This window comes from Myxocyprinus asiaticus, chromosome 39 (assembly GCF_019703515.2).
Source record: "Myxocyprinus asiaticus isolate MX2 ecotype Aquarium Trade chromosome 39, UBuf_Myxa_2, whole genome shotgun sequence".
Taxonomy (NCBI): Eukaryota; Metazoa; Chordata; class Actinopteri; order Cypriniformes; family Catostomidae; genus Myxocyprinus; species Myxocyprinus asiaticus.
In genome coordinates this window covers 5,779,007-5,923,185 of record NC_059382.1, presented here as the reverse complement: position 1 = coordinate 5,923,185, position 144,179 = coordinate 5,779,007, and the positions used below count along the sequence as shown (strand labels likewise).

At 38.1% G+C, this 144,179-nt stretch overlaps 3 protein-coding genes across 10 annotated transcripts; 1 reads left to right on the top strand and 2 right to left on the bottom strand.

Moving 5' to 3' along the window:
* The first annotated feature begins 49,982 nt into the window (after positions 1–49,982).
* On the top strand, positions 49,983–61,710 carry LOC127430018 (short transient receptor potential channel 2-like). The gene is made up of 13 exons (XM_051679420.1): positions 49,983–49,997; positions 50,799–51,491; positions 53,569–53,772; positions 54,214–54,378; positions 54,923–55,097; positions 57,210–57,410; positions 57,771–57,933; positions 58,023–58,115; positions 58,199–58,391; positions 58,562–58,689; positions 58,800–58,869; positions 58,960–59,092; positions 61,343–61,710. Exons 1-13 carry the CDS (start codon positions 49,983–49,985, stop codon positions 61,708–61,710), a joined length of 2,601 nt encoding a protein of 866 aa, XP_051535380.1.
* Positions 61,711–62,720: 1,010 nt separating this feature from the next.
* Positions 62,721–78,244, bottom strand: LOC127430317 (protein sel-1 homolog 3-like). Its single transcript, XM_051680042.1, has 23 exons — positions 78,105–78,244; positions 77,493–77,988; positions 76,513–76,639; positions 76,295–76,416; positions 76,070–76,185; positions 75,875–75,936; positions 75,641–75,773; positions 74,971–75,091; positions 73,529–73,672; positions 73,226–73,425; positions 72,747–72,926; positions 72,163–72,282; positions 71,701–71,841; positions 71,095–71,157; positions 70,247–70,420; positions 70,017–70,144; positions 69,708–69,791; positions 66,396–66,486; positions 66,230–66,314; positions 65,558–65,667; positions 64,666–64,793; positions 64,158–64,260; positions 62,721–64,034 (listed from the first exon to the last, which is right to left on the bottom strand). The coding sequence occupies exons 1-23, from the start codon at positions 78,168–78,170 to the stop codon at positions 63,903–63,905; spliced, it is 3,126 nt and encodes a 1,041-aa protein (XP_051536002.1). The 5' UTR covers positions 78,171–78,244; the 3' UTR covers positions 62,721–63,902.
* Positions 78,245–80,441: 2,197 nt separating this feature from the next.
* On the bottom strand, positions 80,442–141,253 carry LOC127429831 (stromal interaction molecule 1-like). 8 transcript variants are annotated; one of them, XM_051679085.1, is made up of 14 exons: positions 140,929–141,253; positions 139,928–140,058; positions 132,833–132,963; positions 125,107–125,221; positions 116,879–116,990; positions 116,354–116,469; positions 101,702–101,879; positions 92,706–92,883; positions 90,033–90,200; positions 89,542–89,642; positions 88,699–88,928; positions 87,183–87,263; positions 85,775–86,147; positions 80,442–83,449 (listed from the first exon to the last, which is right to left on the bottom strand). In XM_051679085.1, the coding sequence occupies exons 2-14, from the start codon at positions 140,046–140,048 to the stop codon at positions 82,927–82,929; spliced, it is 2,427 nt and encodes an 808-aa protein (XP_051535045.1). In that variant the 5' UTR covers positions 140,049–140,058; positions 140,929–141,253; the 3' UTR covers positions 80,442–82,926. The 8 variants fall into 8 exon arrangements, 6 of the variants coding, with proteins under 6 accessions (XP_051535045.1, XP_051535047.1, XP_051535046.1 ...); XM_051679087.1 differs by having other exon boundaries at positions 86,084–86,147; positions 140,929–141,248; XR_007895361.1 differs by having other exon boundaries at positions 83,375–83,449; positions 86,084–86,147; positions 87,105–87,263.
* Positions 141,254–144,179: the final 2,926 nt, after the last annotated feature.

The following is a 144,179-nucleotide window of genomic DNA, read 5'->3' as shown; positions in this document are numbered from 1 at the left end:
GACAGGCAGTTTTAGAGAGCTGCAGACCAATTCTAACCACTTTCCCTTGTCTAGTGTGACAGTGTGCAGTACTGTCGCATAATTTTTGCCTGCAGCCAGAGTCACAGAGCAAACCTATGCATCCCCTGTCCACAGACTCCATTCTCTAGCAGTGCCTGCCATGATTAAGCGCTGTTCCCTTGAGAAAAAAAAAAACAACCTGTGGTGCTCAGTCATGAGGTGAGAATTTTTTGCCTTCCTAATGAATCCTCAACAAGCTTTCCACAATACCTCCACACACTCTCAACTTGCCCATGGCTAAAGTACACAAGAAGCATATTCCTGGGAGGAGGGCGATGGGACCACATGAACAGGTGACACAAACCGCTGTCTGGAATATCATATTTTTTTTTCGGCTGGTCTGGGATGCGTTTCCCAAAAGCATCGCAAGCTTAAATTGATCGTAAAGACCATTGGCGCCAATGGCTTCTACGATCTACTTAGGCTTACGATGCTTTTGGGAAACGCAGCCCTGGCCTGCGTAAAGCTCATAAAATGGCTGGCTTAATATACAACTTGAATGAATAATAAATGGACAGCTGATAATATTCACAATAATTGTTTGGTTGCATAAAAGATGCACTTATGAAAAATAAATGGATCGGCTCATTTGCTGCAGAAAATTCTTTTTATTTTTGTTGGTTCTCAAAGATTTTGTGAAAAAGCAACATTGGCCAATGTTAACGCTGTTTCACTGTAATTTCATTGGTTAAATGGATAGTTCACTCCAAAAATGTAAATCCTGTCATTATTTACTCACCCTCATGTTGTTCCAAAACGGTTGTATTTCCTTTGTTCTATAGAACACAACAGGAGAATGTGATCCAGGTTGCAAAAATAATTTGTAGTACACAGATTTGTTTATTATGTTATTTATAGTACATGCAATGCTGTTCGAGTACATAGGCACACTGTTTGCAGGAGCGTGAAAGCCTTATTACAGTATGTTTGTGTGTGAGTGTGTGTGTGAATGAGAGTTTATGTGCGATGCTCCGAGAGCAACAGAGTATATCAAGCTAAAGGCTATTTCACCCAGACCTTTTCAAAGGGTCACGGAGGCAACAAAGCCATCAAGGCTCGGCTCCCACTCACACACTCACGCAGTTCCCTTGGTCGCGCAACACATGTCACAGCACACCTCCATTCTCAATTTTCTCCACACTGTCGACAGGTGAGAACGGCTCTCCAATATGCTACAAATCAGCCGCTGGAGGTGAATTAAACTCAGCAGAGACAGTGAAGAAAAGTCCAGTGCCTTTCAGATGTCAAGCTGCTGAGGTGTCAGGTAATAAAAAAGCGATATCCCACAATAGTGTTTCTAAGAGTGACTGAACTGTAATGAACTCGGTTCAGCTGACGTTTGGAACTCGTAAATTTAATGGAAAGATTTAGGGACATATTTTGAGCTTTAATACAGTTAATCTAAAAAAAACATGAATTATATTATACAATAATGTTACTGCTTTGATAATATGTATGTCCTTTTGGAAGACTTGGTACAGTATAATCCATGTCAAAACAACCAAATTTCAGAAACTTCCCTGGCTGGAATTTTTTATTCCGTTACTATTTTGACTGAAAACAGACAAACAAAAATAAACGATGATTATTGTCAAAATATTAAATGTCATCAATAAATTTTTACTGAGTAATCCATTATTTTGCAGAGGTTGGTCAAAATGACAAGTTTTGCCAATGATTTTGGAGCAAAATATTACTGTAGAAAGGCGCACCATTCCTTATTTTATTTTTACACAGAGATAGGTAGGTCTATTACTAAAATAAGATGACATCAGCACCCAATGGTGTGCAAATGAGTCCAAAACTTGGAAAAAACACTTTTAGTGCATACGACTCCAGGAGTATGAAAGATATCTTAATATCCTTTTAGTTTATGGTTCAGAACAACTTTCCTTTTGGTATTTTCATATTTAAGGACCTATATGGTTAAACTCCGGATATATGGTGCTCTCATATGGGCGTATTTTTATTTTATTCTTTTTTTACCTGTATTTTTGCCCCAAAATCATAGGTGAAAACTGCCATTGTGACCCCCCTAGCCTATGTTATGTTTTGGATTCTGGTATGATGATGTCCCAGCATCAGTACCAGGTTACTTAACTAGTTTAGCCAGCAAGCCTCCCTCAGTCAACCAGCTTCATCAGAAATGCCATGCAAGATTAACAGCATTTTATTGCTGAAGAAACAATGCTGGTCAACCAACTAGACCAACACCAAACCAGCATGGAATTTCACACTGGTCCAAACTGGTCTTCGAGGAAGTCTTCTATCCACAGAAATGCATATAACCACTGCACGTATGCATGCATATAACATCATGAATATTTTACAAAGTCAAGAAAGAGATTATAAAATAGTTAAGATATAAAAGAGGAAGAAATATTTACAATTCTTCACTATTCCTAGGTCGACCATGTTAACTCTTTTTGCAGAATATCAGATTTCCTTATAGCATGGATCATCAGGGTTTGCACAAACTTGTGGAGCTTAGGTCCATTGAATAATTAGAGCAAAAGGGTGACATACCACATATTAAGTAATTCTAAAATTCAGAATTGAAGTCATAACAATCAGTTTGTGTGTGCGCGTGTGCGTAAATATTAAATCATTACAAAACGTGTTGAGTGGTGTTTCGGTCCAGCGTGTGCCGCTAAAGAAAGGCTAATTAAACAATCATTGTAAAGTCATCCCTTTGGAGCCCTGTGTCTGCTGTCCCGTTGACTTTGTCACACCAGTCATCTCCACCACAAAGCAACTCTCCACACACTGGATTCAGAGAGAGGCTTTACCCATAAGCCCCTGCTCCTTCCCTCTGCCTATCTCCACAGAAAGGAGAAAAGAAAATAGACATCAAAGCAGGAAGCCTTGAGAGCGTACGACTGAGAGAGTCAGCTTCACAGTACTTTACCGTTTGGTTTCACAGACTTGTGAAATGCTGCCTCAAAGACAAAGACATGTTAAGAGTTGATGACAAATGTGCCAGCCGTAAACTTTAAATGGATGCTGTGTAGGCAGTAATGTGTAATGATGACTGAATGAATTTAGCAAGGTGAATCTGTAGGACGTTAGCATTTAGGTTTAGCATTAACTGAATATCCACTACAGAGGAGCATGATAGGAAATTACCCTTACTAAGTGCTTATTATTTGCCTCTTATTATCATAAAATAATTGTTCACCCCAAAATGCAAATGTTTCCATTACTTCTCACCTTATGTCATTCCAAACCTGCATGACTTTTGTAGCCTCAGTCATCATTCACTTTAATTGTATGGGAAAAAAGATACACTGAAAGTAAATGGTGACTGTAAACATAATGACAGTTGAATTATTTGCTTTAACTAACTCGCCTGGTCTATTTTCATTTTAAAACGTATAACTCTTCTCCCCTTTTCTTCACTTCTAATCCCTATTAGCATCCTTTACTGTGGGAATGTTTCTAAAATAGAGAAGCAATAAAGCGACAATAGAAGCAACAGTCTGGTTCCAGAGTAGAAATCCCATTCATTTTTTCCAAAGAGGAATTGATGGTTAATGCTAACTTATAAAACTTTTTACCATGAGCTCCAAGGTTGTTAATAAATGGTATATGCTTCTGATGAATTCACAAGTCCACATTATTTCAACTTCATTAAAAAAAAAAAAAAAAAAAATCATGTTTAATAGTGGAATTCCTGAAGAACTACATCTACCAGATCCTGAGAGGGAAAACCCACCAATCAGAGAATTGTAGCAAACAACCGCGTCAAAAGATCTGTGCAGCAACCTGTCAGGATTTGCAGAGGCAGGACCCAAACGCAGAGAGAAAAAGGGAAATTATTTAACCAAAAACAGAATCGAACTTAAACAGTAGGGGAAAAATAATCTAGGCAGGCACCCTCTGAAGCTGGGCTGGGGCAGAGGCACTGGAACAGGACCGACCAGAACCAACAGGACTGAAACAGGAACTAGGGAAAACCAAACCGACATACACACGATACAAAACGAACTGGCACTGGACATCACACACGAGGAGACTAAAATAGGGAGAGAAATCAAACAGGTTAACAGACAGGACAGGTGTGACTAATGAACTAATAATAGGCAAACAAGGAAGCGGGGTATGACACAAGACTGAGAGACACGTGGCAATACAGAACATAGCCCCGTGCTCTCACAAAACACAGACACCCGAATGTCATGAGTGCACATCGCCAAGACAATAAGCTAACATGCGCTTATGTCTACTGACAGGTAAGATGAGAGAATGCACGGTCACACTAGACAAAGCCTGAGCGTACATCACGAGGCAAACACCACACGATGCACGCAATAGGCGACAAAACAAGACAGTACAGCAGTGCGAGAGTTTGGCCACAAATAAACCTGACACCTCAGACCCAACTGACCAAATCTCAGCCCAACATGAAGACAGACCGTGACCTGGGCACGCTGCGCAAAGCGAGCGCAATGCAAAGCGCGTCCGCGGTCGTGAGAGACAGACACATATTACTGACGTGGTCAATAGTGCATGCCGCCAAGATGATATAAACGCAATGCACTTACGCCAATAAAAGACAAAACATGGAGAATGAGTGTCCGGATCCTGACACCAAAAAGGAAACCTAACCAAACAGGGAAGTCAGGATCAAGACACCATGCTCCGGACATGAAACACAAGACCGACCGAAAAGCCCATGGCAGGGAAACCACAACCGAAGCTGTGCGCTCACATAAAGACAGAAAACAAAACAAGACAGACATAGAACAATGATGTCACGATCCTGTCACACAAAATCCCAGACTGACAGAGTGACAGGACCGTGACACAACCACCCACTTCCATGATGTAACCAGGTTGGTCTCCCTACACTCTTAAGCTACTTGTAGGTCACGTTCACACAGCAGCAGGGGACTGAGTTTGGGAGTGAATTTCAAGGTGGGATGCCGTTCCACTGCCGCTTTTTGCCTCTGGAGAAAGTAATTTTATTAGCATTTATAAAAATTTTTTGCTGACGCTTTTTATCCACAGCGTCAAAGCTATTTATACAGTATTCGATGAATAGTGCAACACTCTGCGTAATTTTTTGTGTTGTTGTTTGTGTAAACATGCGCTAGATGGCTGTCTTTGTATGTTGCGTTGCATCTCTGTTTCCCAGGGCTAGTAATCAGGAGTGATATGGGGGAGGGGACGTGGGGTTCTGAGTGGGTCCAATGCTTGACGCTTAAACAGGTCCAAATGTGTCAAAAACACCCATTAATTAGTATTAACGTTGCTTGAGCTGGTCCAAATGTGTTAAAAACAGCCATTAATTCACAAGGTGAACTATCATATCACAATGCTAATGTCAGTCTCTAAAAATGAAAACTTTTCTTTAAATTTGCTATTTAAATGTTAATGTAGGCTGTCCAATTACTACAACTGCTGCACAGCTAAATCATTAAGTTATAATTTAACTGATAAAGAATGATTAAGATTAAGTGACCCCTTGAATTGAATATACTGTATGTTGCAAACTCTGCTACAGTTTACTGTTTATTAAAGTATCTATGCATATATAAAGCCTGTGTTAGTCCTATCTATAAAATAACAGTGAAGACTACTGAAAATAATAGTCATAATAACAGTTAAGTAGCCATGGAATTTAACTGAGCAAAGTTAAACACCAGAGAGAAGACCAAGAGAGAAGAGATGGAGGCAGAGAGAGAAAAGACGGAGAGTCAGACAGCCAGATAAGAGACATCAAGGGAGAAAGAGCCAGAAGAGTTTGAAGAGTCACAAGGGTCGAAGAAAAATGCTGTGCTCTGCTCTTGGTTAAAAAAGGCACTTGGTTATATTAGTGAATCTCTGCCATTTCCAGCAGTTATGTTCGGTACGTACGGTTACGTTGCCACACAGTTTATTTATTTACGAGAATGATAACTGCATTCTCTAACCGAACTGACATATGTGCATTTTTCAGGATTTTCAGCAAACAAGTGCTGTGTTAACAGAACTATAGGCCAACTGGACAACTAGTTTTCAGTCCTGTCATTTAATGAGAGCCACACTGCATTGTATATGTGCTTGTCTCGTGTTAATCATGAGGGGTTTTCTTTAACTCACGGAGAAGGAGACATTAGCTGTGTGTTATCCGAAGGTCCAGATGCTGTCTTCTACCGGAGCTGCTCACTGCACTCGGTTTGAAAGCATTTAAAGTCACTGTCAGTTAATTATGATCTGATAAATGACCTCGTGCCTCAATTGGACTTATTACATAATGCAGCATCAATTGTTTTAAGACATGCTTGTGTTATGGAAGTTGCAATCTTCGCTATTTACTTTAGTCACTGTCACTATGGTTACATGTGTTAGAATAAAGGCTTGACTTTGGTTGTTTGTTCATACAGTATTCAAACATTTCAAGACTCACACCTACATACAAGTAAATGCAGTTGCCAATTCCGAACACAGACTGTGTAATCATAGCATATTTATATCTGAACTCTTTGCAATAAACTTAAAATATAATGTTTCTATATTTATAATCAACAACTTTGAATCAACAGTTTTCCATAATTTTTAATTTGATTACCTCAATCGCAATGCTTCATGGTATTGTAGTTCAAATTATTGTAGTTCATTCCCTCAATTATGTTAAATAAACAGTCTTGTCTTTCTGATTTTCATAAACTCTTTTGCTTCAAAGCAATGTGTGTAATGTTGTGATTCACCCCAGAGCTGGTTGATTTGGACTTATGAAATCCCTATGGAAAATAATAAATGGGAAGAAAAACTTCCGGAAACAAGACAGCTAAAAAAGTGGGTGGGCACTGTTGCGCTCTATAAACCAGAAGTCAAATTTAATTATCCACCAATGTTTATAAAATTCAGAAAATTACTGATTTTTCAGTCAACACCCTCTTGAATAATGCATCAGTGGTGTTTTCCATTTTGTGCCGATCACATTGGAGACCCATTGGAATGCATGGTGCAAATGCAATCCAGCTAAAAAATATTGAGATACTATTTGGATAAAAGAAAAACTGGTGCAAACTGGGCCAGTGTGTCTTAAACAGCACCGAAGAGCCCAAAAGCAAATGAACAATGACAATCTCTCAGTCTTACCAAAAATTTCCATTTATGTGAATTGATCTGTTAGTCTTGAATACCCCAAAAAACATGCTATGATGACATCCCCATCCTAGTAAAGTAGAGACCAAAGATCAGTCATTGTCAAGTGAAGCTTTCCTGCCCCTTACCAGGAAATGCTTAACTCACATGCTTAGCTGAGCACACAGTAACCAAAACATTTGTCAACCAGCACTATGTGACAGATATATGTTTTACGTGCAATCTCGCCAAGCGTCCATAAGATTTGAATAGCAGGTCCGATGGAAAAATAAACCGAACCCCAGAAAAAGGTCTGCTGTTGGCACGCAGGAGTGGAATTTAATGGAAGTTTGTGAGCAAATGGCCTGAGCTTTGCCACACCCCGATATGTGTCATTGGCGACAGTGGCAGACACATGCAGCAAAACTGATGGAACTGGAACCAGAGGGGGAAAGAGAGAAAGAAGCGGAGGGAGGGAGGGAGATATGGTGTGGTGAAAGAACAGCTTACTCTCTCGCTCAACTCAGGATGGATGTTTCCCATCATGCAGCTCAATCACCCACCCAATGATTCATTTCACAGACACTTTGGTAATTATAGGAGTCAGCTCTTCACCTCCGGGAAAAAGAGAATGAGGGAGTGAGTTAGTGAGGCTTTGTTGCAAAACCTAGTGAGCTTCCTACATAGGCAGCATTCTAAGATTTGAATAGATTTTAACTTTGTCTACACGACATGTTGTGATGCAACAGCTTGAAGCTGTCCACACTCTAAGTATCTCCACTGCATGTCATCTCAGAACGCTCATCAACGAGCATTACACTACACATCAACAACAGTAAAAATTCAAATAAAACTAGGTAAAATAAAACCCTAAAATAAATTCCTATTTTATTTTTGACTGAAATCCACTTAAAATTTGCATTGGTAACTTAAGAATAGCGAAATATCGCTGAATACCACCCCTGGAGTTGCGAGTTTGAATCCAGGGCGTGCTGACTGACTCCAGCCAGGTCTCCTAAGCAACTAAATTGGCCCGGTTGCTAGGGACCAGTAGGTAGAGTCACATGGGGTAACCTCCTCATGGTCGCTATAATGTGTGGTTCTCGCTCTCAGTGGGGCGCATAGTGAGTTGTGTGTGAATGCCAACATGTGTGTAACAACAACAAGCCACGTGATAAGATGCGTGGACTGACGGTCTCAGACGTGGTGGCAACTGAGATTCGTCCTCCGCCACCCGGATTGAGGTGAGTCACTACGCCACCACGAGGACTTAGACCGCATTGGGAATTGGGCGTGCCAAATTGGAGAGAATAGTGAAATTTTTTTTACAGAATTTTAGAATTACTAACTGCATATTCATTTGGTTTAGGGGCAACATACCAGTTGCATCGATATACCGGTAGAAATGTTTGAAACATTCGAACCGACTGAAATTTTAGAGTCTCGTTTCTATCACATTTCTATCACAATTATGCAAAGCACTGTTAGGGAAAGTGCATTCCAATCAGAGGTTGCAACCCAAATTATCATAAACTTTAATTGAATTATTATATTTATACATCATAAGTTACTTAATGCATTATTTCTGCATTTAAAAAACCTTTATCTCACAGTCTTGGATAAGAGTGCTCTCTTTTGTTTTTGTTGCATTTAGTTTTTATTTATATTATTATTATTATTTATTTATGTTATATAGTCATTCAGTTTGTCATTATTATTATTATTATTATTATTGTATTTTTGTTTATATTATTTTAATTATTAAATATTTATTTATTAATTTATTTATATTTTTTATTTCAATGGCCATAACATGTCTACTATTACTTTGGACATTGTTTTAAATTAAACGTGATATTTTTTTTTCAAGTGAATTGACTTTTTTTTTTTTGCTTCCCATAAAAATTTGTATATTGTGATATGTCATTGTCGACCAAAAATGTTAATAATATTGCTATATACATGTTTGCTCATATCGCACACCCCAAATTTAGTTAAACACTAAAGCCGATTTAAACCAGAACAAAAACACCACAACGCTGGCATTGATGTAAAAATCTCTAAACCAACAAATCAAAAAGTATTGTTTAAAAAAGTAATAATAATAATAATAATTTATGCAATATTTGTGTGTTCTATGCATTTTTTATGCTTATTAGAATATCTCGTTGTTAGCTTAGCATCATGGCAATGCCAAACAAATGAAAATCAATCAACATAATCAAAACGGGAATTCGGAATGTTGCTTCCGAATGTTCCATTCCTCTGACAATGGCTCCATTATGCCAAGTTACTGACAAGGGGCATCTCCCATCAGATATTTTTGCACCAGTTCAAGCGTGTTTGCCTTCTCCTGTTGCGCAACCATTTAAAAAACACTTCCCACTTTGAGCACTGGGGGCTCATACAGAGTTTAACTCAATAAAAGTCAACCTACTGTGTCCAGATTCAACGGCTGTGTCTCGTTTGGAATGCTGCGTCCTCCGGAGGTCGCATTTGTCGGCTGCATACGTCATCGAGGCTGTCTCATTTCAGAAAAGCACTTCGAATGCAGCCTTCGAATGCAGCGTTCTTTCACAGGAATTCGGAGGATGCAAGAGTTCTTTGTGGGCACTCACAACCCACAATTCTTTGCTTCAACGGAAATGTCTAAAATAAATTACACCAATTTGCCAATAAATATGATGTTCAAATGCAAGTAATGTTAATTCCCAAGTTGAAGTACCTCAGTAGATGGGTGCAGGGTATATAATATGTATAATTATAGTAATATATAATTAAAATAAAGTATTAGACTAAAAGTACACCTGTAAAGTCTATTTTCTTTTCTCTTTACATCATTATAACTCTCCTAAAATGTACTTCATACCTTCCCTTCTAAAGGGACTTTGTTCCCTTCTCACTCAAAGCGCTCGCGCTTGTTAAAGAGTGGCGTGCTGTCATAGCAACCATGTTACCTTCCGTTTCTGTTTGTCCTACGAAGGCCATCTCATTTAAATGAGGCTTGTTTAAAGGAGGACACTCGGTATACTGCAGCCTTCAAAGGACACGTCCTACCTAGCATGCAGCCTTCCAAACGAGACACAGCCATTGTGAGATCAGTCTTAATAATTTGTAGTCGAGTCTTCTGTGCACTTGTAAAGTTCTGCAGTATTTGTGTGACGCACAAAGTTGCTGCCTATGTAGATATTGCAGTTACTTTAGTAAGTAGTTGGAGAGGAAAGACAAATAGACAGGAGTCTGGATGAATGATACTGGGATAAGTGACACACTGAAGTGAGAAAGTGAGAGAGTGTGAAGGAGAGGATAAAAGGACACTGAACAGCACAGATGTTCTGATGATGTAGATGACAACATGTTGAATGGCGTGCTTGGCGAATTCAAACGAACAATGATTAGTTTTGGTTTTTGTTTTTTGTTTTTTAATGCTGACATTGTTGTGGTGGTTAGAATGATACAGAGTCATTTTCCAATTTCATTCACTTCAGCTTGTGTGTGTTAAATCCACATCAAAATAATTGCTGAGAAGGTGAAGAGAGGAAATTGACAGATGAGGAAACAGAGAGACAAAAGAAAAGAAAAGGGGGAAATAGCAAAAGACGTGAGGGCAAGAAATGTGTGTGTGACAGTGGACAGAGTGGTATGATGCGGAGTGACAGTGAACTGCGGCTATTTCAAGTGCAAAAGCTCCCCCTGTTGGCCAGACATAGAATTGTTTCTAAGTGTGCTGAGGATCAGTGTCAGATATTAACTTTATTTATTTATTTATGTTTTTAATGCTGAGTTAAAAGTCATTTTGATATTTTTTCTGGGGCTTAAAGTCAAAAATGGCATGTGCTGTTACTGTCTGGAGACTGAAATTCTTGAAAAAATCAATGTTGGCACGAGTAGTGCAGAATTCTCTTTTATTATTATTTCTTAAAAATGCAGTGATTGTGATTAATATTTGAATTTTTTTTTCTCATCAAATTAAAGTCATGTGGAGTAACCAACATTGTAGGTAGCCATTTTGTTGTCATGTGACAATAAATAAATTAAAAACCTAAAACTGCTTTTGTGAAACCAGCATGGACTCAAAGATGACATTTCTACGAACTAGACACTTGTCTTAAACTACATTTTTTAAATATTTCTAATTGTATCACCTCAGACAACCTTATTTGTCCATGGTCCTAATATAACTCTACACTGTCTATTGTCACGACTTTGATTATTGAGTGATTGGGAGGGTTTTCAGAGCTGATTTCGTTTCCTTTCACCAAAAGCACGACATTTTAGCTCTACGTTCAATAATACTCATTTGTAGGAAGACAAATACAGATATCTGATAGTTGCAGGTCACTACACTGTCTGCAGAGGAACTAAACCCATAATCTAGGCCTAGAAAATAATATTATGAAATATGTCTGAAAAAATATATATTTAAAATATTGAAAGCCTTTTAGACACTTTTAGTTAAAAACATTTTCTCAAGCCCTGGTTAAATGGATAGTACCTATATATATATATATATATTATAGTATATATATAATGTGATATGTAATGTAATATTACTTTCACTTACGTGGAATTCAAAAAGATTATTCAGAATATTATCCATGCAAATGCACGCATTGTGTTCATCCCGTCACCTCACTTCACATGCTGCTGGATTTAAGGCGCAGATCAGCAGTCAAGTAAACAAGTAAATGGTGACAGATGTTTTCATTCTGCTGAACATCTACTTTTGTGTTGCACAGAAGAAAGTAAGTCAACATGGTGGTGAGTAAATGATGACAGAATTTTCATATTTGGGTGAACTATCCCTTTAATTTCTGACCCTGCTGTGAACAATATATATGTGCATAGAGTATACAGTGCATCCGGAAAGTATTCACAGCACTTCGCTTTTTCCACATTTTGTTATGTTCCAAAATGGATTAAATTCATTATTTTCCTCAGAATTCTACAAACAATACCCCATAATGACAATGTGAAAGACGTTTGTTTGAAATCGTTGCAAATTTATTAAAAATAAAAAACGAAGAAAAAAAAAATCACATGTACATTAGTATTCACAGCCTTTGCCATGACACTCAAAATTGAGCTCAGGTGCATCCTGTTTCTACTGATCATCCTTGAGATGTTTCTACAACTTGATTGGAGTCCACCTGTGGTAAATTCAGTTGATTGGACATGATTTGGAAAGGCACACACCTGTCTATATAAGGTCCAAAAGTTAACAGTGCATGTCAGAGCACAAATCAAGCCATGAAGTCCAAGGAATTGTCTGTAGACCTCCGAGACAGGATTGTATCGAGGCACAGATCTGGGGAAGGGTACAGAAAAATTTCTGCAGCATTGAAGGTCCCAATGAGCACAGTGGCCTCCATCATCCGTAAATGGAAGAAGTTTGGAACCACCAGGACTCTTCCTAGAGCTGGCCGCCCGGCCAAACTGAGCGATCGGGGGAGAAGGGCCTTAGTCAGGGAGGTGACCAAGAACCTGATGGTCACTCTGACAGAGCTCCAGCGTTTCTCTGTGGAGAGAGGAGAACCTTCCAGAAGAACAACCATCTCTGCAGCACTCCACCAATCAGGCCTGTATGGTAGAGTGGCCAGACGGAAGCCACTCCTCAGTAAAAGGCACATGACAGCCCACCTGGAGTTTGCCAAAAGGCACCTGAAGGACTCTCAGACCATGAGAAACAAAGATTGAACTCTTTGGCCTGAATGGCAAGCGTCATGTCTGGAGGAAACCAGGCACCGCTCATCACCTGGCCAGTACCATCCCTACAGTGAAGCATGGTGGTGGCAGCATCATGCTGTGGGGATGTTTTTCAGTGGCAGGAACTGGGAGACTAGTCAGGATCGAGGGAAAGATGAATGCAGCAATGTACAGAGACATCCTTGATGAAAACCTGCTCCAGAGCGCTCTGGACCTCAGACTGGGGCGAAGGTTCATCTTCCAACAGGACAACGACTCTAAGCACACAGCCAAGATAACAAAGGAGTGGCTCCGGGACAACTCTGTGAATGTCCTTGAGTGGCCCAGCCAGAGCCCAGACTTGAACCCGATTGAACATCTCTGGAGAGATCTGAAAATGGCTGTGCACCGACGCTCCACATCCAACCTGATGGAGCTTGAGAGGTCCTGAAAAGAAGAATGGGAGAAACTGCCCAAAAATAGGTGTGCCAAGCTTGTAGCATCATACTCAAAAAGACTTGAGGCTGTAATTGGTGCCAAAGGTGCTTCAACAAAGTATTGAGCAAAGGCTGTGAATACTTATGTACATGTAATTTTTGTTTTATTTATTTATTTTTTATTTTATTTTTTATTTAATTTTTTTATAAATTTGCGAAGATTTCAAACAAACTTCTTTCACGTTGTCATTATGGGGTATTGATTGTAGAATTGTGAGGAAAATAATGAATTTAATGCATTTTGGAATAAGGCTGTAACATAACAAAATGTGGAAAAAGTGAAGCGCTGTGAATACTTTCCGGATGCACTGTATGCATTTAATCTCTGTTTACAGAAATGTTGTATGTAATCATCTTACTTGTGCAGCAGCAATATAAAAACTCTGAACTGCTCCTTATCACAGTGGTAATAAATGGTTTGAACATGCAATTACTAGTTTAGAGAGCACCCGACACAAACATAAAGAGAAAAGAGTGGAAGTTAGAGAAGGTTTCACTTCTTTCACAAACCTTGCAATTATCTTATGATGTTTACTGATATGAGCAGAAGAATGAGTTCACCCGACACTCTATCGGCTACGATGGCAGAGAATAATTACCATGTTTTTTAAACTGTGCCGCAAGCCGGCTGCAGCTTTTGTGTGCAAACGCGGGCGAGGCGTAAAAGGTGGCCATTGATTTTGCTGCAAAATATTCATGTTGTGAGGGGTGTTGGGGGATTGTTAAAATGTATCAGATAACGCCGGCCAACTAATTCAGTTCACTGGACTGTTTAGTCATTGATTGTACTGCCACAAAGAAAACAAGAAACCCATTAAGGCAGAGACGCTCCATTCACTGGCCTTACGAAGTGCGTCGCAGATTCACAGTCCAGACGCTCCATTTGTATTAGTTTTACCAGCTGCCATACATGCTGCATCTGCGGTGCTAAAGACCTGCATAGCAAACTAGTGTTTGGCCACTATGCCATCAGTAGTGTCAAGGCAAAATATATAAATACCTTATATAATTTAGCTGAGTTGTGAGCTTGTGAATTGTAGGAGATAGACTGGATGCTGCAAAATAATAAACAGACAACAAAAATAGTCAACAACTTTCTATTGCATTGTCCTCATTGACTGCATGTAAAAATGAATAAACTGTGAGATAACTGGTTTATTGGTGCAGCTCTCTGAAATGAATCAGTTCGTCCGAGTGATGAATCAGACTGAATCAGACTGAATCAAACAAAGTAGTCATCGGTTTGAATCATGGACTGAATCGGTCAGACAACTTACTTCCTTACCGAATCGGCTCGGATGATTCACTCGTTCACTGAACATTATTATGTCCGACTTGAAATGAGGCAAGAACCGTTACTGTTATGTGTGCTTTTCTAGGAACTAAAAACGGTTCAAAGAACGAAAATGAAAAACGAAAACGAACAGATTTGTTTGCAGAACGTAACCGAAAATGGGAACAAAATCTCTTTCAATTGTTCCGGAGTGAAAACTTTACATTTAAACGCTGGTAACCGGTTAATAACTGGTTAATTTTGTTCCGATAATTTTTTCATGAAACCAAAGTCCAAAGGGTATATAACAGTACATTTTCAGAATCACGCCACTTGTTGCCTGAAAAAAATGCTTCTCTCTTGCGCTTTGATTCTGAAAGAAAAAGAATTGAAGTTGAAATTGTTTTTTTTTTATCTTTCGACCCACAAAAGGTTACTTACTGATTGTTCATATGGCTACGTGTAGATGAATACATGTATTAAAAACAAAACATAAAAATACATTGGGGAAAAAATCCTGCAGGAATCACTGTAGCAAACAATACAAATGCAATACAGATACAAACTAGCTTTCCAACAATAAGCTATACAAACAAGGCCCCAAATGTAAAAAAGCTACAGTATGCCCATATGGAACATTCAATGGCATGTATTATAGCTCACTATATAAATAGCCACATACTTTAAAGCACTCTGGAAAAATATGATATTGAGAATGCAGAAGTGTGAAAAAAAGTAAAACAAATTATAGCATTACTGTTTTGTGTCACCAAAATCTTCACCGCCCTTCTCTCTCACACGCTTTTGCCTTCATGTTGAATACATCTATATTTTTATGACTCTGGGCACTTTGAGCATAAACATGAAGCTTTGTTAGATATTTTTAAGGCCGCAGCAAGCAGGTGCAGGGCCATTGTGGTAGTCGCAATTTATTGCCCATTCCTGCGCTGCAGAACACATTCAGTAATATGCCAGAAAGATTAATCCATCAAAAAATACACACTCACAAAGCAACAAACACACACTAATGCAACAGCAAAACAATTTACACATGCGTCTAGCAGAACTCAGCAATTCAGTCTGTAAAAAGACCAATTTTAGTAGTTTCAATTCATTTAATTAGTGCTTATGCCTTCTGAAATGGAAGCTTACCATTGTACATCAATGGCAGGGTTGCTCAAGGTCTTCCAAAATCAACGTAATTTTTTGTGTAGAGGGCCACAGCTGGTCACTGAACTAGGAGAGCGGTAAATTGAAGTTAACGTAATCTCTAACTTTCAAGACACATTGCTCCCACGAGGATAGTTGGACTGAGTGCTGAAGCAGATGCACCTAATACAATTGCATTTTCATCCGATCAACTGCATGATAAAACTGCCCCTATTCCAATGTAGCCAATAGAATGCTTAGGTTGGAGGCTATTAGTTTTTATTTGCTCAGGTTATTTAGCAGGACTGCATTGCTAAACAGTGCACTGGCCTTTAATTGGGTTGCCATGTAATAAGCAATAGATTTACATATACAGTATATGGCCTTATATAGGTATGAGCGATATATATATATGTGCAGGGACCAATATTTACTTGAGCCCCTTAGAGAGAATTTATTTTCTGAAATTGTTTTGTGTTCCCTTAGCAATAGATTTGCGCTCCTTCGCAATAGCTTTAGCCATCCCTTACCAAAATTAACCATGGTGTTAGTTACCAGTTTAACTATGGTAATTGTATTAAAACCACATTAACCACAAAATTTACCATAGTTTAACAACAGTAACTTTATTTTAACCATAATATTTGTAGTAAAACAATAGTAATATAGTAACACCATGGTTAATTTATGGTACATGTACCATGTGATTTTTTAAATCATGGTACTTACCAAAAACATTACTGCAGTTTTACTTCAGTGAAACCTTGGTTAATTTTTGTAAGGGCACTGTTAATGGTAGGATCCATGTTTTTGTACCACAAATTAACCATGGTGTTACTATAGTAAAACTGTAGTAACCATCTTTTTTGGCTGAATGATTAGGTTTTTGATTACCATATGTTTGGTTTTTCTATGGTTTTACTACAAATATAATGGTTCAAATATTGTTATCGTAGTAAAGCCTTAGTAAATTATTTGGTAGTGGTATTCCTACAAATACCATAGTTTAACTGTTGTAGTAAAACCATGGTAAATTTTGTGGTTGCTATGGTTTTACTAAAAATACGGTAGTTAAACTATGGTTGTTGTAAGCCATGGTTAATTTTGTAAGGGATGGATAAAGCTATTTATTGGAAATCCAAAATAATTGCGAGGGAATTAAAAACTTATTGCTAGGGAGCACAAAACTTATTGTGAGGGGAATGTAAACTGTAGTAAGGGAATGCACCCTGTCCTCTAAGGGGCTCCGTATTTATTGCCGATAAATGTTTTTTTACTGAAAATGAAACTGTGCGCTCTATTTTAATTTTTTCTATATTTCGCAGACTGTTCAACAAAACCTGAGAAGAACCTCTGATCCAGCCCATTAGCGTGTTGCGAGCGAGATGTCGCCAAACCAACTTGTGCCTAGACTTAACGCAAGCTTGCACGAAAACACCATGACCATGCCCACTGACTTTAAGCTTATGATTTATGACATAGTGATACACTTAGCGCTAGCGCTCTTAAAATAGGGTCCAATATTTTTAACTATTAAATAAAACAAATATAAAATATATATTTACAGTATATAAAATATTGTAAAAAATAAACATAATACATATTTATAACATAATATATATTTAATATAACTAATATTTATTCTGTCCTTATAACAGTAGGGTTATTTAGCTGGGGGGTTTTTTTTTTTCTTTTTTTTTTCTTGCATATTAGTGACAAACAGCACAGCACAGTTGAATCGCTTACAACACTTACAGAACATTAATTAGGATCAGAGTATCGTAATTACAGACTTACAGTATATCAAGTATTTTGTTATAGGTCCCAGTAAATTTACCGGCCAACCATAATTTATTTACTCACCCAAAGGTCATTTTTATCGCATTTGGCGCTCTGTTAATTTGGGATTTTGAATATGGGCCTGCTCAAACAGGACACATTCTTATGTTCAAAAACAGCTAGATGAAGTGCAACAAAATGGAACAGAAGGTTTCAAGACAAGTTTTTGAAAGTTGAACTTCTGTTAACTTAATTCAGCATTGTAAAATGTGGCACAAATGGTCAAAGATGTCTGTCTAATGCATGTTTACCATGTCAAACAATTAACAAACAAGAACGCGTCCTTTGTGAATGACCCTTATTAGTATAACATTTTCTGAAGGTGGACAGAATCAGTGCCCATTTCAGATGATGATGTGCCCTGCCTTTTCAAGCAGAACAACTCCAACAACATAAGAGTCTGGACTAAACAGACCGCATTAATAACATGTCATAAATTCTGCTGTGCATTTCCTGGGCCTCCAAAAGCTACAGGCAGACACTGATCGGTTGTTCTTGTTGACGCCTCCGAGAGGCTCAGATCACCCAGGGGCTTATGGTTGGGCAGAATGGCAAACAAGCCGGTAGATTTATGAGACCTGTGTATGTACTGATAGATGAGATAAAAATGCAAGCTTCAGGATAGCACCGTAGCAAATCACAGATACGTGACGACAACACAAATATTTCTGAAAAAAGCTTTTTTCCATGGGTGTTTTTGAAGTGGAAGCCCAGGTATGTGGAAGCTCACTAGGAAGTGGCTTGTAGCTCTCAGTTTCCCTTTATTCTTCATCTGTTTGTCTCTGTTTGTCTCTGAATTTGTAATCTCTGGCTGCCAGACATGTGGTGAAAGCTATTTTTCCAAAAAAAAAGAAAAAAAAAAAGAAAGAAGCAAAAACTTTGTTACGAAGATCAAGTGCAAATACTGGCAGTGAATTACACACAAAGACAGATTATTCTGGAAGAAGGTCTTCAGCTTGGAATTTACACTGTAGGTCTGCTTGTTTCAGAGGTCAACATTTTCTTAGGGTGTAACAGTAGTGTATGAGATTGGCCTGAAAGAGCATTTGCTTTGCAACAAACTTACCCAGGATTAAATTATGCTCTGTCTATAAGTTTTTCCATTCCTCAAGGGCATAATCAAAAGTCAGAGAACCTGATTATAACTTCTCTGAGACCTTGTAAGCTATCTAGAAACAGAATCAGAACTCTTTAATTTTTAAAATGCCAGAGTAAAAGTAAAGGTCAAGCAGAAACCTTCAAAAACATAATCAATGTAACATTAGAATGGCTTGATCAAGTTTCCTCACTTTCAGGAAAAGATCTTCCATAAAATGAAAATTCTGTCATTGTTTACTCCCCCTAATTTTGCTCCAGACCTGCATGTCTGTCTTTTTTTCTGTGGAACACAAAAGGAGATGTTTCACTTTTCTTGCATTTTTTTTTTTTTTTTTTTTTTTCATGCTGTGAAAGCGATTGGTGGCTGAAACTGAACATTCTGCCTAATATCTCCTTTTTGTGTTCCATGGAAAAAAAGAAAAACATATGTGTTTGCAACAAAGTGATGGTGGATAAATGATATTCATTTTTGAATGAACTATTTCTTCACATCTCCTCCTAGTGTTCAGCTGCATCTAGGCACACTAGTGGTTGAGGTCCAGTGGTTTTGGTCTAGCACAAGGCTAAAGGCAGACACGGGAGGGTGGGGTATCGACAGGCAGAGCAGCAGGCAGACAGACATGATGTACAGCCCGGCATAATCAGTTCTCAGACTCATTAATCTACAGCCAGCGCAATTCTTGATGAGAGAGTGATGCATGGGGAAAACAGTTCCTCTCCAATGTCACCCTGAACGAGCTGTGGCTTCCTGAAAGGAGCGATGGAACAGGCTTCTGGATCAGTGCTGTTCGACACATTTCGAGTGCATCAAGACCAGAGCCAGAGAGTTGGGTGGTTTGGAACTGAGAGGGAAATTAGCCTTCTGAATGTAAAATTGTTTATTCCAGTGGTTTGGGACATGACCCAGGTCTGTTCTGAATGGGTCAACAATGGTAACCGCAAATAATAAATACCAACCTCTCATAGAATCTCATAGAATCAAGCTATTATACCTATGTTTTTGCAAAATGCTTTTTACATGGCTCGTTGTACATATCGTGGCAGTTTCCTGGTGAAATGAACACTAGAGGCAATAAAACAACAATGACTTTTATTCAGTATTAAGGCGCAGTCACATTTACCTTTGCATGGCGAAATTCCACGGACAAAGAGGGTGTGACCTCTTTTTAATGCTGCATTTTATACTCTGGGAGAGTGAAGTTAAAAACTTGCCACTAAAATTATAACCCTGTCCGTTATGAATATTTAGCTGTTATCAATATGTAGCTGTGTAGGAAGCACTTCCCACACAGAGGTCAACTGCCAAACCAAGCAACTTCCTATTGGTCAATGCACCGAATTCACCTGTCAAAGTTCACCAAACTTTGGGAAAAAATTATTTGGCACCGGAAGTCCATCAAGTGAAATTCACAATCTCGCGGATTCCCATAGAGATGACTGTATTTCGCCCATGGAATTTCACCGTGTGAAGGTAAATGTGACCATGCCTTTAGGCTACTTTTCGGCCTCTTCTTCACACAATGGGTCTGTTCCAAAACGTATTGAGCTCTAATGAGCATAAATACACAAAACAGAAGTTTTGTATCATATTAAACTGTAATCTATCTATACTTTCCGTATTTAATAATTATAAGTATATTTATGATCTAAAATTCACTCGCTTCGTCCACCATCTTGCATTTATTTTTCCACCAAACTTATCACGGTGCATTCTGGGATCGCCTACCTGGGGAAGGATACATAAGATGCTACCTTAGAATTTGGCAAAAACTAAGTATCTTAGAAGGCAGCATAATTAAGATACCTACCTTCTGGAACAGTCTTCGCGATGGGAGCGCACCTATGATGTCTTCAAATTCTGCCTCCTGAGGAAGCTCACTAGGTTTTGGAACAGACCCAAGGACATCAAAACACTAACTATAGCACATGACTAGACTTAGAAACCAAACACTCAAACAACTATGCAATGGGATCCGAATACCACAAACCATCAAAAAATTTGTAGTTTGCAAGAGCACGGTTTTATTTTGTATGATAAACAATTTTGATACTGTGTTGGGTCATGCTCAATGTCTAATATATATTATAGATCCTACAGCAAAACCAGTTGAGAACCACTGATTTATTCTGTGGGGAAACAGAAAGGAGGAAAAATACAATACAGGTATTTGATCATCTACTGTATATTTACAATAAGATTGACTTTTATAACTTGTGTGCGTTGAGTGGATCCATGACATTTTATATGGTACATTACAGTGTGAAACACAAATACAGTTTGCTTGATTGTCACGGCTTTCATCCGTCTTGCTGCCTGACCTGACAAAAAGCTCATTTATGATCATGAATCAAAGTGAAAGGTCAGATTTTTCACGATAATAACGGCTACATTGCCTCTAATCTTGGGGAAGAGAGTCATTAGCTTGTAAGGTGCTCCAGAAGGCTGAACATGAGGGTGGGGGGACGTCTCAAACAAGATCGGGAATCTCCGGGGAAGGACAGGGCAGCATTCAGACACACATTCCAAAGGCTAAAGGTCGTACTTGAGCTTTTCTTGTGTAATTGTAACATCTCCCTGAGGGCGAGTCACATCAACAACGGCCTGCTCCATTATACTTCTGTGTTTATTCTCAGGAAAGGACGTGAGCGCCAATCGAAGCTCCCACATTAGATTTAACCAGCACGTTTTGGGTCAAGAGGGAAGCCACTCTTTCATTAGGAGTGAGATTCCATTTGCAACACAGTGTCAAAAAGCAATTGCATCTCCAACAAATGAGCCATCAAATTACGAGAAAGTGGGAAAATTGCATGGCCACAGGGGTCTAAAGCAAGAGCTTTGAGAGCGCAATTACCAAAATAATATTCTCCTTCAGTGCAATATGGAATTGTCTCTGTTGATGTGAAAAGTTCACATTAACTATCAGCCATCTTGTTTTCCAAGGTCATCAAAAACAAGTATTACGCCAACAGCTTTCCTTTTCCTTCAAGTGAGCATACACTCTGTTCTCTTCATTTATATGGAAATGACGATCATCAGCATTCCTGTTTTTTTATTATTTTATTTTTTTAAAGCCGGAATAGCCAGGCGTGAGAGATGGGAGTCAATGGGGCTTGCAACGGGATGCCAAGGTCCGCTGGGTCACGCTCTCGTGTGTTCGCAGGCTTCCGTAATGTTTCATGAGCTCTGCAAGTGACAAGGCAATGCAACAAACAAGATCTGCTGTCTGTATCATGTGCCGCCTATTCGGTTCAATGACAACAAGGTCATCCCCACTGTGAAATGAGGGCCGACATCTTCAACGACCGGTCCAAACGGTAACTCGTAAATGTGGCCATGAAGTCATTTGCAGCTAGACTGGGTTATGTTTCTCGCAGTATGTCTACCTTATGAAGTCTGGTAGTGACAGACAAACCCTGTTGCACTCCGATCCATATATCATACAGGAAATGAAAGCCTGAGCACAGGCAATTTCAGAAGGAGCTAAATTCAGTGTGGTGAGTTTGAAATGAGAGGTGAAAAATAGAACTTTGAAAAAATAATGACCCTGTTAAAAGTGGGGGGAAAAACCACAGCAGTTACATTGGGATAAGAATATTTTTGTGTGTATTTATCATATATGGTAGTAGTTTATTGGCATGAAAAGGTTAAGCATGTTTTGAGAGGGTTTTGGGTGTTTTTTAGCTACCAGTATCCTACTTCTTACTGTGTGTATTTTTTACTGACTGTGCTTTGTCTGCGTTTGTGTCATGTTTTCTTCAGTAAAACAGGACAATAGTGCCACTTAGTGTTATAAATTGGAGTCACACACATGCATGTGGCCTGCAGCAAGTATTGACTTCATGTAGAGTAATTTTAGTTCATTAATAACTCACCCTGGTTCATTTCAAACCTGCATGCTGTTAATTTTTTATTTTCTGTGGAACACAAAATGAGAATTTTTGTAGAATCTTCACAAAGGTCTTTCTTTTCCATACAACAACAGTTCATAGTGACGATGGCTGTCAAGCTCCAAAATGGAAGTGTTCTTGGTGGTTGCCAGGGTACTGCTATGCAGTTTCTATGGTGTTCTGGGTGGTTGCTAAGGTGTTCTGCGTGGTTGTTTACATGCCCAAGTCAAAAGAGCCTGACCTCAAGTCTCTATGATATTTCCTAATGTATTTTCCCATATGGCTCTGGTTCCTCTTTCAATATGAGTCTGGGCATTTTTCCCCCATTTATAGTATTGTAGTAACAATAACTTTAGTAACTATGGTATTTTGCAGCCAAGTAACTTTTGTAAAGAGTTCCTGCTGAAAAAACAATTAAAACCCTCACAGAAATTGTAATGGTTTTGCTGGTTATAATGGGTGGGCCTCTACTGGTATTGTTTTGGCTTATTGGTGGCATGTTATGTATAGTGGATAATATTAGGGACCAATACATAACTGTAATAAACACCAATACAAACCAGTAAGAAATATGGCCGATAGCACACAACAAAAAATATTTAGTAATGGTTTCAATAGTTACCAGCTGATGGTTCCTCCGGCTCTCGGCGGCTGGCAAATACTAATGGTATTTGTAGTGGAAAGCATTAGAATTTCTAGAATTTTTTTTTATTTTTTTTTTTCACCAGGGATGACCGGCTTAATTTAAGCAGTCACAGCATTCCTGAAGAAATCGTTACACCTGTATCACAACATTATTTTTTTCAATAGTGATTAGATCATATATTCAATGAGCGCCAGTAATTTATATAAAGATAATAATATTTTTCTCAGAAATGTTTCCAGCCAGTTTTTGTGGTGTAGGGAACTGAGGTAATGCAATTTTACAGTTGGAGATTCAGAAATGAAATTTTCAAGCCTGCCCTAGTAAAAATATACCATGGTGATCACAGTTTCTGCTAAAATACTGACAGCTATTGTTACTACAGTACAACTGTGGTAACTTGGTATTAGCTTCTACTGTCATAAAAAAAATAATAAGCTAAAAGCACACAAAGTGTTGGTAGAACATTATGAGAGCTGTAGGTCCATTTTGCAGAATATTGTTTGTGATGTACACTGTTTTATTTATGGGGAGAGCTAAGCCTTGGCTGTGACCACAGACATTATGTACTGCATACACAGCTGGTCCTCTCAGAAGGTCTGCTCACCCATGAGAAAGGCACATTATATAACCACTGATTGGCATGAATAAGTTGGCTTGTAATGGGCATGACAGGTTTGAAGCATTTGTTGTTTCACACACAGATTGCCACTAGAGGGCCTCAGTTGCTTAAACTTTCTGTTACTCCAATTGCTATAAATAAGCTCCATAAATATTACATTCCTAAAAATTACTCAAAATATTTACAAATTAATATGCAATAAAAAAGTATATATACACTACCGTTCAAAAGTTTGGGGTCACTTGCCTGAAATGTTTCTCATGATCTTAAAAACCTTTTGATCTGAAGGTGTATGCTTAAATGTTTGAAATTAGTTTTGTAGACAAAAATATAATTGTGCCACCATATTAATTTATTTCATTATAAAACTAAAATTTTATTTAAAAAAAAAAAGTTTTTGGATGACTTAATACGAATAATAAAGAAAAGCAGCCACTAAGTGCCCAACATAGATGGGAAGTTTAAAAAAGTTTAAAAAGCATCCCAGGGTGATACCTCAAGAAGTTGTTTGAGAAAATGTCAAGAGTACATTTCTGCAAAATCTATGCAAAGAGTGGCCACTTTGAAGATGCTAAAATATTACACAGTTTTGATTTATTTTGGATTTTTTTAGTCACAACATAATTCCCATATTTCCAATAAATATAAAATAAAGAATGAGTAAGAGACCCTAAACATTTGAACAGTAGTATATATATATATATATATATACACACACACACAAACACATACATACATACAGTACTGTATATAACCCCAAAAGTTTGAACTGATCTCTCAGGACAAGTATATTTTTGATAAATGTCAGGAAGAAACAAGTTGTCACATTTATATTGGACAAAATTATACTAAGCTTTAAATATTGTAATTTTATGTAATTTATTAATTACAGTTGCTGTTGGACAAAACAACGCCTTGCTATTTTTGTACATTTACGTTTAGATTTTTGCTGTTTCATTAATTGTTTTATGTTTCATATTTGTTTGTCTGTTTAAATTATTTTTCATATAATAGGCTTTTTTATGACAGGCTCTTACCCCATATAGTGTAACAATATGTCAATCACAAAAGGTCAGTGTGTGTAAGATGAACTGTATCTTTTTTTTCATGGGCAATATTGGGGAAAAGGTTCATAGCATTTTTGTAGCCAAGACTTTAAGGTATGTGGCTATACAAAAACTGTCTATCTAAAATACTATACCCTAAGGAAATACACTCGAGTAAAAAGTGCAACAACTAACCCCTGTCTCCACTACACAGAACTACTGTATGATCATGTACAATTCAACAAACTATTTCCTTGCTTTTTTAACTAATTATTAGATGTACCTCATGTCTTAAGGTATATTTCATCCCTCAATCACTGTTCACATTCATTTTATGTGGGAAAAAAAATGTAATGAAAGTGAATGGTGACTAGCTAACATTCTGCTTACATCTTTGTGACGAGGAGGAGGGCGTGGCCGGGCCGTGCACGGCCTGCACTGAATCAGCTGATCAGCAGGAGAGTGAGATAAAGGGTAGCCGGAGGCGCCAGTTCGAGAGAGAGAGATGCACGCGGCCGCGCTGCATGTGTGTCTGTGTTCGTTTATGTTTTATGTTGTTTTAAGTTCATTTATATCATTAAACCTTTATGTTGACTGTTCAGCCGGTTCCCGCCTCCTCTTTGCCCATCCTTGAACTGTTACAGTGGTGCCAAAACCCGGGAGGGAGGAGGTATGTGCTGTTGTGGAGTCCTCGTCGCTGCCATCCACCAGGGGAGCAGCTGGGGACGGAGGGGTCGCTGTCAGCCTCCGAGAGCCAGAGGAACCACTGCCAGCCGCCGAGAGCCGGAGGAACCGCTGCCGTCCGCCGAAGAAGGGAAGAAGCGGTGGCCGTCCACCAGGGGCCGGAGGACTCGCTGCCATCCACTGGGGGAGGAGCGAGCTGGTGTCCTCCAGAGGACTGAGGAGCAGTTGAGGACCGGGTGACAGCACGTCCGGGAGCCAGCAAGCAAGTTCTTCTCTCTCTCTCTCTCTCTCTCTCTCTCTCTCTCTCACTCTCTCTCACTCTCTCTCTCTCTCTCTGTGTCTCCGCTCGCCATTTCCCTCTCCTCACGCTTCCCCTCAGCTCTCCCCCAGGTTCACAGGAGGCGGGGTGGACCACTGGCTGACGGAACGGCCGGAAGGGCAGCGTCTCTCCTCCAGAGGTGGGGGGGAGTAAGTCAGTCTGGCGGCGCCCCAGCCTGAATCGGGTGGTGGAGGAGTGTGTCGAGGAGAGCGTGGCCTGGCCGTGATGGTGCACGGCCGGCGCTGAATCAGCGGGAGAGTGAGATAAAGGGGAGCCGGAGGCGTCAGTTCGAGAGAGAGAGACGCACGCATGTGTGTCTGTGTTCGTTTATGTTTTATGTTGTTCGGACTGTTCAGTCGGTTCCCGCCTCCTCCTTGACCATCCTTCAACTGTTACAATCTTCTTTTTGTCTTCAACGTAAGAAAGAAAGTCATACAGATTTGGAACAATGTGAGGGTGAGTAAAGGATACCAGAATTAAAATTTTTGGGTGAACTATCCCTATAAGATCTTTAAATGCGTTGTAGTTTTTTGTAAAATAGGTGGAAGAGCAAGGAGCCATCTGAAAGGCAAAGACAACATGAGGTGAATACTGAATGACTGTCCATTGCAGAAGGAGCGATTCTTCTTCGTTGTTTTTTCCAGTCGTGTCTTGACACCTGCCCCCCGAGAGTATGAAAAACACAGCAGCTAATAGAATCAATCTGGATGGCAACTTGTACTCTGTGACGCAGGAGCTTAAAAACATTGCCTGCCCTTTGCCAAGACGTACTTGTTCTCCAGGCCTTTCCATCCATTTATTCTCAGTAATTACCAAAACACAAACACTATTAGTGCGGTAGCTGGTGGTGGCTTGTCACAGCTGGACCCTAAGAGCTGACTGCAACAGAGAGCTCAATGTTTATGGAAAATTTCACTAGGTTAAAGCGTATTATTTGATCTTAAATATTGGTTGACCTTGAAGATTAATCATTCTTAATATTCAAAATTAGATTTTTGCAGTTTCATGATGCTTGCCATGAAAAAACTTGCTAACTGTCCAATACCAAGTAACAATATAGATAAAAAATAAAGTCTATAAAATTAATTATCCGCTGCTGCTTTCAAACTGGTGCGACTCGCCATTTTAGAATATGACTGCGAGTCATAGTTTTTAAATCTTCAGTGGTGGGGAAGATTCACAGTGATTAACGGCTTCAATTTCAGTCTGTTCCTCACACAAAGCTATCATACAGCTTCGGAAGACTTGGAATATATCACACAATATAATCTGCTTTATTGGTGCTTTTTGTCACTATGAATTGCTGTTGTGTGTGAAGAATTGTGTAAAGGAACTGGAATGAGGGTGAATAAACAATATTTTAATTAAATAATGAATGCTGAATTAAATTTTTGGGGTAATATATTCCTTTAAAACCAAACAAACCCCATAATGAGCTATACTGTGTGGACCTGAGCTACATTAAATAGCTCATGTTCCAACTACAGATGGCCAGTTATCATCTGAAAATCTCTTAGAGATTTCTCATGCGTTCATTTAATATGACTCACTGAGGAAGTCTGGGATCTGAGCATAGAGAACAACAAATAGCCATTTGTGATGACAAACAGACTTTTTTCCAGTCCCTATCCTTTTATTGCGAGTAGAAGATTTTTAAGTTGAGATGTACTGGCATTGCAAAGCCATCAGAACACCAGACATGGAGGCATGTCTCTGTCTGGCATTAATATCTCGAGAGCACTACACTTTACAAATTGACCCGTGCAGTACGATAAACGCGAGTTTTTCACTCCGCTTTGTTTTGAATTGCTATTGCTCAGCAGTTCCTATCTTGAAAATCCATCAGCCTTCCATTTATCTCAGAAAGATGGCACAGGCCACCGGCTAATGGTCGACTGTGAGCCATTTCCGTGATGAATGTTCAAAATCATTTGAAGATGAATAAAAGTCTGCTTAGAGGTTTTGCTTTGCAGCAGAAATAGCAATCTTTGACACATACCTCATGCCAACATAGAACAATACACTGCATGGCAGAGAAAAGTAATGGATTGGTACTTCAGTGACAGTACATTTACTTTTATTTGCGCAAGTGCAGTATACGTAAGGACCTTTTATAATCAATTCATATCCATATTTTATTCCTTTATTTTAACCTTTTCAAATGCTTATACAGTGGCATGCAAAAGTTTGGGCACCCCTGGTCAAAATTTCTGTTGCTGTGAATAGTTAAGTGAGTAGAAGATGAACTGATCTCCAAAAGGCATAAAGTTAAAGATGAAACATTCTTTTCAACATTTTAAGCAATATTAGTGTATTATTTTAGAGTGAAATTTTTACCAGGGTCTCAGACCTTAATTAGCTTGTTAGGGCTATGGCTTGTTCACAATCATCGTTTGGAAAGGCCAGGTGATGCCTATTTAAAAAGCTTCATACATACTCTGACTCCTCAAATCTTGTCCCAACAATCAGCAGCCATGGGCTCCTCTAAGCAGCTGCCTAGCACTCTGAAAATTAAAATAATTGATGCCCACAAAGCGGAAGAAGGCTATAAGAAGATGGCAAAGCGTTTTCAGGTAGCCGTTTCCTCAGTTCGTAATGTAATTAAGAAATGGCAGTTAACAGGGACGGTGGAGGTCAAGTTGAGGTCTGGAAGACCAAGAAAACTTTCAGAGAGAACTCCTCGTAGGATTGCTAGAAAGGCAAATCAAAACCCCTGTTTGACTGCAAAAGACCTTAAGGAAGATTTAGCATACTCTGGAGTAGTGGTGCACTGTTCTACTGTGCAGCGACACCTGCACAAATATGACCTTCATGGAAGAGTCATGAGAAGAAAAACTTTCCTGCATCCTCACCACAAATTTCAGTGTCAGACGTTTGCAAATGAACATCTAAACAAGCCTGATGCATTTTGGAAACAAGTCCTGCGGACCGATGAAGTTTAAATATAACTTTTTGGCCGCAATGAGTAAAGGTATGTTTGGAGAAAAAAGGGTGCAGAATTTCATGAAAAGATCACCTCTCCAACTGTTAAGTACGGGGGTGGATCGATCATGCTTTGGGCTTGTGTTGATGCCAGTGGCACATGGGAACATCTCACTGGTAGAGGAAAGAATGGATTAAATTAAATACCAGCAAAATCTGGAAGCAAACATCACACCATCTGTAAAAAAAGCTGAAGATGAAAAGGGAATTGCTTCTACAACAGGATAATGATCCTAAACACACCTCAAAATCCACAATGGACTATCTTAAGAGGCACAAGCTGAAGGTTTTGCCATGGCCCTCACAGTCCCCCGACCTAAACATCATCGAAAATCTGTGGATAGACCTCAAAAGAGCAGTGCATGCAAGACGGCCCAAGAATCTCACAAAACTAGAAGCCTTTTGCAAGGAAGAATGGGCGAAAATCCCCCAAACAAAACTTGAAAGACACTTAGCTGACTACAGAAAGCTTTTACAAGCTGTGATACTTGCCAGGGGGTGTTACTAAGTACTGACCATGCAGGGTGCACAAACTTTTGCTTCGGGCCCTTTTCCTTTTTTGTTATTTTGAAACTGTAAAAGATGAATATAAAAAAGTAAAATTGTTTAAAATATTAAAGAAATGTGTCATCTTTAACTTTAAGCCTTTTGGAAATCTGGCCATCTTATGCTCGCTTAGCTATTCACAGCAACAGAAATTTTGATCGGGGTGTCCAAGCTTTTGCATGCCACTGTATAATTTTTTTAATGCATTCTATATTACTTTATAACGTGTTTTATATTTCATAATGCGGCTTTAAATCAGTCATTCTGATGGATTATTCCATAGACATCATTTCATTTTTTTTAAGCTTGTCGCAGCCAACTTTTAGGTCACTTTGATCCCATATCTGTCAAAGAGAGCTGGAAATTAGGACATTCACACCACAAAAAAGTACCCTTCATGTAAAGTAATTTTTGTTCCACAATAGCAGTGTGGCAGAGAAAGTCAATTCTTCCTGAGGACTCATTTACTGTAGCATTGTTCCAAAACCTATTGAGGCTCCTGCAATAGCCTTTGTGTCTACAGAAACTACAGAGCTGGGATATTCTTCTGTAAATCTTTGTTTGAATTCTGCAGAAGAAAGACTGTCATACATATCTGGGATGGCATGAGGGTGAGTAAATGATGAGAGAATTTTCATCTTTGGGTGAACTATCCCTTTAAGATTATGAGAGAGGTTTTGGACAGCTGGTCTTGGAGCTTAAGGTTATTGTGTCAGGTATATATTAGCAGACACCTCACCTTGATAGGCAGTTTTTATGGCAGATGTGAGGGTCCAGATTCTCCAAAGGGGCTGAGAAACAGATGGAACAGTGTCATGAGCACAGAGGTGCTGTCACCTTTTATAGCTCACTAACTCCTGTTAAAGCTCTGAATACGCTATATTAAGAGTCTTCTGAAGCCATACGATAGCTTTTTGTGAGGAGCAGACAGAAAATTAAAATTACGAGTTTGGAACGACATGAGAGTGAGCAATTGATGACAGAATAGTCATTTTGCTAAGATGTTTCTACCCTGAAAAACTGTACAGTAAGTAAATATACCTGTGGCATTAGTTACCCCTAACATTTTTGGTGGACAGCAGTGGCCTGATTTAAGAATAAAGGTTCTAAAAAGGAGTTTTCAAAGCAATGCCATAGAAGAACCATTTTTGGATAAACTTTTTTATAGTCTAAAGAACCATTTTCCACTACAAAGAACATTTAGTGCAATTGGTTCCAGGTTCCATGGATGTTAAAATTTCTTCATGGAACCATACATGCTGATAAAGAACCTGTATTTTTACGAGTGTGTTGCAGGTCTGTCTCTCTGGACCCCCAGCTCATCCAGGCAGTAAAAGACTGCTGACAGCTATACAGATGGCCTTGTGTGCATATATAAACAACAACTGGCTTATCAAGGTGCCATAAACACCAGGAGCAGCTGGCTGCTGTATGCCTGAGAATGACCACCTCAGGGAAGAATAAGGAAAGAGAAGTAAACAAAATGTGGATGTGTGTCTTTCAAAATATTGCAATATTATACCTTAAGATATTATATCCATAATCAAATGCCTGGAATTTATATTTTTACTTAAATTCATTACATAATTTTTTGGGGACTGATACCAATTGTGTGAAAAGGACCAACTCAGAAACTGTGTGTGTGTCACCCAGGGACCTGGAGAGACAATGCATCTGGTGAGACAGCTGTTAGGGGGTGTAGCGGAGTATACTGATGGTATATAGGAAAAATAAATCACAAGTTTTGCAGCATTGCAGACAAACCTGGGTGCAGGTACCCAGACACTGTCAAGAAACATGCTAGTAATCAGTGACGTTATCCAAACAACACAGCTACACCTGCCTAAATGTGTCTGACTGGCCAAGTAGTTATAGCTGCAGGCTGGAATTTGACTCTAAATAGATAAATTAAAACAGCCATAAGTAAGTTCTGACATGCCATTGGTTAATCAGAATTAGTGGTGGCAAAGGCAACCATCCCTATTTTCAGTGCGTTCACGTCATTTTGGAATTACATTATTACGACATTTCGACTTGTAAAGCCATTAACATCTTCGTAGACCTCATAATTACAAGTTGTAAACTTGGATTACTATGAAAGCTCCGCCTTGACAGGCGAGTCGTGACATCACATACCATGACATCAAGAACCAGTATGTCAGCGGCGTCAACAGTTAAAGGTAGTGAACACATATTTCTGTTTGATATGCCATTTTATTTTGCCATTGTTACCTGGAGTGCTTTCTTTGTTCTTAAACATTAATGAATTAATGTAGTGATGAACATTTTGTAAAGTATGCTGTCACCAACACAGCCAAGAATCGTCTTGGCAAGTTTCTCACTGGGAAGCAGCATTGTCAACATTGTAACATTGTCTTTAGAAAATTGAAAAATGTAGTTGTTATTGTGATTTAACATACTGGTTCAGATTTTTTGGTCTTGCCTGAGAAGTTGAGTGGTAACTGGTGACTGTTTTTAGAAAGGATTAAAAATTTAGAATAGGATTAGCTATGAGGATTTTAAAGGTCTCAATCCAATTTAAACTTCAAAGACAGCCAAATAGGTGGGGAAAATTGGTTGATTATCATGTTTCCTGGATGCCCTTAAAAAACCTAACAAATACATTGGATCTTTTGTGAAGAATGGTATTTTGTGAATACCAACACAAACACTTTTGTTGTTGTTGTTGTTGTTATTTTTCTGTTATTGTTTTTTTATATATATATTTTAAATAAGAAGGACATATTGAAAGTCTTGTAGTCTAAATTTTTAAACATCAAATAAGTTTTATCCTAGAGAGCATTTTATTGGACAAAAATTTGTTTCATCATGATGGCGCTGCGGATGGCCGCCTCGGTGTGGAGTGCTTCTATTGTTTTGTTGTTTTTGTTTGTTTGTCCTGTGTTTAGTAATCTTTTTTCCAGTCAGTTTTACCAGAGACGAACTGCTGAACATTCAACAGCATATACCAGTCAATCTTTTCCCGGATTTTGAATATTCGGACGTTTTGTTTGACATTTTAGTCGGAGGCGTGGCTGTGTTGTTTAAACGCGCTACGAGACCCAGGCGAGGGAGACGAACAGGTGCGCTGGTCAAGCTCCATCGGCGGGGCTTTCGAACAACGCTGCCGAGCATTCGTCTTGCGAATCTCCACTCTCTTCCTAACAAAACGGATGAACTGCATCTCCTCACCCGCACAAACAAGGACTTTTCGACCTCTGCTGCCTTGTGTTTCACAGAAACCTGGCTGAGTGAAGCCATTCCGGACAGCATCGCGGAGTTATCGGGGAAAACGAGAGGCGGTGGAACATGCTTTTACATCAATGAAAGTTGGTGTACAGATGTAACAACGTTAAAGAAGATGTGCTGTCCTAAATTGGAAGCGCTCTTTATTAACTGTAAGCCTTTCTACTCGCTGCGGGAGTTTTCCTCATTTATTCTGGTGAGTGTGTATATCGCGCCAAACGTGTGTTTGAATGCCGCGCTGCAACAGCTGGCTGATCAAATCACAGACACAGAACAACAATACCCAGACTCAGTTATTATTATTCTTGGGGATTTTAACAAAGCAAAACTCACACGTGAACTGACCAAATACAAACAGCACATTACATGCCCAACCAGAGACAGAAATATACTGGATCACTGCTACACAACAATAAAGGATGCATATCGCTCTGTTCCTAGAGCAGCTTTGGGACTATCTGATCACTGTCTGGTTCAGCTTCTTCCAACCTACAGACAGAAATTAAAATTTGCTAAGCCTGTAGTAAGCACTGTAAAGAGATGGACCAACAAAGCAGAGCTGGAACTACAAGTCTGCTTTGACTGCACTGATTGGAGTGTTTTTGAGGCTGCAGCCACAGACCTGGACAAGCTCACAGATACTGTTACATCATATATCAGTTTCTGTGAGGATATGTGCATTCCTACTAGGATTTATTTAACATTTAACAACGACAAACCATGGTTTACAGCAGAACACAGGCAGCTTCGTCAGGCCAAAGAGGATTGGGGATAAAGTCTTGTACAATCAGGCCAGGAACACACTGAATAAGGGAATCAGAGTGGCTAAAAGAAGATACTCTGAGAAGCTGAAAAACAAATTTTCAGCTAACGACCCTGCATCAGTGTTGAGTGGCATGAAACAACTTACGAATTACAGGACTCCTACCCCCAACCCTGTGGTGGACCAACAAATGGCTGATGACCTGAATGTGTTCTACTGTAGATTTGAAAGGCCCAATCTCACACCCCACACCCACTCTGACCTTCACTTCACATAAACACCAACACCTCCTGCAACCCCCCTCCTCCCCCCTCCTGCTACTCAACCTGCACTTAAGATCTGTGAAGATGATGTGAGCCACGCCTTTCAAAAACAAAGGATAAGGAAAGCATAGGGCCCAGATGGCATTTCACCTGCATGTATTAGATCCTGTGCTAACCAGCTGGCCCCCATCTTCACACAGATCTTCAATAGATCACAGAAGTAGTGTGAAGTCCCATGCTGCTTCAAACATTCCACTATCATCCCCATCCCAAAGAAACCAAAAATCACAGGACTTAATGACTACAGACCTGTCACCCTGACGTCTGTGGTCATGAAGTCATTTGAGAGACTGGTGTTGGCCCACCTGAAGGACATCACCGGACACTTTCTAGATCCCCTTCAATTTGCTTATCGAGCAAACAGGTCTGTGGATGATGCGGTCAACATGGGATTGCATCATATCCTGCAACATCTGGACAGACCAGGGACATATGCAAGGATCCTTTTTGTGGACTTCAGTTCCGCTTTCAACACCATCATCCCAGCTATTCTCCGGACTAAATTACACCAACTCTCTGTTCCCACATCTATCTGCCAGTGGATTACCAGCTTTCTGACAGACAGGCAGCAGCTTGTGAGACAGGGGAAATTCACTTCCAGCACCTGTACAATCAGCACTGGTGCCCCCCAGGGATGTGTTCTCTCCCCACTACTCTTCTCCCTCTACACCAGCGACTGCATCACCAAGGACCCCTCTGTCAAGCTCCTGAAGTTTGCAGACAACACCACTGTCATCGGCCTCATCCGAGATGACGATGAGTCTGCATACAGAAGGGAGGTTAAACAGCTGGCTGTCTGGTGCAGTCAAAACAACATTGAGCTGAACATGCTCAAAACGGTGGAAATGATTGTGGACTTTTGGAGGAACCCCCCAACACTGTCCCCCCTCACCATTCTAAAAAGCACTGTGGCAGCAGTGGAGTCATTCAGGTTCTTGGGCACTACCATCTCACAGGACCTGAAGTGGGAGACCCACATTGACTCCATTGCGAAAAAGGCCCAGCAGAGATTGTACTTCCTTCGCCAGTTGAGGAAGTTCAACCTGCCACAGGCGCTGCTGATACAGTTCTACTCAGCGGTCATTGAGTCTGTCCTCTGCACTTCAATAACTGTCTGGTTTGGTTCAGCTACGAAATCAGACATCAGAAGACTACAAAGGACAGTACGGACTGCTGAGAGGATTATTGGTTGCCCCCTGTCCCCCCTTCAAGAACTATACACTTCCAGAGTGAGGAAAAAGGCTGGAAAAATCACTCTGGACCCCACTCACCCTGCCCAATACCTTTATGAACTGTTGCCTTCTGGCCGACGCTTCAGAGCTCTGAGCACCAGAACCATCAGGCACAGTGTAGCGCGGAGGAAGGCGGGGCCGGGCGGAATGACGGACGCCCGGACCCCAATCAGCCTGATGAGGCGAGCGAGGGATAAAGGCGACCAAAGATGGCAGCTCAAGAGAGAGAATTATGGGCAGCTGCTCTGTATGTGTTTGTTTGTCTTTTTATTTAATTAAATATTATTTATACTATCAAGCCGGAGCTCGCCTCCTCCTTTCCATTGATGTGTTACATTGGTGCCGAAACCCGGGAGGGAGGAGGGATGCCCGTTGTAGTGTCCTCGACACTGCCGTCCACCCAGGGGAGCGCCGCTGCCATCCCCCGGGGGACGGAGGAGCCCGACTGCCCGGACACGGGGAACGGCCGCCGTCCGCAAGGTGAGGAGGGACGGGACTCCGAGGAGTAAGAGGGTGGAGGAGTGATCGGCGACCACGCGACGGCGCATCAGAGAACCAGTGAGTGAGCTTTTTCTCTCTCTCCTCTCTCTCTCCGGTCTGCTGGCAGTGTGGCTCTTTTATGCCGCTCTCCTCGTGCTCACTGTGATTAGAGAAAGGTGTTAGACATAATTTAGCTCAGGTGCAAGCACCCTTACTGCTTTCTCTCTCTCCGGACGGACGCTTGACCATGGCCCCGCTGCCACACACAGGAACAGTTTTTTACCCCAGGCTATCCATCTCATCAACAGTTAAAACTGCCCCTTTGAGCAATAATGAATGTGCAATACACAGCTTAGTCTTTTTATATTATCCAACACATCCTACCTCTTCTGCCATTACATTCCTTTCCACTGTACATAACCGATTTGTATTTAGATTTGCACTACGTATGTGTATGTGTGTGTATGTATGTATGTATGTATGTATATGTATGTGTATGTGTGTGTATATGTATGTATATAAATGTATGTGTGTATGTATGTAGGTATATGTATGTATGTATGTATGTATGTATATATATTCATATATGTGTATATGTGTATATGTATGTACATGTATGTGTATGTGTGTGTATATGTATGTATATAAATGTATGTGTGTATGTATGTATGTATGTATGTATGTATATGTATGTATGTATGTATGTATATATATTCATATATGTGTATATGTGTATATATGTGTATATGTATGTATATGTATGTGTATGTGTGTGTATATGTATGTATATAAATGTATGTGTGTATGTATGTATGTGTATTATATATATATTTTTTTCTTTTCAATATTTATCTATTTTTTATTCAATTTTAATTATTTTATAAAAGTCTTGTTGCTGTTTTTGTATTGTTGTACACTGGAAGCTCCTGTCACCAAGACAAATTCCTTGTATGTGTAAGCATACTTGGCAATAAAGCTCATTCTGACTCTGATTCTGATAAAAATCAAAACCCCTGGCATGTTATCCATGCTGATGATCGCAAGCAGAAATCATCTCCACTGACCCAACATCAAACACGAGGGGCGTTCCATTCTCGTCTTCAGCAAAGAGCTGCAACCTGACACAGAGGCACAGTGGAGCCAGAGAGCCCAGGTAACGAAGATGGATGTCCTGTAATGCAGTTAGTCTGCGGGTACTGCGGAGAAAGCAATCCGGTCATGGCTGAACATTCCAAAGCAAAACATAAACCAGCCTTGAAACTCCAAAATCAGGCATGACATGTGAGATTTAGCATCAAACTTATTGCTGTTGTCCTCAAAAGTTATAAACAAAAGAGGAAACATGGTTTTCCCGGATAATGGAGCAATAATAAGGTTTTGAAAATCGTTTCCAAAAAGCAAGAAAAAATTATTTAGTCTTACTCGACCCTTTCAGATATAATAACGTTTCTTTGGGAAAGCAAACTTTCTGTCATTATTTACACACTCCTATGTCATTCAAAATGTGTACAGTACTGTATGCTGTTCTTCTTTCCATGGCACACAAAGAAGAAATTAAGAAGGATCTTCATGCAGCTCTTTTCCAAACAATGACGGTTTATAGTGATCAATCTGTGAAGCTCCAAAAAGGACAAAAATAACCACCATAAAAGAACCATAAATGTAGTCCATGCAGCGTGTGCACTATAAGTCGAGTCTTCTGAAGCCATTCAATAGTTTTGTGTGAGGAACAGAGGTTGTTATTCACTAAATCTGAAATTGCAGTGAAATTTCAGAGCTTTGGCAGAAGGGAAGATTATTGGTGATCTGTCTAAGCTATCATTTGGCTTCAGAAGACTTGGAATATAGCACACAAGTCATATGGACTACTTAAAAAAAATTACTTTTTTGTCCTTTTTGGAGCTTGACAACTTTGAACCACAAAAAAAAAAAAAAAAAAAAAAAAAAAAAAAAAACATCATACGGATTCGGAATGATATTTTAAACTACATCAAGGTAAACTATTTCTTTATGTGGTACTCAAGCAGACTGCATACTTTATACTGTACAATAAGTTTGTCCCTCTTAACCCTGAGCTCTTATTGACAGTCATCAATCTCTGCTTTTTGTGGCAAAAGTGTGAAACTACGGCGACAGACAAAATTCTACAGCGAATGTACTTTTTGAATAATTATGCTTTCCTAATCCATTGAGCTAAAAACGTCAATTTACTGACATCGCAGAGCAACACAGGCCAGATATTTGATCTCATAGGAGAAAGCAGAACAGAAAAATCATTACACGGCAGACAAGTTCTTTTACGAGTCGCCTCGCACCAAAAATAAACCCTCAGACACGCATCACAAACTACCAACGCAACCCGATGTCAGCTTTGTCAAATAACTCTGTCCAGTGAAGCTTCACTGAATCCCGGAGGATTTGTTATGTTATGTTGGACTTGTTCATCTATTTCTGTCTCACTCATTCATTCAAGCTTGTCTCTATCGCCATCCCCCATATTTTACTTTGGCATATGCCACAGATGAGTTCCATTAATCAGTCCTCACTCCTATGAGGACTGAATGTTAAACCCTCATGCCGTTCCAACTATCTGCCCGGACTGCAAAGAATAATTTCTTTCAGCAATCAATATTTTTGTCATTTTTTCCCTTTGAATTAAGTTTATTTTTCTTACCTCATTGGCAAAAACCTGTTTTAAGCATAAACCTCAACAAGAAACAAGACTTAATACGTTTTTGTATTAATTTTGTATCTCAAGTAAATGTATCTTGTTATAAAGGAATGTTCTAGGTTCAGTACAAGCTATGCTCAATGTACATCATTTGTTGATTGAATGTTGATCACACTAAAATCATATTAACACTCATGATGTTTACATGTTGTGCCTATACCTTTGAGACAGTGTGTATTTTATGTTTATGTACTGGCCCCGTTCACTTCCATTGTAAGTGCCTTACTGTAAACGCATAAAACGCGTGTTACTGTAAATTATTTTTGATGTGGTAATCAACATTTTATCACAACTACTGTCAATTCAGCTTAACTTGTTGAACCCGCAATTTCCCACTTTCTCCAGTGTAGTTACAAATAAATGCAGGCCTGCCATTAACCTTGTAGATGACAGCGGTACTTGGCAATGAAGGGAACAGGAGAACTTCTCAAATTGTTTTCACTCTGAGCGGCATGAGTGAATGCGTTTGCGTGTGTGTGTGTGTGTGTGTGTGTGTGTGTGTGTGTGTGTGTGTGTGTGTGTGTGTGGCAGTTCCCGGCTCCGCTATAAATAAGCTTGGCTGCTGGAGAGGTGGTAGTCTGCAGAGGAACTGACAGTAGAGGGCAACATGGCCTTGTCTCCATGGGAGATGGAAATTAAAACTGGAAGCAAACCCGAAGTGTGCAACCACACGGCAACTACTTGTGAGAGTGATAAATGTGTTTTGGCCTGAAGCAGATTTTGAAGTAACAGTGTGTTAAGTGTCTCCAAGTCATTTGAAGAGATTAATTTACAAAACTTCCTCAGATACAGCAGGTATACTGTCAAACCAAAAAGTTGGAACAATATTCTGGGATAGCAGCAGCCATGTTGATCAGTTATTATTGATATACAAAATAAACTAATATGAGCTATTGTACTCACAATAAAAACTGCAGCACTGATAAAGAATCTAGAATAAATTCTTCCAAATATCTTAAAGTACTGACCTAGAGCCATCAAACCATACTCATGTTCTGTAAAATTTTGCATGAATGTGTGATAATGCAAGAAATTAATACAGATTATGAAAGAACTAAAAAAGCTTTGAAACAAGCTCAAAAGGCAGGGCTGTACAGTTCAACAGTTTTGCTCGCATTTGCAATTAAAATGATCAACCCATTTTTTAACCCATTCAAATGTGCAATAAGTGTAATTTCCACCTACAAGGGGTGTAGTAACAAGAAACATGTACAATGAGTCTGATGTCTGCTTCGCTATTGCCAAATCTCACACGCTCAGACTTAAACGTGTTCCTGTGGACACCAAGTAAGGTTTGCAATAATGTTCCTTCTGTGGGCTGGTTGAGTGGTCCCACTGAATACTGTATTAAAAATGTAGTAGTAGAAGTAGTAAAATGTAGCAATAAAAATCTGTGTGCTAATAAATTTATATTTGTGCTAATTAGATTTAAGTTCACCTAAAAAAGCAAACCTAAAGCCCTGCCAATATGGGTGACTCTACGTGGATATCTAGGGTTTAATGCTGTGTTCCATTCAACTTGGAGGGTCAGAATTTCCACCTTCCTACAGTACTTTGAAAAAGAACTAATTGCAATAGAACACCACTTGACGTCAGACATCCGACTTTGAAACTCCACAAATCCACAACTCCGTTTTGCAAGTGTATGACATCACGTAAACATGGCGGCACCCAGGGTAGCATGAAATTGGAAATTAAGACTTCCAGAGCCCGAAAAAAAGCCCACCTATACACAACGTTAAAACAACCTTAAACAGAGCACCAGTCATCCCAATGAATCTGATCGAACTTTTCACAAAAGTAGAAGCACACTCTGGCTACATTCACATGACTCAAAGATGCTGTTCAAACAAGAGGTTTTGTTTAAAGAAATAAAAGCCTTATAAATTGGAAATATTTGCTCGTACCTTGCCCTTGAGCGTCCACTGAGTCTATGCACAGGATCCACATGAGGAAGATAACGAGGAGGAGTGAAGGTCCAGCTAGGACGGCAGTACATCTCACTCTGTTTGTGTTAGCTGCCATGACACCACTGGGTACTGCCAGACAGAAAAGAATAAAGCTAAATTATCACATTTTGTGTGGTTCAGATACATATTTGTAAGTTATGCATATTTAATGAAACATAATGGCCTTGACTCTGATCTAACTATTTGAGTTACTTCTGTTCAAAATAATATTCAAAGCAGTACATTGACTTGACAAGATGATCAAGGAATGTGCATATTTCAATATATATATATATATATATATATATATATATATATATATATATATATATATATATATATATATATATATTTATGTATAAACTACTAATTTCACATCTTCTAAAATCAGCACTGTTATGTGACAGATACAGCTAGTTTGTCAGACGGATGGACGGACGGACAGACGGACTGACTGATAGATATTTGTACAATAATAGTATGTTGGCTTTTTAAAGGTAACAACATTAAACTGCTTGAGTGGCCCCATAATGAAGGGTGGACATTTTTTCATTATTATTATTAAGGCTTATTCATGAAGTTCATATTTCAAGTACTAAAAAAAAGGAAAAAAAAGGGTAAAGTTCCTTCCTGTGTTGTGGCCACATTGTGTCAGTGTCTCAAAATTAAAAAGCCACACATTTATGAATGTTACAGAGACTCATTACAAAATAAATACACATTTATCTAAATATTTTCTCATCGAAAAGACCCAGGCATCATAGCATAACCATCTTGACATGGTCTGATACTTCAAAACATTATTCAATAAGACACAACCAATATGTGATTATTTCAATATACAAAGACTAATTTAGAAAGCCAAATACTATTTATCAGTGGTGACATTCCTGCCATGCAAGACAAAGCCAGGCTTTCTTTTTTAATTCACTGAGAGTAGACGACTGCTGTGAAATATATCTCATGGTCTGGAATGTCCCACTCATTAAACACAAAGCTTTTATGAACCAACAATTCATCAAATTTTAATGATATGTTTGTAGAGGCGCATTCAGGCCTAAAATTTATGGAGTTACCATTACACTTAATGAAGTATTATGTCCCTATGATACCGACGAATAAAAATGCCTAGCTGACATGGAGTGTGGTTTAAGTGAAGAAATGGCAGAACTTGCAGCTGAGAATTATTGCTCAGTACAGTATGATATGGAGGTTACTATATATAATGTATAAGACATTCCTAGCTGTCATATGAGGCAGTCCATACTATATTCAACGTTTAAGCATGTTGAAATTATTACATTTATTGCCGTTATTGTGAATAAAAGACATGCAATTGCATGCATATCATGCTACAACATATTTCCATTTTCAGTATTCTAAAACAGGAGCATCAAGCTCATTTTAGATTGAGGGCCAGACTGGAAGCAACGTCACCTTGTAAGGGCTGAATTTTTTTAGTTGCTCAACAGTGGTGCACCCATGCAGAGCGAATGATCAACACCAAGGACGTAATATTAAAGATTGGGGAGGACCTAATTTAAACGTTTAATGGAATGTTCTGTGTTTGTTAAGCTCAATCAGCAGCATTTTAACATGCATGTTAGAGTGATTAAATCACTCCCTAACCTTATCTGTGTATAGTTCTATATTGCAACTTTGTTGCCATTATGACATAACAGCGGTAAACCCTGCAATCCATTTTATCACAATAAAATCATGTAGAACATACATTTTATCACACTCTAATTATGTTAACGTATAGAATTTACATCCTGTGGCTTTACTATTGAAACAGTGTGTATTGTACTAGTGTGCAGTAAGTGCCTTACTGCAAACACTTTTTTTTTTTTTTTTTTTTTTTTTATAATCAAGGAACAAATTGAAATAATATGCTAAAAAAGCCGTTGATTAAGCCTAACTTGTACCAGGAACATTCTTTTAAGAATTGTGCCACCCAATGATGCAGTTTCAGTTGAAAAGTGCAAAGTCCCACATATTTGTGATATTTAAATGCTGCTCTTGCCCTGTAAAATGCATTTTCAGCATTATTTTGTTAACATCTTTGTATACAACCATTTAAATTGTCTCAACTGCAATAGCCAAAAAATAATATTATGAACATATCATACTGCTATAATAGGTGGGAATGTTTCTTGTATTTTTTTCCTCAAATCATCCCGTGGACCAGATTGGACTTCTTCAGAGGCTGGTGTCACCCCTCTGCAAAAACAAAAAATGTAGTTCCTTCCTTTCATTGATTTCCTTACCATGCATGTTGTGGGATCTAGTCCGTCCTCTAGCAGTCTGATCTGTCTGTCGGTCTCCGGACTGATCAAATATTCTCTCTTTCACAGATACCCAGTCTGAGACAGTCAGACCAGTGACCATTGATGTATAATGCCTGACTTGTTTCATTTTGCCATCACTCACTCTTACACCTCTCAACAGGCGTGCCATGGAGCAAGGGGTAAATAAAATCAATAAGCTTCCATTTTACAATGCAACCATTGAACTCTCCATCAATAGCTCCTTGGCTGGAATTAAACATACAGGCATTTGCATAGACAGCTGATTCACCTTGCACTGCAGAGAATGGAGAAAAAAAGTGAGTTTTGCATAGTTGTAAAGTAGCTGAAATTTACACAATGGAGGCATGGTACATCTTGTACTGGCAAAATACTAAATGTGAATAACAAAATAGGGTGAATTCACGGTTAAACCACTTTTACACATGGTACTGTTGCGTAAAAAAACCTGCATCTTATTCACTAACCACCTAATCTAGTTTAAGCAGGTGCAATAAGCGCTGAAATAGAGTTGCGTCTTTAGTAATTAATTAAATCATTGTAGTCTTTTTCCACTCAAACACTCCTTTCTGTGTAAACTAGGCTCACCATTAATTGCATTTTATTCACAAAACTCTGTGCTGTTTGCAATCAACATTGTGCTACCCATGAAAAGCAGGTGGTGAGCTAACTTGTATTTAAAATAGATTTTTGTGTACATTATCTATTAATCATGGCAGCAGTAATTAAATAATGACCAAATGATGGAGAGAAGCATTAAAACTGGCACATATCTAGATGCACCGTGTAGTCAAGTGCATTTTCTGCATGTTAAAGAGTTGATTTAGGTATCTGGATCACAGTAGTGTAGTGATGCTGCACAGTCCCAGCAAACTGTGCCAGAGGGCAGTGGTCTGCTGCATCCTCCGCTATATAGTGGTCAGAGCTGGCCCGCGAGATCAGAATTATACTGTCCAAATTGCGTTCAGCACAAATTTTGTGAGCGCATTTGCACTATTGCCTGAAATGAAATTCCTTTAGTGAATTGTGTCCAAATAATCAGTGCTTTAATGGGTGCCTTTAATTCATTCTTATTGAATCTCTCCACCAACTGTGTTATTATTATTGTTTGTCCTACCAATGAAAGTCACAGGGATTGTTTGAAAACAGCCATTATTTTTGCTATTCTGTTTGTTGTCTCTTGTGGCATAGATATTACAGACTTCAACTTTAAAATCCTCAGTGGTGCAACCCATCAGAGAAACTTGCAACTCAACCAGTACAGTCAATACCGCTTAAACCATTTAGTTTCAAACCTACTCCTTCATTGATAAAGCAGGCACCACAAAGATGCCTAATTCCCATGATCAATATCTCCATTCACTTTCGGCTACGGTTCAGTGTAGATTACGGTGGTCAGTGACTCTTGCTCAGAGGCCATGGCAGTGTTGGACACAGGCCCAGCGGGATGACTACAGCCAGGCGCCTGAATTGCTGTCACCCAACACCCCTCCCTCCTTCTGTCTGCTAGATCATCGTGCGCCGCGACTCTCAAACACAACAACCTGTTTGAGATTAGCAATCAAATGGCCTGTGCTGCATAACACCAGCATTAGATGCAGTCTAAAATCCTTTAGTTGCAGACAGCCTGGTTTCAATCACTCTGTCAGCCTTCATTTAATATTAATATTTAATATACTGTATATAGTTCAAAAACAGGCATAGGCAACAGGTACTGTTTACTGTGACACCTTAAAAACGTTTTAAAGTTTATGATTGCATTTACATGCACCCCAATAAGCTGATAACTACCAAAACTCATTAAAAAATCTGACAAAACAAAAATACATTAAATGAGATTTGAAATCATTGGGTTATTCTCTGCTTGGAATGTCAAAATGTAAACAGTCATGCATTCACTTGTGCACATTGGATAAGCCTGTAAGAACAGCGGTAAAGGTGTTTACATGCAATGCCAAATCAGGGTAATGGTCAAAAATATATGTGCCGATCGGTGCTTAAACCATTTTTTCCTTACCCCGATAAAGGAAAACCATTTAAGCTGTTTACATGGCACTTACATGATGTACTCATTGACTTCAAAAGAGCCTATAAGCAGGTCCAGATGGAATTTATGCATTAAACTCACACAGAATAGCTTTGAGCTAGAGTATAGTACACTCAGATCCATTTAATACATTTTACTATGTTTAAATCCCTTTCCATCTGATTTTCCCTAAAAATCAACGCAGAAAATGCGAAAACAGTCTGCAGATTTTGACTGGGCCTAAGTGTGAATCTCATGAAAATATGTCTAGCCAAAATTTTCCCCCAAACATCGAAAGGAAAAAAGAAATGGTATTTTTCATAATGCAAATAAAGCCTATGATTTTGAGGATCATTACGATTTATACATTTTCATGAAAATTATGCACATTTCCCCCACATTTTATTACCATAATGTGTCATTTTTGAAATTCCAATTTTTGTCAGTGGTGATTCTCATTATATTTTTTTACTACAATAGTAGAAGATATTAGTAGGAGTAGTAGTAATAGTAGTTTGGACAATTACATTCTGTCCAAAACAGACGAAGGTATCTCCTTCATGTTAACCAGAGTTTTTGTCTTTACCAGCCACCATGTCAACGGCATGCACATTTTGTCGATCACTTGGTTTTCTATTTTCTGCAGTGTTGTGCTAGGTAGCCCTGCTCACTGTGAACTCTCATTGGTCCAAAATCCCACTCTTCATAACAGTACATTAAACATCTTATAGTATATTCTGATTTGCTGTGATTGTGCCGCGTCGCACAGCAGTTTTGCGTTCATTGTGGAAAGACAAATAGCTTGTCATTGGAATCTTATCTTATCGCATCAGGTTAGGACACGGCGTGACAGGCATCCACAATTACACTGCTTTTATCTTGTCATGTCAAGATACATCTAAGTAGGTGTCAGCAGGGAGCTGTCCATGGTCCTGAATGATGGTGGATTAGTTCACACTCTGGAGGTGTGGATTCTAAAGACGCATTGTCCATCGGGTTGTCAGAATGTAATTATGTGGGAGTCTCAACGTGCCAAGAATAAAAAACTAATTTTTTTTTTTAAACGGTCGAGGTCTTGGAGGGCAAGTGTGCCACCGTGGATTTCAGCAAACAAGTAAGCAAACTCTCTAGTGCATGGCAGGCCAAATCACAGCACAGTTAGACGCCTCACTCAGTGGAGAGGAGCGCTTAGATGGTGATGTTGACACAAACCAATTACATTCTCCTCTGTGATCAGCTTCACATAGTGTGAGCAGTTTTTTTTTATTATTTTTATGGGTGTAATTACATTAGGCATTGCAAGAAATTTTAAATATGAAAAAGAATGATATATTATTTAAATTGTAAAGTATTTATATGTTATGGTAGTATTTGCTGATTTCAATAAAAATCTTTACATAACAGTTTTTGCTTTTAGAGTTATACAGTAAAAAAAAATCTAAATTAATCTAATCTAAATGAGAACAAGTATTAAGACAAAAAGGTGTAATTCAGTGAATTACAAATAAACTCAAAGTGAAACGCCCAGATGCATTACAGTAATGTGAATTTAGGGGGATTGTCATGCAAAAAAAGTCACAGTGAAAAAGTGTGTTACATTCCCACTTTGGATCCAGGTGGATGGAGGGGAGGTGTTGAAAAGTAAGGGGGATTTGTGATGTCAAATGAAACCAAAAAAAAAAAAAGAGACTGCATTTTGATAAAAGATTTGATTTGATTACAAAGACAAACATTTTCATTTAGAGTCATGCACAATAAGAACAGGAATGTGCATTTAAGAAAGTATTGGGTCAGTTTTGATCTCATGTTGAGCTTGATACCAAGCGACAGGAAACTCTTGACAGATTACAAATAGTATGAATTACACATAATATCCACTCAAAAGTACACTCAATAGTAATTCAAGACTGTAAATGTGACAACTCTGAATCCACATTAACATGCATGTATCCAGACACACAGATAAGCTTCCTCTCTTGTCTGGCTTACCTTTATTGGTAGGCACCTTCAAACCAACGCTGTCATTTTCAGTGTATTTCCTGCACTTGAGGAACGTTGCTCTCTAAATTCTCTGCGTATGGCGGGAATTCCAGCCCTCTCTCACACACAACTGGCAAAGCACTCTGCCTTCCTCCCGAGCTCATCCCATCTGCAAAGCGAGCAAGAGACAGAGAGAGAGAGAGAGAGAGGGAGAGAGCGCAAGAAAGTCAGCAAGGGAGACAGACAGACAGAGAGAGAGAGAGGGGAGAGCATGAGAGAAAAGACAGAGTAAAAGAGGAGGAGAGAGATTGTTTCGATAATGCAGATTGTCATAAGAGAGGTGCATTTCTGGTAATCCAATAGAAGTGAAGTAAAAGCTTCTGTCATTTCAACAGACTTAATTAAAGCAATTTGATTAGATTCCCCTGCATCTGCACAGCTTCCTTCACAGTCATTGTTTCAGAGTTGTGCCGGCCTGTCTAGCTCTCAAATTAACTTGCTTTAATGGATTTAAAGGGATAGTTCACACAAAAATTAAAATTCTATCATTGATTACTCACACTCATGTTGTTCCCAACCTAATTGACACTCTTTCTTCCCTGAAACACCAAATGAGAAGTTTAGCAAGTGGACTTTCCAAGCTGCTCTTTTCCATACATTGAAAGTGGATGGGGACCAGGGGTTGCCAAAGAGCAGCTTGGATATTCTGCTATAAACAACTCCTTTTGTGTTCCATGAAAGAACGAAAGTTTTACAGGGTTGAAATGATGGAGAGCCGTACCTAGAGAAATAACTATTCCTCAAGTGAAATAATACTGTACACCTTTCACAAAAGTACTTTGGCGGTACCACGGGTAATTTGCAGGGTTGGACAAAATTCAGAACATAAGAACTGGCTCTCTTTCGGCTCATAACGAATTGAGAATTGGAATTAAAATTGAAAAAAAAAAAAAAAAATTGTCTACATCATGCAAATTGTCCAATCATCATAGGCTATGCAGAAAAAGGGGGCAAAGTTGAAATAGTTTGAACTTTGAGTGCCAGTTTACAATGTATGACCAACGCAGGGTATCACTGTAGCAGACACTTTGCTCAACAAAGTTCAATGCATTCTCTATGGCTCCTCCACTTTACCTTCCTTGAAATGCTACATTAATCAAAAGCAAAGTAATTACTCCCAATTTAAGAAGTGCAACAAGACTCCTAAATCGATTTCTACAACAAATCCAAGAGCTGAAAGTCATGGTTTGTACATGTCTCATATTGTTTGTGCATACAGTACATTTGTCTTCATTACCCTCCAAACAAGACTGATGGTAGAACAATGCAAGTAAATGTAAACCAATTAATTACAGCGTCAATTACATTAAACCATTGCTCAAATGACTGGAACAAAATTCCTGTGGATGATATTTAAATGTGGTGTTAAATGTGTTTTCCGATGATAAAATACATTTATTCCATCTTAATATGCAGAGACAACTATAAGCAAGCCATTTGTAGGTTGATCTACCAAAATGAGTAAACACTGTGGCTTTGTGGCACTTTCAAAACATTGCTCTGTTGGGCCCTGGGTAGCTCAGTGAGTAAAGACGCTGTCTACCACATCGCGAGTTTGAATCCAGGGCGTGCTGAGTGATTCCAGCCAGGTCTCTTAAGCAACCAAATTGGCCTGTTTGCTAGGGAGAGTAGAATCACATGGGTAACCTCCTTGTGGTCGCTATAATGTGGTTCGCTCTCAGTGGGGTGGGTAGTGAGTTGTGCATGGATGCCGCAGAGAATAGCGTGAAGCCTCCACACGCGCTATGTCTCTGTGGTAATGTGCTCAACAAGCCACGTGATAAGATGCGGGGATTGACGCTGACGCTGCCTCAGCGTCTCAGACGCTGAGGCAACTGAGATTCATCCTCCACCACCCAGACTGAGGCATCACCACGCCAACACGAGGGGAGAAAAAAGGGGAGAACCCCCCCACCATTTCTCTGTTTATTTGAGCATCCTGACCAGCCTGACACAGCAACATTAGCTTACCAACCTAAAGAGAGTCACTATCAACTGTAATTGTATGGAAATCAGTGATAACAACATAATTAAAAACATCTCCTTTTGTGTTCTGCAGAAAAAAAGAAAGTAATGACAGAATTATATTTTTCAGGGAACTATCCCTATAAATCTAACTGTATGAAAAAAACAAATGTCTCAGCCGTGCAGAGTAGGCCTACGGTCCAAATCTTGTTACCTCATAGTGTCTAAATTAATGTGATGGACAGTTGAGTAATAATTTGCGAAAGGATTACTGCAAGTGCATGTTTTTGATATTATCAGCAGATTTAAACATCGAGTGGATTGTCCCACCGTCAGCAGTTGATAAATGACCACTCATTAGAATTGCTAAGGCGGAGCGGGCCGACGCTGTCAGTTGCAGCCACAATGCATGATTCCAAACGAGGTTTGACAGGGCCACCCGACTCCATCGGGGTAATTAATTTGCCACATTCTAAAGGACGTAGGGCGTACTTCTCTAAATTAGGCTGGTAAAGAAGTGGCAAAAGGTCATGATCAACTGATTATCATGGAAACTGAGATGTCTGATTCTTTAGTGACTAATGCTCTTGTTTATGTGGGTTCAAAAAACAATTTTCCAGCTAATCAAGTCCAGATAAGTTGCAGCTTCAAGTACGACAAGTTACAAAGTAATTGTGCAAATACTTGCATTGTGGTAAAAGACAAATAAACCATTATGCTGTCTTGCACTATAGAGGAAACTGGGGCTTGTTGTCACAATTTTTAGTCTAGTGAATATCTCTCTGGTTAGGTTTATTTTTAAAGTCAATTCTTGTACAGATACATACCATTAGGTCTTAGCTACAAAAAAAAAAAAAAAAGTACAAAAAAAATAAAATCAATTAAATAAAAAAAACCTACTGAACATTTCCAACCTTCTACCCAACAAAAATATCCAGTTAACTGACCTAGAGTTGTATATAGGGTAAGCTGTCACAGTGGGAACTTGCCATATTGAAAAACTATGGACAGAATTTCATCTCCACTTAGTTGTCGGCATCAGCCCCAGTTACTGACAAAACAACAAACTGTAGTTCTTTAACTACATGGAAAAAATATGTTAGACAGCAGATGTGCTGTCTAATTGTTAGCAGTTGTTGGAATTAACAGCATTCTCATTCAGTATAAATGCTAACACAAAGTACAAGAGTACAATTTGAATAGTAATTATCCAAATGAAATGTAACAGTGCTGTGTTCTAATGAGTGCTCTCCTTAGGGAATTTTTCTGTTATTTGTGCTGAGTGGGTGGTACAGGCTAATTCCCAGAACAAGATGATATATCAGAAGACACAAAAACAAGGCTAGCACATCTAGGAGGTCTAGGAGGGGACAATCATAGTGTTTCTTTCAGTAACTCTAATAATATCTCAAGCCGAGATGTAAGAGTTGTTCTTTGTTTTTTATTTTTTGGTTTTTTTTATTTTGGAATCTTTCTCAAAGGAAGTTCCTTGATTTGAGGTGATCTACTAAAAAGTATGGAAAACCTTACGGTGAGTTTTAACTTTACAGATTTATGGGTGGGACAAAAGAGTCACTTGTTTTTAGCCAAATTGTGAATTTTGTTTTTTTAACACGATTTTTCAATTGGGGAAACTTTTCTGTACCCTAGGATGATTTTAAAGAAAGAATTCCCCATAATGAAACAATATTTCTACAGTAGCTTTAAAGGATAGATTCTGCCTAATTTTAAAGAAAACAATAGAATGTTTCCAAAACCGTGTTTATTTTATTACAGAGTGTTAGTTTAAGATCAGAAATATAATTAATTCTTAATTGAAACTAATCAAAAGTTCCCCTTAATGAAAAATCACCCTTTTGTTGTTTCTGTATTAATTTATATCTAAAATACAGAGCTTTATATATATATATATATATATATATATATATATATAGAAGAAAATTTCACACAGAGATAAAATTCTGGTTAATGCAACCTATGTTTTCAGCCCAAAAAGTTGGAGTATTAGTTCCTCCCAAGGTTTCTTCCCCATCTACTAAACATGTTAGGGATTTTTTACTCGCCATTGTCGTTGTTCACTTTTTTTCTGAAAAACTGTTTTGGAACAATATGTTTTGTAAAAGGTACTATAAAACTGAACTGATTTAAACTGAATACTGAAAAAAATACTGGCTGAGAAAAGTCAAAGGAGTCATTAAAATCACAGTACGAAAATCTAAACATCAGGTATAATGACTAGATTGAGTTATTGTAGGGTTCTTGAGGTTATTTCACCTGAAGTGAAAGTTTGATTGGTGTTTTGCATGTATTTTGTGTCCTGTCTCATGAGCAGTCAGATCAGTGGCGGGAGATCGTGAACAAGAAGCTTCCCTTTCCACCAGAGTTGATTCCTGCCATCCAAGAGGGGAACAATGCAATGGTGGACAGTCTCCTTTCATTGGGTGACGGGATCATCCGTCAGCTTGATGAGTCTGAGGATCGACTATGGAGGGAAGCATTGAACCTCTCCATCCGACTAGGCAGCGAAGAAATTATGACTTCCCTTCTACTGGGTGTTAAATTTGACTTCCGTCAGATCCACGAAGCCCTACTAGTGGCTGTCGACACCAATCAACCTAGAGTCGTCAAACAGCTACTGGACCGCCTGGATCAAGAGAAAGGCAACAAGATGGACGTGCGCTCCTTCGGTATGGCCATCTTCGACCACTCCATTGACGATTCTCAGTTTGCGCCTGGAGTGACGCCACTAACGTTGGCCTGCCAGAAAGACCTGTATGAGATAGTTACGATGTTGACCCAGAGAGGCCACGATATTCCTCTCCCTCATGCTATTTCGTGTGCGTGCTTGGAGTGTCGTAATGCCCGTCAGTACGATTTGCTCAAGTTCTCGCTGTCCCGCATAAACACTTACAGAGGCATCGCAAGTCGCGCCTACCTGTCGATCACCTCAGAGGACGCCATGCTCAGTGCGTTCCACCTCAGTCGAGAGTTGCGCAAACTTTCCAAGAAAGAACCAGAATTCAAGGTGAGCATAAGATTCAGACTCAATGACTAGCGTAAAAAAAAAAAAAAAAATCAATTAATTTATGTAAACCATAAGAAATTATGATGAAATCATTGAAAAAACAGAAACATAGGTTATGTTTGAAATAGTATGGATTCTTGGGGCCTGGGTAGCTCAGCGAGTATTGACGCTGACTACCACCCCTGGAGTCCAGGGTGTGTTGAGTGACTCCAGCCAGATCTCCTAAGCAACCAAATTGTCCCGGTTGCTAGGGAGGGTAGAGTCACATGGGGTAACCTCCTTGTGATCGCGATTAGTGGTTCTCACTCTCAGCGAGCCACGTGATAAGATGCATGGATTGACGGCCTCAGAAGCGGAGGCAACTGAGACTTGTCCTCTGCTACCCGGATTGAGGTGAGTAACCGCGCCACCACGAGGACCTACTAAGTAGTGGGAATTGGACATTCCAAATTGGGGAGAAAAGAGGATTAAAAAAAAAAGAAAAGAAATAGTAGGGGTCTTAAACCTTCTCAGCACATGACCACAGTATGAGGGGGGGAGTCAACAACTTCAGGGGCGTTCTCATTTACAATCACTGGCAAATTGTTTTATGACTACACCAATTGTAATATATTATATTATAAAACCGAGACAGATTCATCATGTTTCTGTTTGACAAGTGTACACGATAACAGCAGAGTCAGTGTGTGAGAAAGTCAAGCAACATGGATCACCTCAGGACCTGACAGTGCCTCCATCAGTCCGCCTTCTCCATTGATATTGTGCCTTTCAAATTATATTGCGGAGTGATATCATAAGAACAGAGCAGAAAGAAAGTCCCGGTTAGTTCTAGTCACAAGTCTGTTCAATACTATTTATATATACTGTATGCAAATGTTCTGTAAACATAAAAAAAATAGGTGAAATAAAAAAATTATAACAACAGAAGGTTGTTTTGATCAAATCTAGACAGGTCCCATTTCCAGCAGCCATCACTCCAACACCTTATCCTTGAATAATCATGATAAATTGCTAATTTGGTACTAGAAAATCACTTGCCATTATATCAAACACAGTTGAAAGATATTTGGTTCATTAAATGAAGCTTAACATTGTTTTTGTGTTTGTTTTTGAGTTGCCACAGTATGCAATAGACTGGCATGTCTTAAGGTCTATATTAGGTAAAAAAAAAAACAAAAAAAAACAGCTTTCTCTAGAAACTCATCAGTCAATCATTGTTTTGAGGAATGAAGGCTATACAATGCTTGAAATTGCCAAAAAAAAAAAAAAAAAATATGAAGATTTCATACAAAGGTGTACACTACAGTCTTTATAGACAAAGGACAACTGGCTCTATCAAGGACAGAAAGAGATGTGGAAGGCCCAGATACAACTAAACAAGAGGATAAATACATCTGAGTCTCTAGTTTGAGAAATAGACACCTCACATGTCTTCAGCTGACAGCTTCATTGAATTCTACCCGCTCAACACCAGTTTCATGTACAACAGTAAAGAGAAGATTCAGGGGTGCAGGCCTTATGGGAAGAATTGCAAAGAAATCCACTTTTGAAACAGAAAAACAAAAAGAAAAGGTTAGAGTGGGCAAACAAACACAGACATTGGACAACAGATAATTGGAAAAGAGTGTTATAGATCTTAACCCCATTGAGCTTTTGTGGGATCAGCTAGACTGTAAGGTGCGTGAGAAGTGTCCAATAAGACAGCCACATCTATGGCAAGTGCTACAGGAAGTGTGGGGTGAAATGTCTCCTGAGTATCTGGACAAACTGACAGCTAGAATGTCAAGGATCTGCAAAGCTGTCATTGCTGCACATGGAGGATTTTTTGATGAGAACTCTTTGAAGTAGTTTAAGTAATTTTTCAGTAATTTTTCACATTATTAATGTCCTGACTATACATTGTGATCAGTTGAATGCCACTTAAAGTAATAAGTGGCATCACAATAAAATTTGCAATTTCTTTCCATAAGAGCAAAATCTGTACATTATTCCAAACTTCTGGCCGCCATTGTATTGCCCCAAAATGTACACGATATCACTACAACTCTTATGATGTTTTATGCTTCCTGATGTTTAGCCACAATACCTGGCTTTGGAAGAGCTTTGCCAAGAGTTTGCTGTCGAGCTTCTTGGAATGTGCCGGAACCAGATTGAGGTCTCCACCATTCTGAACAGTGCTGAGGGAGACAGTGAGGATGAAGAACTGGATGAACAGGCATTTGAGGAAGGCATCCCCAACCTTGCTCGTCTTCGTCTGGCTGTCAACTACAATCAAAAGCAGGTAGATCTGAAATGTGATAAAAGACGTGTATCAAGGTCTTAGAGTCTGTATTGAAGAAATAGTGAACCCAAAAACAGAAAAAATAACAGCATATGTGTTTGAAATGACATGAGGCTGTATAAATAATGACAGAATTTTCATTTGGAGTGATAAACTATTCCTTTAAGCCTTTTTTTAACTGACAATTTATGTTCACTTCAGCTAAAGTTGTGTTTTAAAACAGAATATGTCTAAATCTAATGAAACTGGTCACTGAAGTTCAGCTAACACACTGTCTTAGATCGCCCATGCAGTCTGATGGATTTGAGGAGAACCACAGGTCATGTAAACGTCATTTTTCAACGGCACTCAGTCGTTTGACCCCTGTGTTGTTGCCGTATGGGATGCCTGATTGATTGACAGTTGGCCAGGAGGACTGACTGCTTACTCTCCCTCTTCTAGTTTGTGACTCATCCCATCTGCCAACAAGTGCTCTCCTCCATTTGGTGCGGTAGCCTCTCGGGTTGGCGGGGGAGCCGAACTGCCTGGAAACTGCTGGTGTCTTTGGGGATTTTCATTACCATGCCAATCCTGTGTGTTGTTTACTGGATCGCCCCAAAGTCCAGGGTTAGTTTGAGTCACCTGTTGTCAAAAACTCATATCTCGTCCTTGGATTTGCTATAGTTGTTGGCAAAGTGGCCGCAAATTATGTAATTTAAGGGTGAAATGTGATTTTTGCACACACAGTTTTGCTGTCCATCTTTGGATGGAAACAAATAGTCCCATCACCAAACTCATGCCATTGGTTGAGCCAATGTTGCTGTGTCGGGCTGGTCTATATTCTCAAACAAACAGAGCAATATCTGCTAAAGGGTCAACTTACACTAACACATAGATGGCTTCAGAGCAAATAGAGGTAAAAGCCACAAAACTCCAATTTTAATTTCATAGGGCCTCTGTCATCAAAAAATAATTAGACATATCTTCATTAAATAACATGATAATGGCCAAATGATCAGCAACATGAGTGGCTGAAATAAATCGCAATGCCTGGCACTAGTGCATCTATATTAGCAGCTGATTTGTTCTACATAATGCCTTCCAGGTTTGAAGCATTTGGTGTGTTAAATAATTTAAATGCACATGCTTAATATCTGTATTGTTCTGGCAGCTGGGTAAAATGTTGAAGGTTCCCGTAATTAAGTTCCTTTTACACTCGGCTTCGTACATGTGGTTCCTCATCACCCTCTTGGCTGAGTCAATCTTCATGGAGATCTACCGCACCGATTTCGCCTCCCGAAAACAGAACATTCTCCATAACTCTCTCCACATGATATGGGTTGTGGGTAGGTTTCCCTGCCAACTAAATTTCCATAGAAAAGTCATTTAAGGCTTTGAGTTCTAACCATAATTGCCTGTGGTTAATGTTGATTGAGTAACGTAATCAATAAATACACTGCAAAAACAGTATGTCTTAAACAGTATTTCAGTATTGTTTTCGAGTAAAAATATCTTAAAACAAATCCTTGGAACATCCTCAAAATGAAATTTATTTTGACTTATTTTGCATTTGTTTTTATGAACTTGTTTTCAAAGAATATATCTTGAAATAAGTTTTTTCCTAACCCTATTTTATTCAATTATCTTTCTTGATTTTATGCATTATGAAAAATAAACTTAATTCAAGATATACAGTGATGTGAAAAAGTATCCTGATTTGTTCTATTTTTGTGTATTTTTAATACTAAATTGTTTTAGATCTTCAGACAAGATATTACATAAAACAAAAGCAACCTGAGTAAACACAATACAGTTTTCAAATATATATACACTACTGGTCAAAAGTTTTGAAACACTTGACTGAAATGATTCTCATGATCTTAAAAATCTTTTGATCTGAAGGCGTATGCTTAAATGTTTGAAATTAGTTTTGTAGACAAAAATATAATTGTGCCACCATATTAATTTATTTCATTATAAAACTAAAATGTAATTAAAAAAAAAAAAGTTTTTGAAATGGATGACTTGGACCAAATAATAAAGAAAAGCAGCCAATAAGTGCCCAACATAGATGGGAACTCCTTCAATACTGTTTAAAAAGCATCCCAGGGTGATACCTCAAGAAGTTTGTTGAGAAAATGTCAAGAGTACATGTCTGCAAATTCTAGGCAAAGGGTGACTACCTTGAAGATGCTAAAATATAACACAGTTTTGATTTATTTTGGATTTTGTTTAGTCACAACATAAATCCCATAGTTCCATTTATGTTATTCCATAGTTTTAATGACTTTAATATTATTCTAAAATGTGGGGGGGGGGGGAATATATAATAAAGAATGAGTAAGTGTTTCAAAACTTTTGACCGGTGGTGTATATTTTTTTATTGAAGCAAAAAAGTTATCCAACACCCATATCACCCATGTGAAAAAGAACTGCCCCGTTAAACTTAATAGCTGGTTATGCCACCTTTAGCTGCAACAACTGCAACAAAACACTTCCGATAACTGGAGATCAGTTTTTCATAATGCTGTGGTGGAATTTTGGCCTACACTTTGCAGAACTGCTTTAGTTCAGCCACATTGGAGGGTTTTCGAGCATGAACTGCCTGGTTAAGGTCCTGCCACATCATCTCAATCGGGTTCAAGTCAAGACTTTGACTAGGCCACTCCAAAACTTTAATTTAGCTTCTTTTGAGCCATTCAGATGTGGACTTACTCCTATGCTTCGGATCATTTTCTTGCTGCATAATCCAGTTGCACTTGAGCTTCAACTCATGGACTGATGACCAGACGTTCTCCTTTAGGATTTTATGGTAGAGAGCAGAATTCATGTTTCCCTCAATTATTGTAAGTCACCCTGGCCCTGAAGCAGCAATGCATCCCCACACCATCACACTACCACCACCATTGCATTTTGCTTCAATAAATAGCATTATCATATAAAAAAAACTGTATTTTGTTTTTACTCAGATTGCCTTTGTTTTATGTTAGATTTTGTTTGGATTTTTGAAACAATTTAGTATGAGATATACACAAAAACAGAAGAAATTAGTTTTTGTCACAGCACTGTATTCTCTGAAAACAAGCCTTATTATCTTTTAATGATAGACAATTCAATCCTTATATACAGAATTATCTTATTAACTTTGAGAATCAAAATACATAACAGTAAAACTATCAAAACATTTATAAAACAAGATACATTTACTTGATAGTAAGCATAAATCTTACAAAAGTTTGTGAGGTTTATGCTTAAAAAAAAAAAATTGCATTCAAGATATATTATCTGAACACAAGTCTTATTATCTCTCACAGTTTTGCTTCTTAGGTAATCTTATCTTGTTTTAAAGATGTTTTCATATTTTTCCTGAAACAACAAGACAAAAATATCGACTAAGAAAATAACTCATGCCATGTGTGCACATTATTGTTTTAATGTTTTTCCTGTTGCTTCAAAAGGTTTCTTCTGGTTTGAGTGTAAGGAAGTCTGGATTGAGGGTTTGAAAAGTTACTTTCTGGATTTGTGGAATGTTTTGGATATGATGGTGCTAAGCATGTATCTGGCTTCCTTCGCACTGCGTGTTCTTATCATGCTAAAGGGTTATTTCCTATGTCAAGACGCCAGTGCTCAAGACCAGTGTGACTACTTCACTAACTCAGGTGATTCCTAAAATATGTTGATGAATTAAAATATTCACATTTCAATAAATTCATAAATATTGTGTATAATATATTTAATATTCATAAAGTGGTTCTGCTTGAAAAACAAAAGAAAATGATTATTATTAACAAAGAACTATCACATATTAAATATTCTGTAAGCCTGTGTTTCTCAATCCTGGTCCAGCACTGCTTATTTTGGATGTTACCCTTATCTGACACACCTTTTGGGGGAAGATATTGTAGCTTTTAAAGAAACAGTGAACAGGCCTATTCAGTCCTACATTGTTTTTTTTATTTTTTTATTTTTTTTATTTGCAAGACATCTGGACTTATCCACTGTGTGTTACCTCTAAACAGTACGAGAGGACTGGAAACAGGAGGATCCTCAGTTGATTGCAGAAACGCTCTTTGCTGTGACGAGTATGCTCAGTTTCACACGTCTCGCCTACATTCTGCCAGCACATGAATCCCTGGGAACTCTGCAGATCTCCATGGGAAGAATGATCGATGACATGATGAGGTCTAGTCTTTGGCTTTGATCTTTGGTTGGACTTTTGGATTCCAATACATATATAAGAAAACATTACCATTCTAATATTTCCTCGACAGGTTCATGTTCATCCTCATGATTATTGGAACAGCATTTCTGTGTGGAATAAACAACATATATGTCCCATATGTTGTTTCTCCACATCTCGGCAGGTGAGAAAGAAACATAAAGAAATGAAAGTCACTTGACCCAGGAGACACACCCTAAAACTATTTGTCTTTTGTATCCATTTTAGATTAAATGAAACATTTAACTTCCTCTTCTGGACCATGTTTGGAATGGCAAACCAAGAATATGTGGACATGCCCGATTACGTTTTGGCTGAGTTTGTGGGAAGGATCTTCTATGGGATATTTACACTGCTCATTGTCATAGTGCTGTTGAACATGCTCATTGCCATGATCTCCAATTCGTTTCAAAAGATTGAGGTGAGAAGTGTGGTGTCATATGAAGAATGGTTATGAAGGACTTTTAGCCTTCAAATTTGCTAATAATTGAGAAAACTTGAGGATCATTGCTTGGTTTGAGACATCTATAATTTTGTAGATCATTTTTCTTTTGCATGTACCTGTATGATCATTATGCTTCTTTCTCACAGGACGATGCGGATTTTGAGTGGAAGTTTGCACGCTCAAAACTCTACCTCAGTTACTTCAGGGAGGGTCTCACTATGCCTGCTCCATTTAATATCATCCCGTCTCCAAAGGCTCTTTTTTATATCTTAAGGTAGTAATACTCAATACCTTTGTCTCCCAATCAGTGTAATTGAACTCTTTGTTGTTTTGACCTTAGGCTTTAAAACAACGTTTTTTTTTTTTCTCTCTTTTTATGTGTAGAGGCATCTGCCAAAAGATTTGCTGTTGCTGTAACAAGAAAACCCCAGAATATCCTCCCATCACCTCTGTGGTGAGTATCAGCTGGGTGTCTGCCACTGGATCCTCCACATTTCTTAGTTAAATTAATGAGCTGATGAGGTGTTTTTCATATTTTTATTAGTCTAACAACACCCTGAATAGCAGTGGAGGTCAAGGTGAGGGCAGAGTGCCATACCGCCTGCAGGTCACCAAAGCTCTAGTGCACCGCTACATCGAAGCTGCACGCAGAGAATTTGAAGAGAGCAAGCGTAAAGGTAGGTCATTTGCGCTGCATCTCTCTGGCCTGATCCAAAACATAATGCAGTATTTCACTTAAAAAGTTAATACGAGTGACATATATAGCTTCGAAAAACATAGCAGTTCCCTGCAAAAAAAGAAAATATTTTTTTATTGACTATTTTTGTCTTGTTTTCCTGGGGGGTTCCCCAGAGAAATCAAATTAAGAAAAAAACTATTTTCCAATGCGGTAAGAAAAAAAAAAAAAGTAGATTTAATGGGAAAACTATTTATTTTTCTTACCCCATTGGCAAATAGTTTTTTCTTGTTGTAAGCATAAACCACACCAGATTTCTCTGAAAACAAGACCGAATAATATTATGCTATTCTGCTTCTCAAGTAATGTTTTTCTTGTTTTAAGAATGTTTAGATATTTTTATTGGAAAACAAGACAAAAGATTTTTTTAACTTTATATTTTTGCAGTGCTTAATACAACTTGGAAGGCCCTGTGGCCTAGTTGTTAAAGAACTGTGCTTGTAACCAACATGTTGTAGGTTCAAATTTGAAATCACCATTGTCCCTATAATAAATGGTTGTGCACCATTCAGAATTGAATTGAGAATGCCTTTTGCAGTCCAGTTAAATTAATTAATTTGATTAAAATTTAAATTGAGCTAGCAAGCAGGATTCAAATTTTAATACAATTTTGAATTTAAGGGCAATACAAATTTGGAGTGTTCATTTGCACCCTGATGTAAATAACATCTGCCACACGGTGCAGCTATTTGCACCCCAATAGTCTGATGGAACCACATAAATACGACAAACTAACCAATAAATGTCGCAAAAGTGGCATGGGGTGTAAAGACGTTGTGTGAATGTGTAGTGTTGTCCTAGTGACCACGGTTTGAATCCGTGTTTTGTCCCACACTTTTTCCCATGCGATTTCCTGTTTCCACTCTTAATATTTCCTAAGAAATATTAATACTACTTCAAATAATATATAAAAATGTATATAAATGTTGATTTCATCGCAGTGATTTGGTCACGGTGAATGTCGGGGAGTGCAGAGAATGGTTTGATCCGGAGGCGGGGTCTGTCGATAGCACGCGTGAAACCATGGTTACTGTAGTAAAACAAAGGTTATTTTTTCTAAGGTAAGGTTAGGTTTAGGGGTAGAGGTTAATGTAGTGTCTGTGGGACTCTAAATAAACACAGTAAACACAATGCAGTAATGCCCATACTGTATGTTAATAAATATGGGTGCAAATAGTATCTGACACTGTTTGCACCAGGGTGCAATTAGTATCTACCATTGTTTGCACCGGGGTTGGGGTGCAAATAATATCTGCCACTATTTGCACTGCAGTGTAAATATCATATACCATTCTTTGCACCAGGGTGCAAATAGCATCTGCCATAAAAATTAAGTACAATTAAAATAAAATTAAGGTTTTGTTGTAATACATTTCATTCATCAGTAGGAATTACCCATTAAAGTGTTATCACACATGCAGAATATGGGGTATTTCTAGAATTTGTAAAAACATGATATTAATAATGATTGTTTTTTGATGATCATTATTTCATGAATTGAAAGTGAGCCAATTAATTTTGCCTGACCCTGCTGTAATATAGGAATAATAAGAGTACGATATGTCACCTTGAACAAGTGTCTGCCAAATGACTGCTTACTTACCTGTTCAGTGGCTTCATTCAAAATAGCAAACTGCACACTGTGCAGTATATACTGTATATTACCTACTATTAAAAATAGTACATGAAACAGTACACTTTATGCAACAATAAATGGAAAACTGCAGAATGTGGCATTGTTGCATGACCTTATTATGTTAAATGTCTAATTCAGCGAGTGGTTGACCTTCCCGGATAACTGCATCCCACAATGCAATGCGCTGAACTTGACTTTCCATTTCCAGTATTAAAGAACCAGAAGTAATATCAACTTGAAAAAAAAAAAAAACATCTCTTTTTTGATTCATTATTTGATCCGATTTCCAAAATTCTAGACATTTTTATAGAAAAATTTTGATTTAAAAATGCAAAATAGCAGTTTTTATTGCTAAGATGGTAACTGGACGTTACCTACATGCAACATACTAAAGTTACTAGCATACTATTGTTTGAAAAGTTTATCTTGGTATTGTGCCTACTGTTTCACATGCCATTTTTAAGAAAAAGTGGGCAGTATACAGCATATTCTGCACAATATTTAGTATGCAGTAAGCAAGTATTAAATTCCGAATGTCACTGTTGTGATGCGCAGATGTGGGGAACAGAATTACGGAGCTGAATAAAGTTGTGGGTCGACTGCACACTGAAATGAAGGACTTCCACCAGAAGCTGCAGTGGAGACGCAAAAGCGAGCCGGACCAGGCCAACATTCTTGGCAAATATATCATGGGAGCAAAGAACAACTTCCGTGACTTTGATAAAAATGAGGCAATGGGGTGTCAAAATACAGGTCTGCAAATCAGTATGTACCCCACAGTGGAGGATGATGGGAGGGAAAGAGAAATCAAAGCAGGAGGGATGGTCTCGGAGGAGAGGGAGGAGACAGAGTCCGAAGGCCCTGTGGAACCCGTTCCAGGAGGAGAAACTGCTTTTGAGACTGCTAGCTCTCCCGCTGTATGAAAGACAAACACTGTAGACTAGTGTCGCAGCATATAGGCTTTCACTGAAAACTGCCAGGATGAATTTTCTAGATACATTCATAGCACTTTAAATTACTGATAATTACAACTATCTGACATAGGTTTATGTAATTTGCATCATAAATGCCAGCTGAACTGCAATGTCTTATGAATGATAGATAATTGAATGAGATTTATATGATGTCAGACTTGTGAAATAGATAAATACAGTACGTATGGATGTTTTCACTGTACATGTGAAGGATATTAGAGTCTTAAATGGAAATTAAATGTAAAGATTAAATTCAGAACAAGTTTAAAGCATTTGCTATTTTTGCAGTCTTAAACATTTAGTTAATTTTCACAATTTGTACTATTATGTGCACTTTTTATAGGGGTGAATCTCATGAAACCTGTCAATAACATATCCCAGTCATATTTAAAAAAATAGTTTTTGCTAAACAATATGAAGCCTATTTGTCGGAACGATAAAATTGTATGCATTTTCTTGACAATAACCGTAATCAAATAAATATCCCTCTCACTACAGTAATGTGAAAAAACTATTATTTAAATGTAAAGTATTTATACATAATTGTAGAATTTTATACTGCCTTTATGCTCATTAAATTAAAAAAATAATTGTATTAATTTGTTTTACCCTCATACTGTAAAAGATACTGTATTACAGTAACTGAAATCGTTATTGAGAATGAGATTTACAAAGAAAAAAAAAACTCCAAAGTAATACAACACTGTCATAAAATAAGCTTTTTTTCCCCTTACGCAAAAAAAAAAAAAAAAAAAAAATATTTTTAGTTTAATCTTTCATTTCATGAGATTTAACTATATGCTGTCACAAAGTAAAACAAATAAAAAAAAAATAATAATGCACATTCCTTTTGATATCTTTTAAATGCCATATTCATCATGTAATATAGGCTACAGTAATTATATAAAAGCCAGTCAGGGAGAAAGAGGCAATTTTTCAGGATGATTGAGGGATTAAAATAGTGTGCAGTCCAACATATTCCCTGAACAATTTATTAAAATCCTGTTTAATAAAATATCCTGAGAGCACAAACACACAAAATGTAACAATTTTGATGAGACATTGCAATGCATCCAGAATGACAGTATCACTGTAAGCGCCACATTATTTAAACACATATACAGCATAGTGTGTAAAAAAAAAAAATTATGTAAACGCAGTAAGATTAGTGTCTCCAGATGATGATTCAACACTTGAGACAGTGTGGTGCACTCCCTGTATCTGGGGATTAGCAAGCTTTTCAGTGTCGTTTTAATTAACCGTGAGTTGCAGAGTGTGTTCCCGGGGCACCATGTGTGATCGGGGACACATCTCAGCTTGCTGTGTACCTGCTGTTTGCATCATTCCACACAGAAGCCCAGGGAGTCCTCACACTCTTTCATTAGACAGAGACAGAGTGGCCCCAATGGGAAACCGTACCTCCAAGAGAGGGAAAAATTAGTTTGTCTTAAGACACTGAAGTGGTACTGCCTGAACTCTCTGAAGAAATTACGTTTCAGAAACAAGAGGCCAAGAACAGTACTGGGAATTAACTTTAAAAAAATAAGTCTGTATTGAATGCTTTCAAAGTCTGCCTCTTTATAAAAGCTAATTAAACTAAATACATGTTTTTTAGTAGTATCCTAAAAGCATTTCACAGATTAAGGGATAGATCATTCAAAAATATTACAATTCTGTCACCTTTTACTCACCCTCATGTCTTTCCAAACCTGCATGCTGTTATCATGGAGCACACAAGTAATCTTAAAGAAGCGTCACTTAAATAATACCCTAAATTTAGTCTGTTCATCACACAAAGCATTACTCAGAATGTAGTGCATGAGTCAAATGGACTACTTTCACTACATTTATGGTGTTTCTGGTCTTTTTAGAGCTTGACAGTCATAACTATGAACTGTATGGAAAAGAGTTAATTGTGTGAAAAAAGGGAAGAATGAAAATCATACAGGTTTGGAACCACATGGGGATAAGTAAGTAATGACAAAAACATGTTTGCATGAATTATTCCTTTAAATATTCTCATAGTCAGGTTTTCATAGAGAAATGACACAAAATGTGGATAAAAAAAAAAACATTAATCCCTGTTACAAATATGGTGGAATATCATTTACAAACACTTATCCATGGCATTAAGATTCCTCCTAATCTTCTTGGGTTTGGCTGGAACTGGAAGTAGATGTTTGTGAAGTTTGTTGTTGGGGTGCTGTCCTTCGTTTAAATAGTCCAATAATAAATGACAGTGTTCCAACTGCGGCTGAAACTGTTGCAATGAGCTACAGGAAAAGAGAGGATCACATGATGCGCTCTCTTATGAATTTATCATGCACTTAAACACTTTTAAATAAATTATATAACCATAACCATTGTCTGTGCTGACAAGGGGCAAGCACACAAACCTTTATTGCGATATCCTTATCTATCTGGAAGGATTGTAGGTGTGCATTGAACAGTGCCAGTGTACAGGGTAGGAATGCTTCAGTGCTAATGGTTTCTCTACATCTAGGAGCACAGTAAAAGAAAAGACAGACCCAACAGCATGTTAGTGCAGTATATTTCTGTACACAAGCTGAAAAAGCCATTCAATTAAGCAACATCACACGTACAAGAATTAAACCTATAATAGAGAGTCACTTATGCTAATATTGCTAATATAAGATAGTGAGAATAATTTTGCTTTTGGAAAAGTTCATATAAAGTAACTTATATTTTGGACATAAGATGGTCAGTTAATTTGTCTATATGTGCTCCACTAATGAAAATAGTTGTGAACTAAGCAAAAGTAGGATTAACTGTTGTGTGTTGCCAAGCAGTGCACAGACTGATACAACCTGTCAGAAATGCTGCAAACACAGACAAGTGGAGTGATACAAATAGTGTTTTAAGCTAAGTGTGGTATTGTCTTGCCTGTGGAAAAGGGTGATGAGGAGCTGATGTGTGTCTGTTAAGTATAGATGCAGTAAATTAAGCTCAGAAAGAAGGCTAAAGGGAAGAGACTCGCCCTCTCGAACAAGCAGGCCAAGATTATACCAGCCCTGAGGAGACAAGAAAACATCCTCATCAGTACCACTGCATACACACAGGATGAGCACACACAACCTAAAATTAAAAGGAAAATAAAAACAATAAAATATAAAACACACAAAACAAATTTAAAAAAAACAAAGCTACACAAAAACAGAACTAGGAAAGAAAAGGGAAAAGAAAAGGAAAGGAATATAAAAGTAAATTAGGGGGCCTGGGCGGCTCAGCGAGTAAAGACGCTGACTACCAACCCTGGAGTCGCGAGTTCGGATCCAGGGCGTGCTGAGTGACTCCAGCCAGGTCTCCTAAGCAACCAAACTGGCCCGGTTGCTAGGGAGGGTAGAGTCACATGGGGTAGCCTCCTCGTGGTTCTCGCTCTTGGTGGGGCGCGTGGTGAGTTGTGCTTGGATGACGCGGAGAATATTGCAAGCCTCCACACGTTATGTCTCCGTGGTAACGTGCTCAACAAACAACATAAGATGTGCGGATTGACGGTCTCAGAAGCGGAGGCAACTGAGATTTATCCTCCGCCACCCGGATTGAGGCGAGTCACTACGCCACAACGAGGACTTAGAGTGCATTGAGAATTGGGCATTCCAAATTGAGGAGAAAAGGGGAGGGGAAAAAAGTTAAAGGAAAAGAAAATATGAAAGAAAAAAGTTAAAGAAAGAAACAAGAAAGAAAAATAACAAATTTAAGTTACATTAAATTTCCAGCTCATTCAAGATAGAAATTAGTCTAGCTAAGAGAATAAGGTCTTTGTCATCACAGTTACCTGTGGTTCATTCTTGAGAGCTGCTTGTTTGTACATTTCTCCTGCATAAGAAACCTCTTTCCTGCCTAAAGCCTGTCCTCCATAGAACATGTCTCCCATTCGGATCAAAGCTGAGAGGGAAACAAATATCCATCAGCACTCACAGAGACTGCAGCTCAGAACTGCAGGGAGCATGAGAATCAACAACAGGATGCAGAGTCAAACCTCAGGTGCCCTTCAAGCTTTGGGCATTTCAAGTAAGACATGAATGACTGCCACCCTACACCACACGCTGGGTTACATTCAACAATATTTTTTATTCTACTGAATGATTCATTTCTTCATTCACTATTACCTGTCCATATCATAGATCACCCAAAATGAGATGTTAGACAGAATGTGTGACTTTAAAAGGTAGTCCTTGCAACTCATTTTCATAGCTACGGCAGAGGGGTGGAATAAAGACTTAAAATGTAAAGAAAGACTTATGGTGCTTTTTGAAGTTTGGTAGTATAAATTACTATCCACTTTTCTTGTATGTTAAACAGAAGGTCTGACATTCTGCCTAACATCTGCTTTAGTACTCTCTGTAAAAAAAGGAAAATAATACTACTGGGTTGAAACTCCATATAGTACATGCCACAACATTTTTGGTAGAACTATTCCTTTAAATCACAGGTTTTGTATATTTACCATAAGGAGCATGATCTTGGGCCTGTATTGACATGTTATAGAATCTTAACATGCACAGAGTCACCAGTGCTGGGTGCAGAGAGCCCTAATGTAGAAATCATCTGTCAAAGTCAATCAAGTGAATATATTCATCTGAATGCAGAGCAAGTGTTTAGACGACACTCACAGAGTTGAGTTCACACAGGTACGCCACATTAAACTGAGCGGCTTCTAATCCACTCTCTGCTGCACAGAGATAATAAATCAAAGTCATTATCCTGCAACAATGAGAGAGAGAGAGAGAGAGAGAGAGAGAGAGAGAGAGAGAGAGAGAGAGAGAGAGAGTGTGTGTGTGTGTCACCTTTGCATCATCCTAATGTAAATATAAAGAATTTTAAGAGCTATGGATGCACTAAAATACTTTTTATTTTAAGTACTATGAATTTCAAGTCTTTGAAACTAGACAACATGTGACTGTTGCAGTAAAACATATGTGCACAAAGTGAGTTACAAATTACACAAATTACCTTAAAGGAATAGTTCACCCAAAAATGCAAAGTCTCTCATCATTTACTCAGTCATACACATCGGGGATGGCATGAGGGTTTCTTTATTCTGCTGGACACAAATTAAGATTTTGAAAAGAATTTCATCTCTGTAGGTCCTCACAGTGCTAGTGAATGTGTATGTAGCAGGGCGGAGGGCGGGGCCGGGTCGTGATTCCACACACCCGGCACCTAATAAGGCTGATTAAGCCGGAGAGGGATAAGGCCGACCGGAGACGGCAATGTATCAGAGAGAGAGAGAGTTACGGACAGCTGTCTGACACCTGTGGGTGTTTGTTTTTTGGTTCAGTTTATAATTAAACTATTATTTATATTATCAAGCTGGTTCTCGCTTCCTCCTTTCCATGAATGTGTTACACTGGTGCCGAAACCCGGGAAGGAGGAGGGATGCGCCGTAGTAGAGTCCTTGCCACTATCATCCACCCCAACGGAGCAGCCGCAGCCATCCACCAGGGGACGGAGGAGCCCGGCTGCCTGAGAGTGGAGGAACAGCCGCTGACCACGTGGGGAGGAGGGGCTCCAAACTGACCGCCAGGAGCGGTCAGGGCCACTGCCAGGGGTGGAGGAGACCCCTACCAGCCGCTGAAACGTGGCGGGGTCTGGAGACCACCGACCGCCTGGAGCGGGAGAACTGCTGCCAGGGGCGGGGGAGACCCCTTTCATCCACCAAAAACGCGGCGGGGCGTTCCATCTGCCAGGGGCCAGAGGACTGCCTCCGGTCCGCCCGGGAAGGCGCGGCTGTCGTCCACAAGAGGGAGGAGTGGCCGAGGACCAAGCTACGGCGTATTAGAGAACCAGTGAGTAAAATGTGTCTCTCTCTCTCTCTCTCTCAATATTATTTATATTAAGTTGGTACCGGCACCATTACGGTGTGTATGTACCGTGTTTTTTTGTTATTGTTTCCCTCCCCTTGTCCACTCCCTTATCTAGGCAGGCGGGGATGACCTGCCCTGACTCTTTCCCAGGGAAAGAGGAGGGGGGGGGGTGTACGTCATGCCGGGGGCCTGAGAGAACGAGGGAGGAATGTAGCAGGGTGGAGGGAGTTATAATTAAACTATTATTTATATTATCAAGCCGGTTCTCGCCGCCTCCTTTCCATGAATGTGTTAGAGTGCTAACATTTTTAAGCTCAAAAGCACATAGAATTCATATGACTCCATATATACATTCTATATATCTATAGAAGCAATATGATAAGTGTGGGTGAGAAACAGATCAATATTGAAGTCCTTTTTTACTATAAATTGTCCTCCCTGAGCAGTAGGTGGTGATATGCACAAAGGATGCGAATTGCCAAAAACAAAAGAATGTGAAAGTGGAGATTCAGTGTTTCTCCTATATGCATTTTGCAGTAGCGCTGCACCACTGCTGAATTATGAGCGCCGCTGTTGGGATTTCACATGGTTAATTTAATATTCTTGACGCAGCATAACGCTTGCCAGCCCCAGTCAGCTGTGTGCTTTCTACACTGCGAAAGGGACCACACACACACACACACACACACACACACACACACACACACACACACACACACACACACAGTGTCAAACTCGCTTAATTTTAAGTGGCCCAAGAGCTCATTTCTGAAACGTAGGATGGCAGGGGATCGCAACGTTTCACTAAACAATCAGTTAGCGCTTTTCTCGTGAATATACATGAGCCTTCCCCTGTCATCTATGTTTTTGGAGCACATGTTTTTATGCTTGCTTCAAAAGCAGATGAAACAGCGCTACATGGATCAATTATCAACACGGCTTACAGCAGCACGAGGGCAGAGCAGGTGCGGTAATTCGCGGAATGGTCTCAACTGCACAGACTATTTTAAATGCATCTGTGAACCAGTGAAATGTGCGGCGGGGATCGTGAAACCCATTTGAATGTGGTACAGAATTGTCGGTTGCAAAACTTATGTTTCGGTGATAAAACAAACAGCCCCCACATTCTAAACGGCACTGACAAAGAAAACAGGAGGCTTTTCAATTCTCAAATCACAACGCTAACAAAACTTTACCATGGATTTACTGTAGTAACACTAACTGTATTGTACTAACTATGGTCATTGTGGCAGAAAAACTTTTTAAATGTATTTAGACTGCTGTTTTTTCATTACAAAAATGCCATATTTCTTTATATAGAAACCATAGTTTTCATCTGCATCCCAACCTCAGAATCAATGCTGTACTGTCAAATGTGCATTTCAATACACATAACATGAAATATTCATTGAATTGCATGGGTGCTAGCAAAGCAGGTGCTGGTGCCACATTTTCAAATGTGCCCTTTGATGGCACAAATAATTCCTGATGTGGCCCAGGCTGAAATTTAGTTCGACACCCGTTTTAATCTATTCTTTGACCAACACATGTTAATACTTGCAGGCTTGTTGACGCATGCACAACAACACTGCTGCTGAAAAAATCCCAGGGGAAACCTGAGATTGATAGTAAAAATGACTCAAATTGATCTTTTTCTCACCCACTCTTATCATATAGCTTCTGAATACAGGGTTTAAACGTCTGGAGTCGTATGGATAACTTTTATTCTGCTTTATGTGCTTTAGGAGCTTCAAAATTTTGGTCACCATACACTTGCATTGTGAGGACCAGAGCTGAGATACAGTAATCTTCTAAAAATCTTCTTTTGTATTTTGCAGAAGAAAGAAAGTCATTCACATCTGGGATGGCATGAGGATGAAGAAATGAGAGAATTATCATTTTTGGGTGAACTATCCCTTTTTTAAGATGACGGCAAACAAGCCATTCTGACTGGGTGCGCTAGTATGCTGCAACTCTTCTGGGTTACGATTACAATTAACAATGAATGTGTACAAACTGAAAGTGCATTTTGACAACAGGGGATGAAATGCTACCATTGTATCTGGAGGTTGCAGACAAAGAAAAGACAATGAAATATCCACAAATTCAATGCTTTACCAGTTTCCTTTGAGATATGCATTCAGCCCATTCCTTAAGACTGTCCCTAGATATCCATTCTGTTCAGAGGCCCATTTAACCCACCTGAAGTACAAGGATAAAGGAAAAATAATAAATTGAAATACGTGAGCATGCGCATAATTTTTCCTCTTTCCAGTCTTGTTTATTTATTGTAATTTATACTGTGCATGGTGTGTAAATTGTAATAAAATGTTCATTATTGTCTGTAATGTATACTCATTTCAATCTTAAACAAGCATATTATCAAAACATAATCTTTAGAGTTACATACTGCCATCATGTACTTACAGAACAGCATCTGCTGGACGCCGGGCCACTTGGCCAGGGATCCCATGAATCCATATATCAGCTAATTCAATGCCACCATTCATATGTCCTCTCTGGGCTGACTTCAGGAAGTACGTGTATGCCTTAAACTGATAATACAGCAAAACCAGAAGTTATAGCAAGTGAGAAATCACAAATCTATATACAGTATGTGCAAATTCAGTAATGGGTTTAAAAGGCTTTTATCATGCCTGGTCTGCAGGATGTCCAGGATAGAGGCCCTGCGAATAGAAAACTCCCAGATTCATAGCAGCATCAGGGTGACCCTTGGCATCAGCCTCTTCCCACAGATGTACGGCCTTCTCGTAATCTTTCTCAAACTGCTCATAGTACCAGCCCAGAGCAGTGATAGCTGGAACAAACCCCTGCAGGACAGAGACACAAAAACATGGATTGCATACTTCTCATTTAACTTTAAGCTATTAAAAGCCAAAATTCATTCATTTCTGTCTATTAAAAAATTATTCATACAAATTTAGCAATAAGCTCAAGTGGCAGATGCACATCAAAATAACACAAAACACTGTTCGCAACCCAATTAATTCCGCAATTTGATGCATTTATTTTTTTTATACTAAACAAGATAAAAATTACTTCAATCTTCATTCGTAGTAGTGGATACAGTATAGGACAGGTGGTTAAAGGGGAAGTGGTTGAAAATAAGAGGGCTTGGTGACCTTAACCGAAAAGAAAAATCATTTCAGAGGCAGGGCAAGTTATTATATTTTAATAACAGATTATAAAGAACACTTTAACTCAAATCTTTTTTGCCTATTTTTAAGATTTACGTATTTGAATTTCATAACAAAATTAATCAAATTGAAAAAATAAGTTTTAAACAAAGGTTTTTATTATTATCATTATTATTAAAAGTCACTCAATTCAATGTGATGGAATTTTGCTGTCAAATAGAAATGCGTAATATAAACAGGAGTTTTGATTTCATGTTGAGTTTCAAGTATGAATAAAGACAATATAAAACAAAGACAAATATCAGAGAAAGACCTTTTTTTTTTTTTTTTTTTTTTTAATACAAAACCTGTTCTCTTGCTTTCCTCAGAAATGCAACAGCCCTTTTCACATCTTGTGGAACTCCTTGGCCCTATTCATGCAAGAAAATGATAATCAGTAAACCACCTGATCTGCCATTTGAAATGCCAACACTTCATATTTGCAAGAGTGCACTCTACTGGCCAGATGTGATATGAATTGGAGAAGAAATATCACATAATTCATGTTCACTACCAGCAAGTTTGGACACAAATAATCCTTTATTTGTACTATTTTCCATATTTTAGAATAATACTATGCCATCTAAGTCATTGAAACTACTGTATAAAATAAGACAAAATTAAGTATGAAAATCACAGTGTCCAAAGAAATGGGACACTAAGATGCTTTTAAAATAGTATAAGGAGTTTCATTTATGCAGGACATTTGCTGGCTGCTCTAACCAAGCAATATTAATATTTATATTTGTCTACAATAATAAGTTCAAGCTTTCAGCATAAGTAATCGGATCAATCATTTTTTAACATTATGAGAGACAGAATTAAGTCAAAATTTGACTGGTAGTGTATGTAGTAATCTCAACCATTTTTGTCAGAAATTCGTGGATATGATCAGAAATGATGAATACTCTTACCGTAAGGAGCACAATGGCGTAGTCATACATGGAGATAGGATCACGCAATTTGGTTGCTCCTCTCTCGTAGTGCTTCACTGCAGTTCGAATGTCTGGAGATACACCTTGCTGACCCCAGAACAACATACGACCCATCGCTTGCTAAACAGGAAATCACAAACACCACAACCCAAACTTAAAGTGAACATGAAATCAAAATTGACCCTATTTGCTTTCTTAATGCATGTTCCTGGTCTTATTGTGCAAGATTTACTGGTGCACTTAATTTCAAATAAACAGCTGTTTGTCTTTGTAATGTTTCATTAAAATGCAACAGCTCGCTCTGCCCCTAAAATGTTGACTTTTAAAGACTGTACGAGTTGTCATTGTCAATTTCAAACATGTTCTTGGGACAGTGGAATAATGTCAAAAAGGGTCAAATTCTGTATGTATTTTTGTTATGTATTTTCAGGATTTCCCTACCTCTGCTTCAGCCACTCCACTTCGTGCCTGCAGTTTTAGCCAGTGAAACAGATCGTCGTTTTCATTGGTTTGGGCCTTAAGTGTCTCTTCATCATTCAAGCGAATTAACTCAACAAAAGTCTATAGAGAATATTAACATTCAGTTTGCAGCTTGCATTTGAAATGCAAACCTGAGCCATATCTAGGAGATCTATTAAAACTCATATTGCACAATACTAATATTTCAGAAATAATTAGACAAAAACATAATATGAACTTAAAAGCCCCATAGTTCATGTCTATTAGCTTTGAAGCCATCTATATTCTAGTATACTCCCTAAAAGTTGACAAAATTAACTTTTACTCCATATATGCATATAAAATTCAGTCATTCTCTTCAAAATCTTTGTCCAATAAAATACTCTCTAGAAAGACACTCCTCCCCCTAATACCACCTGACTATGCAACAATAAATATCAAATCAGATTTATGGCTGACATCAGCTAAAGCCTATTGGTTATTTTAAAAAGAGACAAGCCCTTTGATATGCCCCACCCCAATGTTTTTAGGAACAGAATCAGTTTATAATCACTTGATGCTCTTACTTGCTCTGGGGTTGGTTTCTTCTGATCTATGCTGGTCTGTCTCGCAATGTTGATGTAATAGGCATAAGAGAGGTCACGGTCAGGGGTCACTTCCTGGTCACCGATATGGTGCATGTGCCCGAGACGCAGCAGGGCTAGTCTCCAGTCCCTCTGAGCTGCCAGCAGGGACAGCAGCCAAGCCTGCAGTGCCATGGATGAGATTACATTTCAAACTGCTAATTCATTCTTTGATTTATAATGCAGTATCTTTTATCCAATGTCCACAAAGATCAGATTATATATTGCATACTGTAAACTCTAGCATTTCCTCTTTTTTTGGTATTGAAAAAAATAAAAATTGATTTTTCCCTCCTTTGAAAATCCACTTTTTCAAAAATTCTCATATCAGCTGGCATTACATGTAAATAATGACATTTTACATTTTTGAGTGACCGAGTAACCTTTAAGTGTTTGAACCTTTCAGGTACACACAAACGCACCTTGTATGGCTGCCTCTTGACTCCAAACCCACTGCTGTAGAGCACAGAGGACAGATGTTGTGCTCTGTAGTCTCCTAAACAGCTAGACTGTAGCAGAAAAGGCATCAGCCTGGTCATAACCTTCACACTGTCGGCTGTAGTCAGTTTACGCAGCACCAGAGAATAAAGCTCTCTGCCCACCACTGCAGCATCCACCCTGCCTACGAAAGAGGAGACCACAATATGCAGAAATTACAAATATGCAACATAATTGACATCTTCAATGACATCAGCTGTATAAATGCACTGCATAATGTATAATACCATATTTCTGTGACAGTAGCTTGGTCAAATGTGCAACTTGATGCCTGTAAGGATTTTTCAGCGATTCGAAGAATGTACACTGTTCTGTTGAGTTTGATGAACTGTAATTCAGTATCAGCTCTGTGTATGTGTCCAAAGAGGTATCTAGAAATAAGTGTTAATGTTAAAAAAAACATGGCAGTTTTCAATTAAAAAATAAATATATTGGCATTTTCTGAATGAAATAACAGTGCTTGCAAGGCAGCAAATAATAGTGTTGACGGTTTTAGGTTCTGAGAAAATAAAAAGTATTGTCGACTTCACTTAATCTTCATATTGTCACTGTGTAGTGTAAATAGTTCAATGCAAAGACGACAAGACCAACATCTATTTAGTTACATTTTGAATGATGAACATTCTAGCAATGTGAGTTCACATTTTCAAACTTTAAAGGGGTCATGACATGCCTTTTATTATTTAAATATGTTCCTTGAGGTTAATTTATAAAATTAGTAAAGTTTAAAAAAAAAAAAAAAAAAAATTATATATATTTCCACCTTCATTCGAACCCTCTGCCAGAAACACTCGGTTTTGGTGCTGCTTCTCCTTTAAGACTTGACAGTAAACGCCCACTGTTGTGATTGGCTCTCTGCTCTTGACTGACCTGCTCTCACCTCTTGCCATCTCACTGCTCACCGCTACTGGGCAGGGCTATTTAAGTAATAAAGTAGGCGTTGATGTGTTGTGGAGGCGGTCAGACATAAATATCTACCACAGTGTGACGTCACAATGTGGAGGAAGTAGAGAATGAGTTGTTTTGGCAGCTTGGCTTAAACAAATGCTCTTTTTGCAGTGAGGAGGATGCTTTGAGTTCTAGAACTTGAGATTATGTTTTTATAGTACAATGACCTCTTTTATGTCAAAACATAAAGAAAAATTTGACTCCTCATGTCATGACCCCTTTAAAGGTGCTGTAAGTGATTTTAGCCGTTCTGGAACTTCCGCCAGACTTAACCGTTTAATTAGACAAGCCCCCTCTTTTCAAAACCCCACCCTCCAAAGACAGCCGTCCAACCATGAGCATTTCACAGGAGCAGGACATTGTACCGGCACTTAAACGAGCAGACAGGACTGCCCTGTGAACATACACAATGACTGACAGGCAGAAAGCCTTCTGATTGGCTGAACAAACCATCTGGCGACAGTCCGCGGATATCTATTTTGATGCTTTTTATGGAGCCTAGGGCTGTTACAGAGACAGGTGTGATATTTCATGGCTCCTATTTCAATGATATCTGACAGGTAATAAGGATGTTTCTGCATGTGTCATTTAGGTTTAAGTTTAAGGGCTTAGAACAAACCCTAACCAGAATGTTTAAAGAATATCAATATACCGTTGCCTTGCAAGCGCTGTAAAAATATGTTTGGTCTAGTGCTCTCTAGTGGACACTGGATGTGTTTACCTGAGATTCTCTGTAAAGTGTATGGAGCAGTGAGGAAAAGTTCCGATTTGAATTTCCTACAGGATTGGAACCATCCAGTTATATTCACCTTTGATATTATATGAGGAAGGTGAATCTCAGCCTGTGAAAATGTTTGTTTAGTCCATATAAATGCTGCAGATTGCTCTAGACTCAGTAACATGCCCTGTAACTCAACCTTTCACACTACATCAGTGTTGTTTTTGCTCAGACAAACAGTCCTGAATGCACAAAATGATTAAAGTCAACATGAAATCAAACTTGACCCTATTTACTTAATGCATGGTCTTATTGTTTATGACTCAATGGTGCACACTATTACGAGTAACAAAATGTTATACTTGTTTGTCATGATGATGTAATGTCAACAAACCCTAAAACGACTATTTAAACCCCTACATTATTTTTAACAGAAAAATTAATGTAAGTGCTTTTATAAAATTATATGCTCACAATTCTGCCTTTAAACCCTCCAAAAATTAAGTGCCTCACTGTAACCTTTTATTTAAGAAAAGCAGGGATGAGTCTAAATTACTTTTTGTGGTAATCAACATTATGCCACTAATGCTGTCGATTGAGCTTAACTTGCATTGAAACCGGAATATTCCTTTAAGTGAACATGAATCTGAAAGTGCAAGGTATCATATCTCACCTGGTCATCTGGGAGCCCCTGGGTGCGATAGTATGTAGTCGGCCCGTAATATCCTTCAATGCCCCTCGTAAATTTACCACCACCAATCACAAAATAACCTTGCGTGTCATCCAGCTTCAGGTTAATTTTAAACCTGCCCAAAACATTAGAGCCCTCTTATGGTAACAGAAAACTGTAAGGTGAAACTTAAGCTTTACTACAGTAAACCAAATTAAACAATATGAAGACTCTTACATGTGCTCAGCTTTCTTAATAAATTGCTGCTGTCCATCAATGCATGCAATAGAGAGCTTTGCCTACAGAGGAGGGAAATGTGATAACATTCACCCACAGACTTTTTTTATCTGTAATAACGAGGGGATCTCTGTAACTCCCCAGATTATGGATCAAATCTTGGCACTTTCATGCCACCCACCACAATTTTCTCACCAATCTTCCGAATATCTCCAGGCTGAGACGACACCACTGATCAAGAGGAACTTTGAACGGAGAAAGGAACGCTGATGAGTAACCAGCTTCTCCATGCAACTGCACATGAATCTTACCTGTATGCATGAGACAAGCGAAGGAGAAAGTATTTTAACATTTTAAAAATTAAACACATCACCTTTAATGACATGAATGCGAGGGGTCATCCAGAAGTCAGAGCCTTACCGGTTTCAGTGAGGAACAAGGACGGAGTGGAATAGTTATTATCTGAGTCAATGTGGTGTAGAAGTCCACATAAACGGTTACTACAAGGTTTCACCACCAAAACCCAGAGTGAAAAGGCACACCTGAAGGGTGCAGAACATTCACTCATTATACTTTTCATTGAATGGTTTCACTTTAGCAAGGATTGCCTAAGGAACTAGAAATTCACAAGAACTCACCAGGGATAATAGATAGTTTTGACTCGCAATCTTTCCAATACTTCATTCCTGAAAGGCTGGAATGTTTTGATGATGCCATAATGCTCACCAGTAGAGGCATACAGTGTGGAAAGAAGTGACGCCACTTCTTCAAGGAAATAGAACGAAAGGGAGAGAGAGAGAGAAAAAAAAAAAAAAGCAAAATGTGTGTGAAATGCATAAAAACATCAATATACTGTAACCAAAATGCTAAACTTTTTTCACAATACCAAATAAAAAGGAAATGCTAGACCTTTTTTCATTAAAAACTGATTTTGGTTTTCATATAACAGTTGTTGACACACTGAACTGTATCACAAGTTTGTGGTGACATTTATACTGAATATCTTAGCTTGGTAAAGTCACACAAAAAGTATGACAAAAAAAAAAAAAAAAAAAAAAGGGAGGAAAAGAAAATACATTCATGTCAATGCTTTTGCATTTAGCATCAAGATAGTTTAAATTATGAAACTTAAATTGGCCTTTCATGCCATGCAATTTGTTTGAACTTGGGGAAAAAAAAAAAAAAAAAATTAAGAAAGAATATTAATAAAAAGTGTACAGCAGAAATATGCTCTGAGCTCAGGCACTTTAATATATAACTTGACTTCTAATAACTCTTTAGAAATATCCATGTCTATTAGAAATCATTTCTATCAATAAAAACTGAGTTTAATGTTATATCTGCATGAAAATACTGCAAACCAGGATTAACCATAATAACTGAACTCACTATGAAACTATGCAAATAAAGACACTAAAAATGTGATTGTGTTGTAGCATTCACAAAGTGAATGTCACTTTGAGTAGAAACTACTGTGGCTGTGCCATGGTACTGAATCATTACCATATTCATGAACTGTGGTATTTCCATGGTACAAAGAAAACCATTGCGGTACCATGTTAAAACAGAAGTTTAGAACTTTTTATAGGCTAAATGAATAAATATAAAATGCAGTTACCATTTTCTTTTGCGCACTGTGGCATACCATCTCTCCTGACTCTCAAGCGCAACTCTGTGTCCCAGTTCGCACAAAGCAGGTGCTGTTTAAAAGGTCGACTCAGTGGTGTCTGTACATCGAGGGGAACAGTCACACTGGCGAGAGAAAACCTGCCTGGCTGGATGGATTCTGCAGTGCCAATCCATCCACGCAACAAACAGCTGAGCACCCAGTCGGAACCGCGTATTATCCAGTCGGGCTGATACACAAGCCAGTCGGGAAAGCGCACCGTTATCACTTTGGAGCTGGCACGTCCGGCGTCACAGGTCCAGTGTTTGTGGAACACGACTGAGGTAGAGCCAGTGTCGAAAGAAACCAGGACCTGTACGTGCACCACGGACGTACTAGAACAAGTGTAGAGGATGCGTAAATGGCACCTGGAGACGGGCGCGTCAGGTGCGTTAAGAAAAGCCATTTCACCTGTGCTGGACTGACTTAGACATCCAGGTGTAGCCATCTGGTTATAACCAAAACAATAAATGGCAACCTTTAATAATAGTCGATTTCAGGTAAATCATCTTTATTATAGTAGGCTACGCCAAAAGTGCACAGTAAACTATATACGCTACTTACAATAACAAGGATATGAATGGACAACCAGCTAAATCTCCTTGGCAACTCTATCATTTTCACCTCCATTTGACTCCAGCAGACTTAAAAAAAGAAAATTCTATTTAAAACATTTTGCTGTGCTCATGGTGCGCAATACGTGCTTGTATATTATTGCGTTATTTTGCTGGTTGCGCCATATCCGCATCAACTGTTGAAAGGAATCGGTTAGAATGCAAGGTTTAATATGAACGTGGTACAACGGCAAAGCAGCTACTAGATCATTCCAAATGGGCCGGATTAACATCCTGTTCAAGCTTCAGGTGTAATAGCTTATGTCAACAGCATCGACAGACCCACCCTCTAATGCAAATCACACGCATAGAATAAGTGTATGGTTTTCTGGTCTGGCAATAGTTTGCATAGGAATGTACAAGTGCACCTTCACACTACTATGCACTTATGTACAGTGCATCCAGAAAGTATTCACAGCGCTTCACTATTTCCACATTTTGTTATGTTACAGCCTTATTCCAAAACAGATTAAATTCATTCTTTTCCTCAATTCTGCAAACAGTACCCCATAATGACAACGTGAAAGAAGTTTGTTTGAAATCTTTGCAAATTTATATTAAAAAAAAAAAACACAACACACACACACATGTACATAAGTATTCACAGCCTTTGCTCAATACTTTGTTGAAGCACCTTTGGCACCAATTACAGCCTCAAGTCTTTTTGAGTGTGATGCTACAAGCTTGGCACACATATTTTTGGCCAGTTTCTCCCATTCTTTTTTGCAGGACCTCTCAAGCTCCATCAGGTTGCATGGAGAGCGTCAGTGCACAGCCATTTTCAGATCTCTCCAAAGATGTTCAATCGGGTTCAAGTCTGGGCTCTGGCTGGGCCACTCAAGGACATTCACAGAGTTGTCCCTTAGCCACTCCTTTGTTATCTTGGCTGTGTGCTTAGGTTCATCTTCCAACAGGACAACGACCCTTCGCCCCAGTCTGAGGTCCAGAGCGCTCTGGAGCAGGTTTTCATCAAGGATGTCTCTGTACATTGCTGCATTCATCTTTCCCTCAATCCTGACTAGTCTCCCAGTTCCGGCCACTGTAAAACATCCCCACAGCATGATGCTGCCACCACCATGCTTCACTGTAGGGATGGTATTGGCCAGGTGATGAGCAGTGCCTGGTTTCCTCCAGACATGACGCTTGCCATTCAGGCCAAAGAGCTCAATCTTTGTTTCTCATGATCTGAGAGTCCTTCAGGTGCCTTTTGGCAAACTTCAGGCAGGCTGTCATGTGCCTTTTACTGAGGAGTGGCTTCCATCTGGCCACTCTACCATACAGGCCTGATTGATGGAGTGCTGCAGAGATGGTTGTTCTTCTGGAAGGTTCTCCTCTCTCCACATAGAAATTCTGGAGCTCTGTCAGAGTGACCATCGGGTTCTTGGTCACCTCCCTGACAAAGGCCCTTCTCCCCCGATCGCTCAATTTGGCCAGGCGGCCAGCTCTAGGAAGAGTCCTGGTGGTTCCAAACTCCTTCCATTTACAGATGATGGAGGCCAATGTGCTCATTGGGACCTTGAATGCTGCAGACATTTTTCTGTACCCTTCCCCAGATCTGTGCCTCGATACACTCCTGTCTCAGAGGTCTACAGACAATTCCTTGAACTTCATGGCTTGGTTTGTGCTCTGACATGCACTGTTAACTGTGGGACCTTATATAGACAGGTGTGCGCCTTTCCAAATCATGTCCAATCAACTGAATTTTTCACAGGTGGACTCCAATCAAGTTGTAGAAACATCTCAAGGATGATCAGTGGAAACAGGATGCACCTGAGCTCAGTTTTGAGTGTCATGGCAAAGGCTGTGAATACTTATGTACATATGATTTTTTTCATTTTTTATTTTTAATAAATTTGCAAAGATTTCAAACAAACTTCTTTCACGTTGTCATTATGGGGTATTGTTTGTAGAATTTTGAGGAAAATAATGAATTTAATCCATTTTGGAATAAGGCTGCAACATAAAATGTGGAAAAAGTGAAGCGCTGTGAATACTTTCCGGATGCACTGTATACGCCTACTATTTAGCCTATAGTTAATTAACTATTTTTATATAATCATATTTTTTGTACTGTCTTTAATATTTGTTACTCTAACCACCTTCAAAGTGAAATGTAATTAAGAGGGGGCTTAAATGTTATCAAACTCTTAAAAAAAAAAAAAAAAAAGATTGCCCCCTAAAAATAGGAATAACTTCTTTATGCAATTTTTTTTCTTTAGCTAAAAATTTTTAATTATAACTTTATAATTTTCACATATATGAATGCCAACAAAACAATGGAAAGCTATTTTCTTTTAAAACCTTTTTTTTTTTATTGCTTTCATGCAGGAGTGCCATCATATTTGAAGACTACAGATTTGAACATTACAGAAGATGCAAAATTATATATATATATATATTTTTTTTTTCCTGTTTTCCCACCTCTCGCTGTACTGTACATTATAGGCATAAACAACTCAAACAGAGAAGTGAGCAGGAAAAGATCTAAAGGGAGACAGTGTGTAAAACAGCCCCCTTCTTTTCCCGTCCGTTGTTGAGAACATGCATCAACACTGTGAAGTGCAGTTTACTGGACTGGACGGACACACGCGCACACCGACATAAAAGAGCTTCTTCGTGCAAAAGAGGCACAGATGAAACAAATACATCTGACCAGCAGTTTATATCTAATAAAGACTGATTGGTTAAAATACATTTGAATGTGGTCCTTTACCATCTTTCACCAAAAAAAAAATCAACAGAGAATCATATTTCGTGCTGCATTGCTTTGGTTTGCCTCCAGGTTAGTTGATTTTAAAACTCGTAGGTAGAAACCAATTAAATGCATAGTGCCATCTCTCACCCAGTTAATAAGTTAAAGGAATAGTTCACCAAAAAATGAAAATTCTGCCTGTTTAGTCAAGCCATTTTTATTTGTATAGCACTTTTCACGATACACATCGTTTCGAAGCAGCTTCACAGAAAATTGAACTGTAATGTCTCTAATGACTTAAATGTTTCCTCCCCTTCATATCATTCCAAACCTAAAAATACTTCTTTCATCAGTGGAACACAAAAGGTGAATTTTTGAATTCACCACAAAAGTATCATGAAACTGATCCACAAGCCCTATGAAAGCGATTGTGCGGGTACCTTAAGTCGTCAAAATTTAAGTCATTATTCAGCCCTAGCTTTCTTTGGCACATTCGTTAGAAGTCATGAGAGTAGCAATGCCCGATTTGTGGAAGAAAAGTTCAGAGTACGATATTTTACAAAACCAGTCTGAATGCTTTGTTCACAAATCTGATCTGGTTCTCGAGTACAGCAGAGCCAATAATCCATTCAATTTGAAGATTGACAACCCAAGTCCTCATTCACTTTAATTATATGGAAAAGAGCTGCAAGAATATTCTATATTAAACAACATGAAGATAAGCATATAATGACATTTGTGGGTGAACTATTCCTTTAATGCATAACCAAACCTAGACATTTTTTTAAACCCCCTTACTCTTTATATGCAAAGTATGCTTGTACGTTTTACTGCTCTTTGATAAAGATGGATTTATCTTGGGGAACATCATGTAAATTATAAGAACAGAAACTGGTCTCCAATGTACAGTGGTTAAACCCTAAAAATCTGACCACTTAAAAGCAAATCAATCCATAACATCATCAATTGTGTGTGGCCTAGCCTGCTTTCAACTTAAAACAGCACTCAAAGCCTCAGATCTGTGGTCTTACAAAGAAGAAATTTAGTGTACACATTTTATGTACAGAGGCTTTGGCTTGGCATTTTAAACAAAGCTGACAAACTGTTCTTAAGATCTCTTAAAGCTGCAATAATACATCATATGCATTTTTAAAAAAAATGAAGGGTGCATTTTTTTACAGGGTCTCCGATGTCAATGGAAACAGGCAATGAATGAGGCCACAATTTTACAGTAAAGGTTTTAAAAAAAAATCATCACATCAAAACTTTCATGTGCATATTCATAAACCTCCTTGTATTGTCTCAATGATTTGGAATGATTTACACAAAATTTGTAATCGATTAATTCCACCACATCCCAGAAATCCCTGAAGCCTTGGAGATACGTTCAGTGTCTTGATTTGCGTAAACGTGTGTTTCCAGCATGTTCTCAATTATTTTTTTTCTTTACAAAACCAACACAACATTCATTTAACATTCAGAATAGTGCAACATATTTTAGGGGAGTTTCATACAATAGTTCAGCCCTTTTACAGTTTTCTCACCACTGATGAACACTGAAGAGTGCCATTAAATGTCCAGTCTACGATTTGTTTTAACTTGAAAGACAAAGGAGAGTGTGTGATGGTAGAAACAAAAGAACCAGGATATTTTGTTTAAGCAAAGGGGAACAAGAACCAAGCAAACATCTAGAAGCATTCAAAGTTCAATCAAACAAAGGCGAAGACATGCAAACAAATACAGATTACACAAGGAAAGAAAAGTCCATCAGGTGGAAGAATCCTTTGAAAGTCTGGCACTGTCTCCTGCTGAATAAATTATCTGATACATTCCCAAAAAAATATACTCCAACCCGTTCCCACTGGTGATTCATTCCCACCCACCCCAAAAATCCATGCTGTTGTTCCTCTGAAAAGACAATTCCTCTAAAAAAGACAAAATGTTCCTACAAAGACCTTGAAAAGGAATTTGGTTGTGCCAACTTCTGACCAGGAGGAGGGAAAAAAAAATCTAAACATTCATTGTAACAACAAAATAAAAAGTAGGGAGAAAAAAACCCAAAACAGAAGTCCAGGTTTTCTTATTTCTTCTGTTTCTTGAAGATCTTGAAGGTGTGTTTCTTGCGACTGGCAGCAGAGTCAGTATCTTCAGCTGTAGAACCGCAGTCCTCCTCTACGGGGCTCTTTTTTGAGGAGATCTGAGGGATGCGACTTCCTGCCTTTCCCCCAGTCAATCCAGTAGGGGATGGAGTGTCGGGTTCAGTGGAGTTGGGGCTAAGGGAATGTGAGGATTCTGACATGGACATCACCATCTGTGAGACATGGATCTCACTCATGCTGGCGGATTTCTCAATGCCGTACACCTTTTTCATTAAAATGGGGCTATCAGAACCTCCATCCGGAGAGGCACCCCCATCTGGGATTCGGTTGCCTCCGTTGGGAGTGTGCGAATGGGAGGGGGCACCTTCCTCGGAGCGTGAGTGGGGGCCATGTAAAAGGGAGGTGGGCTTTATAGGGAAGCCTTTGGAGCTGTAGGACAGGCGTAGCTGCTCGCCAGTCTGGGATATACATAAGGAGGAATCGGAGTCGGAGCGGTTCAGGTCCCTATGAAAGAAATGGCGAAGTTAGATTTGGGAGAACACACATGAGATATCAGATCAGTCCAACAATTCACATTCTAAATAACCAAGACACAGAAGGTTATGGTTTCCAAGAATCTAATAAACATTAGATTTGCAGCTACTTGAACCCACCAGGGAGTTGAACAACACTGAGAAATCATGAACAAACAAAAGCTAACATAGGACTACAAAAGTCATCTAAAGCACAACATGTCAGGCCTCAACTACCCAAAACCCGAACCACACAATCACACAAAAGAGTCCACACATGATCATTTCAGTGGGCATGCAGGTATGAAAATGATTAAAAATAAGAGGCAAAGGGTGCAAGGATCAATGATGCATTTAGATCAAACGTAAAAGAAAATGACCTCCAAGTTACAAGCGATATAAAGAATGAGTCATGTCTAGATGGTAACCCTCAAAGAGTCTTGTGAGAATCACATGTAACATTCATATATGTGCAATTGGAGTCTCACAGCAACCCTACCCATACACTTAACACTAAGGGTGTCTACAAAGTAGATTAGTTTGATTAGGTGTTCGACTCTTGATTTACTGATCAGTGAGACTTGCCAATTGCAGTCAGGGGAGAAGTTGAAAAGAGAGCCTTCAAGCCGGATACTTTTGTGCTTCCAGTCACTTGCAAAACCTACATCAGATCACATGATTGTTGCTTTCTTTATTGCAGACAATCGTGGAATTCAGATAGACAGATGCTTGAATTTTACATACTGTACAATAACCAGAAACATTATTCAATTGAAAAGATTGTGCTGCTTAAAATAATGCTTACTGTGTATACAAGTCCAATAAAAGCCTTTATTATTTTAATACCAATAAAGAAGTATTTGTAATCATTTTAATGTTTATGTATAAACATGATATTGCTATGACAAACACAATATCAAATTATAAAAACATTATGTACTTTTATAAAAACACGGATCTGTGAGAGTTTTGGCCGAACTGGAGGTGTAAGAATAAACGCCTTGGTATTGGCATACTACCATACTACTCTTATTTCTGCCATAGACTGACATAGCAGAAGCAGTAATCGTATGTGAAGTATGCCATTGCAAATGCAGCCCATGAAACACACGTCACCGTTGTCACGTTGCAAGTCTGGCCAATCGTGAATAAGCTGTGTCGTCATCAGAACTTGTGCAGCCACTCAGGAGTAACTTCAGCGGCTGAGCCACACAGCTGTTCTCAAATCGCTCTTGTAGTACTTTGATGGCATTTGTCATGGTGACGTGGCGGTGGTGCCATCTGAAATCAGACAAAATTTCTAACCGACAAGCACTGCTTCAAGTTCGGTGCCGATCAGTCTGCTCAGCGCTGCATGAAGTCGAACACAATTGACTTCAATATGCATGGTGCAAAGCCTCTGATGTGGGGATCTCTTGACCAATGAGAATTTCAGAGTGGCGGGTCTTGTCCTATTAGAAATGCCTTTTGCAGAATTCCCACCAACTTGAGGTCGAGCCCTTTACTAATGAGCTGATGAGTTATATCAGGTGTGTTAGATTATGGAGACATCCAAACTGTGTAGTGTTGGGGATACTCCAGGACCAGGATTGGAACTAAATTCTGCAGAAAAGTGGTTATTTAGAAGCAACCCTCCATCTGGCAGAGTCTTGTGATATTCATATTTGCTGCCACTAAGGTTAGGGTTAGCTTTAAGGGTATGTTTAATGTTACATTTAGGGGTGGGATGTTAAGGTTAGTGCTAGGGTTTCCAAACATACACAATAAACAGTGTATGAATGTTGCATGCGACTCTCTCAAGGTTTTACCCAGATAAAGTGTTCTGTACTATACTGTACTAATGGTAATGAGTTGAATCAGGTGTGTTTGATTAGGGAGATATCCAAAATATGCAGAGTTGGAGATATTCCAGTACCAGGATTGGGAAACACTGCTCTGCACCCTAACCTAATGTGAATCTTGCAAGAGTTTTACAGAATGAGTTTTATCACGCAGACCAGAGTTTCCCCAACCCTGTTCCAGGAGGCCCCCCACACATATTGAATGTCTCCCTTATCTGACAGACCCATTTCAGGTCTTGGAACATGGAGACATCAGAAACAGGGTTGGGAATAACTGATCTAGACACAACTGTCATGAAGACAGCATTGCAATGTAGCCAATCACAGAAGCAGAAACAAAACTCAGTAAGTAATGATTCACTAAAAGGTGTGAAGCGTTTGAGGTGAAAGTGGTGTTTTAAGTGTTTCTGATAAAATCCCAAGCTCATGCAAGGTGAGCAGCACCAAATAACAAGCACACCAGAATGAAGCGATACCCATAGCTGCCGCAGCTCTGTGGGCTTGCATCGGAGGGGATGTCTGGGATGGTGTCCAAGGGCTGGAAATATGAAGAGTGATAGTGGGTTGCATGAGGGATGGGAACGAAGGAGGAGTGGGGAGTGTGGGATGCAGAGGCGGAGTAGATGGAGGGATGCGACACGGCCGAGGAAAGTGGAGGCAGCCCCAAAGAGTCGAACTGCCCAAATGATTGGCTGCGCATCTGACGTTGTGCTCCCCTAGACCAGGATGGGTACGAGCTACCCTCCCCTTCTTGCCCACCAGGCAACAGACAGGTATCTACCAACCTCTGCGAGCCAAGAGCCAGCTGTGGGTCAATGTGGCGTTGGCGGAGTGACATCATACTGGGAGCTGTAGGGGCAAAAAACAACACTGTCATCCAGAGCTGCAATACTGAGCAGGAAGAAACTGAAATAACATGTCGGGTGACGGTTTGCAGGTTGGACAAGGTGAAGCAGGAAACTCAGGTGAGACATAGGTGCTAGGACAGAAAAAAAGTTGCAGGCTCAACAGCTTTTATCAGAAACTGACAAAAGGACACAAAAGGGAAGTTGAAGACAAGCTCTGACCCTAAACAATGATTCATGCATCACTTCATATTCTTGTTTCTATGAGAGTTACCACGAATGAGAATTGCTTAATGCTGCTGTAAGATCCAAGAGATTAAATATTAGCTACACTAGGAGTGCTCATGAATCTTGGTTTAGAAAACAAAATGTTTATAACTTGACCTGAATCCAACAACACACAATATTCTCTTTATTACAAGAGTAGTAAAGTGATTTTGAAAATAATAATAAAAGGTGTTTTTTTTTCCAAAGAAAAAGGTGCCATCAGAAATCATATCTGTCTCTATGACAGTCCTTGACTCTGTAAACAGCTAAAAAGATTCAGACGGCTGGCCCACACACAGAAACACACTCTGCCTGTGAACCATTTTGTGCATTCAGGATTCAGGTTGGCTGATATTACTTTGGAGAGCAGGGATTTGGAGAAAGGGCGAGGGCGCTTTAGCAAAACTACAAAAAATTGCTCGCAGCACCTTGAAATAAAAATGATTAAAAATTAAAAAATGACAAACTATTTCACTTAAGAATAGTCCCAAGTTTAAAGAAAATCAGTCACAGTGTGTAAATACCTTCAAAGATTTTTAAAAACAGACAAAGAGAGATATCAGCCATTTCAGAGTAAGCCATTTTCACAGCCGTGGACAAGAGCAAGATTGTGAGATGTGGAGACCGTGTGGACTGGCAGTGATTTAGTCTGTCCAGTGTCCCCTCGCAGTGGCTAGGGTGATGGGTGGCATACCACTTTAACAGACGTTCAGGGAAAACAAGAGGAAGTGAGAGGAGTGACTTGGGAAAAGGGCATGGTAATGTATCCCACCAGAGTATTTCCAAAATGACTGGCAGTCCGAACTCAAAGACCAAACATCACTCGCTCGACGGCCCATAAGCCAGGCAGCATCTAGAAGGGGTAAGGTGCAATGGTAGGGTGCAACTGTTAATAATTTAACTACAAACATAGTGCTACAGAACATGATTACAATCATGTTAAAACTATTCCAATTGAAACAATTAATGATTTGTGTAAATCTTGAAGCAACTTGACAGCACACGTTCAGATTCTTAGGCCTGTTTCACAGTTTTGCGCAAATGTATTTATTTTGCATAGCTGAAACGTAGCTGCATATAGAATTTTGGCACTGTCTATTTTTGCTGTGCACTGCGTGTTGAACTCAGCAGAAAACACAGTTTTAAAATGCAGTTTACATGGCCCACTCCCAAAAACCATTTTATAATTTATAGCCGATCAGAGGAAATAACCCAGAAATCGTGCTATTTTCCACATTTGAGTTAAGCAGCAGAATCGCTGTCAGTGTTAAGGCTGCATGTGTGCCAGCTGTTGCAGTTACGCAGCAGTGCCACTTGTGCACTACTTACACGAGCTGTGCAAAACAGGCCTTCGATTTTATGGGGTTTTGTTGGCTCATAGCTGAAAATTAAATTATTTGGAATGGTAAACAGCCTGCACTTATATAGCGCTTAGTGGTTCCAAAGCGCTTTACACTGTGACACATTCACCCATTCACACACACACTCACACACCAATGACGGCAGAGCTGCCATGCAAGGTGCTAGCCTGCCATTGGGAGCAACTTGGGGTTCAGTGTCTTGCCCAAGGACACTACGGCATGTGGAGTCATGTGGGCCAGGAATCGAACCACCAACCCTGTGATTAGTGGCCAACCCGCTCTACCACCTGAGCCACAGCTGCCCCTTGGAACAGCAATTCAATTCAACCTAATAGAAAGAGATCAGCTTAAGAAATCAGCAATACAAATATCAAACTTAAATACAGATTACCTAATGATCACCGATTTTATTTCATGCTTTGCACTAAGGAAGAACTAATCTGATGGCTTCTTTGAGCTTGCATGATAAAATATTTTCACAAACTCAGAGGAAGCATTAAAGTTCAAAATATTAGACTTCAGAGTTTCATCTGCCCTCAAATCTTAAACTCCATTTCTTCTAGCCTCTCCATCAAATTCAATACAACAAAACAAATCTGTTCAAACTTATTTATGCATATTATTATGCTTATATTTTGAAATGCCCTTTCCAAAACACATGACAGCAAGGCATAGTGAAGATCTCCTCTCCTTGAAGTAACACAGACCTGATTATGGAGAGAAAAAAAAAAAAAACTTTCCAGCAGAAACACACTGTGCAAACATGCTCAGTGCATCATACAGCCACATTAAATGAGGAGTACTCATGGCAGTACTACAAAGCATTAAATGAAGGGTTTTTAGATTTGGTCAGGAGGCCCCTAACATTTCTGGGCTGGCTCTTGGCAGCCCAGGCTTTAGCCCACTCGCTGTCTGGCGGGCCCTTACATTGCAGGGTTCCTGGTGCCACTATGTCTTCGTCCATGTCATCCATGTCGTCGGACATGAAGTGCTGGGGTGTACCACGGCCGCCCATGAAGCTGGGGTCCAGGTTGAGGGCGGATGCCAGAGAGGGCAGGCCTGGGTTATTGACCACCGTGAAGCCCGTCAATATCTCGATCTGCTGCCAGCGGTGGAGTCTCTCTCTCAAAGCTGCTGTGACCTCACCCAGAGCTTGCCTAGAGAAAGAGAGAAGAATATTGGGATGTAAGACCTAATAGCCAAAAGGAAGTAGCTTTTGTAACTATCTACTGTATTCAAGGTTCCCACACCTTTTGACCAGTGAATTTCCTCTGGTTTGTGTTTATAGGATGAAAAAAAAAAAAAAAAAAAAAAAAAACTTTTATAGAAAATGCACTCACAAAGGGTGATTTCTAGCCAATAAAATGAGCTGAGCACCACAAAAAAATTATATTCACTATAGAAGATTTTATTACTTTCCATGACTTTTAAAGACCTTATTAGGCTCAATTTACTTACTTTGTTATTTACTTGAACTGGCTACTACTACACCACCCCTCCCCAATATTTTTTTAGCATCTCGGACCACAGAGGTCGCAATTTTAAGAAGCCATGTCAAGTTAAAAGAAGTTTAACAAGACCTCTTGTATTTTCTTCAAAAGCGCTGCATCTACAGTACAGTAGTTTGTTCTTCCATTTCTGTGGGAACAGCCCCTTATGAATCAAAAAAGTGTTTTCCATTCCACTTAGAAACGATTCTCATTTCTGTTTTGGGTGTTCTTTTTTTCCACAAAGTTAGGAACGCATCATGACATGTCTGGGGGAACTCACTTAGCTGCAAGTATTTTGGTGTCTACGTCATCCAGTGAAGAGCTGTGTGCCACGTGGAACGTCCCAAACAAAGTATTTCTTTTCTTCTTGATCTTTTCGGCCTAAACAAACCACCCACATTAACACCTTTAAATTATTTATCCTTCACACTAAAAATATTCTGACATTATAAAGATGGCAACTTGATAGATATTGCTTTTTTCAAGGTTTCAAACCATACTGCTACTTTCTAAACAAATAGTACTTTTTGTTGTTGTTGTTGTTGATATGTAAACAAAGGCTCTAGCATCCTAGTTTAACTGCATGGTATACAACAAAAAATATATGGTTAAATTATGGTTAATCTATTAGAAAATCCATAATAGAGTCTAAATATATAATAATAAAAATATAAAAAAAATAATAATAATATTTGTTACAAAAACCTAGTATCACTCAACATTAGTTATCAAATGCTTTCCCTATTGTCCTGATTTGCTAACACGGCTCACCCCCTCTTTGGCCACCTGCAGCTGTCTCTCAGCGTTCTGCTTCTTGATATTGTAGTACTGTATCTCAACCTCATGGGTGAGCTGGAGCCATTTCTGCAGAGCTTCAGGAGGAGACCAGCAGCTGCGAGACTCCAGCTCCTTCTCTGCTTTCTTTAGGGCCATACGTACCTGCAGAGGGCACCAGAGACAGATCACATCAGAGCTTAGCAAAACTCACAGGGCTGAGCTCAGATGGAACAGCTTTTACATCAGACATTTAAAGAAAACAGTGCTCTAGTATCAGTCACTCGACCAACTTAAGATTTTCGGATGTGAGAGGCAAAAACATTTTCTAAATAAGATCTCTAACAAGTTTAAAGGGTTGTTCAAACTGAAAGCATCTGAAGACCATCTTTGATTTTTGACTGGAATGACAACGAGGCTGTGAGGGATAGACCTACAGTCTCTTCAATAGGCTGTACTGCAGTTTTAAATGTTTTTGGATTGTTCCACATCCAAATCAGATGTGATCTAGGAGCTTTATACAGCTTTATACCGTTCGTGCCATTGAAGAGATGGTGAGTCTATCCCCCACAGCCTCGTTTCCATTCCCGTTAAAAATAAAAAATGGTGCTAGCGTGAATAAGGTCCATAACATTTTGTTTATTTTCAGTCAGTGACCAACCTGAATTAAGATACCACCAGAGATGTGTTGGTCACAATAAGTATTACATATTAAAATCTTGTTTTGAGCGATTGATGCTAAACGTTTCACAGTGACAACTGATCAGTTCATATCTGTTTTCTATATATTCCAATAAATGTTGACAATTTACAAATTGTAAATTGTTGGCAGTAATTTCAAAATGTGCATATAGTCTAATGCATATAAAAGAGTTGAAAAACACTTTTATGCTGTAATGAGAAAGATTGCAAGGTAGTAATTAACCTTGTAACCTCTAGCATTTAGCCCCTAATTTGCATATGTAATTATACCAATTTGCTAATTGAATGACCCATGAATGACTCATTTTGGCAAACTAATGAGAATTAACAAGACAAACTACAACACCTGAAACATTTCACCCAAGAATGATGCAGATTTATCAGCCACAATTAAACACTCCACTATGACCTTACTATGATAAACACATTTAATTAGCTCCTGCATAATAGTTTTAAGTAAACAAACCTCGTTCAAAAATGTGCAGGGGGCGAGGAACCCACAAACAGGCAAAACCTAGTGAGCTGCCTTGCTATCTATTGCCTACACAGGCAACTGCCTTCTAAAGGCTCAAAGTGTAGTCTTTTGACATTTAATGACGCGTTCGACACATGCGCACTATGACAGCTTCATGATACTCTTAGTATGAAGAGATGAAGACTGTCCGTTTGTGGAGAAAATCTGGTCCGCACAAGGACAGCCCGTGCAAACTGCGCCGGTGATGAAATTTGCATCACACACACACAGTGCTCATTCCGATTAGCAACATGGACAACCAAAGTTTATTTGGCTTTAAGGCAACATCCTAACTGAAATGGAACCTAATGAGCGAGCGATTTGGAATGTTCTACATCTGCAAAAACTAATCACACTTCTCACACAAAGCACGTGGAAACCATGTCAAATAACTGTACATGTACTGTTAACTTACCAAAATATTTCACGTCAACTACCCCTTAAAACATATGCAATGTTAAATTCCATCACAGGAGGAACCATTTTGGATTCAAAGCTTGTTACAATTCCCTGATCTGGTCTAGAAACCATGTCCGGTGAAGAGACTTTCCTACAAAGATACTACTTTTTGAAAGCATTAAACTGCTCCCTTATGCAACAGCACTGCGGTAATTACTCAAAGTAGGCCACAGTGTGGTGGTGGTGGTGCTCTGGACACTGCACTGGGGGACCCAAAAGGTGTGTGTGGGGGCACATGATAATGAGCAATGATAATCCCAGACCAAAATATAACTGCTTTATTACTATAAATCTTGAAATGAGCTGTCTCCTTGGCGATCATGATTTGAAGCTCGGTTACACTTCCAATAGTGCCATCTAGCACTCTGCGCATGCGTCAAGCACCAGCAAGTGTAATCAAGCTTGAAATCATGATTGTGCCCAGGGAATGCAAGAGCAAGATGCACAGTGAAAAAAGGGGTTATTTTTTTGGTCTGTTCTCACCCAAAACCAATTGGATCTCTTCGGAAGACATTAAATAAACCAATGGAGTTGTATGGATTACCTTTATGCTACATTTATGTGCTTTTGGGAGCTTTAAAATTTGGTCACCATTCACTTGCATTGTACGGACAAACAACACATCTCTATTAAAATATCTTCGTTTGTGTTCTGCAGAAGAAAGAAAATCATACAAGTTTGAGACAGCATAAGAGTGAGTAAACTATGAGAGAATTATGATTTTTGGGTGAACTGTTCCTTTAAGAATGTAACTTTCATGCTACAGACATGAAGGATTGTCCAAATCATGCAGCTTGTTGAGATGAGGTGTGCTATTACTTGCGCTATCAGACTAAACATTGTTGCCTGGCGCGGACAGTGAAATGGGCAAAACATTTCCACAGAGCTCTTTTCAAAAACGCCCCAAAATGAAAAGGACTTCATGTACAGTATATCTACAGACCAGAGTATCACAAAGATTTCAGCAGGCCATTTGTACATCTCTGTACTATTACCTGATCGAGCTCCTCCTCTGCGTACTTCTGTCTGCTCAGCTCGTTGACGGTTCCCTCACGGAGCTCCTTCAGTCTCTGGGCTTCCTGCTTGGCTGCGTTGATCTCGTCCCGCAACTTCTGCTCCAAGTTTACCTTCTCCACCTCCACGGAGCGATGCTCCTCCTGAGCGATCTGAAGCCTGTGTAGAAAACCACAGAGTTACACAACCTCAAGACAGAAAAATACACGGTTACATAGTACCAATAGAAATAAAAGTGGATAGTAGGGGTTCAGAACCATGTAGTTACATCAATTTAAATAGCCAATGGCCATTAGTTAACATCATAGCTCAGGAAAACTATGATTTGCTACAAATGTGTTTATACTTCAATGCATACAAGATGCATTGTCAATATTTTTGGTCCAGTTTCCTGAAAGAGTGGCTTTTCTCTAATATCCCACATCTGCTAAAGGCTTTTTGTCAACTTTGTCAACCAACCCTGTACTTGGGTTTTCTGAAAAGAAAAAAAAAAGAGGAGAAGGAAAAAAAAAAAGCTCTAAAGATTAGGACACCACATAATCCTTTATGTTCATACGCATTTATTTTCTCATGTCTGTGAGCATGTCTGTGTGGTCACTTGGTGCAGAAAACTATGTCTTTGGTAAACCCTGATTGCAAAACTTGAGCTACGGTTAGGAGAGGAATGGGGCTTCAAAAGACTTACATCATGATGAGCACAGAGGGCGGAGGGAAAACACTGTGGCTGCGTGAGTTATGACGAGATTAAGGATTTTGCCTGGCGGCAGTGAGGAACAGTGGGGCCCCTGATTAACTCAGTCATGCCCATTAAGATGATTCTTCCCTTAAAGGAAAGGGCTTTGTGTGTCTGTGAGCTCAGCTCAAGGCATATCATATGACAAAGTTCAGAGGACACTGGAGTGACTCAGAACACATGTGATTATGAAATGGCCCTATTCACTTCCATTGTAAGTGCCTCACTGTAACCACAATTTTTGCTTTTTTAAATAAAGGAGGAACAAGTCTAAATTATTTTTTGTGGTAATCAACATTATGCCACATATGCTGTCCATTGAGCTTAACTTGGGAGCATTCCTTCAAGTATTGCCCATGTAGAATTATTGATGGCCAGCACAGGGTAGAGAGAGCTTTACGGATGACCTGACGGAAGTAGGAAACCTGTGGATGTGTAAGGTGATCTGAACTTGGAGCCAAGATGGAAAATGTAAAGCACTCAATCCTGACCTCTGCCATTCACAGACCGCCAAGACTTGCAACACACAGTAATCGTACCTCAATCCTACAATCCATTTGCATTTTTATGCATTTAGCTCAACCTCTTCGTACAAACAAAATACTTTGTCTGGCCAGCCGTACAATGTTTTTAAAGAACTCAATTGTTCTCATTGTCTATTATACCCCTCTCCTTGGAACAACACATTCCTTTGTGTTGGCGTAAGCACCAACGACAAAAGAAAACAAAAACACAAAGAAATTGGCAACAGTAGGCTGGACGGCATACAATGATTAATAGTTTCATGCACGTGAAGAACTTTTTCTCTCTAGACTGACTTTTCGAAAGTCAAACAAGCATGTGAGAGATGCACAAGAAAATGAGAGACATCTCCTAAAGGTATGAGAGTTGAACTTGACATAAATAAATGACATTGTTTCGCATTCAGAACAGTAAGTCAAACTAAATTTAAATAGCCTATGGTGTTTGCCAAAGACCCTATTGCTCATAAAACACTGTATAACTCGTCCCACAACGTTTGTGCTACCAACATGAATTATGCCTCAAACAGGGCAGCTTCAAGAGAAGCTATTTTGTATTATACGATCAATTGCAGTGGTGAATTCTCAGGGCCAGCAAAGCCTTCTCTGCTGGCCTAACATGCCAAATAAATAAATATTTTTCAACCTTTCATTCTCAATCAACTTTTTGACTATGTATTTTTAATTGCTTTCCACTCTTAATTAATCTACAAACAAATAGAGAAAAACGAAAAGTATATCCACTCAGAATTTATTCCTTGATGCGTGCAAGCGAAGCATGACAGCTGTTTCACAAATCACATGCCCGATGCAGCATGTGAGTTTGAGCTCCACCCAACCAGGCCATCAGAATTTCCACAGAATCCCTAAACAGTCCAAATAAATGGGCAACTAAAGTCAGATTGTCAGATTCATTATTGTCCAATCAGACTGATTTATTTGTTCTTGGTGGGTGTGATCTTTAGGATATGTCCCGGTCGAGGCCTTCTAGCTGGCCTTTAGTGATGCAATCACGCTTTAAGTGACGTACTTTGAAAGCGAAGAACGCGAGATCTGTCTGACGAGTCGACTGTCATCCCTGCTGTTGTCGCCGTTGAGAAAGAGATCCTTATGGATTTACAAACCTATGTTCTGCCTTGTGATTGCCTAATTTAATAATCATGAAAGGAGGACTGATTTTCACTTCAAGTGCTTTTTGCATTGTTATAGCAACATCAGGAGTTTTCTAAGAGTAACTTAGGCTGCTTGAGCATTCAGTGTCGATCAAGTTTTGAAAAGTAGTGCTGCGTTCCATTCAACTCAGAAAGTCGGATTTTACAACTTCCTACTAGGAAAAGTGCAATGGAATACATCTTGAAGTCAGAATTACAACTTGTAGGCTCATGCAGAAATTCTCAACTCCGATTTCGCCAAGATGCAGCGGCATGATATCACACAAACAAGTTGACACTCAGGGAGATATGTAAGTGATAAACATTCACTTTAAGTAATATCGATAAATTTGTTTCCACATTACATATTAAAGCTTGTTTAACAAACGCCTGCAGAAACAGGTGTATAAAACATTATAATCTCTTTTGATAATCGTTCACCTGAAGCACAAATGCTAGCAATGCAGCATTGTTTATCAGCTGGGTTGCTAGGAGACATCTCTAATGAGAGTCAAACCCTAATGGGAGTGTTGCAGTTCTGAATATCAGGGAATGGAATGCATTTATGGTCGGAGATATCAAGTAGGAATATCCCACATCCAACTTGAATGGAATGCAGCAGAACCATTGTACCCTGACGAAACTAAATTTATTGCAAGCAACATTTAAATCGCAAATATTATTAGATAGCTTGTTCCAGGTATTATAGACCTCCTTGGTAATTCATATGAAAAATGATGATTTCTGAATGTCTGTTCGGGAGACGTTCATTTCACAAAACAGTCATGCTGCAGTTAAAATTAGGCTTGCTTGAGCATTAAGTGTCATTTCAAGTTCTGGCTTTCGTGCGTGGACGTGTTTTTAAAATGTCAATTGATATTCCTAGTTAGCTGCGACAATGTATGATGCCCAAAGGCATAGGATGTCTTATTCATTGTGAAACTGTGTTTTCTTAATGGCATGAATCACACTGAAGGCCTAGACTATTAATGCACGGCCCGCCACTGATCAATTGGAATTGGGCCAGTAAGTAACCACCTAGGATACCCAAGCAACTGCATAGCAAAATATTTACCATTCAAAACACCTTAGCAACCATACAGCAACATTCTTGCGAATTTTGTACTGGCAAGCCCCACAGACATTTTCTTCAGAAAATTTTGTTCAATTCTAAATTGTTATGCAGATATAGCAGCTTACATTAGGCCTCATTTCTGAGTGAATGGACAGGAAACGGATCACTCGTGTGGTGGTTTGGCAGTGTATGCAAGGACGTTTGTCTGGTGTGAAATGCATCATAACACCTACACAGGAAACTGCTGGATGGCCTGACTCAACTGCTGTGGCTATGACAATGCCTTCACAAGCAAATGGAGAAAAAAATGCCTACGTACTGGAGAGAAAAAAAAAAAAGGCCATTAACTTCATGAAGCAAGTCTACATCAAAAGAAATACACAAGTTTTGGCAAAAGCATCATGCCGTCAAACTTGACATCTTGATTGTGATAAAATAAAATAAAAAATGTGGTTAAAATCATAAAATACAAATGGTGTTAATAAAAACAAAACAAAAAAGATCATAAAAATGATATAAAATATATAAAAATTCTAGTTTAAAACACATGTGTCAAGTTCTTAGAAGTGTAATCCTTGTATTCATGTTGGTTCATTTGACTTGAATAAATTTCCTTTTCAATTAAAGGTCAACATATTTAATATTGAAAAATGTACAATAATTCACAGCTTATTTTTTTTAAGCAAAAAACAAAACAAAAACATATTTTTTCAAGAATTTCAGTCTTTTAAACTGGACAGTTACACCACTTAGAAATGTTTGACTTTACGCTCATGTTCATGAGTATTATTCATACACTGGTGGCCAAAAGTTTGGAATAATGTACAGATTTTGCTCTTATGGAAAGAAATTGCTACTGGCATTCAACTGATCACAATGTATAGTCAGGACATTAATAACATGAAAAATTACAATTAGAATTTTTTTTGTTTCATATATATATATATATATATATATATATATATATATATATATATGTACACACATATACACACACACATATATATATATATATATATATATATATATATATATATATATATATATATATATATATATATGTACACACATATACACACACACATATATATATATATATATATATATATATATATATATATATATATATATATACATAAGGGCTGCAACTAACGATTATTTTGATAATTGACTAATCTAACAATTATTAGAACAGTTATTTGACTATTCGGGCGATTATTTCAACAATTAATCATTAGCTCTTAACCGATTATTCAGCTTGTTCCCCGAGTTAAAAGGTTGTATTAAACATGCTAACAATAAAGAGGACAAAATCATCTTTTAAACATACCTCTAAATGACATTCACTGAATTGAAGGAATAAAACTAAGTTTAATTAAGTAAAAAAAAATATCATTGCAAAAATCCTATTTTTATCAAGTGTTTTTGTCTAGTTTTCCATTTAAAATTGTCAAAAAAAATAAAAAGATTTTTTTAATCTTTAAAAAGATACATTTACTTTAGAAGTAACATATATGATATTAAGAATTGCTTTCAGAGAATGTATCTTGAATATAAGTGCATTTTGTATAGTGTATTTTGTGTATTTTTCAGATGTTTATATTTCTGCCAGTGCATCAAAGACAATATATTCTTATATTCAAGATATATTCTCTGAAAGCTCTGCAATCTTATATGCTGCTTCTTTCTTTTTTCTAAGGATTTTTTGATATTTTAAAATATTTAAATTTTTTTATTATATTCTACATTCTCAGATAACAATCTTTTCTTCTGCAGCATAGCTCATAGTAAATGCACGTTGTTTTAAATGAGTTTTAGATATTTATATCGGAAAGCTAGCAAAACAAAAACAAATCAAAAACGTATTTCGTTGCAGTACATGGGGTGAAGACTACCTCTCACCATTTTGTTCACTTTGATCCATCTTTAACTCACAAAAAACAAACTGTCTCCTTTTAATAAAGCTGCCTATTGCGGATTTTCTTTATGATAAGAAAACTGTATATTATGATTCAATATCTCACAAGCCATCACGTAATAATCTAGCTGCAGTGAGTGTGCACGCAAGGGACTGTATTTATCTGTATTTACTTATTTTTGTATAATTCTCTCATACTTTGCGATCTACATCACCTGAAGCTGTTTGGAAAGTTTAGAGTGCGTCTGGACTGTGAGCTGTGTTTTCTCTCCTCAGTCAGGCACGAACTGCAGTGTACATTTATATAGCCACAAATTCAATATATATTATCATACATCATATTTATACTGTCAAATATATATATATATATATATATATAGACAATTTTACAAAGAATATATATGTATTTTATAGAATATATCTATCTATAAATCTCTCTCTCTCTCTCTCTCTCTCTCTCTCTCTCTCTCTCTCTCTCTCTCTCTCTCTCTCTCTCTCTCTCTCTCTCTCTCTATATATATATATATATATATATATATATATATATATATATATATATATATATATATATATATATATATACACACACACACACACACACACACACACACACACACACACACAAAAATACATAATATATACTTTTCTTTTTGAATATTCTTTTTAAATACAGTATGTGTCATACATGTTTTTATAAGCCAAGGAAATTTGTAACTGAAGTTGACAGCCAGAGATCAACATGCATTTTAGTTATATGGAAATTCTATCTATAAATTAACAAAATTAAAACTGTTGCACAAGACTACCAGGTCTTACAATTTTATAAAGAATGACCAAGTTGTTTAAAAGTGTTTTTTATTTCTTTGGTTACTTCTTATATAACTGATTAAAAGTATCCGAGGATAATCTCCTCCCTCAGGAATGACCAGAACACCACTGGTCCTTTACCCGCCAATCACTAGAGATGTGACCCAGTGACTCAGCCAGTTGCATCAGAACACAACATGCTGGACATCCTCAGCTGCAACACACACACTCTGCATAGTTTCCACTGCCCCGCCCCCTTCACACACACATGCACACACGCACACTTCATATGGACCTCTCCACATACACATACACATACACGCACGCCTGTGTCTTTGTCTCAAAGGTGACAGACTGTGTGTCTGTGTGAGGACTTTGACAGGAAGCCAGCAGAAGACATTTGGTATTAAGAGAAATACGAACGTTATCCAAGCTGTTCTCACATTTTAAAAGACATTTGGCTTACTCACATGCAATCGATCTATAATGAAAATGTTATAACCCTGAAATGTTTCACCATTAAACTGGTTGGTTGGGAGTCCCCCTTGAGCATTTTTCCACCTTAATACAGGACACAAAGCTGTACGAGATGTACTGGCTCCCCATAATATATGTAACAGGCGTCTTGTACGGGACTTTGGAATTTCTGACAAAATACAGGACATTCCGGTTAATACGGGACAGCTGGGCATATCTAATGATAAAGTAGTAGAATAACAGTGCTGAGTTGATTTGGTGCTCTCTGCCTCATTTTATCCGTCCCTCTCTCTGTCACTCAAAAGAGATGACCTCTCTCACAGTTTCACTCATGCAGGCATCATTTCCTTTCTGTCAGAAGGGCAAAAACACAAGCTTACTAAACACCGTAAGCTTGATACCAGACTGATATTTAAGTTCATTGGCACTCCTTTCTGACAGCGACTACAAATCAAACATAATGCTATCCTCACTTTATGAGATCCTGTACAGAAAACATACATCATGTCTATGTGAGTGCAGTGGTTTTGTCTTGCATAAACGAAAGAACAAAGCTCATCTGGAGGTTCAGGTTACGTCATTTCAAATCAAAAACTCACAACATTTTGATATTATAAACACAATTCAATTAAGTTATATTATAAGCATCGGCAGGTAACAGTGTTTGCATGCTGATAAAAAGGAGAGTCCCCCTAGTGCCCATTCCAAAATCTACCAAAAAGCCTCGTCAATAGAAAATTAACAACTTCTGTATTCACTTAGTTAAAATTTAGTAAACTTTGTGACAAATATGGCAAAAATTCTGTGTTTAACCCTCCTATTTTCTAAGGGTCATTTTTGACCCAGAACAGGTAAACAACACATTTTAAATACTGTATAGTCTTAAGTACTCTACTGGAACCAAATGTTGTGACTTTGTCAAAACCATTAAAACAAACAAAATAAAAATGCTTATTTTTTATTTTTTATATATAATTGTTTAAGATAAATAACAATTGTAAACATTTTGACCCGTATGGGAAGAACCAGTGACCTTTCACCTTCTGACTTTCAGGATGTTATATAGCTTTAAATAGTTTTTTGAACATCTATGAATCAAATTTGATCACATTTTTTTTTTGTTTTACAGTTTTGAACAATTAATACATTGGCAAATACATTTACTAACATGATTTTATATGACAGGGTACAATGGGGTTAGGTAGGGTGCACCGATCAGGAAAATTGAGGCCGGTACCGATTTTTTTTTAACACCAAGATCGGCCGATACCGATTCCAATTTTTTAAAAAGTGCCCTTTGTCGTACCACACTGTCATGCATCAAGGGCTGAGATAACGCTCATTCAACAGAGTAGCAGTGTATGTGTGATTCCCTGCATGCTGCAAAATAGATTGGCCCTGATTCTAGGCACAATCGGCTGGTCGCCAATCACAGACTTAAGACGAAGATCGGCCGATTTAGATCAGTGGCCGATCGATCGGTGCAGCCCTAGGGTTAGGTGGATATAATTTTCTCATAAAACATTAGATGGCAGAAAGAACTATTAAGGCACCTTCCTTAACCCCTGTAACATTGCGACAAATTGTTTGACATTAGTGGAAAGGAATGGATTTGTTGTGATGGATGTGCAAATTGGGCCCGTTTTGACTGCTGGAAAAGGCAATAGAGATTAATTTGTGAAATAGGCATGTACTAAAATTGTAGCTAAAATGTCCACAGAATACATCAGAAATTGCTGTACTATAGTTAAGATATAGCATGCCAAAAGTGATTGAAATAAACCTAAATTGAGACAATCTTGGCTAATATTTGCCAACTTTCTAAACTTTTGTTTTTTTTTATCATTTTAAAGAAAATTCTTTAAAAATTATGTTACTCCATTAATATTCAGTGTTTTCATTTTCCCCCAATCATTATCCACTTAGGACCACAATAAAAACAGATTTTTGTTAAGGAGTGGCTTTAGTTCAGTTTTTTGCATTTTGAATGGTTTCCATACAGGTAAAAAAAATGACCCAAAGGACAAAAGGAGGGTGCAGTTCCTTAAGACAATACTAGAGTTAAAATATGTAATGTGTATATTGGCATTATAACAGCAATCAGCCACCCTACTCTTGGTATTGGTATCAGCCATTGAAAACCCCATATTGGTTGACGACTTGTCGCAGAACTATTTGCGATTAAAAGGTTCTAAATCGTCACTGCAGACTTAGATTTAAGACACCACAGTGCTTCTCGCATGGTTTAGGAAATCTAAAAATGGAGAAAAAAAAAAACCAGAAGAGGGCTCTCACTTCTGCTGGAGGTCATGAAGGCTCTGCTCCGCCCTTTGGAGGCTTTCAAGGTCTTTCATCATCTTCTTCATGTGGTCTTTAGAGGATCGGTTCTGGATGTAAGCAAACCAGCATCCTCCCATACCAATGACTATAGACACGACCAGCATAAAGTCCTTCAGATGGTTATGTCTGTTCACTGTGTGAGAGAGAAAGAGAGAAACCAGTAAATATTAAAGTATGAATGCACTGATACCATTTTTTTCTCCCGATCCGATTCCGACACCTGAACTCTCGGTATTGGCCGATTTTGTTTGTCTTAATGAATATCCATCCCTTACTGTGTGGAATTGATTAAGGCTACTATTTTTAATGTAAATAAACACAAACCTCTAACTACACAATTTATTATTGAATAGAGAAAACAAAAACCAATTACATAAAATCATGTTTAGACTATTAAAACTTTAGTTTACTAGCCTACTGGATAATGCAGCTATGAAATTAACAGTAATTCCAGTGGAAGTCTTCAGTAGAAAAGCAAAACTTTTTCAACTTGTATCTGGACTATTTCATAATTTATAATTAATTACATGTTTGAATTTTTTTTATACAATAGTAATACATTTCAGTCATATGTTCATAACTTTAAAACCCTCAGACGTTTATTTTGGAGGAACACTCCAGTAAGACTCGAGTGTTTGTATGTAGGCTAGTACACAGTTGTTAAATTCGCTTCTCATTCAACATCTGGCTGAAAGCTATTGTATGTCTTAAAGACACTTTGATTTAAATTCACAAGTCATATGGACTACTATAATGGTACTTTTATGGTTCTTTTATGTCATTTTTGGAGCTTGACTAACGCACAGCATCAGATTTGGATCGGGCTCTTCAGACGGATACCCTGATCCGGATAAAAAGAGTGTCAGAGCCAATACCAATCAAGGTATCGGATCAATGCATCGCTATATTAAAGAAAAGAAAGCAAGTAGTCATTTATCAGACTATTTTAACCAAAGTATATCAAAGGGATTATTCACAGAAAAATTTAAATTCTGTCACCATTTACTCATATTGTTCCAAACATGCAAGACTTTATTTTTTCCACAGATCACAAAAGGGAGATGTTAGACAGAATGTAAGGGAATGATAGCCTCAGTCACCATTCACTTTCAATGCTTTTGTCCATACAATGAGAGTGAATGGTAAAAGAGATTCCACCTAACTTCTCTTTTTGCGTTCCACTGAAGAAAGTCATACCGGTTTGAAATGACGTGAATGTAAATGATTACAGATCTTATAAAATCCCATCACAGACCTATCGTTTTGCACAATTACAGCAGTCTCATAATGCTATGAGCATGACAGAAAGTTTAGCGTATGCAGTTAATAAAAGTTTCACCTGAAAAATAAAATGCTCACAACTCATCCAGTGAATCACATAATGGACAGGCTCTGGTGCAGTTAAACCTGGATTTAAAATCTAGACCCATAAAAAGCTCCAGTAATGAGATCACAACTCACGCCAGAGAACAAAAGAAACGCCATCCTAAACTCTTTTCTTCAATCAACACACTATTTGCAAAGTGAACAATTTCCTTAGGACATTTTCTCAGTGCTGTTTTAGTACAAACATGTATGTCACCTCAAATTGTGTGGCTTGTTGAAGTGATGAGATAATAGAACCGGTACTAAGATCCGATCTTTGGGGGTGCATTTTGATATGATTTCGATTTTAGGCAAGCGGTTGTCTCTTCATTGGACCGGAAGGTGGTGTCAGAAGTTTTTGGGGGGCACACGGACCGGGAAGGGGTGTCGGAAGTTTCTGGGTGGCACAAGGAAAATGTAGGGGGGCAAAGCTCCATCCCCCCCTTAGACCCCGCAATGTCGGACAAGGCTAATTTTAGGTAAAGCAAATTAAGCTGAATGTCATTAAAGAAAGGTAAAGCGCTCGTGTAATGATTACATTTGCTTCTGTTGATGACTGTGGTCATAGTACTGTAATACTTACCTCTAATGTGCCATTGGGCAAGACACACCCTAACAACAGCCCCAGGGACAGCACACAGTTCTGACCCAAGCTGACTCAATGTCTTACTCTTTCTGTACCTGTCTGTGATTAAATATAAATTAGTGTTGAGAGATGGAAAATAACTTTCTCTTCTCAACTCTTATTCCTTTAGGGAGCACAGCTGGCTGTCTTAGAATAAAATAGTCAGCCTGAGTCAGCTTGACAGCTTTGATAAACAAAAACTAACATACTCTAACAAGCATTAAAAAACACTGCAAATACTGCGTAAAACAGTCCACTTTTAATTGTCATTACTTTTCAATACTGAATAATCAATGGGTGTGTCTCAATCACCTAGTTAAGTTGTCAGGGCACTTATCAGGGAGTCGGCACTGAAACATTTGTTCCCTAGAAATTCCCAGAATGCACCATAAACAGGGTGCATCCTTTGCCAGAAACATTGTCTTGTTTTCTGAAGTCTTTCAAGTCATTAGAAGACTAGCAGAAGTGTAAAAATATGAAGCTAAAGCCTTATTTTCTCTTTAAAAATGTTTGTAATGTCTTTTATCCATAATTACCATGCAAGGTTTATAAAATACCATGAAACCTTTTTATTTGCATTTCTATGTCATTTATCTCTCATAATAACAATGTGCATTTTAATATGTACAACGAAAATGCACAACAATGTCATTAATACAGTGATGTTGCTGATTAATAACAACTGTGTTTAAACACATGACCTCGTTATCGTGTCGCAGGTGATTGAATCATAAGTGTCCCAATGTTCAGTGGATGAACACCATGACCAGAGCTCAAATTCTATTTACTGATTCACAACATATGGAGCTAGGGAGCTGATTGAGACACACCCAATAATTATCATACTTCGTCCACCATCTTTGATTATTTTTTCATCTCTGAGCTTGAAACATTATAGGATTGCCTAATGCGAAGGGTACTTGCGATACTGTCTTAGAATGTGGTCAAAAGAATCATGCATTAGAGGTCACCCGAAAGAGGATTTTGCCGATACAATAACTAAAGTGGTGGAAAAGGCAAATAACCAATAAATCGGCCAATTCGTTTAAAATCAATTTATAAAATTAAAACATTTCCTTACTATGACGGGCACAGACAAAGGGGCTAAAATAATCCAAAGTGAATAATACCTCAGATGCAGCTCATTGTGCAACCAAAATACCAATAATTACTAGAAAAGTTCTGCGTTATGCACCAAATCATTTTTTAACTATAAACAAGCCCGAAATACACACTTATTTAGGGAATCTAATTTTGAAATGGAGACTTAGCTTTGTTACAATGCTCTACATTTAAGTATTCACCAAATTAAGATTTTTATAGTCAAAAGATTTATCAGATAAAGGATTTTGTTGTTTTGTATGATTATTCACACGATATGAAGCTGGAGACACTACGTATGTGATTTAGGGGCACGTTTCCATATAGTCACATTTTTCTTTGCATGCCCTCGCTTCAGTTAAGAACATTTGACTTACTGTATCAAGGCCGCTGTTTTATTGTAGAATCAAGCCGTTCTAACTGTAGAATCCTCAGGCAGTAATGAGAAGAAAAAACTATCTGCAGAGATTTTTGCCGATAAACAATAGTTCCAAAAAACAACTATCGGCACCAAATAATCGGGAAAACCGATATATCAGCCTACGTCTAATTTGTATACTAACATTATAATCAGACTTCAGCATTCTATCCTAACTTCTACGGCTAAAGAAATCACTGTTTCCTCAATATGCATTTATATATAATCACTGCTGAAAATTGGTTCATTCATATTCTTGACACAACATAACACTTGCTCCATCTGTTCGGAGAAGGTCACAGACAGCAGGGAAAGAACAATGCCATGGTTCTTCCACCATTTAAATATTTTTGACAGCCGCCCCAGCGCAATTTCAGAACACCCATTGAAAATGTTACGATAATCTCGAGTTTGTCACTTTATATGCGCTAAATATGCTTCTCGTCTGCTACGTGGTGTTTTCGGGCGAGTTTGGCACGATTCATTATGGAACCACTCGCGCCAATTATCTGATCTGCTCACAGGAGCGCACGCATCAGGCAGGCAGGCTTCCCTCCATATCGCAGCACAGAACACAAAACTGATGCAACCCATTTGAATTGTTGTGAGAATTTTCTAGTTGAAAGCGCTATGGAGAAAGCCAAACCTCTCAAACAGTAGACAGGCCTGACATGCTGAACAGCACTGAGGAAAAGGGCAACACTGTGCCATGCACCAAAATAAAGGATGCATCATCCTTACTAAAATTTATCATGATTTTACAGTAGTAAAAGTAACTGTGATATTTTGACAAATATTTCAAGGCTTCATATTAAATAATCTATAAGGTAGAATCTTTTAGACCTTATTTTTATTACAACTATCGCAGTTATAGTTAAAATTTCTAAATGTGTTTAGGCTTCTAATTTTTTTTTATAACAAATACTATAATTTATTATTATTATTTTAGAAAAAACTATAGCTATAATGACCAAACCACAGTAGAGGTGCCATCCTTATACTTGAAAACCATGAACAAAACTATGCAAGATAAAAGAAAATGACACCCAGGCTACATTATATATAGGTTAAGTTTTTTAATTTATTGGGTCGCAACTTGATGTCCAATGTAAAATTTGGATCCCGAAGCAAAACCATTTGAGAACCACTGGTGTAGCGATTCAGCACTGTTGATAGTTGTTAAATGGGTATGCTCTGTTAAATAGGTTTAGGTTATCTATTTTTATTCATGTATAATAAAAATAGTGCACGTTATTTTCTGCCTTGGGGCATTTCATTGTTTGGCAGTTATTACTACAGCTATCTGGGCTTCTAGAACTCTTCAAATGTCAAAAGCTCCCAGTTAATAAGCACACACATGACGAAGCAAACATGAATAACCCATCTAAAATTATTCTAAGGTTTTTTGAAGCTATTCCTCCAACAACACGCATCAAGCTTTTCCTTAGCGGAAACACTGAAATGTATCTTAGAAATCAGCACACTTACGTACTGTACACTAACATTAGTGCACTACTTTTTGGAACAGCCTTTACGTCAGAAATGCAGATGATTCCTTAAGATGTTGCCTATGTAGGCAGCTCACTAGGTTTTGGAACAAAGCTAGTGTGTCCCCAGATAGCACACGTACATCTCCGATATGTCTGTTTAAGAGCGTTTCATCTGGAAAGCATCACAATCTAATTAGCATCTGCTAAACATCTATAAAAGATAAGCTTTACAAACATTCTAAATCTTAAACATCTCAAAGGCATCTGCTGAATGTCTTATTGACATCCGAGAAAAAAACGTCTTATAGACATATTGCAGATGAGCAAAAAACTTAAAAAAATAGATCTTCCAGATGTAATCACACACATCAAAGAGACGTTTGGGTGATGTACGTGTGCTATCAGGGTCTGGAGCACGTGCAGACCAAGAACTGCCACCAAAATAAAAACATTTGTTTTGACAAATTGTCATTCAAATGTTGTTGTAAAGCAAAGCAGCGTGGGCTTTTGAAGCCTGTCGGATATGTCAGCTATTTAACAAAGATAAGACAAGGGGATATACGAGCTGTGTTTCTGACTTATCTATTGCCCCAAGGTAGCAGGGGAGTTGAAGCCAGTGTTTGTTGATCGGCAGGGTGGTGTCGAGCTGTCACATGCAGACTTCACCTTACCACCGGTTTCCTGCAGCTGGACCTCTTCAGAGTGCACTTACACAATGATATCTGCCACACACAGACAGCCTGCCCTTTGACTCTCTTTCAAGACTTCTAACAGAAGGGTCATAAAGATAGGAGATGTTTCAGAAGCAGACGTTCCTAATTGTTCTGTAATTGGTAGAGCATGGCACTGGTGATGACAAGGTCATGGTTTGATTCCCAGGGAACGCAAACTGATATAATGTACTTCCAATGCACTGTTAGGGGCCGTTAAGATCAAACGTGTTCTTGCATGTCCATGTATACATGTCACTGGGGGAGAAAAGTGTTTGCAAAATGCATTAATGTAAATATAATAGGAATCACAATTGCAAAACAAAATGCTAAAACCTTAAGTTGCTGGATTTAAAGTTCATATGAAAATCAAAACAGACCCTACTTACTTTATCATCCACATTCATGGTCTTACTGTGCATGACTAATCATTCATTCAATGGCAGTTCGTCTTCATAATCTTTTATCAATATGTAATAACTTGATCTGCCTCTGGATAACTTTTCCTTTACGTCTAACATCACGAATCCCTGTTACTTTTCAACCCCTCTACTCCATTCCTGGCTCACAATCCAATCAAATTCCAATTGAAAAAAAGTTAAGTCCTCTCCAACATTTTCTCGTTGAATATCCTGTTTCACTTGGGAATACTTCACACAACATGTAATATGGGTAGCAGACGTTGTTTCACGTTGATTTTAAACAAGGACACAATTCTACACTTTTGAAGATCCCAAATTACATCACAGCATTACTGTACTAGACATGCCATTCGAGATAGATACCACCTTCAGTGTGATTAGGACATTTAGGGGCCCAGTACAGACATGCATGACTATGTAGAATATTTTTATAAAGTTGAGTATAAATTAATCAAGTATAATCAATGTTAATATAGCCATTTTATTCTACAATTGTTTCTGGTGGTCAAGCATGTGTGTTTGTGTAGAGGTCTGTCTTAAAAAGGAATGTGGGGCCCCTCACATATGGTAAACTGAGTCTTCTGTGTTGACACTAAAGAAAATATGTTAAGGCCTCTTCACAGAGTTGTCCAGTGACACATATGGAACATATTAGCCACTCCTCGGTAGACCATATATATTTAAGCGGGGGCAAACCCATTTTCTGGAGTTGCACTGGGAGCAACTCTGCTTTTTTATCTCTGATAATAAAGTCTATCTTCTGGCATCAAAACCCCAAGACTTCAAGAGTGATGTTTCACAGAGGTGGCAGAAGCCACATCAACTAAAGAGCGCACGCTTACAATCACTGATCCCGTTTCCAGGTCAAGGCAGATTCTTTAGATAACCCACCCGGGAATGCAATAGATTGTGTGCATTCAATAAGGTTATGGTGAATAATGAAGAATGGCCTGATTTGTCTCCCAACCCTGATTTTAGACTGTCTTTGTATTGTCAAAAGAGCCACCCAATCAGACAAAAAGTGGCCATTTGATTGACAAACAATTACAGTTCTCTTGATACATTATCTGATCATGTGTGGGACGGAGAACAAAAAATGCGTAGAATGTTTGATTTTCAAGAATTTCGGTTCTATTAACAACTCGAGCATGCATTTTACATTGATGCGGACAGAACATCATACTAAAATACTGTTCTGCGTTTCATGCAGCGCAATTAAGTGGTGGACCATCATGTTTCAAATGAACCAAGAACTGTTCCTGTGTTATGTAATGTTGTACTTAAGGCTCATGAGACTTAGCCTAAACCAGGCAGTGCAGTTAATGACTGGTTGTTCATATATGACAACGTTTAAAAGACAGGCCTACAATTACAGTGCATCCGGAAAGTATTCACAGCGCTTCACTTTTTCCACATTTTGTTATGTTACAGCCTTATTCGAAAATGGATTAAATTCATTATTTCCCTCAAAATTCTACAAACAATACCCCATAATGACAACGTGAAAGAAGTTTGTTTGAAATCTTTGCAAATTTATTAAAAATAAAAAAACAAAGAAAAAAAACAAAGAAAAAAAAAAACAGATTCTTATGTACATAAGTATTCACTGCCTTTGCTCAATACTTTGTTGAAGCACCTTTGGCACCAATTACAGCCTCAAGTCTTTTTGAGTATGATGCTACAAGCTTGGCACACCTATATTTGGGCAGTTTCTCCCATTCTTCTTTGCAGGACCTCTCAAGCTCCATCAGGTTGGATGGGGAGCGTCAGTGCACAGCCATTTTCAGATCTCTCCAGAGATGTTCAATCGGGTTCAAGTCTGGGCTCTGGCTGGGCCACTCAAGGACATTCACAGAGTTGTCCCGTAGCCACTTCTTTGTTATCTTGGCTGTGTGCTTAGGGTCGTTGTCCTGTTGGAAGATGAACCTTCGCCCCAGTCTGAGGTCCAGAGCGCTCTGGAGCAGGTTTTCATCAAGGATGTCTCTGTACATTGCTGCATTCATCTTTCCCTCAATCCTGACTAGACTCCCAGTTCCTGCTGCTGAAAAACATCCCCACAGCATGATGCTGCTACCACCATGCTTCACTGTAGGGATGTTACTGGCCAGGTGATGAGCGGTGCCTGGTTTCCTCCAGACATGACGCTTGCCATTCAGGCCAAAGAGACCAGAGAATTTTGTTTCTCATGGTCTGAGAGTCCTTCAGGTGCCTTTTGGCAAACTCCAGGCATGCTGTCATGTGCCTTTTACTGAGGAGTGGCTTCTGTCTGGCCACTCTACCATACAGGCCTGATTGGTGGAGTGCTGCAGAGATTGTTGTTCTTCTGGAAGGTTCTCCTCTCTCCACAGAGAAACGCTGGAGCTCTGTCAGAGTGACCATCGGGTTCTTGATCACCTCCTTGACTAAGGCCCTTCTCCCCCAATCGCTCAGTTTGGCCAGGCGGCCAGCTCTAGGAAGAGTCCTGGTGGTTCCAAACTTCTTCCATTTACGGATGATGGAGGCCAATGTGCTCATTGGGACCTTGAATGCTGTAGACATTTTTCTGTACCCTTCCCCAGATCTGTGCCTCGATACAATCCTGTCTTGGAGGTCTACAGACAATTCCTTGGACTTCATGGCTTGGTTTGTGCTCTGACATGCACTGTTAACTGTGGGACCTTATATAGACAGGTGTGTGCCTTTCCAAATCATGTCCAATCAACTGAATTTACCACAGGTGGACTCCAATCAAGTTGTAGAAACATCTCAAGGATGATCAGTGGAAACAGGATGCACCTGAGCTAAATTTTGAGTGTCATGGCAAAGGCTGTGAATACTAATGTACATGTGATTTTATTTTCGTTTTTTATTTTTAATAAATTTGCAAAGATTTCAAACAAACTTCATTCACGTTGTCATTATGGGGAATTGTTTGTAGAATTTTGAGGAAAATAATGAATTTAATGCATTCTGGAATAAGGCTGTAACATAACAAAATGTGGAAAAAGTGAAGCGCTGTGAATACTTTCCGGATGCACTGTATGTGTTTTGTTGTAATCAGAGGAATTTAACTTGAAAAATGAATTAATATTTATAATATATAATTAATATATATATATATATATATATATATTTCTGTTTTCCAAATATTTGTTCCTCAAAAGTAAGAATCGTCGGAATTGTTACATTCCTTACTATTCCCATCCCTAGTCATGTTTCTTCAGGCAGATGGAATAATTTGTGTTGTAAGGGTTTAAAACTTAAAAATATTAGTGAAGCATATTTAACATTAAAATATATTTTGAAAATTTTTATTTAATAAAATTTAATCATTCATAAAAAATAAAAATAAAATGACTATTTATAAACAACCAAAACTGGTGAAAATCAAAATACAAAATGAACAAGAAAAAAAGAAAAAACTAACCAAAATATAAAGACTATCATAACCTTAGCACTCGCGCATCTATGCATTTTGCAGGCGCTTTTATCCAAAGAGTTCCTGTAGCTCAACTAGCAAGGTCATGGGTTCGAATTCCAGGGAAAATACATTCTGATCAAATATACACTTTAAAGGCACTGTTGGTGAATTTTGATCAAATAAATGTATGCATAATGCACAAATGTATAGTAAATGTAACTTACAATGCATTCAGTTTTTGTATTTCCTTGGAATCGAGCCCAGTTGAGCAGCAGGAACACTTTAGAAACCGTTCTCTTATATTCCTGGGAATGGTGTAAATCTAAAAGGCACCTAATCGATCAAAAGAAAGTGAATGTGACAAACATTAACGTGTGAAAGCCTTACAACAGCCCTTAGCCTGCCTAACCTGTACACCAGCATTTTGATGCTTACAGTCTTCCCGTATCTGTTTCAGTGTACTAAAGACGTGTCCTCAGAATACAGAGTAACCCACCGCAACACTCCCACTCCAGCCCTTCAAACGTTGTCCGTCAGTCTACGGCAGTTGTCTAAATGCTCGGAGACAGTATAATGGTATGTGTCCATTGGTGCGAAATGAGCAGACCTGAGTGACAGGCTTGCCCGGGGGATTACGGCAGGCTTACGTCTATCATATGCATTTTAAAACTTGACGATAGTGCTGGAGTTTTTGGTGGACTGAGTGCATAATTCACAGCATTATATATTATTATATTTAATTATTTAAAATGCCGTTTGTGCACTTTCATTGTAGCTAGGCTGTGCCTTGGTTAATAAAAGTGTATTAAATAGGGATGTGCGGAACGACTAATTTCACTGAAGTTTAAACGAAAATGTTGGAGTCGACTAGTCTAAAAAGAAAGAAACATCAGAAAAGTCAAAAAGCATTGTGCGTTTATGCGATCCATTTAAAATATTTCCAACAGTCAAATCCGATGCTAAATTCCGTTGAAAAAGGTGCATTTATCTTCGATGTGATCATTGTACATTAAATAATGATGACACATTCACTGAATCAACATTAGGGAATACAGGCATATTTACTGAAATCAATTATATGAATATTGCAGGACCATTAGAGCAACCCCAACAGCCAAGTTATTTAACATATTAAAACAGTCAGGATATTGTTGAAAATAATTAACAGGTAAGCCAAATCTACGAGCAAAAATGCACTGAAGTTGCACGTATTTCACGACGTGGATTTGCCAATGATCTAATATGACAGCTGTTCGGTTAAAAACGTTAACCAATAACAGTTACAGTGTAATGAAAATAGCTATAGGATGGAAAAAAATAGGCCTGTGAGAAATGTATTGCTCTATATATGACTAGGGATGCACCAATCCGATACCTGTATCGGTATCGGCTCAGATACAGACGTTTTTAAACAGATCGGTTATTGGTCCGACGAGCCCGATCCAAATCCGATACTGTGTGTTAGTCATGTTCATTACTGTCAAGCTCAAAAAATGACATAAAAGAACCATTAAAACACAATTAAAGTAGTTCATATGACTTGTGCATTTTATTCAAAGCCATTTGAAGACGTGCAATAGCTCTGTGAATCACAAAATGCTGTGTTTAATAAGGAAATATATCAAATGCACGTGCAGCTCCAACGTGTTACTGAATGGCACTGCTCTGTACACACACACATGCGCACCTATTTTTAGCCTTCACGCGGTGCGCAATATTTGAGCACTACTCACGAACAACATCAGATGTAGATGCTCAATAGTTCGGTTCACTTATAATATGCGTTTAGAATGGCACTAGAGGTGCTTTTTTACCAGAATTTGAATAAGAAGCGAAGTAAACTACTGTGAACTTGCCTACAAACAGACACATACAGGACTTCCTGGAGAGTTCAGAATTTCTAAATAAAAGTGTGAGGGTTTAAAATGAAAGGTGTCACGGAGAGACTCACGGAGGCAGAGATATGAAATCAGTAGCATGGTTTATTGAACAGATGATTTAAACAGTGATGTAAACATCATGTGAGTAAATCCAGTTGAGCAGAGTGGCAAACAGCAGGTGAGTAATATCCAGACAGGGTATAGACACGATGAACAGATAACTCACAACAGTCGTATGATGCTTGCAGGCAATAATGAAGACACAGGTATATTTGACATAGTAGAAAGGTCTGGAGTCTCAGAGATACTATTGATGAGAACAGACAAAGAGTGTGTGTGAAAGCAGGGTATATATGCAGTCCTTGATTAGTCACTAATGATATGCAGGTGCGTGTAATCAGAACTCAGGGGAGAGTGAGCACTGTGACAGCAGTGAGGAAGAAAGAGAGAGAGAGAGACCAGTGGATCTGTGACAAAAGGTGCACGATTGAGATATATTAGTATATATTACTATTATAATATATTATTATTATTATTATTATTATTATTATCATTTGTTTACAAATTATATTTAATTTGAATGGGTTCCAAAAAATAACTGTGAATGAAAAGTGGACTGATGTCTTACAACTAAATTGAACAAAAAAGCAATTGAATCCTTTAAAGTCCAAATACAAGTAAAAAAAAAAATAATAAAAAAAAATAAATAAAAAAAGGCTTCTTTTCTACTGATGACTTATACTAGAATGACTTTTAATTTTGCTGCTACATTATCCAGTATACTAGTTAACAATAACGTTTTTCTTAATAAGCTAAACATTTATATTGAAATAATATGTAGTTAGAGGTTTGTGTTTCTTTACATATTAAAGAGCACACCCAATTAGTTCCACACAATAATGTAAAGATATTCTAAACTGATTATGCAAAAACACAACACTGGTATCGGATCGGGATCGGCCGATACTGAGATTTCCGATATCGGAATCGGAAGAGAAAAAGTGGTATCGGTGCATCCCTAAATATGACGTGCTCACAGAATATAGCCTTGTAAATCAGCAGAGTAAAAAAACAGCTCACAGTCCAGATGCACTCTAAACTTTCCAAACCACTTCAGGTGATGTAGATCGCAAAGTATGAGGGAATTATAACGCAAAACTACAAAAGCACACTCGTTGTGGAATAAGCGGAGCCGGAGCTCTTTAAAGGAAACACCCCGGTGTTACATCTTAAATGCAGTTATATTTAATGCGTTATAGCTTTATTAAAGTTCAAATAATACGGAAACAGATCATGTAAATAACTACAAACTCCGAAACTTTCTCTGTGCGGTCAGCGCCTCTTCTATGAGTTGAGCGAATGTCCCGATCTAAGGGGGAGAGATTGAAAATGCACCCGGCTGATGCACACTCTGTCGTGGGGACGCTCGTCCCTCGAGTGCGCACGCTTAATGCAGCTAGATTATAACGTGATGGCTCACGACATATTGAATCATAATATGTCACCGTGCATTACTTATCACGTAGAAAATTGCCAATACGCAGCTCTATTAATACGAGAGTTTTTTTTTGTTTTTTTTTGTTAGTTAAAGATGGATAGTTTTTTGAGTTAAAAATGGATTGAAGTGAACAGAAACGTGAGAGAGGGTGGTCTTTGTCCCATTATACACTGGAACAGAATATGTTTTTGATTTGTTTTTGTTTTGGCTTGTTTTCCAATATAAATATCTAAAACTCCTTGAAAACAACGTACGTTTTCTTTAGCAGCTATACTGCAGAAGAAAAAATTTAAAATATCTGAGAAAGTGGAGTTTAATATTAAAAATACAAATATTTTAAAATATCTAAAAATCTTTTTTAAAAAGTTGCATTCAACTGAGAAGCAGCATATAAGATATTTAGACTTGCTTTTAGAGAATAGATCTTGAATAGAAGTATATTTTGTCTTTCCTGCACTCGCAGAAGTATAACCAAGAGAAAAAATCCACTTATATTTATGATACATTCTCTTAAAGTCTAAATATCTTATATGTTGCTTCTCAAGTAAATATATCTTGTTTTAAGGATTTTTAGACAATTTTAAATGGAAAACAAGACAAAACACTTGATAACAATAGGATTTTTTGCAGTGAATTTCTATACTGAATTAAACTTTATAAAAAGTATTTTTTTCCCTTTAATTCAGTGAATGTCATTTAGAGGTATTTTTAAAAGATGATTTTGTCCTCTTTATTGTTAGTAAGCATGTTTAACACAACCTTTTAAGTCAGGCACAAGTTGAACAATTGGTTAAGAGCTAGTGATTAATCGTTGCAATAATTGCCGAATAATCATTCTAATAATCATCCGAATAATCATTCTAATAATCATCCGATTAATCGATTATCAAAATAATCATCCGTTGCAGCCCTACTGCATACGAGAGTCAAGTTGCGAATGGTGATGCCTCCACCATGGCAACACAAATTTGGGCAACAGAGACAAAAGTTCCAGTCCAATTCCAACAGCTGGTCACTTTCTCATACGGCAAACCTAAATCTAAGTAAACACCATGCTTGCTTTTGAAATCCTCCTCCTTTACTCTGCCATGAAAGAGCAACCCTGCTGCTAGTTCACTGTAAGAAGTCTGAAGAACAAGCAGATTAACAGGTTCTGAATTGGTATGCATGTTTTGTTGGGCTCTCAGTAATCTAATGTGCAAACTGCTTAAGAGTAGTCGGCTTTTGTTCAAACATGTCTTCTCACTTATGCGAAATCAACAGAGGCAAGGTTTAGAGTAGACTAAACAGCAAGATGATTATGCCATAACTGTCATATTTCTGGTTATAAACTAGACCCATTACACATCCAGTCGCAACCGAAAACAGTAAAAAAAATTCTCTATTGTACGTAAGTAAAGAAAAATCGCCTTGAAAATCAAACATTGAATTTTATCAATATTACCATGAACTGCATAGCTGCAATTACACTCAATCAATTTACTGCACTGTATAATTTCATGTTTCTTTCTCTCTGCTTTCTGTGACCCTATCAGAACAGACATGCAACCCATTTTTGGGGCACAACCCTCAGACTTTATCACCATCAACATTTAAATATTCAAGCCTGACAGATTTGGGGTAGTTAAATTTCTAGATTTACATCTTCCCATCAATTTTGTAATGTTCTTTGCTCTTATAGAGGAAAACGTCACTCACTCATAGGAGCTCCAAACAGAACCGTGTCCAAAGCTTTGAGCTGTAGTTTCTGAACATGACTCCTATCCAGAATCTTCAAGACTGTTTGTGTCAGAGTGGAGTTCTTCACAGCCAAACTACAAGAGGGAAAAACGTATAAAAACATGAGTGCAGCAGATGGATGCTGAGTAAGAGGACAAAACTTCTTCAACTGAGCCAAAAAAAATAGAAGAAAAAAAAAAATCCAATATCACATTACAGAGCTAAAGAAACATTTGACCGTCACTAACAGGTCTTTAAAGATTCAAAACTAATGCTCATAGCTGTATTACAAATCAAGATTAAAGTTCATTTTTCTGCTAAACACTGTGCGAAGTGACTTAAACAGCTATTTAGCAGCGATAAACAATGTGTTGTGTTTTGCCTCCACACTCTGACCACAAAAACACAACCAGCATTTCACTGGCTAATAGATGTTACATTCTGTGCATTGTCCGCCTCTTCCTTTCAACGACTAGTCTTCCTGATAATTGGCCTGTTACTCACCGGGACATGGCGGTACCGTTGAAATTCATCTTGCGGAAAGCTTCTACATATTGTGGCACCTCAACGTAGTCGACAAGCCAATTCACGACTTCATCCACTGTCCAGTTATACACTATGGAAACAGAAACAAACACAGGGCTATATTAGGGCCAACTTTATAAACACTTCATCACGCATCAAAATGTATTTACTGTAAAATCAGCAAGCTGATTTCAAAAAGTTAATAAATGCACTGTAATAAAATGGTTGACCAAAAGGTGGGTGGTTTTGCTTTAAATGTTTGAGTATCCTAATGGAGTTTTGGATTTAATTTAATAAGAATCGTGACAGTTAAAAACAGATTTGAATAAAAACAAAACGTTACATCAGAGGCCTGCTGGGAACAGAACTGTGTGACTAAGAGGGTGAATCTCACGAAACCAGTAAAGAACTTGTCCAGGGCATTTTCACAGCAAAACTGAAACTACAACATAGGAAATTATATTTTACTTTTAGAAAATTAAGTCTATGTCCAATGCAATTTTTAAGATTTTTAATTATTATTATTATTATGCCATTTTTATTACAATTAATTATATGTCTCCCTAAATTCTCATTACCATACAACTAATTTATTCTCATTACTATAATGTGAAAAAAGTCATTAAATTTTATTTATATCATAACATGTATACATCATGGTAGTATTAGTAATACTTCACAATTAAGTTCTATTTATTAATGGTTTAGTAAATGCATGAGGTATCATGAGCAAAGAGTTAATTTATTTTTACAGCATTTATTAAACTTTGTCAATGTTTATTTATAAAAGGTACAATTGTTCTTTGTTAGTTCATAATACATTAGTTAATGTTAACATATTCGACTTTTAATTTTTAAAATGTATATGTTGAAATTAATATTAATCAAGATTAATAAGTGCTGAAAAAGTATTGGTTATTGTTAGTTAATTTTAACAAATGTAGTTAACTAATGTTATGAATAAAACATTATTGAACATTGTTACAAAATTACTGCCTTAAATTTACACGTACTTAATTTTATTTTAATATTGCATAACAGTATTTTACAGTCATATATATATATATATATATATATATATATATATATATATATATATAATGAATATATAAACAATATATATATATAATGAATATATAAACAATATATATATATATATATATATATATATATATATACACTGTCCAAAAATTACTGAATGACAGTGATGAGAATCACCATTGTTGAAAATTGGAATTACAAAACTAAAATTGAAACATCAAAATGAGTTAAATGTCAAATGCTATTTCGTCATGAAAATAAACGGCACAATGCAATGATTACCAGTACAATGCAAAATACTAACAACAATAATAATCCAAAGCTTCGTTTTCTTAATGCAAACATTTAACTTTGTTTTTATATAAATATATATATATATATTTATTTATTTATATTTCTTTTCTTTATGGTCAAATTTGACCTGAAAATATTTTTAAAAGATTCACAGAAGAATGTCATGTTCTGATTTTAAACACTTGCTCACTTTAGAATTTTACAGTACACAGCATAAATGAGTACACCCCCTCTAAACACAGATATATTTCAATTTCTAAATGATTACTACTACAATTCATGCAAAGATGACATAATTGATATGTATTAAACATATACTTAATAACAAAATCTAAAGATATGTTATCGATATCTGTAAAATAATTAAATTAGGCAGCTTTGCTTAAGTAAAGGGTTGCAAAAATGAGTATACCCTTGAATAAATTCAAATAGTGTGCAATATTTTAATACTTTGAAAGGCCTCCATAACTTTTAAATACTGCTCGGACCCTTCTTGACATCAATTGTACAAGTTCATGACATATTGTCACATCTATCCTGTTCCACTCCTGGAGGATGACCTCCTTGAGTACTGTAATGTTTAATGGGGAGTGATGCTCAATTTGCACCCCACAGGTGCTCAAATAGGTTGAGGTTGGGTGACATACTATCTTGTTTATCCATAGGAATGCAGCAGTAGCTTTGGAATAATGTTTAGGGTCATTGTCATGGTTAAAAAGTGCCCGACAGCTCAGGGTGGGGAGAGAGGGTCGCATCTTCTCTTTTTTTATTTAATTTTTTTGCTTTTTCCCCTGGAAAAACCACCGGGTGGTGGAGGACGAATCCCAGTTGCCTCTGCATCTGAGACATCAACCTACGCATCTTATCACATGGCTTGTTGAGCGCGTTGCCACGGAGACATAGCGCGTGTGGAGGCTTCACGCCATCCGCCGCGGCATCCGCGCTCAACTCACCACGCGCCCCACTGAGAACGAACCACATTATAGTGACCACGAGGAGGTTACCCCATGTGACTCTACCCTCCCTAGCAACCGGGCCAATATGGTTGCTTAGGAGACCTGGCTGGAGTCACTCAGCACGCCCTGGGATTCGAACTAGCGAACTCCAGGGGTGGTAGCCAGCGTCTTTTACCACTGAGCTACCCAGGCCCCCGCATCTTCTCTTTTAAGATTTTGCAGAACATCTGTGAATTCATGATGCCATTGATGAAGTACAATTCCCACACATCTTCAGCACTCATGAATTCCCTTAAAATAACTTTACCACCACTGTACATCACTGTGGGTACATGCACTCCCCACTGTACTACTTCCTGTGTGACACCAAACATTTTGGATTCCATCAGATACTAAAAAAAAACTGGGCTCGTGAGACCAGCTTAAAGAGGTCTGCACCTTTATCAATATGGGCCTTGGCAAAGGCTAAACAAGCTTTTTTATGCTTTGGGTTCAGCAGTGCTTTCCTGCGTGGATGACACCATGCATTCCATTTCTTTGCACAGTGCGTCTTACTGTGCAAGATGAAACAGTCACTCCAGTTTGGCTTCCCTAAGCTTTTGCCAGCTCTGAGGCACGTGCTTGGCGATTCTGAGGTGATTGCTTACAGTGACTGCCTGAACATTTCAGGAATCTTGTCACAAGTCAATCCTTTTTGAATTTCTGTGTCACTTTTGCTACTGCGTTTTGACTCAATAACAGTGACATGTTAATAACCTTGTACCATTGTCCCCTTCTGTGCAATTAAATAATTTTCTTTCATCATACTTGACAATTCTCTCCCATGTGGTCCATTTGTTGTCAGCACTGAGTCTGAGAGTAATTCAATAGGTTAAGTAACACTTTTACACTTGCCAATTATGTCTATTTGAGTGTGTGATGATTCAAAAGAGTAATCTGCCGATCAGTTGCCCCTCAACTAAAACCAGAAAACATTTTATTACATTTTATAGTATAACTTTCAGGAGGGTCTACTCCTTTTTGCAACATGGCCTTATACCATTTTGATAAAGTAATTTTTTCTTGTTTAGTATTGACATGTGTCATTAGTATCTGATAAACCAGAGTTGCTTAAACATTACATTATATATAAACATCAAATATGTCTCTTTTGTAAAGAGAAAGAGCTGAATTTATTAGGTTTCAGAGCAGGTGTACTCATTTATGCTGTGTACTTTGTGATTCTTCAATGAAAAGACTAATAAAAAAAAACTAACTAATTAAGTTAATGTATGGTGCTGAATGACAGCTGGCATAATAAAAACATGTGGAGTATAAATATTACACCGGTATAAATAACAGGGAGTGACAGACCGTCACACCACCTTTGAAAAGAGACAAACGCTGCCAGCTCTCAATGAAAACGTGTAAGGGTAGATCTCTCTCCCATGACCAAACCCTGGCATAGTGTGTGTGTGTGTGTGTGTGTGTGTGTGTGTGTTAATAACAGTTAATATGCTAGGGACAGATCAGTTTTCACAGCCTTGACTCTTCAGCTTTGCTTTGAGAAAGAGCTGCAATGCAGAATAAAACAGACCAGAGAGAGACATAAAGAGAGAGAGAGAGGGAGAGAGAGAGAGAGAGAGAGAGAGAGAGAGAGAGAGAGAGAGAGAGAGAGAGAGAGAGAGAGAGAGAGAGACCAGAAAGTTTGAAACGTAGATAGCAGTGCTGAAGCTGTGTGCTATGCACCAGGGATGACAAAAGCACTGATACTTTGGTACCGAGATTATTATTTTTTTTTTTTTTTACCGATACAATTTTTTCTACATCTAGAATCGAACATGAACACAAAGTTGGTCCAAAAAAACATAAAATGAAAAAAAGTCAAGTTTACTGATTTTATTGCACATCACTTAAAGCAATTATTGTTTTTAAATGTGCTATAGATATAAATGTGACTGACTTGATTGAAAAATAATTGAAGGCTACATGCCATTGTTATAATTAAAATTTTTTTAATAAAAGAATGTGTTCAATAGCATATTAGTTTTTAATGTCTAATTACAACTGGTATCAAAAATCATGAAAGTTCACTGATTCTGTTATCAACTACTGAAATATTGTGACAACCTCAGTATGTAAATTTTCTGAATGGCCAGATACGGGAATACTTGCATGAAATTTGCATTTATTTAAGAGATGATGTCTGGATGCCACTTTTACTAAAGCCGTGCGTTGGAAAGCAGGTTAAGAGTTCTGGAAAGGATCTGGAGTTTATCTGGATTTGAAGGTGTTGAAAGCAGCTGATACGGCTCCATAAGTGTTCACACTCGTTCCGTCAAGAGACCTTTTTGAAACCCTGTTATCACTAAACAAAACATGCCCTTACAAAAGTACCATGTGATTGGCGTCAGTACCATCAAACGGTTTTGATTTATACCATGGTACTAAAACATTTCCATATTCAAGTACCATAGTATTTTAAAGAATTTCATGGTATGATACCAAGTACAAAAACGTGTATTGCCATGCTACTTAATGTAATAGAAAACAACATAAATAAAAGAAATCAATGAACATGATGTTAACCCTGTATAGTCTGACATATGAAAGAATTGTCAGAAAATTCAAATTTTTTGACATTAAACTGTTTTAGTACCAACAGACAAAATATAAAAAGTCGTAAATATTATATAAATCAATAAAATATAAAAAATCTTAAAAAATAAAATAATTTTGCATGTTTTTTTTATGTATCATATTTGATACATTAGGCTTTAAAAGATCAGTATCCTCCTGAGGACAAGCAATTCATTTTTGTTTAGGACATTTGTTATTTAAGTTTTTCTGTAGTCCATACATGCTACAGTGGTAAATCTTGGGGTATTATCAGAGGACTCCCTGGGCTTTCCAGAGATACCAAATGTTTGAGAGTTTGGCAATGACAACTTCCTCTCCTTGGTCTATAAATATGGATTTAAATGTGTCACTGTTCAATTCAGCACATCAAATACAATATGAATTTTAAAAAAACATTTTTCAATAAACAATTTTTATCATATGCATTTTATGCACCAAACACTATATTGACATTTAAAAAAGGGAAATTGTAAAACAAAATAAAAAAATAAAAAAATAAAAAATTCCCCCTGGGTCTCAGGAACTTGTGTGTAAGATGACATCATCATAGCTTGTAATAGTGTTGTCACGGTACAAAGATTTCAGTAGTTGGTACAGATACCAGTGAAATTTCACAGTTCTTGATACCACAGCAAAAATATGATCATATTATAATGTGCTATTGAACACACCAGTTTAGTTATTTGTAATTATTTAATTATTTTAATAATGATATTTTAAATAATTATAATTATTTTCCAGAACTTTTCAAGTTTAATTTAATTTAATCATCAAAATGGTGTCTAATAAATACATTCTTAAAACGTTTAACAAGTGAATAGAACTTTTCACCATGTCATTGTATTTTGCCAAAACTTTTATTCATCAACTGTCTTGCTTGTGATATTCTGATTAATTATTATTATTATTATTATTATCACAGTGAATATTACATTTTACTATACAGTTGTGATATATTTTTATTCAATGTCTTCAATTTCAGGCATCTACATTTTATTTTGAACTGTGCTTTTATTATGACGTGGGTTTTTTGCCGGATGCTTCACTTTTCTGGATAAACAGTTCACATCATGGCCCAGTGTGATCACTGAAGACTTTTAAAGTCACGTCTGAAATCTCATCTCTTTACACTGGCCTTTAAGTCTGACAAATTAAATGTAGGACACAGATTTGGAGTGTTTGTATTTTAGACTACAGGTGTTTGTTTATGTGGTAATTTTGAAATGTTATGTTTTAAATTTTATTACTGTGAAGCACTTTGTTTCAGCAACAACTCTGTTGTTTTAAATGCGATATAAATAAATCTGAGTTGAGATTAAAGCGCAAATGCTGTGATTTTAATTATATAAACAGATATTTTACATGTGCTGTGTGGTGCACAATAGGGCTGTCAAATTAAAATTCGAATTTCGAATATTTGTCGAATGTAAAAAAAAAAAAAAAAAAAAAAAAAAAACACATTCGAATGCAAAAACCGTGCGTTCGAATTTTAGGTGTGTCAGGAGGCGCGCAAGACATGATGATGATGTAGCTGACGCGGTTTGTTTTTGTTAGCCTATGCAGTTTAACCCATTAGATGCGGCACGGCTGCGTTGTTAATTTGAAGAGTCGGAGAGGATCTTACTTGCACCAAAACATCGTAAAAGTGCTGTGTGGTGCTTCTTCGGTTTCTGGAGTATCGAAGGCGAAATTGTTGACAAAACCAATGTCATTTGTAAGTTGTGTAAGAAACCGCTGCTATATCACTCCACAACATCTAACTTGAGGACACACATGCAGTCTTCTCATCCCGAAAAGTTTTCTCGAGAATGTCATGACAAGGGGCCAGCATTAAAACAGTCCAGGGTATTACTGGCACATCGATCAGAGCTGAGCGTGTGTTTTCATCAGCTGGAAATATTGTCAACAAAAAACGCTCAGCGATTGCTGCAGATCAAGTTGACTCTCTGGTGTTTTTGACAAACAATATGAAGATGTATGAGTGAGTGGATAGTTTCGGAATGACATTTTGCCATTTTTTGTTAACATAATACATTACGCTGTCTGTTGAAGCATGTTTTCTCATATTACTGATGCACTTCCACTTATATGCACTTTTGTTACCTCAGTTTCTTTGAGTGCACATTTAGGAAATTATATTTGATTTATGAACGATTGTTTAAAACATTATGCCCTTTAAACAAAGTCATGTCATTTCATTTCAATAAAAAATGCAATGCTTGATATGGTTTATATTTGCTCATTGCGCTTGCGCCCTCTTGTGGGCTTAGGAGACAATACAGTACGTTTTTACAAACTAAGACTGCAGCCTTTAGCGGTTCAATAAATCACACTAGGACAAGTCATGATTTTAATTTGATTAACTGTCCATTTCAGTGTACAAGAAGTAACAGAACACACGTTCAAAATAAGCCTCTGAGCATTTTAAAGCTGTCATGTGTCAGTCAACTGCGCGCTGGTACCGGATACAGTTGGTGCTCGGTACTATTGGTACTGAAGAAAAACTAGTATCATTACATCTTTTTTTTAGTATCGACTTGGTACCAAAGTACTGGTACTTTTGACAAGACTAGCCTGTAATGCAAAATGATGAGATCCTTATAATGACAGAGCAGGCTGCATATATGAAAATACACAGAAATATTAGTTCGCACTTTATATCTTATAAAAAGTATATGTCAGAATTTTCAATGCTCTGTGATTATTATTTTTTATAGTGGACATGAATGGAATGCAATGGTGATTGAGAGATACCTCAAAAGCCTATTGTATCATATTTGATATAGGTAATTTCAACATGCTTTTTCAATAAAATAATATACAAAATTTTAACCAAGCATAAGTTGCTTATATTCAGCGAACACTCATTTTAAAATATCAGTAAAAATATATACATTACTGTCACTTTTACTTTATTAAAATAAGCTGTCATTTATCCCAACATAGGAGTCATTTTATGCAGACGTCCGCCACCATTTTAAATAGATCGATATAAACATTGAAACCAATTTTTTCACAAATAACCACTAGATGGTGCCATAAACATGTGAAACTTACATACCATATGTTCTTTTGAGAACAGAGAGTGAGACAGGAGCCGTCATGCGTTGCGTATCATATTTGATACATATGGCATAATAGGGTTAAATGAGAGCCAAAAAAGGTGCTAAGTAGGCCAAAATAGCTTTGCAAGCACCTGACTATGCAATAGCAAAGGTCATCATTGTCAAAGCGGACTATGAAACGCAGCTTTCTGTGTTCATGGCTCATTAGTCATTATGGAAAAGATGTGCCAACCTTCTGAACTCTTCCAGGCATTCCACAGGTCCTCCACACTGATGAACTGGTCGTCGCCATGGAAACTGTTGTGCTTGGCTTTAGGGTCATGGTAATTGAGGTCCTCTCTTAAAAACTGTTGGATAAAAGGGAACAAAATTGAATCCAATGTAATTAGCAGCTCAAGGATACTTGTGCATGCAACCAAAGACCTTGTGTATAGGTCTTTTTAGCTAATGAAGATTGAGATGCTCACAGACTAGTGAAGTTGTTAACAGCTCTTTCGGGTTTTTCTCAAAAGAAAAAAAAAAAGACCTTGAGATAAAGGTGTGTAAAAGATTTTCCATCAAGTTCTTACACTGCCTGGCCAAAAAAAAAAAAAAACACCATCGCCTTTTGGATTTAAGGCAGTGTTTTGATCTGGGGTTGCTTCAATTGTTCAGGTCTAGGCTCAGCAACTTTATGCAGCAATAAAATGAAGTCAGCTGACTACCTGAATGACTCTCCTGTCATCAATACAAGATCTCGGCCAAAAATTAATGCAACTCTGGATGGAAATAAATGTTGTGGCGTTGCATAAGTTTGTCGAAACAATGTAATCAAAGCTAAAGGCGGTCCAATTAAATATTAGAGTATGCAACTTTTTTTGTTTGGCCAGGCAGTGTATATGCAACTTGAATAGTTCACCCAAAAAAGAGTCATCATTTGTGTCATAATTTACTCACTCCCAATGTCGCTCCAAAATCGTATGCGGTAATTTAGTCCTAGACAATGACAACAAAAAACACTGGTGACGCACCATAAAAGTAGTCCATATAACTTGCATATAGATATTCAAAGTCTTTTTTTCTTTTTCTTTTTATTGTTGAAAATTAACATTTTCATTTTTGGGTGAACAATTACTTTAACAGAAACTTGATAAGGATGAGAATTAATTTAAAAAGGAAGCAATAAAGGCAACTATTTTTGAATGGGGTGGAAAAAAAAAGCTGTTTCTCTGAGAAAACGAGAATTTATTTGACCTCAGTGTGCAGATGACCAGAAGTTAATTCAATGACAATAAACTGTTTACCCCAGAGAATGTCCAACAGAGAGATGATTAAATCAATGGACAGAGTTCAACTTATACTTGGATGTAGCACTGTTTTGAGTTTTCTGGATCTTTTAATACTGTTGAGTGTTTTTAAACGTCCAGCGGGCAAAGGCCCTGTTTGCTCAGACACAGCAGGTAAAAATGATTACACAACATAACCCAACAGAAGGTTAGAGCGCAAATCACAGGATATTTAAGACAGTAAATAGCTTCAAACTGTGGTTAAACTACAAACACTGCAAGAGATTTGTCACAGTTTTGTAAATTTTAGACTGAAACCATTAACAACTGCTGTTCCTATAAAGATTGTAAATTTTAACTGTAACGAATACCCTTGTCTTAATAGCAGCCCATGTGGCTGCTTTTAAAAAAACAGGAGTGGAAGGTATGACTAAAATCTTCTTTCATGTTAGTGGTATTTCTCACAATGCATATCTATACACTGGCAGCCAAAAGTTTGGAATAATGTACAGATTTTGCTGTTTCTTAAGGAAATTGGTACTTTAATTCACCAAAGTGGCATTCAACTGATCACAAAGTATAGTCAGGACATTACTGATGTAAAAAACAGCACCATCACTATTTGACAGAAGTCGTTTTTGATCAAATCTAGGACAGGCCCCTTTTCCAGCAGCCAACACTCCAACACCTTATCTTTAAGTAATCATGCTAAATTGTTGATGAGAGAGGTCAACAGAGAATGGCCAGACTGGTTCGAACTGACAAAGTCTATGGTAACTCAGATAACTGCTCTGTACAATTGTGGTGAGAAAAATTGCATCTCATAATGCTATTCTGAGATGTGGGTTGGCGCTGTTTTGGCGGCACGAGGGGGACCTACACAGTATTAGGCAGGTGGTTTTAATGTTGAGGCTGATCGGTGAATATACAGTATATTTATATTTCCCTCAGGAAATTCAACCTAAATATGCTTTATATATTAAATTACATAGGCCTAACCATGTAGTAATGCCTATGTTAAGATCCAGTATCCAGAGAATAGGACTGGGTAAAAATATTGATTTTCTGATTAATTGCAATTTTTATTTGAATGATCCCTATACTGAATCTTAAAATCCCAAGATCACTATTTTTCCTATTCTTTAAAGTATATTTCAGTTTTGGTTGTTTGTTATATACATATTAAATAAATAGCAACTGAACTGCATAGTTTGGGCAATGTTGTTAAAGGAATATTCTGGGTTCAATACAAGTGAAGATCAATCGACAGCATTTGTGGCATAATGCTGATTACCACAAAAAAATTTTTTTTAAAACAGTGATTATTTTAACGTTTATATTCCTTTAATTTTAAAAAGAAATATTTTCATAATGTTCAAAATTAGAAGGTTCCCAGGGCCAGTGCTAGGATGTGATCTTTGCAGAAGCATTTTGACCTCTAGGGTGGGCAATAGGTTCTCTCTTTGTCTGACAGGTAGTGGGAGTCGTTTCGAAGTCCGACTTAGATGGGGGGGGGGTCTAAGCCCCCCTTAGACCCGGCCTTGGTTCCCAGTAAAATTTACAGCATTAGCTAAGAGAGAATTTTTTTCATATGCAAGCAAAATTGACATTATAATTACAGTATAACCAAATGAATCAGAATCAAATCTAACTGTAACGAAATCTGAATTAGAATCAAATTAAATCTGAAAATCTGTCTCGATACCCAGCCCTACCAGGGAAATACTTTACAAATGAAAGGAACTTAATCTTACCTGATCATTTTCTATTTTTAATTTGGAACTAATTGGAACGCAGACCAAAAGATAAATTAATTGTTTTTGGCATTGATGCAAAAACAGCTGCTTCACATAATGTAACACATTACTGTTCAAATTAAAAAACAAAAGACTTAAAAAACTGTTTTACATAAATGACAAAGTCATTGTAAAATACACAATAACAGCTCACTTATTAATTCAAGCACATCAGCTGAACTCTATACTAATGTGCTAAGTTGTGACATTGCTTGGCAACTGTAAACAACCTAGTCTACACCGGATGCATGTGTTTAACATGTCAAAACTAAACTGCTCCCATTATAAATTAACAAAACTATCAACACTGGAAGTGCCCATCTGCGAAGCAGTTTGCAGATTAAGCTACAGGTTTCTGCTTTTTGTCAAATTTTTAGCCACCCTAGTGGCTGCTATAACTGACATATCGATTAGAGACAGTGACAGATGCTTTGCTTTTTCCCACAAAACATCTAATGTACACACTGCTTGACATCGTGTCAAAGCAGCAATAATTAAAATGACAATTTCACTGGAAATGCTGTCACCATTACTGCACTGTTAAAAGTGAAAATGAGACAAGCTTTTCACACAGTGAAAACACAGTCCTGAAAACATTGAAGCCAAGACATTCTTCAACATGCCCACTCGAAGACAAGTGTTGATTAAGACGGCAAGGGTCCATTCGTACTGTGTGGTAACCAATGCTGAGACAGCTAGTTCTGTTTTCAAATCTGTTACATGCAGCACAACCATATTTATCAGTTAAATTATCTGTATCTATGAGATTTGGCTCAATAATAGATTAGAGAAAAGAATAGACAAAATTCCAGAAACCAAAGATGTGGCTGCCATTGCATCTGATTAGCCATTATGCTGCATGCAGCAGGACAGCACGCCTACACAACATATCGCTAAACTGAAAGGAAGCCAGGAAGGGGCAGGCCCTCCTCTGCTGCATACATTTACAAAATGATATCCAACATGCACCAATGAGCCTGGTGACTGTGGGTTTCCTTGGGCAAAGAGCCAATGGTTTCAAGTAACAAAAGATGAAAAAAATAAATGGTACAAGAACCATCAAAAAATAGTACAAGAAAAAAAAATCAGCTGCACTGTACTCTATTTCTAATGTTGCTCAAAGCTATCTGCCATTTATAGGTATTTACTTAAATGTTTCTGAACTTGGAACCACTCACAGAACTGGCATGTTTCCACCGACTTGAGAGGCGAACGATGTTTTAACTGTCTATCTTGCTACATAACCCGTCAACAAACAGACCTGTAATAATTGTGAATAAAACATGCAACTTTCTGCAACTTGACATTCATAGGAATGGGTGTCCATCAATTGAACAAGCACAGCATTGCCGTTTTCAGTGTAGACGGCTACATTGAGTAAAATGGAAGCAATCTAGTTTTGCGCAAAGCTGTTTTGTTTTGTGTTAGCCTTGCCAGACTGAGCTGTAGCTTTAAAATCTTGGTGACAACAGTATCCTGTAGAGCTGGGTAAAGATATAGATTTTGATTAACCTTGTTCTTTATTTGAACGATCCTGATATGATTGATCCTGATAGAGTTCGGAATTTAATCTAAACAAATGCTTGTGAATCGGAATCAAATAAATCTGGAAATCTGTATCGATACCCAGCCCTATTATCCCGCCTATTACCAGTTCTTGGTTTGAGACCATTTAAGGGGCCAGTGTGGAGCCAACTTTTCTGGTCCAGAACCACCTTATCTGCTGTGGAGACACACAAAACAGTTTCAGACCTGGCACAAGCACCCTGCTGGTGGAAAAGGGGCTAATGTGGTTGTGGCTAGGCTAACTAAAGGTTGGATTTAATGCTTAACATTAAGTTTCAATGGGGGACAGGGTAATGTCCTCCTAGGAATGGATCTCAACCGTGTGAAGATATGGCTGATAACTAGGGGTAGGTAAAAAAAATATAGATTTTCCGATGCATCGCGATCTTCATCTCAATATCGATTCTTAAATCCCAAGATCGATCTTTTACTCTATGCGCAACCCCCCAGTACAATACGAGGAAATCACTCGCATTTGCAACCAAATTTCACGCCATGTGGCTAAAACGTATATTTTTGGCAACTGGCTGGTAAATGTTTAGATTTCACTCCCCAGTGATTGTGTAGTATAGTGGTGGAGGATTCAGCAGCGAAATCCTTTCACTGCTTGCTGAGAGTAAAAGTTGTTCCATGTAATGTGTGTCCAAAGACAAGATCCATGCGACTGATTTGTCATTGAATAATGTCTATTTTAATACCCTTTCTGTTCTCTACAGTCAGTTGTTGATCAAAAACAACAAAACATTTTTACATTTAATTCTAATCACACATAGCACAGATGAAATCAATTCAGGTTCCTCTCATTAACATGCATTCATCTACAGATGCTCTTTACAGAACAGCTGGTTTTGTTAAAGAGACAGTACCAGTTTTAGCATGTGTTCAACAAATTAATGTAAATACTTTTTACAAATTATGCAACTTAATAAACATACTAATAAATGTTATTCATTGATTGAACACATGGATTTGTTCATTTTTAAAAAGCTGATATGTGACCAAAATGATGGAAAACGAATAAAATATCATTACATATTTAAAATCAGTAAAATTTATACTTTTGTAATGTACCTAGTAAGGTCCCCTGTATAATTAACAGCATTAGCTGGAAAATAATTTCTTTCATGTGTAAGCAAAAGGGACATATAACTGAAATATACCTATATGAATCAAATCAAAATCGGAATCAAATTGAGAGCTTGATTCCTACTGATAACAGTTGACAATAGAAGAAAACATTGCTCTTTTTCAAGGCTGTACTTCATATCGTGGTGCCCCTTTTGACCACAACTGTAGGCTGCTTAGAGTTGTATCACCTCAGTCCCTGTAGGGTAAAGTTCTAAAAGATGAGGGTTTTAGAGCCTGGTGAACTACCTAAACTTGTCCGAATAACACTGGCTGGTCTCATAGCTTGCCCAGCTCAAAAATGCCCAAAACCCCTCTGAAACCAGCAAAAAAGACCAGTCTAACCAGCTTGGTAAGGTTAAGGCTGGTTTAAGCTGCTTTTGTTTTCTTCAGGAACCCCAAGAGCACATGATTTAATAAAACCAACAATGACACATGTTTTTCCACGGTCACATAGACTGAGAAAATCCACTGTGTACTTTAGCGTAACCTCTTATACTCTGCAGGATTTTTGGGCTGTGCCCGAAATTTTTCACATTCAAATTTAAAAGCTCCCTGTTCACACATACAGTGGACTAATTTCATAAAGATGGTCTCATTTTACAGATAACCACCTATATTTTCAGAAATGTTTGCAATAATTAATAAATAACTTTGTATATGTTTACAATTTTTTGAAAAACATTTTTTCTTAAAAAAATGAATCTATATGTCTAAAGTTTAAAAGCATTCCATTTCAATTCTGTGTTCAAGCAAAACATCTTATTTTATTGCACTGGATGGCAGAAAATACTAGAAAAAATACTTTTTCCTCGATCACCTTCCATCACATTATACTGATCTGAAATGTAGGTGGTGCTCTTACACATTGAAGCACTCACCCAAAGACAACAAGTCTTTTTTTGAAGTGCTGAGAGCTTCCACAATGTTTTGTTGAATATCTTGGCTTCTGAGTTGTCTAGAAGCCCAACCTGGGTGTCATTGGAAAGCAAAGAATCCCAGCTTTACAATGATTTGTAACATTTCACCTTCTATAGATGGTAACCTGTTTTGCTGATGATTTGTTTTTCTACTGGATTTCATATTTTGTTCTACATTTTTGTGACACAACATTGGATTATTCACCTAAGCAAGCTAAGAATTAAAGTAAACAAGTAATTTCTTTAACTCATTTTAAAGCAAACAACCCAAGGTAAGATTTGATTTAAAGTTTTAGGTTGTTTGGGGCTTACAGATCAGTGGTCAGCACAGAAAAGAGACATTTGCATTTTATGCCTTGCCGAAATAAAATTTCACTTTGTGATACTTTTGAAAATAACTGTGGTATGACAGCAACTTTTATATTCATTTTAAAATTTCAAAAACGTAAACTCTAGGTGGCGCCAATTTGCAACACAAATGTTTCCAGGACATATTTTGTTATTTTATGTAACTTCTCTGAAAAGTTAAGATTCTAAGTTTTCAAATGGTATCACATATGCATCCAGGGACTTCAGTGTTTTAAGTGATAATATAGCTCCTCCCCACTGAGTTTAAGAGGTTAAACTGCCCAGACCACTGGAAAGAGCATTAGACAGAACGAATCAGCAAAATCTAATTATTTACACCCATCCTTTAAAGTAAAGGATCCTGGAAGGTAAAAGGAACTTGTGATCCATGTGCGATCTTGCGACTGTACAGCTTGTAAAATGAGCTGTGGAATATTAATCTTATTTTTTGGGCAAAATAGAACAAAATATCCCTGCTGAAAAAAAAAACAGCCTAAACCAGGTAAGCTAGTTTGCTGGTCTGAGGTTGTCTCCTAGGCTGGTCTGGTTTTCTGGTTTCACTTGACAGCCGGTCAGGCTGAAAGGCCAATTGGCCGATCTGCTAAATCAGCTAAACACCAACTTGGCCAAGCTGGGAGACCAGCTAGACCACTTTAAACCAGCTAAACACAGCAAACCATCTTCGACTGGTTTAAGCCATTTTTTTTGCCTTTGGCTAAAAGCATCAGGCTACCTATCAGCATGTTATTCATTCTCCTTCAGTCTGACATGAGCATTCCCATTATATAAGAAAAATTAATCAACTGTTTAAGCAACTACCCCAAGTTTGGGGTTAGACAGAAGAGGACAATTGTTAATCAACTGCCCAATTAACTAAACTTTAGCCACTTAAAAACAGCTTAGTAGCAACTCTGAAGCTAGAAAAGCAAATCACTGACCCCATCAGTCTCTGCAACATCCACATTTCCATTGGCGTCATCATCCATTTGTTTGTGAATGCTGCGGATGGCCTCAAAACTAAGGATGGCGTTCTCATCCTGGCAAAGGGGTTTGTCAATGCGGCAAAGCTCTGCAGGAAAGAGACAGACACAGTGAGTTATTAAAACAAAATAGGTCTGCAAACCACCCAAGTTATTACTCAAGGTCACAGCGGTCCATATGGGTTTCAAATGTGCAACCTTTTGGTTTCCAGTCCAACTCTTTAACCACTAGACCATCACAATCCCCTAGAGGTTAAATTAGGAAGGAGTAGTCGAGCATATTACAAATTTCTGTCCCACATTACAAAAGGAAGCAATGAAAGTGCGCCGCCACTTTGGAAATAATGAGAAGACAATACAGCATGTTACATTAGTGATCACTGCTTTGACTGTCCGAGGCCCCTCAGCACTCTTTAATGAGCACATCAAGACTGTCTGCCTCTGCAGCGAGAGGACGAGGTCCAATTTCAAATTTCCAAAGTCCTTCCTAAAGGCCTCCTCAAAATCCCATTCCGCCTGTGGGAGGTTTCCAGCGCAAACTATAAGAGAGGATAAATATAGACCAGGAGGTGGTATTAACTAAAACTAGCTGACAACTATTTTTAGTCCGTAAATCTGTACAGCTGTTAGGTTACCACAGAAGAGGTTACAAAGGCCTGGAATGGTCTGTTAATACTTTTTCTTTTTCTGGGCAGAGAAAGAAACAGAAGTAGGGGCATTCTATAAAACAGGCTGACTTGACAGTACCACTTTAAAGAATTAAATGGAACTATTCCTTTAAAAACATTACGCATCAACAGCGCCAACCATGCATTGACATGAAACAACAAGATTTAGGTGAGAGAAACATTTCCATTGTTGCCCATGGCAGGCAAAAGTCAAAGTACTGACAAACATGGCAAAACAGAAAATAGACGTCATATAGAAACCAGAGATTCTACTCTCACAGCACTGCAAGAGCTGAGACAGAAGTCTTAAGGATATCTAAAGTGAATCAAAGTCCCCCTTAGGGGTTGGTAGGTATTTGGGGATGGGGGTGGGAAGGCTGGCAAATAAGACTTTAAGAAAATCAAATCAAGTTTCTGAAATGTATCACTTACCAAACAGAATGAACAACTTTTGAGGACATTAAATACACCCTCTAATGAAGCAGTCTGAGGAATGCAAAACAAACTGAGCAAACCCAAAAACATAAGCAATATCCAAAGAAATTATGCAATATTATATACTGCACAGCTACTTCAATAAATAAATGGACCTGAAATTTGAGTTTAATTGTTTTATCATAAGAAGAAACAGACCAAAGAGGGATATGAAATACATAAAACTAGCACAGCTTTGAAGGAAATCGGTTGCTTGGGACAATGGTCAATAACCTTATCACAAAATAAACCCTGACTGGTTGATCAGGGCTTGCCTTTTATCATCCCAAAGGTGGTTATTTTTTGCAATACTGACTGTACATTATCCCACGTACTACACAGCTAATTACTAAAAGAAATTAAAGTCCACAGAAGATAGAACTAGCAGTGCGTCTAAGATACAAATACTGTATATCATTTAGCAGTCATTATACAAAGAGAAAGACTTAACAGAAAAATGCAAACAGATCTCACTGTGAATTCGGCAACAGTAGGTTGGAAATTATTTTGTGCTTATCGAAATTCGAGCCACTGCTCCCAGTGGACGAAGCTGGAAGTATTGTTGAGTGTATGAGCACGTGTGCACTCGTTACCTGGTAAAAAAATGACCACAAAGTGGCACCAAAAGCGAGATGTAAAGGGAGTTGAAAATGCAACCTTTGAATCACGCTCACCAGTGATTTTTCGAACCAGAATCTGCATTTCTCCAGCGTCTTTGAAGCTGTATCAGTAGCACCACAGGAAAAGGTAAATATACAGTATTGAAATTAATGCAAAAATGTCTGATTGGAGACGCCGCTTATCAGTAACTCGGCAGAAATGGGCCTATGTCAGAGTACTGGAAAAATCACTAGCAACCGACCAATCAGAATGAAGTATTCCAGAGGTGTAACTGCCCTGACATTGGGGGTAACACTATCGCCCTGCCACACAAACGATCAAACACACTTTAAGTAATGAAACAGTGGGCTTGCAATGCATTAGCCAAACATCTGGGTTTGAGTACTTGCGTAGACTATATTTCTGGCCTTAAGGTACCAACTGATGGTATACATGTCAAATACGTTTTACATAAAGAGCTTTTTTTGTAACATGAACAAAACTTTGACCAAAAGCACTGCCATAATCACTGGTTATATCGCTGAACCCTGTTTAGATACAGCAAGTCATGTTTCTTGTCGCATTATGTAATAATTCATTCTCCTGAAAACGATTTTAATAGCGCAGCTAATCAAGAACAGTGTCAATAAGTAAACCTTCACGTTAACTTAATCACATTAATGGTTTTCCCTTACGTGTTAGGACACAAATGCTTGCGTCTCAAATGGGCAGAACAGGGGACCAGAAGCCTCAAGTTTCTTTCTGTTTATCTGCCATTATATAACTGAAAGGAGATGATGGGCCAGTTGTCTCTAAGGGCCCGCTGTTGATGAGCACACCAACTGTAGCTAATGAAACACTCTCCTCCAGTAGGGCTGAAAACAAAACCAGGCCAGCGCCACTGATGCCGTTTACTCTGTGGAGCATGACCCTCAACCTCATGAGACACTGGGCTCTCTCGGCGTGGTTCTCTCAGGACCTGACACACAGGAAGTTCCAAAGATCAAGGGCTATAGAGGTGTGATGGTTACTGATCCTCTTCACTGACGCTTAAGAGTTTTTAGTCACAAGGATGCTGTTGTGGTGCACAAAATATATGTAGAGGTTTTAAAAGTAGGGCTGCACGATTATAACAAATCATAACTGTCAATTATTACCCTTGATATTGTAATTGGAATTCATTTTGATTAATACACTTTACATTAAAATACTTACTTTGTGTGGAGCATCTGCATGCCATATTCTTTATGTAAGCTACGAATTCTAAACTAACCGAGAACTGTTTCTAAAAGACTTAAGCTATTCAAATTTTGAATTATACACAAAAGCAGGCAACAGACTTGTTTGTGATTGGTTACAATGCTCATACATATAAATAGGGATTTAATTCGCCAGTTTCATCACGATACGATCTTGTATCGATCCTCTTAGCCATCGATCCAATGTTTGCCGGTACCTCAAAGTCTGCCACGATACGATTTCGATTCGATTCAGGGGCCTGCGATCGATTTTATGATATTATGTGCCTATTTTACACAATCAATTACATTTATTTTGTCAAAAATGCAAACAAAATAATAATTTAAATATTTTATTGAGCTCTCTGAAATGTGCAAATCCAATATCCACACTGGGACATCCACAACAAAATAAGGTACTTCAGTATATATATCAAAATCACATACAAGTGATCATCAACATTTGGTTGACAGCTCGTTGCCTTATGGAATTTGGTAAACACTACTGTAACAATTTGTCATCTCTACAATAGCCAAGCAGTATTTCAATCCAAAATACTTACATATACACGACAGGAGATTATGTGCTATCAGAGTTTTTTCTTGGCTACATCTTCCACGGTTGTATTGAAAAATGAAGTTACAATTTACAGCGATAAATGTTAGTAAGTGTGTTGATGTTAAGATGTGAAAAGTCTTGTTATCGATGTTGGTGCAACAAGGCAGGTGTTTCCTCTCTCCCTCTTCAGCGCTGTTCAGAATATCGAGGCTCTTTAGCCGTTGGCATGGTCAGATTGCTCCAAAAGTGAAAATTCTCATGTAGAATTCAAATGTGTTGCATGTGCCACCATATTGAGGGAAGCCTGATTTAATCGCATCTGTGAGCCGCTCCGCGCTATCCCATCACTGGAGCTCGCAGCCCTGTTGACACACTCGCACATGGATACAGCAGAGTGCAACTTCAATCACCCTGTGCACATCCGTGGCCCACATGAGAAGCATATTTAGTGCTTATAAAGCAAAATTAATTTCATAAGGTTGCTGCATCGCATGACGGAAATGTGTACGGACGTGGCTGGCATTAGAGCATTAAAAAAAAAAAGGTGCATCTTTAAAAAATAAACATTGCTCTTTACGCATTGTATCGATGACATTGCATAGTTGGTTAATGATTGATGCACCAATCCAGATCAATGGATCGTGACACCCTACATATAAACACCTTAAATAGCAAATTTTTACCCAACATGAGTAGACCTACATGGTCTGATACAATTGAAACTTTTCACTATTAGTTAATCGTGGCAGCTGTAATTGTAATCTTGATTGTTAATTCGAATATCAAAGCGTACTGTTGTAAATCACTGAAATATTGTCAAGAAATATGTATTAAAATAGGATATGGGCAACAGTTTTAAAGGTGCAATGTGTAAATTCTGTGCCACTATAGCATCACCAAAAGAAATGGACCCTTTTCACATTTCCAGGTTTGAATGTGGAAGTAAACTATAGCGGAGTAAAACTTTCAGTGGGAAAGGGAGAACACAGCAAATGTAATTTTTGCTTTCCCACTTGCTTCAACAGGAAAGGAAAAATCCACTACTGTATCATCACGACTAATAAACTAGTGGTGCACCAATCAGGAAATTTGAGGCCGATGTGATCACTGATTTTTTAACACCGAGATGGGCCGATACCGATCCGACTTCAAAAATATCACTACAGACAAAAACTGGGCATCACACCAAATAAGTGGGAATCAAACACTACTCGGCCTGTAGTATTCGATCAATAACTCACCTGGACACACATGCCCTCCCATGTTAGGAGACATCTGACAGATGTAAACAAACATGGATACTGAACCGGCTACCGTTGAAGTTACTGCTTCTCTGTGTCGCGAAAGAAATGGGCAAAGCTCATGAGTACGTTTTTGGGTGGGAAGACATGGCCAGTACGGCCTCTAGTGACGGCAACACGAGTTACGTTCAAGTTTAACAATTTCGCTCGATTTTCATTAGCTGCTCACCGTATGATGAAAGATTTAAATTGTGGAATCATACACTACGAGATTTCCTCTGTAGTGGTGGATAGTTTGCTCAAAAATATCAAAGAGTCTGAGGGTGAGAAATTGATATGGAGGTTAATGAATTGTGTTCGTATGTATTAGTATCGCATGTTTGAGCCCATCCACGCAACACTAACATCCCTAACATAGGAACTGTAACATTTCTCTAAAAACCATGTGGCAGTCAAGGACAAGATAGTCCTTTAACTATAGTGACTGACAATAGTGCATCTCTACAGCATACACAGCATGTTTTATAAGAGTGGTAAATATGGCATAAACAGTATACACTGTAAACAATCAGAAAAAAAAGGCACATGGCCCAGGCACATTGCATTCCTGATATCAATTTGTGTTGCAAAATCTCACCCATATGACATACTTACTCTACAGGAATCAGTTTCAAAAGTAGCATACCAAACAAGTGCAACAAAAACTGCTGTAACTTTAGAAAGAAGCTTGTTAGGCTTCAAATGATAACAAAAAAAATTCATATACATTTCAAAATTGAGAAAAGTATTTGGCCAACTTTTGATCGTCAAACGTTAGTGGGACATGTCCATAGTTGATGAAATACACCCGTCGTTACTCTTCTAGGACTTAAAGGGAACTGACTTTATACATAAACTAGAGCAGGGACTCCATACGGGTAAATTCAGGGCAACACTGTGTCTGAATAAGGGTGGGATTGTGCAACAGTCTGGTTTGACCTGTAGCCGGATGTTGTAGTAACGCTTAATGACTGGGCTATGTTCCAGTTCAAGAAATCCTTACAACACACTGTGGTTACTGTGGCTGTTTTCCCAAAGGGCTTCGAAGTCATTATGTTGCAGTCAAAATTATTTTGTTCAGTAACATAACACAGAAAAACAAGCACACTAGAAGGCTATGGCAATCATTTTAAAGGCCAGCTTTTGTGTCTTCAAGCTTTACGCTCGGCCCATTCAAGCAGAACATGACTGATGATGGACCAGTCCAAGACTTAAGTCAACAAAGTGCACATATACTAACATCAGCTTTATATAAACACCAATTGCATTAAGAAAATTGTTCACTTAAAGGAATAGTTCACCCAAAAATGGAAATTCTCTCATTATTCACTTACCCTGATACCATCCCAGATGTGCATGACTATCTTTCTTCAGCAGAACACAAATTTAGGTTTTTCGACTGTAGGTCCTTATAATGTAAGTAAACGGGTGCCATCAGGCTGCTGGCTATTTGATGGTCCAAAAGGCATATTTAGGCACCCTAAAAGTAATCCACATGACTCCAGTCGCTCAATAAATGTCTTCTGAAGCAAATAGATAGGTTGGTGTAAGAAACAAATCAATAATTAAAACTTTATTAACTTTTTAGTTCATTACAAACAGCATCCCAGCACTGGCCGGAAGCACGATTAAGTAAAAACATTTAAAGAAGTTAAAAATGTTTTAATTATCGATTTGCTATTTCCATCATTAGTGGCTGTCGGAGAAGCCCACCAAGAGTAGAAACCAAAACACAAAAAAACACAAACCAATTACGCACATATAATGGAAGTTTCACACCAAAGTCAAAACAGAGTTTTGCTACTCCACTAAAGCTGTTGCACACATTCGTTAAGCACAGGCATCCGAGCAAGACTCAACAGATCCCAATCATCTCTTGGAATCTACACAGATGAACTCTAAGGAATAGCTACCTTTATAAGGCATAGAACAGACAGACATTCAGAAAGTAATTGTACATGCAATGACGTGCTAGGCACCTTTATTTGACACGCTGCCAAAGTGCAGCCTAACCCAAGACAGAGCTTAACAGAGAATGCAATCCCATCCTATTCTCAGCCGGTCCACATTTAGACCCCCCTACAATTTCTAAATAAGACTACAGCACTGGTACGGAAGGCTCCAATGCACAGAGTTTTGGAGCTCATCTTTCTTGTTGAAAGGGGTCGTCACCTCGTTTATGATGACATTGCAACTTTTCTCAGACAAAAATAACAATTCCAGGGCATGCTCACCTGACACACCGTTGTCCACTGGTTGGGGGTCTGTGCTAACTTGAACAGGCTTGTCCGCTCGACATTCCCACAAGAAGCACATACACACCATCCAGAAAGTCACCAGTTTGCTGAGCTCCATACTGGGACAGCTGGTTTGGCATGAGAGAGAAAGAGAGAGATCTTGTCACCTTCTACTCAACACATCTACAGTGGCATACACCCTTCCATGTAAACTATTACAACAACATATTTCTATATATTATTATATTCCATTGTCTTACATTGCATTTTATATTATATTATCTTACACATATTACTGTAGATTTGTTTATGTGCATTTTCACACTGTATGTTACATCGCTGTACCTACAACCATTTCCACTGGCCTTGCTGTGTGGCAATAAAATATTTTCTTCACTTCTACTCTATTCTATTAAGTACTAAAAAGTACAGTAGGTTATAACTGTCCCAAGTATACCCTCCTTAACTAGCAAATTGTTTAAACACTTAAGTGGAAACTATGCAGTTCAACAAAGTCTATTTGGCAATATTGCACCATCATGCAACACTTGCTCAACTATATTGGCCATCTGAAAGGTTTATGTACAGGACATGTATCGTTAGTCTATACTGCTCTTTCATATGAAGGCACACACACAGTTTCCTCATTAAAATCTTAATAATTAGCACATTATCCAACATTGTTAAACATCCAGGTGTGACTCTAGGTGGTTTAAGAGCACATCTGGACTAGTTTGAGTCACGTTGCTCGTATTTGCTTATGAAAACTCACCAATCAAACATTAGACACACATTCGCCTATCCATAAGAAATCACACTGAAATATCATTATATTGCATGCAGTTTCATGCGCACCTGGCTTTGTGGCAACACGAGGCCACTAGCACCCACCTTTTCCCGTTTCTTAACACCCAAACCCATCGCTGAAAGGCCATGCATGGGTTTATATATATATAAAAGACAAAGACAAACGTTAAATCGTTTAAAAATGCTACTACCTTGGATTCTAGTCTGGAGCGTCTCACTGTTTGAGATTCAACTCAAAGGTTCGTCTTCACGGCTCATCTCTCCTCCCATGAGACTCCATGGAGGCTATTCATTGAACCATTACCAAAAACAAACGATTACAGTCCAGTGAGCTGTTCTGTACAAGCTCCCTGCCCGCCGATGAGGAAATAGGGCAGGTGGACGGTGGTTTCCTCGTCCTCTATCAGAGACAGGCCGTTTCTGCTGCGCGTTCTCCTCAATTCACACCGGGTTTGCTCTCGCTGGCTGGCTGCGGAGCGACGCATGCGCAGTCACACACTCTGCCAGACTGCACACAGTTGCACATCAAATCCCTCTGCCTGATGACCAAAGTTCTTTTCAACTGTCTGCCACAAAAAACAAAGCTGTCGTGACAGCATTAAATTGACCATAAATATGTACACAAAATACAACAAATAAACATAATTTATATAACTGATTTAGAAACAGGGATGCTAAACAGCATTTGATGAACAGCATTTAAATAAATATTTCGCTACAAAAAAATTCTGCACAATGCTGCACAGGGAATAAATCAGTGCACCCTTTTTTTCATTTACATAATTTAATTTACTCATAATTTAAAACTACAGTCAAGCTTTCCCCTTTTGAAAATGTAGTTCGCTACGCTACATGCTAACAAATCGTAGCAACTGAAATCTACATTAAAGCTGATTTTGGGAGTAATATTTTTAGATAGGCCTACATAGTCTAACTGCATGGTTTATTTTACAATCAGAGAATTAACTATCTGCCACACACACAAAACAATAGAGATCTCAATTAGGGTGACAGCATTAAATCGCTATTATCAACTGTTCAGGGGAGTAGCAATCATTTCAAAAGTGAGGGGGACAGAACGATTAGCGCAACACAAAAATAAATATATAAGATATATTTTTAAGGCTCTCAAACGATTAAACAGTTTACTGAATTAATTACATGATTGACCAGTGAATTGGAACTTTTGCATTTATACATTTAGATATTAGCTGTGTGAAAGACACAGCGTAAACACATTTACTCTGTGAAAAAGAGCGGGGGACAAACTTCGGTTTTATTGAAAGTGAGGCGGACATGTCTCCCTCATCCCCCGCGTATTCTACGCCCATGCAACTGTTGTTGACATACCAATTTAAATAATCAGAAACAGGGATGCTAAACAGCATTTGATGAACGGCATTTAAGTAAATATTTAGCTAGCCTACAAAAAAAGTCATTAAATGCTGCACAGGGGCTCCTTTTTCACTTATGAACTGATAGCACACACATACATCTCCAAGATGTCTCGGCGTCGTATTCTAATTAACATCTGCTAAACATTACTATAAACCTTCTAAATCATAAACGTCTCAAAAGACATCTTCTGAATGTTTTTTTTTACATCTGCAAGGCATCTTATAGATGTATTACAAATGAGCAAACAAACTAAAAACGATTTACATTAGATGTTTACATCTGGAAGATGTATTTTTTACATTGTTTGATCATCTGCAATACGGCTATAAGACAGTCCCTCTCAGACGTCAACAAGACATTCAGGCAGCAGATGTCTTTGAGACGTTTTATGATTTAGAATGTTTGTAAATCTGATCTTTTTAAGATGTTTAGCAGATGTTAATTAGAATGTGGTGCTTTCCAGAGGAAACACTCTTAAGCAGATATATCAGAGATGTACGTGTGCTATCTGGGTGTATAATTTATAATTTAAAGTTGCTAAACTACACTACAGTCAAGCTTTCCCTTTTTGAAAATGTAGTTCGCTACGCCATAAGCTAATAAAAAAAGTAGTTAAAACTATACAGCTGATATAGGGAGCAAAATATTTTTAGATACACAATCAGATGGTAAAAAAACAATGATGACAGCATTTAATCGAACTGACTATTAACAACTATACTATTTTATATACTTGAGCCAAACTGAGAAGGACAGCAGCATTTGAAATACATACTGTATTTCACCCACAAAAGAATGTCATAAAATGCCATGCATATGGACTCAAATGAATCAGTCAGTTTTCATTAACCAATGGGAAAAACTGATTCGCTAAAATGAACCAGACTTCACGTCTCTATTCTAGAGAAGCATTTTTGATTATTTCTACTATATCACACACTCTCTGAACACCATCATGTCCAGGGTTGGGAGGGTTACTTTTGAAATGTATTCCACTACAGATTACAGAATACGTGCTGTAAAATGTAATTTGTAACATATTCTATTAGATTACTCAAGGTCAGTAACATATTCTAAATACTTTGGATTACTTCTTCAGCACTGGTAGATTTTTTCACTTGTTTTGACTATAAAAACTCTGCCAGTACAGTAAGACAAAATACACATGTTAAAAATACATTCTCTGAAAAACCTAAATATCTTATGCAGTGTTGTTACTAAAACAAGATTAATCTAATTGATCTTGTTTTAAGGATTTTTAGATATCTTTACAGGAAAACAATAAAAAAATTATTATCAAGAATATGATTCTTGCCCTAATATCAGATGTCTTACTAGAAAAAAAGAAATTATGATCCATAATTTTTTCTTGATAAAAAAGTATGATCGTTCCTGGTAACGTGCATGTCAAATGGCTAGAAATAGCATTTTAGATTGGCGTAAAGTTGACAATTTATACAAGGTTTATTTCTATTTCTTCTGCTCCAAACTTACTTCAAACTTACTTCTCTGTCTGCTCGTATGAATGTAACACATCATAAGAAAGTGTTTCACCGCTGTTCAAATGCACTTTGGATCGCATCATTTATATGTATAAATGTTTTCCATCTGAAAGGTCTAAATATTAAATGAAACAAATGACAATAAAATGCAAAGTAATCTCTTCAGTAATCAAAATACTTTTTGAATGTAACTGTATTCTAATTACCAATGATTTAAATTGTAACTGTAGTGGAATACAGTTACTTATATTTTGTATTTTAAATACGTAATCCCGTTACATGTATTCCGTTACTCCCCAACACTGATCATATCCAATTACTACTGAATGAAATAATGATGAGACTTTTTGTTTTAAAGTATGCAGGGCATTCAGTATTTGATCCAGTAGGCTAACTGGTATTAAACAAATAAAGACGCATTGGTTGTATGGCTGGACACCCACATCTGCTGTCTAGTGCTTTCCTGTCTTTATTTATTTATTTATTTATTTTGCACTCTCACTCATGAAGATCTTATCTCACCCCCTTATTGTGCAACTGTG

Bases quoted from the DNA above. Each gene is read 5' to 3' on its own strand.
- LOC127430018 (XM_051679420.1), top strand. The intron at 55,098-57,209 runs GTAGGTTTCCCT...TTGCTTCAAAAG, and splicing joins CCACATGATATGGGTTGTGG to GTTTCTTCTGGTTTGAGTGT. The intron at 59,093-61,342 runs GTAGGTCATTTG...TGTGATGCGCAG, and splicing joins TGAAGAGAGCAAGCGTAAAG to ATGTGGGGAACAGAATTACG.
- LOC127430317 (XM_051680042.1), bottom strand. From the start codon at position 78,170: ATGGAGGTGAAAATGATAGAGTTGCCAAGGAGATTTAGCTGGTTGTCC. The intron at 72,927-73,225 runs GTGCGTTTGTGT...ATGGCACTGCAG, and splicing joins TCAAGAGGCAGCCATACAAG to GCTTGGCTGCTGTCCCTGCT. The intron at 71,842-72,162 runs GTAGGGAAATCC...TTTCCTGTTTAG, and splicing joins GTGGAGTGGCTGAAGCAGAG to CAAGCGATGGGTCGTATGTT.
- LOC127429831 (XM_051679085.1), bottom strand. From the start codon at position 140,048: ATGGAGCTCAGCAAACTGGTGACTTTCTGGATGGTGTGTATGTGCTTC. The intron at 116,470-116,878 runs GTGAGTAACAGG...TCCCTCTTGTAG, and splicing joins AACGGTACCGCCATGTCCCG to TTTGGCTGTGAAGAACTCCA. The intron at 92,884-101,701 runs GTGAGAGCCCTC...TTTTCTACACAG, and splicing joins CTTCATGACCTCCAGCAGAA to GCTTCAGATCGCTCAGGAGG.